The 144179-nt window shown below is 40.4% G+C and overlaps 1 protein-coding gene across 1 annotated transcript; it reads right to left on the bottom strand.

The window, feature by feature from the left end:
* Positions 1–54235: 54235 nt before the first annotated feature.
* On the bottom strand, positions 54236–121972 carry MBD2 (methyl-CpG binding domain protein 2). Its single transcript, XM_044242949.1, has 7 exons — positions 121419–121972; positions 107796–107955; positions 89339–89476; positions 65491–65581; positions 63837–64017; positions 58527–58665; positions 54236–54708 (listed from the first exon to the last, which is right to left on the bottom strand). The coding sequence occupies exons 1-6, from the start codon at positions 121955–121957 to the stop codon at positions 58539–58541; spliced, it is 1236 nt and encodes a 411-aa protein (XP_044098884.1). The 5' UTR covers positions 121958–121972; the 3' UTR covers positions 54236–54708; positions 58527–58538.
* Between the last annotated feature and the right edge of the window lie 22207 nt (positions 121973–144179).

Below are 144179 nucleotides of genomic sequence, written 5' to 3'. Positions count from 1 at the left end.
TATTTCTTTTTGTCACTGTTTTTTTTTTTTTTGTTATTATTCTTAAGCTGGTAACAATTAATATACACTGAGGCTTGGAGCAGCTGGGTGGCTAAGTGGGTTAAGCATCTGCCTTTAGGTCATGATCCAGGGGTCCTGGGATGGAGCCCTGCATCAGACTTTAGATTCCCTGTTCAACAAGGAGTCTGCTTATCCTTCTCCCTCTCTCTCTTCCCCTCCCCCCCATTCATCTGTGTGCTCTCTCTCTCATGCAAATAAATAAAATATTTTTATAAACTATATATATATATGGTTTTAATATATAATATATATTTAATATATAATATATTTAATTTATATACTTAAAATATAATAAATAAATTTATACTATAAATGTATTATAAATGAATAAATAATAAATAAATGAATCATGTATTTAATATATAACTTTATATGTGTGTGTGTATATATATATATATATACACACTGAAGCTTCTGTCCTTAAAACATTCTGCTCCTCCAGAGTCCCCAGTCTCAGCAAAATTTTTTAACCAGTTGTCTATAAAGAAGTGTGGAAGTCATATACATTTTCTTCCTCCTTGCCTACGGCCATATCATGGAAGGCTAATCCCTGCTAATCTGTCTTCATAAGAGCTTTCTCATCTAGACCTTTTCCCTTTTTCCTCATTGCGCTGATTTGGTCCAGACACTCATCACTTCAGCTCTGTAATAGTCACACATCTCAGCTCCCTACCAGCTGGCTGCACCGTCCACACTGGTGTCAGCAAGAATGATAAACGCAAGTGGCAACAATGGAGAATCTTAGTGAGGGGCATTCTTTCTGTAAGTCTGACATTAGTGCCAGTTGGAAATATAGAGAGTGGCCATGTTGGAGACTGTAGGGAGGTTCAACCAAGGTAGCAACAGCATTGAGATTTAGAACAACATCACAGGAATAAATGGAATCCAGACACCCAGGGATAATAGTTGAGAAGTTTCAACTCAGGAACAGACCCCCTGAAATCATAGTCAAGGACTTTACCAGGCAGAAAACCAAAGAAGAAAGCAAGTAAGAGCATGCAAAGGACAGAACCAAGGGATTGCAGCAGCCTGAGACAATAGCCTAGATCAACACCAAGCAGGGGACAAAGCTATGAACCTTTTCAAGCCAAGAGCCAAGAAAGTGATGGAAGGAGCTGTCCAGAGACAGCTGAGGGGACAGAGAACATAAGAACAAAGACCTTTTTTAAGGTGGTGGCTCAGAGCACTCAATTCCACCTGACATCTTGGTTCAAAAACCCTGTACCTCAGAGCAGGCAGGAGGCTAAATTACCTTCAATATAAGCATCTTCACCCATGAAAACTCTTCATCCTCTGAAGTTTTATTTATTACTTTTTAGAAAAATTTTATCTAGTACCAAGTCTGGTGAATGAGCTGGGTGACCAAGTTCACAGACACTCTCTTAGGTGAGAAACAAGATGTGATTACAAAGTAATGAGATTGATTTTCCTCTGGGGCTTTGGTTCTAAAGGGAACACGAAAGAAAAGTTTCCAAAAAGCATTGAAGCATTTTAAGATTTAAAACAACATCACAGGAATAAATGAACAGTCTCCTAAGGTGACTTCTTCCAAAGGAGAAAGAATATATTTGGATTCACATTTCATTGTGCTTGCTTAAAAACCAGTCCCGTTACCATGCATAAGTATGTTGCTTCCAGCACGCATACTGTAGAACATAATAAGGTCCACTGATGTTGAGCAAAATGTTGCTGTGGTTTATTAGTTCAGAAGATAATGAATTAAAAAAAGGTCTTTTTCCTGGGACTAATTTCCTGGTCTTTTATATGCACATTTGTGCATACTCACTATATATGCTTGGCACACTCTGTTGATGATCTGACCCTTCACAGATCATCTCATGAGACTAGGGTTCCAGTCTTTGGTGAAGAGCTTCTGTAGACAGTGATGACATTCTAAGTTTTAGATAAATCATTTCCCAAAGTATCTAATCCAAATTTGGAAGCAAACTTTACAAAACACTATGTAACGCATTTCTCGGTGCTTTATTTCCTTATCTTAAAAAAACAGAATAACGGTCATGCCAGCTTCATTGACTTATTGATAATTAAATGCACTAAAGCCTGCCCAGCACGGTACTTGGTGTGCATTAAATACTTGATAAATGTTAACTATTTCTAGTTTTACTGATGCTAAGAGAGCAGAGAACTGGCCTTTAGAGTCTGGGTGAGAAAGCAACAAGTTTGAGCAACTACAAAGGTGAAAAGAGAATACCTCCATCTGCAAGAGAGAAAAAGCCTCAAGGACAACATGCGAGAAGAGAAAGGCAAAGCAAAGCACTCAGTCCTGTTCCCTGCCTGGATTCAAAACCACTTTGCCAAATTACCTTCAGTATGAGCAACCTCGGTCTTGGAGACTTCTCATTCAAAGCCAAGTCTTAGGCATGGGTTATTTTTCAGGTGGTTGAGGAAAGTACAGTTTATCAATCTTCTAACTTTTCTAAGCAGAGCTGCTGACTCTAAAGTTAGAGCCAGTAACCATCTGTAAAGTAGAGAGGAGAGGAGGTGAGGCAAGGCCCTTCCAACCAACCAAACAAACCCAGGATCCACTCATTATGAATTAAGTTCCTGCTCATCATTAGAAACATTTCTTCAAGGTAAATGCACAGCATCCTTTGGCATGTTTTTGAGAAAGCAGAGTAGGAAGCTTGCATTTGAAATGAAAGGGACTAAGTAGGAGAGAGAGGCAGAGGGATGGAAGCATGGGCCACTTTCTACCCAGAAGGAAAGCCCCACAGAGAGTTCTGGGCATCCAGTAGGCCACAGGAGGGCACTGGGTGTGTAGTGCATGAGAAAGTGGAAAGAACAAAAGGGAGGATAAAGGGAAGTGGCTAGGAGACAAGGGTTGAACGGGCTGAGGTCTCTTTCAGTCACTCTATTGACACCCAAGGTTGATTCAGTTGATCTGTCTAAAGTCTTTTCCTCACTTACTTTCATGCATGTCCTCATCAAGGCTGTACAAACTAATTTTACAATGTAGGAATATCATTCTTTGACCAAAGGTATGAGAAGGGTAATCCATTGCTAAGACTTTCAAATAAGCCTTTGAACCTATGTAAGGAACTCTATAGAAGCCATTAAGTGTATGCTTTCATGAATGCCTAATCTGTGCTTTGTGTATCTTATCTCACTTACTAAAAGAAGAGATATTATTATTTCCACTTTTAGGTGAGGAAACAAGATCAGGCAGGTTAAGTAAGCCAAATATTACCCAGTTAGGGGAAAAAAAAAAAAGCTGAGAATTAAACCCAAATGCGTGTTACAGGGTCATCATTCATTCCACTAATGACCAAACACGTGGCCTCCCTAATTTTGCCAGGGATTATAATATGCTGGGAAATAGGCTGAGTACTTACTATCATAACCAAGTGTTGTATGAAAAAGCATCTCCTTGTAGAGAAAACAAAGAAGTATAAATCTAGTTGAGGAGATAACTCATACAATCAAAGGCGATTGCTCCACAAATTCAAACAAATAATTATTAATGACTATCTCCATCACCTGTTGCCACAATAATAATGCTGCACGAACCACCCTGAAACACAGTGACTTACAACATCAGCATTGGTCTAGCTGACCAGTGTGCTGCCCAGTGATATCAACCTGTCCCAGCTGGACTAAATACCGTGTCTGACCGTCAGCTGCCATTGCGCCATTCCAGGATGGCTCCTTTGGGCTAACTGGAGGTCCCTGGACCCACTTCATGTCCTCCAGCAATCCTCATGGATGGTGCAGAGCCTGGGGCCAGAGAACCAAGAGAGACCACAAAAGCACCGTATGTGCATTTTCAAACTTCTGTGAACATTCCATTTGCCAAAGCCAGTCAAAGGACTGAGCTCAGATGGAAGGTGGGGAAATGGACTTCACCTCTATGGTGAAGGATCTGCAAAGTCATGTAGCCAAGGGCAAAGATACAAGGAAAGGAGGAACTGAGCCAGTAGTGGGATCTATTTGCCACAAGAGTCAATGATGACGGTGATGGAATGTCTGAGCATTTGCCGTGTGCGTGAACTCTAGTCTAAGCATCTCCCATATTCTCAAATAATTGTCAAGGCTTTTCTCTGAGTTAATGACTACTACCCCATTTTATAGATGAGGAAACAGGCTTGGAGAAGCTAAGTTATGTAGCCAGGTTGATGATGTAGCAGTAAGTGACAGAGCCTAATTTAAACAATGACCTATCTGACGCCAATACTTTTTTTTTTCCACTTTGGGTTTTAATGAAAATTATTTCAAGGGAAAAGAAAAGGCTGCTTTAAAATTAAAAATGAGTTTGAAAGACCATGAAATTTTGTATACATTCCAACCAGAAGCTCTACATTTCAAGATGTTTCACAGCAATTCTTTAATAATATTTGATCAACAGATCAAGCTACTGAAGATTTCTGTTGGTTGTAAATACATCATGTTATTTGCAAAACTCTTAACAAGGATTCATGAAAACAATGGTAAACCTAACCCAAATAACAGCTCTTTTTTTTTTTTTTTTTCCCGCCTGGAAGCTCGAGACTACTTTAAATTTTGTGTTCTTGGCAAATGATTAAAAAGCGCTTGAGATAATGTGCTGTCTGGTACGGTTTTACATGTACGAATTCGACAAGATATTACAATTTCTCTTTCTAAGCAAGAGTAAAACTTCACAAGTGATTAGAACAGCGTCGCATCGAATGGAGAAAACTGTAAGTGGGACAGTCACAAGCCATGCCATTTGCCAACACAGTTCATTACACTTTGTTCATTACCACAGTGCGTTTATTACCAAGAGTAATAAATCATGGAGAAGAACAGGAAAGTCTGGCCTCTGAAACAGATGCAGCGGCAAGATCCAGCACAAGCTTTAATCAAGACCGTCTCCACAACTGAGAAACTGTAACTCACTTTGGCAATGGCACGCTTTGATTTCCTTTCCATCCTTTTGTTCCTTACAGCTCCTGTGATTGTCTCCCATGGGTTTGGCTTAGTGCTCCACCTCCAGCCTACTTCCCAACGGGGTGGGAGGTGAGCAGAGGAAAATCCAGAGTCATGCATTCCTGGCCCTGTAAGGAGTGCTAGAGCAGGGAGAGGCAGGCAGGATTTTCCAGAAAGGGAGGCTGGCACTGGTTCCCTGGTTGGACATCTGCTTAGGCAACAGACTGGTTGATAAGCCCAGCATTTTAGATAGCAGAACACGGACAAATTTGCAACAGAGAAACCAGCACTCCCAAGATCTAGAAGGACGAGGATGATGAGTGTCCTTGCAAAGGTGTGCCTTTGCATCAACTTAAAGCTAACTTTTCAGTACTCTACCCAAGTTCTATCAGGCAGAACTCTACAAAAACACCTATGAAGTAGTCTATCAGCCTTGGGTGCTGGACTATCCACAGCCTGATTCACAAAATCTCACTAAATCCTGTAAAGAACTCACACGTTTGCCCTGAGGGAGCCAGTGTTTGGACAACGGCCACAGGGACCGCATTGGGCCAACACGCAACGCAAGACTGCACTCCCCTAACTGGTTAAGTAAACAAAACAATTTGTTCCCTATTCCCTCCTGCCATCTCTAACCCCAGAGGAACTAGGCCCACAGCAGAGCGAGCGGAGAGGAAGAGCAGAGAGAGAGTGGGCAATGGTTGACTGTGCTCCCTCTCCCCTTCTCAAGTCCTTGGGAATCAAGGCTGGCCCATGCCAGGAGGGGACAAGACCAGCAAATTGTATTAAGATCACTTTAGGGGCACCTGGGTGGCTCAGTGGGTTAAACCTCTGCCTTCGGCTCAGGTCATGATCTCAGTGTCCTGGGATCGAGCCCCGCATTGGGCTCTCTGCTCAGCAGGGAGCCTGCTTCCCTCTCTCTCTCTCTGCCTGACTCTCTGTCTACTGTGATTTCTCTCTGTCAAATAAATAAATAAAATCTTTAAAAAAAAAAAAAAAAAGATCACTTTAAATTGGCCTAGACTGGACTAACGTTGCTAATAACTGGAAGGGGCTGGAAAGCTGTGGGATGAGCCGGAAACGTCACAGAGGGACGGAAAGAGGAGATTCAGCTGAGCACAGCTAAAGGCAATGACTGAAGAAAAATGGAACAATGTCATTCCCATCCCCTTCCTAAATCGGATTTTTCAGTGAACTGGTTACTCTCCAGGTCTCCATTTTCTTCTCTGAGTATTGGAAACTTTCCAGTTCTAACATACTCTCAGATTCAGGCTCTCTACATGAGTAGGTTTTCACATGAAATGGGAAATTCTAATGCTCTAAATCATGAATAAAATAGCCTGTTTCATCTTCCAATTTGGGTTCTGCTGTAGACCACAAATCCACCAGAACTCATGTTCAAAACCATCAGAAATGAGTAATGAACAGGTCAGCAATGTTCATATCATCATCACAGACAATACCCTTTTGGAGTGTGATGCACTAATCCAGGTGTCAAAACATGATCAACTTTGGTGCTGCCTTAGAATTAAATTAAGTTTCTTAGCTTCTTTTTCTCTCAATTCAAGTCAATATATGTAGTCAGGCTTCTGACAGTTGTTTAACAGGGACACTGACATTTTACCGTAGGCTGTTTGAGTAGCTAAAAATACTTCCTGGGTTGAGCTTTTCTTCTGGGGGGTGTTTTCAGCTTGCCATGGGAGGCAATAATAAGTCGTTGGTTTCCCACTAGTAATTAACAAATCACTTGATGATTTCATTTGTGACTCTTTCTGCTTTTATTAAACAGTGACAACAGAAATTCTGTTCTGAGTTCTAATGGGATCCTTTTACTGGCGGGAGTGTACACACTTTTGGAAAAGTCTAGCTGATGTACCAGTCAAAGACACATATTCGTGGTTGTGATTAAAAGGAATCCCATATTAAATTATTTTATAAAGAAAACCATCCCTAGTTTATCTTCTTCTCTATAAATTCTACTTCCCATTCATTAGGATGACAAAAAAATTAAGCTCAGCTGACTTTTTTTGAATGTTCTATTAATGACTGAGCTAAGAAGCAGCAGCACCTTCACTGTGGAGGAGGTAGCTTTGAAAGCAGGGGAGCTCCCCCACCCCAGGCTCTGGGGTACATGAAACAAAGCACACTGGAAGGCCAAGGCTGAATTGTGTTTGCTGTCCCAAATATAAAACCTAGGAGCTAAGAAGAAGTTCATGGTGGTTTGGAAGGCAGAGGTCTTTTTCAGAAGGTCAGTCTTAGAGCAAAAAAAGAACTGAAAGCCATGCTTTTAATGAGATAGAGAAAGTGATTTAGTAGATTAGCCTCACATCAGAGTAAGTGTCAGAGCGTGGAAGAACTCATAGAGCGTGGCGATAAATACGTCATCGTTTTCACTCAGATACAGACAGGCTATATACTGGCTAGTGTAAAACAACCCAATTTTCACAGTGATCTCAGTTTTTCTTCCTTCAAATTCTAATCTAAATTATACTCCTTATGTAAGTGGACCTTGATTGACTTCCTCCCATTTAAACAAGTGATAATAGACTCTCAGAACATTTTCATGGAATGAACAGCTTACCCAGCCCTAGGACTCAGGCCCGGAAACTTTTTGCAATAGGAACTGGAAAAGAAAAAATCTGTTTCTCACCTGCTGGAGCTAGTGAGACCAGACTCACGTGTGCTTACACCCAGCACTCTCAGGGAAGAATTCTCTTAACCCTCCAAGGTCAACTCAATCAAGAAATCCATATGCTCAGTGAGTTACAAATATTTTCCAAACATATAGCTATGACAGATAAATTTTTTTAAATGATATGTGCATGGTACTAAGCCCATGCCTGAAGAAGAGTTCAGGTACAGTAGCGGATTAAGAAAATACTCTAACCTGGGGCGCCTGGGTGGCTCAGTGGATTAAGCCGCTGCCTTCGGCTCAGGTCATGATCTCAGTGTCCTGGGATCGAGCCCCCATCGGGCTCTTTGCTTGGCGGGAGCCTGCTTCTCTCTCTCTCTCTCTCTGCCTGACTCTCCGCCTACTTGTGATCTCTCTCTCTGTCAAATAAAAAAAAAAAAAAGAAAGAAAGAAAATACTCTAACCTATATGTGACTTGACATTTACTGCTATAAGCTCAAAGAAAACATTTTCATCCAGGCATACGAGTGGTCATCAGCTCAAGGTTGTCCTCTGAATGTCTCTTTTTGAGTCTCCCTGGGTCACTCTGAATAGCTACTTGGAAAGTATCAGCATATCACTTAGACCATGATATCCAGGTGCTACTTTTCGACTACCATAGGTGAGGCTAAGCCAACTGGAGTCATGTGGATAGAAAAGCAGGGCAGAGGGGGAGAGATATGTGAACACAGAGAATACCAAGGATACATCATCCCCTTAAAAGTAAAATTTTAAATGAGTAAGGCAACACTAGAGATCCTACGGATCAGTGCAGCTACCGAATGAATGTCCACTAAGGTACCAGACTACCGCTTCCAGAACCATGTTGCTAGACAAGAAGTTACCACTTCGGGTCACCCTTTTGCTCCAAATCCACAAGAAGCCCATCAAGTGGCCCTCTCTACCTACACTTTGTGGGGGGAATGTGGATCTTGCCAGTCTGGAGTGCTGGTAACCAGGCCTGCTCCAAAGACAATCAACAAGTCAGCCTCATGGGTTTCACACTTTCCGGCCTCGAATGCTTCCATGCCATAACCATCCATCTCTACCAATGTGCTAAGTGTGATTTAAAACCAATCTTCCAGGAGCGCCTGACTGGCTCAGTTGGTAGAATATACAACTCTTAAGTGAGGAGTTCAAGCCCCACCTGGGGGTATAGAGTTGACTTTTTGAACAAATGTAAGTTAACTTAGGGGTGCCTCGGAGGTTCCACCAGTTGAATGTCCTGGTCTTGATCTTAGGGTTGTGAGTGTAAACCCTGTGTTGGGCTCCATGCTGGGCATGAAGCCTACTTAAAAAAAAAAAAAAAAAAAATTAAGCTAACTTTAAAAAATAATACTAAAACCAATACTGCTATAGTCCAAAGCTTTTCATTGGTTTTTCAAGGTGAAACACACACACACACACACACACAAAATAAGCAATAAACCCATCACTTCACACTGGTGATACATCTCAAGAGTGTCACATCTAATCTGGGTGAAAGCGACACTTCAGTGGTATCTGGGTTGAGTACTAACAAAATGGAATCAAGTTTTAGAGCTGGAGAGAACGTCCTCATTTTTATGGGTCATCAGTTCATGTTCCACAGGGACAAAAAGGAGTAGCTACGGTGTGTGCTGCCGAAGTCGACCCAGAAATTTAGTTTCCACGCCCCTCACCCCTAAATCCCTGCCATCATTTCAGGCTGGCTCCACCTGTTCTCAGCTTAGATCAGCCACTGGTTCGGTGAGATGGCAGTCTGTCATTTAAGCAACTTCAGCCTATCCTTCAGCATATCCTAAAAACCACATTATCTGGTCACCCCCTCTTTCCATGTTCTATAGTCACATTTCTTTAAGACTGCAGATCAGTGCCTATACGCTGAGAGATGAAGGAGTATTTTCGATTTCAGCCCTCATTCCTGACTTGGCCTCACCAGATTTTCAAAACTTTATGATTTAGCAGTACCTTCCTTCCCAAATTTTTCTTTCATTATCTTCATCTTGACTCTCGGATTCAATGACTAGGAATACTTTTCCTGATTAGGCTGTCATTCCACAGGACAGTAGATCTCTCCGCGTCATCGCAAGCCAATACTACTCCCAGACTGACCCCTGTTCTGGGCTTGTCCCCTTGGTTTTCCTGGTAGTATTTTTTTGCTGGCATACCACCAAGTCACCTGAGTATACCCAGGGCACCCAGGTATACCTGATTTCATCCGATATACCCATACTGGGCTGATAGACTTATCTTAGCCACTGGCAATATTAGAAACTAATAGCTCACAGTTGTTCCTTCCTCTGGGTAACTACACAGGAATAAAAGTCTCATTCACCTAAGAGGTGAAAGGGAAAGGAGAGGGGAGAGTCCAAAGCCAGTGACTACTGATTCAGAGAGTAAATAAAGCCACCTATGGACCTCAAGAGGGAACAATTGTGGTGTTCAACTTGATTTATTTTCCTTGCTTTCTCCCCTGCCATGACCATGCCAAGACTAGACTTTGCCTTAGACCACATCTTCACTGGTGGCCCTTCTCCTTCCTATCTTGCTCTCCCCCTTCTGCTACAGGTTCTTTCCTGAAGATTCTCCCGTCATTAAGTCACTTGTATCCAAATCCCACCTTGGATCATGTATCTATGGATCCCCACTGAAGATCCCTGGGCTTGCAAATTAGCAGCCTGCAGGACCCACACTTCATGGAGTAAGCTTGGGAGCAATTTAGATTCAAATCCATTCTGGGATTTACTAGCTACCTAAAACTGGCCCAATTATTTAATCTTTGTAAGCTTCAATTTCTCCATCTCTACAAGGGACTACTAGTATAAAATTGTTGTGAGAATGGACAGTTATAATGTTGCTAAAGTCAGCACATTAAAAATTCCTTGGCTAGTGTTGAACACATTTCCTCTAATATATTAATATAACTAATAGGAGTTAATAATAGGAATTAATATTTATCACACATTTACTATGTCCCAAGCTCCATGTTTTATTTAATCCTCACATCAACCCTCTGAGATAATTCAGCTTTTACCCCCCCACACTTTACAGATAAAGAAACTGAGACCATAAATTGACTCAAGTCTCATTTTTATAAGTGAACTCGGATTTGAACCCAAGTAATCTGATTCCAAAAGGTGGGCTGTCCTTTGTCCTCAGTAGCTATACTTCCAGGAGCCACATTCTCTCTCTTACTTCCATCCTAAGCCCCTCTACTCCTGCCTCCCTCAAAACACCCCCATAGCTGTACCACTGGCAGGTATAAACACCCACACGCTCTTGGTTTTCATCCTCCAACAAAGCTCAACACTCCTGCATTCTGTTCTGCATTAGCTGTCTCTAATGGCCCCAGGTTCGCAGCTACTATATACTGAGCTCATGTAGCCTTCATGCTTTAAGCTTGTCCTTCGGTGACATTGTCACAAGAAGTGCACAATGTCATAATGTCAGGCATCTTGGTGGGTCAGGCAGTGTATTCCGAATATCCCATAAAACCTCCCACATTGGTGATGGCCCCCTTCTCTCTATAAAATATTCGGAACTGAACTTGTCTCAGAGGGATTCCACACCTGATCACTGGGGGGTCAATTTTCTCTGAGCCCTGCTGGACAGCTGCCTTTCCATCATTACTGGCATCACAAACATGTGTGCTTTTTATTTAGGCAGAAAACAAGTTCTTATTTAAAAGCACCAGGGCCAGTTGGAAAAGAGAAAAGAGAGAGAGAGAGAGATGGAAAATAAAGATTAGATTCTATCTTCTTCCCTAGTGGGTCTTATTTTATTTTAGTCAACTGGTAGGATTATCTGGATTATGCTTAAGCAGCAAAACCTCCATCTTTTGCATTTTCCTTGCAGACTTTTGCATTATGTAGAGGAAAGAGAGGTTAAGAAAAAGTTCTTGTGAACAAATGAGCCTTTAGATGAAACTTTTCATTAGGCACACAGCTCATTGAATCTAATCGAAGAGATTCAAACGAGGGTCACACTTGACGTCAGCCCTCCTCCACTGGGGTAGAGGGTGGGGACTCAGTTTGGCCTTCAATTTCTAATGTCAGTTAGAGCAGAAACATCCAGAAGACATGCTTATCTGGATTATGTATAATGAAATGAAATGGGGCCTTTAAATCTGTTTTTTTTTCTTTTTTATCCCCACAGGGAACACAGCAAGTTTCCATAATAATCAGAAATATGCTGAGAATTCAAAAAAGCATTATAGGATCACATTTCAGATATAATGGCTAAAAAAAAATCACAGTAAATAAGCCTAAAGACAAGAGATGCAAAGTGAAACAAAAGAAATCAGATAGTGAAAGTTAATCAGTTCATCATTAACTTAAAAAAGAAAAAAAGGCAGGGGCGCCTGGGTGGCTCAGTGGGTTAAGCCTCTGCCTTCGGCTCAGGTCATGATCTCAGGGTCCTGGGATCGAGCCCCACATCGGGCTCTCTGCTCGGCCAGGAGCCTGCTTCCCCCCTCTCTCTCTGTCTGCCTCTCTGCCTACCTGTTACCTCTGTCTGTCAAAATAAATAAATAAAATCTTTAAAAAAAAAAAAAGGCAGGTACAAAAGAACATATATATATATATAGTAATTTTTAAAAGTTAATCAGTTAATCATTAACTTTAAAAAAAGGAGATATAAAAGAGCACATATATAGTAACATCTCATTTTGGTTAAAAACTGCATATAAATATACAGATGCGTTTTTTTTAAAGATGCAGAAAATAAAAAGTGTTATCCGTGGTTACCTCTGAAGTAGGAGTATAGTTGTTATAAGTTGAATCATGATGTTCCCCAGAAAGACAAGTTGAAGTCCTCACCCCCTGGTACTTTTTGGATCATATTTGGAAATAGGGTCATTGAAGATGTAATTAGTTAAGAAGTCATACTGGAGCAGGTTGGTCCTCACTGCAATATGCTGCTGTCTTTACAAAAGAGAGAGGCACAGAGGAGAGATGGCCACATGAAGATACAAACATACAGGAAAAACGTCACAAAAGGATGGCAGCAGAAATCAGAGGGGGTGGCTGCGGGCCACTGAACGCCACGGACCAGCTACAACCGCCAGAAGCTGGGAAAAAAAAAAATTCTCCCCTACTGGTTTCAGAGGGACATCTTGCCCCCATTTGGATTTTGGACCTGTAGCCTCCAGAGTTGTGAGAAAATAAATTTCTAGTGTTTTAAGCCACCCGGTGTGTGGTGAAATACAGTAACACTGGTCAAACTTTTGCCTAACCTTACTTTTTTCCTTTAAACAAAGCATATATAATAATTTTGTCATTTGAAAGGCCATTTTAAGAAGGAAGGAAGTAATGAAAAAGAAGGAGGGAAGGAAGGACGAATGGATGGACAGAAGGACGGACAGACAATAGTGGGACTGATTTTTTTCATTGTTAACCACCTTGGTGATGCCAGGGTGCATACTGGATAAAAGAATAAGAGAAGTGATGACTGTCCACAGGAACACTGAGATGTCAGCAGCACAGTCTCTCTCTTTATGTCTCTCCGTCACTCCCTCCCCTGGTACATAATTGTGTCTTAGCCTCTATTAAATTCCTCCAACTGCTAGCAACGTGCCCCCGACTCGCTATTTCCATGCCCTGTTCCTCCATCAAGCAAGCTCTATCCATTCTCAGATCCTTTGCCCCAGGGCTCTTCTCTGTGTCTGACATCCTTTTACTTATTCATTCATCAATCATTTATTGGACATTACTCTGGGCTCGGCAATGGACAGGAGGTGTAAAAATAAATAAGAACAGCCCTTGCCCACACAGTTCTGAGTCTAGAGCAGAAAGACAGGAAATAGAAAGTTCATTGGAGTGGAGGGGCTGTCACAATATGGAGAGGCTTGCAGGGATGAGGGGAGACGTGGGTTGTGAAAACACAGAGTCCAGCCCCCTCACCTGGACTCAGAAGGGGGTGGGGACTAGGGAAGGTGAAGCACATGGAAGAATCAGTCCAACCCAAAGAGGAGGGGGGCTTGGCCAACAAAGGAAGAAGCAATGCTACAGTGATTCAGAAGTGGGAGAGACCCATGGTCACCTTGGAGAAATATTGGGGTTCAAGTGGGCATTGGTGAGCCATGCTGCCAGAGTGGGAACCAGGGCCCCATGGCCTCCAGCGGGTCAGACACGGCAAGATAAGAACTCTGAACTGGACACTGCATGCTGGGAGGGAAGAGTCCAGAAGGTTAGCAGGGAAGGGTTATAGGATCAGAGTCCCAGTTTAGAAAGATTACCTTGGGAAAGCCATGGGAGGCTGTCTGCAAACAGTAAGGATGAAGACAATCACTGGAAGGCCAGGCCTGAAGAAGAAAGGCCTGTAGGAAAACATTAGGGTTGAGGGGGAAAGGGTTGGGGGGTGCGCTGGAGAAGCTTCACCAACACATTGGTTGAGAAAAGGGAGCACTAGAGCGCACCCCAGGAGTGGATCCTAGGCCTGCCATTTTAAGATTTTATTTTATTTTATTTTATTTTTTATTTATTTATTTGACAGATAGAGATCACAAGAAGGCAGAGAGGCAGGCAGAGAGAGAGGAGGAAGCAGGCTCCCTGCTGAGCAGAGAGCCCCATGCGGGACTCCATCCCAGGACCCTGGGACCATGACCTGAGCCGAAGGCAGAGGCCTTAACCCACTGAGCCACCCAGGCGCCCCCTAGGCCTGCCATTTACCTGCAGTGCTCAATGGGGCAGATATTCAACATCTTTGTGCCTCTGTTTTTAAACCTATAAAAGAAGAACAATGTAAGATTTACCGCCTTGGGTTGTGATGAATTCTAAATATGGCAAATGCTGAGAAACTAGGGGGCACCTGGGTGCCTCAGTCGGTTGAGCATCGGGCTCTTGATTTCTGCTCAGGTCATGATCTTGGGGTCATGAGATCAAGCCCTGTGTCAGGCTCTGGTCCAGTGGGGAGTATGCTTGTCTCTGTTCCTCTGCTCCTGCTCCTGCTCATGCTTTCTCTCTAGTTCTCAAATAAATAAATTAAATAAAAATTTTTAAAAAGTTAAGAAATTGTGTGGCATGAATTACACATCTGTAAATGTTACTGTTCTTATTCACACACATACACACGCGCCCACACACACACACACACACCAAATGTATATGAGTCAACAGGCTTTTGTGATATATGGAAAATGTGATACATGTGGAAAATGAGAGCTAGAGAATAACACTAACACAATGCTACGTGTCAGCCTAGGCACTGGTGCTTACCTGCCCTACTTCACTTTGAGGCGAACTTCATTCAGGTCTTTTCTTAGATGTGACTTCCTCTCAGAAGTCCTCCTGACTGCTCAGGCCTGGATTAATTAATCCTCCTCTGTATACTCCCATAGCACCATGCACTGCCCCTCCCGGCACTGACCACGTGGTATGACCAGACTTGTTCCCTGTCTGAACGCTCCATGAGTATAGGGAACCACTCCATGGTGCCTGTCATGGTATTCCCAGTGTTGGCACAGTACCAGCATTTAGTATAATCATGATGAGCGCCTGAGTGAGTCATTTAATTAATTAATTAATTTGTCCAGATGAAGGGGAGAAGATGGTGAAGTCACATTTGAACACATCCAGATTAAGGAGCCTGTAGGATATTCAGTTGAAATTACCTCACTGGCAATTGGATATGGGTTGTGGAGCTCAAGGTCATGAATCAAGACTGCAAATAGTCTGCATTAGCAGCTTCTACAAGGGAACAGAATCATGAGGGGGACCAAGCAGGAAGTACTAGACATATGGGAAGAGATTGAGTGAGTGGCAGTGGGCTGGTCTGACCTTGTTGCCTCTGACGTATGGCCCTGACACTTCACAAAACCAGACCTTTTTTATAGACAGAGATCTCTTAGAGCCACTCAGAAACACCATGTAGGTTGCCACCTACCCCACTTATACATTAGCCCTTCTCTGCTAGCTAACACTGAGTGCTTACCATTCACCAGATATTATTACGAAGGCATTACGTGTATTATCTCATTTAATCCTCACGACAATGCTAAGAAGCTGGTAAAATCATCATCCTCATTTCACAGATGTAAAAACGAAGGCACTGAGAGCCAATCTATTGTGGTTTCCTCTTAAACATTAATGGAAGCTCTCTAGGTACATTAGAAAACCAAGTTGTCTGGTTGACAGAGCCACCTAACCAGCAGGCGAAGACAGTCTCCAAGTTGGTAAGACCCACATGGCTTATGTAAAAGGTCTGAAGATGTTATCTATTAAGAGCAAGGCCTTATCCTCTCTTAAGAGCAATGCCTCCTCTTGACTTTGTTCGCTGGCAATGCCTCCCTGGCACTCACTCCTGGCAGTTGACTGAATGCATTAAATCAGCCCACAGAAATAAGTCAAACTCTATTAGTCACTCTGTAAAAATGCAAAGTCTATTTATTTATTATGAGTTATTCATAAACATCAAGACTAGACTCTATAATTTAATACCACCTGCAATGATTCCTGAAAGTGGCAATATTTTAACACCGCGATCTGATTAATTGACCTGTTCAAACAGAGCTCCAAATCAAGCGTAACTTCCCTTTGGCAGAAGTGTATTCATCTTCATCTCAAAGCCAGCCTTCTCAACTCATCAGGGGAGAACAAAACAGCTCATCAAAAGGAATCAATTAAAGTCATCTGAAATAATACGTACATTCCACTAAAGAAATATTTATAAGTTCCTAATACTTCCTTTTTTAAAAAATACAAGGGGGCCCACGGGTGGCGCAGTCAGTTAAGCGACTCACTCTTGGTTTTGGCTGAGGTCATGATCTTAGGGTCCTGGGATAGAGCCCTGCATGGGACTATACACTCAGGGGGGAGTCTGCTTGAGGATTCTCTCTCTTCCCTTTCCCTCTGCCTCCCTTCCCCGCCCCTCAAATAAATAAATAAATCTTTAAAAATACATATAAGGAAGTACCTAGTTTATGATTTCAATTATATAATGTTTGAAAAGATAAAAATGTGTCTTTTGGTGTCAAAAGGCAGGACAGTGGTTTTGTTTAGTGGTCAAGGCGGCGAGACCCAATGCCTGGATGGAGCATGGGAGGGACTCCGAGGAACTGAACATGTTCTAGGTGCGGCTTCCCTGCCTGTGGTCGCTTTGTGAAAATCCAGCATATGAATATTTTATTTCTACATGTTACACTTCTCTAAAGTGTTTGCCAAAAACTAAGGAAAAAAAAAAGTAATTCATACTTGGGCAGTAACATCCGCCAGCGATTTAACTAAAACTGATGATATCCCAACTCTTCCAGCTCCTAGATGCATCTGATGGGCAAGTCATATTAAAGGAATCTTGATTTGCTCAGTAGTAAAGTAAGAATAATATCAACTTCATAGTTGAGTTAAATAATTATACATATATAAAAACATATGTATATATATTTAAATATATAAATAATGTCCATATACACAATCCGTCAGTCTGTAGCTTGGCATGCAAATTAAGCATTGTTACTATTATGATTTTAATTATTACACAATTCTCACTTCCAACAATGATGCACACCTCTCCCCTTGACAAAGCCTAAGCAGAGAAGTCAACAGGCTGATTTCATTTTTTTTCTGATTTCATTTTTAATTCCTAATTCCTTGGGATGCAAGGGTGGTTCAACATTCTCAAATCAATCAACATGATAGTTCATATCAATAAAAGAAAAGACAAGAACCATATGATCCCCTCAATTGATGCAGAAAAATAAAATAAGCATCCTTTCTTGATTAAAACTCCTCCAAGTGTAGGGGTAGAGGGAACATACCTCAATATCATAAAAGCCATCTACAAATAGCCCACAGCAAATATCATTTTCAAAGGGCAAAAACTGAAAGCTTTTCCCTTAAGGTCAGGAACACGACAAGGATATCAACTCTCATCATTACTGTTCAACATAGTGCCAGAAATCCTAGCCTCAGCAATCAGACAACAAAAAGAAATTAAATGCATTTAAATTGGCAAAGAAGAAGTCAAACTCACTGTTCACAAATGACATGATACTTTATGTGGGAAACCCAAAAGATTCCACCCCCAAATTGCTAGAATTCATACAGCTATTCAGCAATGTGGCAGGATACAAAATCAATGCACAGAAAGCAGTTTCATTTCTATACACTAACAATGAGACTGAAAAAAGAGAAATTAAGGAATCGATCCCATTTACAATTGCACCAAAAGCCATAAGACACCAAGGAATAAACCTAACCAAAGAGGTAAAGGATCTGTACTCTAGAAACCACAGAACACTCATGAAAGAAATTGAGGAAGACACAAAGAGATGGAAAAACTTTCCATGCTCATGGATTAGAAGAATAAACATTGTTAAAATGTCCAGAGCAATCTACACTTTCAATGCAATCTCTATCAAAATACTATTGACATTTTTCACAAAACAATCCTGAAATGTGTATGGAATCAGAAAAGACCTTGAATAGCCAGGGAACATTGAAAAAGAAAACTAAAGCTGGTGGCATCACAATTCTGGACTTCAAGCTCTATTGCAAAGCTGTCATCATCAAGACAGCATGGTACTGGCACAAAAACAGACACATAGATCAATGGAACAGAATAGAGAATCCAGATAACAACCCTCAACTCTATGGTCAACTAATCATCAACAAAGCAGTTAAGAATAGGCAAAGGAAGAGACAGTCTCTTTAATAAATGGTGTTGGGAAAATTGGACACCCACATGCAGAAAAATGAAACTGGACCATTTCCTTACACCACACACAAAAATAGACTCAAAATGGATGAAAGACCTCAATGTGAGACAGGAATCCATCAAAATCCTTGAGGAGAACGCAGGCAGCAACTTCTTCCTAGAAACATCGCCAAAGGCAAGGGAAGCAAGGGCAAAAATGAACTATTGGCTCATTGAAAAAAATAAAATAAAACTTTTTAAAAAATGAACTTTGGGGACTTCATCAAGATAAAAAATCTTCTGCATGGCAAAGGAAACAGTCAAAAAACCCAGAAGGCAACCTACAAAATGAGAGAAAATATTTGCAAATGACATAATAGATAAAGGTCTGGTATCCAAAATCTATAAAGAACTTATCAACTCAACACCCAACAAAAAACCAGTAAGCTCCCTACCCTCACTGGGCTTCCTCCTTTTTTTTTTTTTTTTAAATTTTTTATTATTATTTATTTATTTATTTGACAGAGAGAGATCACAAGTAGGCAGAGAGGCAGGCAGAGAGAGAGAGGAGGAAGCAGGCTCCCTGCTGAGCAGAGAGCCCGATGTGGGACTCGATCCCAGGACCCTGAGATCATGACCTGATCCGAAAGCAGCAGCTTAACCCACTGAGCCACCCAGGCGCCCTGGGCTTCCTCCTTCTAGACGAGCCTGTGAAGGGTTTCACAGTCAGGTAAGGTTGGTAAATTGCATACTGAATTCTTTCATCAGAGTTTCACAACGTTCAACAGGAATAAATAAACCCATTCACTCTCTTTTACCATCATGTCTCAGTCTCACTGGATACTTTTATCGTGGCACACCCATTAATTCTTCCAGAACCCTGAGAAGCAGTGATGTAAGTTAAAAAAGCACCAAGAATTCAGGAAAATGAGAGAACAGTAAAGACAGTAATAGTCAGAAAGTCTTAGAAAAAATGAAATTTGCCGGGAGAAGTCAGTTCTCGTTTTCAGACAAGTTTGCCTTCACGCAGTAAAGATGAGTTTTGGGGGCACCTGGGTGGTTCAGTGGGTTAGCATCTGACTCTTGATCTCAGCTCAGGTCCTCATCTCAAGGTTTTGAGTTCAAACCCCATATTGGGCTCCACGATGAGCATGAGGCCTACTTAGCAAAAAAATAAAAATTAAAAAAAAAGGGGTGCCTGGGGGCGCCTGGGTGGCTCAGTGGGTTAAGTCGCTGCCTTCGGCTCAGGTCATGATCTCAGGGTCCTAGGATCAAGCCCCGCATGGGGCTCTCTGCTCAGCGGGGAGCCTGCTTCCCCCCTCTCTCTCTCTGCCTGCCTCTCTGCCGACTTGTGATCTCTCTCTCTCTCTCTCAAAAAAATAAATAAAATATTTAAAAAAAAAAAAAAGAGGGGCGCCTGTGTGGCTCAGTCTGTTAAGCATCCGCATTCCACTAAGGTCATGATCCCAGTGCCCTTGGATCTAACCCCACATCCAACCCCAGCCTCTCTGCTCAGCGGATAGCCTGCTTCTCCATCTCCCTCTGCCTCTCCTGCTTATGATCTCTCTCTCTCTCTCTCTCTCTCTGTCCTGTTCTCAAAAAAATCAATAAAATCCTTAGAAAAAGAGAAAAAGAGAGAGACGAGTTTGGGTCTCTGGTTTGCTAAATATTCTAATACCAACATGCTTGGCACTTAACTGGCTCCTCACATGCTTGACCCAAGGTCACCTGCATTGTAGAGTGACCATGTCCATCTCTTGGACCAGTAGTGAAGCAGGAATCTGAAGGAGGAGGCTTGCCAAGGAGGACAGGGATTCTGTAAATGTCACCTACTTCATGACTTCCACTAAATCTGCCCTGGTGGCCACGGAGGCAGCCACTAACACACGGGATTCCACAAGCTAACAAACATCCTGCCACACCTAAGATGAAGAAAATAACCTCATACGCAAAAATCTAGTTGATTATCCAAATATGTTGATGGGTCCCATTAAAGGAAAGAGCTATTCATTCCCTGGGAAGAGGTATTTTCTTACTTAAGAGCAATTCCATAATCCTTCATTATTCTACTTAAAAGTGTTTCGACGTAACAAAGATCTTAAACACTATCTAGCCCAGGGTTTATGGAAGTTTGATTGCAACCACCTAGGAGTGAAATCAATTCAGTAAGTTTCAACCAACATTTTTCTCTAAATGAAAGAGACTGGAATGGAATAGATTAGAAAATATCAGGGCATCAGATATGGAGCAAGAATAATTCTTTTACTAAATGTTTATGTTTATATATCTGTTCACATATATACTTATATGGGATAATAATATCAAATGTAACTGGAAATATTTAAAAGCTAGTGATGCAGCCTAATGCCTCCATTGTATGTACGCGTATATTGAAGTCCAGAGAAGTAAACCAACTTGCCCAAAGACACACAGCTAATGAGCGCCAAAGCTATACTCAGACTCTAGCTATCCTGAATCCTTGGTCAGTGCTCCTGGCACTAAGCTAATTGATTTTGTTCACAAACAAAATTACATCTTATTTCCACCTTTTAAAATACACATTCCTGATGTGAAGACTTGTTCAAAGATATATTTTCCATAACTCTCTGTTCATTGTCTTAAACAAAACTCTAAACAAAATCATACTGTTGCCCTTTGCTGAGATCTATACCAGACAGAAATGGAGCCTGAGGCAAAACCCAAAGGTGTTTAATTTTTTACCTTGGAAACTTCCTCACTAAATATGACAGAAGGGAATATAGCCAGAAGCACTGTAAAATTCCTATTAAACAATGTATCTTTTAAACAGGTACGGCTTATAAAATAAACCATACTGTCCCATTTTCTCCTTTATGATCTAATTTTCTTGTCAGCAGAGCTTAGGTATTTTTTTTCCTGAAGAAGAAAAAGATTACTTCAGCTGCAGTAGTGACCTTACCCACCCCCAACCAATAGGAGCTTGTTATAAATAATAACAATGTGATCCTCAAGGTTTATAATGCTTTAAATTGCACAGCATACTCTCAAGGGATTTGGGTCAGGAAAAAAAAAAAAAAACCTGAAAACATAGCATTTTCAATTAATCTCCATAGTGGAAAAGTTGGTAAAGAGGAAGAAAATGGACATGAGTTTTTTTGTTTTCATATCTTTTTCTTCTTCTTTCTATCTTACAAATAATTATGCAAGGAACTTCAAGCTACTTAGAACGAACACTGAGCCTGCAAAAACATATACAAATATATATATTTATGCTCATGTTTCTGAAAAGAATTCTCTAAAACACTAACTGGCATGTAGGTAAATACATGCTGACAGGTGTTTCAAAGACAACTTTTATTTTTGTTTTTGTTTTTTCCCGCAGGGCGACTTCGTGAACCATCATTTCTCTTGAAAGGCTTCTCTCCCTGAGGTGTTCCACATATATACTATAATAATAAAATGAAACAGAGGCAATTCAAAATATATGTAAGAGAGAATGTGGACAGAATAGATTTGATAGGAGCCCATGGCACTGGCTTGAGTGATGGGGAGACTTTCCATTGAAATGCCCTAGTCCTCTGACTTCATGTTATGTCCAGAGGAAAAAGAACTGTCCACCTCAGTGTCTATCCTGTACCAGTCTGGGGGTCCACTGAGCAATTGGGTTACATTATAGAATGATTTTGTATAAATCATCCATTAGGCTCTGACCCAGCTCCATGAAAGGCACGTCCTGACTTACCAACATTTATCTTCCACCTGTTTTCTTTTTAATTCAGTTACTTGCTACTAGGATCTCATTTTCTCATTAAAAAAAAAGTACAGTGTTAATAATAATCATTGTAATTATAATTAATACTTATTACTTTATTTGTGTCATTGTTCTGATAAAGGAGATGAATGTAAGTTCTAAGAAGGCAAAGGTTTTTGTCTACTTGGGCTTCACTGCTTTATTTCCACTATTTTAAACAGTTTATGGCATATAGTAGATGCTCAGTTATTGTGGCTGGAAATCCCCATTATACAATTGAGAAAAGTGAGACATAGAAAGGTTTCTTGTCCCAGGTCAAACAGGTAGAAAGTGGCAAAGCCTAGATGTTGTCAAATGAGTTTACAATACATAGATAATGGCTCATAGTCTTATTTAGTGGTGACCTGATGTCATTTATTTCTACATGCCATGTTTTTCAGAACACCATTTTTAATAATATTTGGGTTTTTCTTATTTGAAAGTTCTTCTCATAGAACTAAGTTCTGAAGATATAACAGAAAGTAAAAAAAATTGCATCACACTAATTGACAGATAATCACTGTTAACATTTTGGAGTGTTTTAAAATCTCTGATAAATTTCTATGAATATAATTACTAGATTAATGGATATGATCTCAAAAATATGCAGTCTGAGCTTGGAATTGTTATGACAGAGCATTCTACTCACATAAAAAAGACAGGAATAGCCTTCCCTGCTCCGTGGTGATGGAGAAGTGTGTAGTTGCCCATAATTTGCTAAATGCACATTAGATACAATATTATATCAAACTATTATCATTATAATATTATATGTTACAATGTTATAATGTGTTCTGTCCTATACAAGTAAAGCTATCCTTCCCTGTAGTCAGAACTCACTCTCCCAACAGCCATTTGTATGTAGAAGCCATTTTTCAAGATTATTTATAATGGGAATATTTTGCTAACAAATTTAAATGATGTGAAAATGCTTTTCCATTTTCTTGCCTAAAAGGGCTAGGAAGATCAGATATATCAGCTGACACTAGAGTACATCCTTCCGACTCCAGACCCAATATTCTTCCCATTATGTTGCTTTTTCTTAGTATAAGATTCACTAGTAAACAGGTTAGGGCTCTTGAGAATGTGGCCCAGATACATTCTGATGGGTATCAAAGTCAAAAATAAGGTCTAGTGCTTTGAGATTACAGAGTGACCAAAAACACGGCCAAGACCAAGGAAAGGCTAGAGTAATGAAGAGAGTAGGAAGGAGTGGGAGAAGTATGTTGTTGTTCTGGCTCTAAGAGCTGATCGCCCTAAGCAGAGTCTTAAGCTTGCACAGCCCATGAGTAAGAAGCTAAGGGCAACTTTCAAAGGCAGAGATTAACACCCACCCAAAATGTTCAACTTTCCATGACCTGCCTCTAACCAAGAGGAACTAAAATTAGATGGCCAAGTAACTGGGTTCAAGTTACATGTGCACTGAAGCAAAGGAAATGCAGGAGAGTGCTCAACACCAGATGGCCTGAGACAGAATGAGACCAGTGGCCCCTATTTTTCTTTATTTTTCACCATTACCAGGAAAGCCATTATTTTTAACAATTTAACATCTACGGCTAATAGACGTAATTTTCTCACAGCATATACACAGGTATCACTGTATTCATATACCATAAACATTATAAACCATATGGCAAAAAATAGATGTTTTTAATGCATAACAAATAGTGTGGAGGACATGGGGAGTTAGAGAGGAGAAATAAAATTAATTTTAAAATAAATGTTAATATTCCTGTTCACCCACCAGTGGATCATCTCACATTCTAGACTACACTCATGCTCCTGTTTGGTCAGCTGACTGAGGCAGCCTATGTTTCTACTTACTGAGTCTTCTCTTCTTCTTCTTTAGATTTATTTACTTATTTTAGAAGGACAGATCACATGAGCAGGCAGAGGGTCAGAGGCAGAGGAAGAGACAATCCTCAAGAAGATTCTCCAATGAATGTGGAGCTCAGTTCCAGAATGGTGAGATCATGACCTGAGTATGATCAGGTCATGAGTCAGACACTTAACCGACTGAGCCACCCAGGCCTTCCAATGTGCCTTCGTCTGTTTGATTCAAGTTATCTTTGTCTTAAGGAAGACTCGCTTGTGATAGTAACTGAAGTTTAATTTTTTTCCTATTCAAAATTTGCCTGATCTAAATTTTTTTCACATGATATTCAATAAAAGAATGATAATACTCAAAATGCTATGCTTGCTGAGTCTCACATCACAATCTCATTTCATGCCATTCCCCAAAGCCAGAAGAGATGAAAAAACGTGTCCTCTCACAAATCAACTAAGTCATTATTGCAGATATTAATAAGCAGTTCAAAAAAGAAATAGAAATATTCCATGAAGTTATGCAAGGAACAGCCAAAACAATCTTGAAAAAGAACAAAGTTGAAGGACTCATATTTTCCAGCTTCAAAACTGACTACAAAGTTACAATAATCAAAACACAGTAGGGGCGCCTGGCTGGCTCAGTTGGTAGAGCATGTGACTCTTGATCTCCGGGTCATGAGGTTAAGCCCCACTTTGGGTATAGAGATTACTTTAAAAAAAAAAAAAAAAGGCAGTATGGTACTGGCATAAAATGGAATGGGATTGATTGTCCTGAAATAAGCCCATACACTTATAGTCAATTGACTTTCAAAAAGGAGACTAAGAAAACTCAATGAGGAAAGAAGAGCCCTCCCTATAAATGGTGCTTCGACAACTGGATATTCATGCCCCGAAGAGTAAAGTCAAACCGCTCCCTCACACCTCATATGAAAATTAACTCAAATTAGAATGGTCTTAAATGTAAGAACTAAAACCATAGGACTCTAAGAAATCATGGGAAGATATTTAAAATCATTAATAATCAAAAAATAAAAATTGAAATAATTAGAAACAATCTTTCATCTCCGTAACTGATGGAAGTTATTCTGAAGACCAGTTCAGGCTAGGTTTGGAAGAAAATGTACCCTGATGTATTTTGATGATTATGTAAATTTGCACCTTCTGGAAAGGTTTGGTAACATGAATCAATGTTAGACTGCATATACATCTTGACTCATTAATTCCACTCAAAAGAAATTATCTTTTTAAGATATCTGATAAAGATACACAGTTATATATGTGAAAGTTCTTAGAAAGCATTGCAAAGAAGAGCAGAAAACTGGAAGTATAAACATATAAATATATAAATTTATATAAATAAATAAATGTCCATCAGTTAGGGCTTGGTGAAAACATACACAATGAAATAATAAGCGCCCATTAATTGTTGGTGGATACATATATTTTATTGACATGGAAAAACAGGGATAATTTATTATAAAGTCAAAAAGGAAAGTAGGCATCCCTAAGCCAACTGAGGAATACAGAAAAGGGAAATTAACACTCAAAGGAAATATCCAAAGTGCTGAAGTTAAATTTTGTGCTCCTATCTGCTTTTTCGTAGATCAGACCTGTCTGTATACTTCGTACCACATGCTAAAGTTTGGTTTTTCTCCTATAAATATTTCCAAGAAGTACATCATGCACTCCAAACAGTTTCCTGGCCAGAAATAATCTGGATGTTGGAAATGACAGTTATAGGTTAATGTAACAATTCTAAATGGGCTGACAGGTGTTGAGAAGCCTAGAACCATCATTAGACAATTTATTCCAATTACTCTAGCCAATGTCAGGAGGATCTGATCTTTGGATAATTGAGATTGATAACCCTGAGCTACTGGATAATCCCCAAAATTCTAAATTGTCTTATGCAAAAAAAAAAAAAAAAAAAAAACAATAACAACCAACATTCCCAAATAATTAGTGGTAATTCTTTGTAGTATAAAACATGAGTCTGAGGAATCCTTCCATATTCACTCTTAGAACACTCTGGGAAAAGGACCTGTATGGTCCGCAGATGTATTTATTCCTTCCAACAAGTTCTCTGGAGACAAGCATCTGTCAACACAACTTAAACCTAACCCACCCAAAAAAGAGAGCAAAAGTCAATAGCTTTGCTTCCCATCTTCTTCAAGAGAGCACTTACAGCATTAAAACAGCCCCTGTAAGATGAGAGATCAACTGTTTTATCACTTGTCAACTGCTTGAGCCACATTTCATAACGATTGCGGTCATACCTCTGATAGCCACCAAAAAAGTTCCCTAGACACATTACAGTATCCATAAGTCCATGGGATCAAGCAGCCTGTAAAGCCCCAGAGTGAGAAAATGCTGAGGATCCAGTCATGCCTCAAACACTCCTCTTCCCTCCCAGGTCTCAGGCTACAGCACACACTCTCATAAACTATCCATGCATCACCCTAACCAACAGGAGATGGACATTCCAGGAAATCAATCAAGTGTATATTCAGTTTCACTTCTGAAATGCTCAATTAAATGTGGCTGTAAGTCCTTATAGTTAAAAAAAACAACAACCAAGTAGGCTTGAGTAAAGTGAATGATTCCAGCAAGTGTCACATCTCCAAGGGTTAGCTCTTTCCCAAGGAGAAGGAAAAGGACTACTTGTCATGTGATTCCAAAAATCACTAGTGAAGAAACCTTAACTTTCTACTCTGTCTCATTCATGAGAAATCTGGTGCTTCTTGACTAATGCTAAGGCCAACTCAATCATCTTCAAAGATTTACTCCCATTATATTTGTCTTTTTCTATATTCTGCCCATCCACGTTCTTGCCACCAACTCCATTTTTGAAACTCTATGGGATATTGAGTATGGTATTTTTAAAAAGGATCACTACTTAGCTGTTGCAATTAGGAGAGGGACGTATTTAATATCTCATGGGAAGCACTTGGGTGCCTATATTTCTCTCCAACGGATCCATTTTCAGCTTTCACTCTGATCAAGGAGTTATTTTTCTTGTCAACAATGGGAAATCATCTTCCTCCAAGCACTAAAGGGTCGATCATGGAAAACACAAGGGCAGATGGCCAAAGCCTTGAGAAAAATCGGAGCAGAAGATGAGAAAGCTATGGGAATAAACAACTTTTATCCCAGTCTTGGAATAATAATAATAATAATAATGATAATAATAATGATGACAGTTTTGCTAGAGGTAATAGGCTATCCAATGAATATAGTAGAATACTACAAGTAAAATAATTTTTTGCCCCTTCTTAAAAACAAAAACAGCATTTTCAGCCAATTGGGTCATGATAGAAGCAAGTGTAATCTCTGGATACACCAATAAGGAAAACTAGCTCCATCAAAAATACTTCAGAGGATAGCCACAGTTTATGCAATGGTAGGAGAGATGTCCAACTGGACAGAAACGGGGCTCCTTCTCTTTACATTAGTTCACCATTTCCTTAACAGGAAAAAATATATCAGAACCCAACTATGTCACGTTTAATTTGTTGTACATAATTATTTTTAAGTGTACAGAAAACATGTGTAACTTTCATCCCAAAACATGAGTTCCATCATTATGAACCAATATATCTTCACAAATTTCTGAATGGAAGACCACCTCCAGAGAGCATGGGAAGGAGATCTCTGAATATGGTGGACCCAAATGACCATAGCAGGCAGGATTCAAGCACCTGGCTGGGGAGGCATAAACTACGTAAAGAGTGGTACTCTGGAATGTCACCTACCTTATCAGATTTCTAATGTGTCTGGGAGTACTCTCTACATTTACTTTGGTACTTAGGTGACAAATATGTGCTTCTGATTCTTCTTTCTAAGCAAGAAAAAAGGAGTCCTACTTTTTAAAACATTATCTGCTTATATTAACAAGCAAGGGTTCAAGCAGAGTTGACTTTTTCGTACTGACCTGAAAAATGCCTCAGTTCACAAGCATGATTTGCCTGAGGCATAACAGGATAGTCAAAACTTTTCACAGAAATAGGCATCGTTTTCCCCCTCCTTCCCCACTCTCCCTTTCCTTCTCTTTCTCTTCTTCCTCTTCCTTTTGCTGCTTCTGCTTCTTGTTGTCTTTTAGTGCTTCCAATGTTTCATAGTTACTATTATTCAAATGTAGCTACAATTTCTAAGCCAAATACTAGTGTTTATTATCTACTGTTTCAGATGGACCATGTTACTGCTCTCTTTCTACCATGTTACTCTCTCTTTCTGGGAAGAGGCAACTGAATTGTGTTTCCCTCACTCTATAGATGCTTTGCTCAAATGTCAAATTCTTGCTCTTTCTGAAGGTATCAGTAATTATGCTGTACATTAGTAAATCTTTCACCCAATATACTTTTGTGAAATACTATGATGTGCTAGGCACTGGATGCCTAAAGTTGAAAAAAGCAAAGTTACTGCCTCCAAAAAACTCCTAGAGGAAAAATAAAAAAATAAGATTGCACTATAGAAACCTAGGTACATTATACATATATGAACAAAGGCCATGAGATCAGGAAGGACTTGGTGATTTGGGTGGTTGTTCCAATGCGGTTTACCAGTTGTCGATAAGACTTTGGGACCTAAAGAATATGCCTATGGTGTCACTCAGTGCTCTGAGAGACTGAATCTACTTTCCCTTGTCATGGTTTTACTACCAGAGAGGATTTTACACGCTCAGATCAAGCATAATACCACTATTACTATTCATCAGGCTAAAGGGTCATTCTTCTTGGATTCATCTCTAGGTGTCTTCTCTCCTAATTCAAACTCCGTGGAGTCTTGGCTTCATAGGGATGTGAAGCAATTGAGTTATATAAGAGCTGGATGAACAAAAGGTAGATGAATAAAAAGAAGTCATTCCACACTGTAGACTTAGAGAAATTAGAATGAAATAGGAAAAAGAAATGAGGAGGGTGATCAAGAGCTCTTTCAGAAATTTATTAATAATGTGCCCCAAACCACTAACTGTGCAATCATGTCTCCATCTATGATATGTATGCTATGCTGTCTCAAAAATGGGACTGCAACTCAACATTTGAGTGAAATTCTATTTCAAATGTATCCTGGGGCAATTTAAGAAAATAATTTAGGGGGCGCCTGGGTGGCTCAGTGTGTTAAGCCGCTGCCTTCGGCTCAGGTCATGATCTCAGGGTCCTGGGATCGAGTCCCGCATTGGGCTCTCTGCTCAGCAGGGAGCCTGCTTCCCTTCCTCTCTCTCTGCCTGCCTCTCTGCCTACTTGTGATCTCTCTCTCTGTCAAATAAATAAATAAAATCTTTAAAAATAATAATAATAATAATAATTTAGTAAATTTCCTTGTAAAGCAGAGACTATTTTACAATGTGAATAATCACTCCCTTATTTCATGTCTTGTAAGTTGGCGTTTTGTCAAAGCTATTTAATGCATGTCAAACTGCATCTCATACTTGATGCTCAAAGAGAAAAAGACATACAGAGGAAATGGCCATAAACTGGCAAGCTTTTTGTCCATATGAAATCTGGTCATTAGGTTCATGATATCCGGGGTTCTACTTTTGGATAGCTTGCACTGGGTAGACCAGTATTCCAGCAAAAAGGCAGCGTAAGAAAAGGGAACGTCTACTCTAGAACACCCTGGTTTAGATAGAGAGAGAAAAAGAAATATAAGCCAGCACTTCTCAAAGTTTAATGCACATGTGAGGCACTTGGGTTTGTTTTTTTTTTTGGTTTTTTTTTTTTTTTACTCCAGATTCTGATTCAGGAGGTCTGGGTGAGGCACAGAATTCTGCACGTCTAGCAAGTTGCTGGGTGATACCAAAGCTGCTGATCCACAGACCATATTTACATGGCAAAAATCTAAGCTAAGTTCCTGAAATAGAGACTTAGAAGCATACCTCGTCCTATGCGGTTTGCCAGGAACTTGAACATCCAGTCACAACATCCTTGAGGTCTCCAAACCATAACAGTGAGGAAAAGACAAGAAAAAGGAAACTCCCTGAGACAATATTTCCTGTTCCTCATGTTTCCTTACACTGCAACACTCCCATCCACCATGGGGGTGGGGGAGAGGGATTTCGGATGGACGGGGGCAGCTGTTTCGCACAGGGATCCGCTACCATAACATTTTCAGGGGTCTTTGTATTTCCTAACAGCAAGGAAAAGGCAGGATATACTGGAGATGGTCAAAGGTTATAACTTTGATCTCGGGCAATATCGTTCCACTGAGCCACCCCACGCTCACTCTTTCAACAAAATTAATGCAGGGCCTTTACCCTGGCTCTCTTCCTCTCTTGAGATGTCCCTAGAATAGTGCAGGATATGTAAAGCTTTTCTTTTGAACTAAGGCAAAGGGAGTACCTAAGCCCCAGAACACCTCTGGGCTCTGAACATGGTATCAACTTTGAAACTAACTGTGAGACAATGGTCTGATATTTTTAAAAACACATATGTACTAAAAAAAAAAAATAATAGATACGCCATTGCACCAATTTTTTTTTTTAAAGCCATGGCCTAAATAAAGGTATATAAAGAACTTCTCTTCATCAGGGCCTTGGGATAATGTCTACATGTTGGTTTTCTCAACAAAGAGAAATCCATGATAGACTGTACCTCACATTGCCACTATCAGGCTCCAATTCTATGTAGTTTAGAGAACTCCCTAAAACCACAAATCAGCCACAACATTCATGAGGTCTTAACTTCCCATTTAGTTGGAGTAAATTAACAAAAAGGAGACTCAAAATCAAAATAGTGCCACCTAGAAATGGCAGACAGCTCTTCTCCAAGCTGGGGGAAAAAAAAAAAAAAAAAAGCTTGACATAGAAATAAATCAGTAAATCAGGACTGCTGTTTCAAAGATACTTTAGATAAAAGTAGGATATGACAGCAAAAAATCTGGCAAAATGGCATGCCGTGCCAATTAATTCTCCATTCATTTCTTCTTAAAATCACCTTTGTGATGTATGTCTTCTGCTTCAAAAAAATTCCGGCATAACATAACAATTTCTATCGCTAACTACCTTTTCCGTGTCCATAAAACCACTATCAGTGGAAGTCTAAGTTAAACCTCTCTAACAATATACATAGTCACGAAGGGTAGATATTAATATTCTATATGCTAATACACCCTGTAGATGCTTGTAAATATTAGAGATATACAGAGAAGGACACGGGAACATAATTTTTATGTCACCTTTTTTATTAACGCAGTCTTTATTGTAAAACATAACCTGAGAATATTTCAAGACATAGGACATATCTGCCCTCTGGTGGAGGGATGGGACAATCACTTTAGGCTTTACTGTTCTGCTTCCCACAGCAGAAATCGTGGACCTAAAGTAGCATCTTTATCCAAAGGGCAGAAGACTATGATGTCATCCTGACAGTGTTTAAAAAGACACACCGGGGGTGGGAGGGGCACCTGGGTGGCTCAGTGGGTAAAAGCCTCTGCCTTCGGCTCAGGTCATGATCCCAGGGTCCTGGGATCGAGTCCCACGTCGGGCTCTCTGCTCAGCAGGGAGCCTGCTTCCTCCTCTCTCTCTGCCTGCCTCTCTGCTTACCTGTGATCTCTGTCTGTCAAATAAATAAATAAAATCTTAAAAAAAAAAAAAAAAAAAAGACACACGGGGGATGTCTTCAGAGTAGCTGAGTCACTTCTGCAGAGACACAGTTACATGAGACTTGGAGAAGGCCTACCTAAGAGGTCATTCTACAGGAAGCTGACAAGCCCCGACCCCTCGTCCCATGACCATGTCCCAGAATCTCAGGGGAGGAAGCATTTCCAGTAACTCAGGATCCTTCCCTCACACCGTCCTCTGGCCCAAGGAGTTCTGGTCTCACGGTAGGGTCTCAGGAAGTCGAGGGCCACTTACAAAAACTGAAACATCTATCTTCATTGTTACTTCAGAGGCAGAAGGTAGCAGTGCCTTGGAACAAAGTGACACAAAGCTGGGGAAAAGAAGTCACCTTGCTTTCCAAGTCGTCATGGGAAGGTAGCGGCCATGGGATGGCTTTAGCAGTATGGGTGCATACACATGAGGCCACAGGGCCCTTCAGGGTTGGGGGGGGGGGTACAGCCCAGCTTCCCAGCATTGACAGATGTTCCCAGAAAGAGCATCTCCACCTGCAGCCTCCCTGGAACCCACAGCGCCAACCAGAGCCTTGGCAGAAATACTCTCGGAAGACCCTAGAAATAACTGGCTGTTGGAGATCCTGAAATCGGAGGACAGGAGGACAGGAAGGAGCCAGAAGAATGAGTATTTGTTATTAAAAGCAACTTTTTCAGCTCAAGCTGCTGTGACCTGAGAGAGTTCCATCAGTCTTGTGCACAGTCGGGAACCTTTAGACAATGTCATGGAATTAAGCCTTGTCACAACTCAGCAATATGCCACATAAATATTGTCGCTGCTAAAACAGCAACAGCTCTGATGAATGAAGATGGGTCAAGAACTAAGGAAACAGAAGAAACTACTTTGGGGAAGAATATAAAAACCCAGACTCCACAGAGAAAAACCCTAGAGGATCTTCAGTTGTCTAAACCTCAAACAGTCAAGGAGCCTGTCGACATCTCTTATATTTTATCCCTCCCACCACTGGAATTCATGTTTCAGGAGGATATTCCAATAGGTCTTTTCCTTCAGGTGTCTGATCTCTGTCTTCTCCAAACTCTTCATCACCATTCACGTGACACTTGTTCCTAAGTTTTCACCTGTGAATCTTTCCATGTCACTTTTAAATGCCATTTCTGGGGTGCCTGGGGGGGCTCAGTCGGTTGAGCATCGGACTCTTGGTTTCAGCTCAGATCATGATCTCAGGGTCATGAGATAGACCTCTACATCAGGCTCTGTGGTCAGTGAGGAATCTGCTTGAGATTCTGTCTCTCTCTCTCTCCCTCCCTTCCCCTCTACCATCCCCTCCCTCCAAGCCCATGTGCAATCTCTCTTTCTCTCTCTCTTTCTCAAAAAAAAACACCATTTCCTCCACAGTGTCCTGGCACTGAGTAAGGGACCAATAAGTCTTAAATAAATACATTTTTATGAGTGAAATATTGTCTAAAGCACAGAAGACAAACCATTTGAAAAACTCACACAGAAACCAGACTTTACCTTCACTCCTCCTGCTATTTCCATGTCTTCCTTTAGAATGAATATAACATTGGGAATATTCCAGGAATGGGATATCAGAATCACAAGATGCCTAAATCCTCACCCATAATTCCTACATTATCCAAGTTTTCTAAAATAAGATGTACCACTTTTGACATCAAAATCAAAAGGCAAAAATATTTCAAATTTCCCCCACTTGATTATCTTTCTAATTCCCCTACTTAATTATCTTTCTTAATTATCAAACTATTTCCATCTACTTTTTTAGGGCCTTTTCAATCATCCAGTGTCAAAGCCTCGAATTTTCCTGGGTTCCCCAGTCCCTATTTATTGCCTCTCAAATGCAAACCATCTCTGTGTGTCATTTGGGTTTTGACCCTCAACACCCAACAAAGGGGTCTGTTCGTGTTCCGCTATACAAATTGTTCAATGTGCCACCACTGTATTCATGCTCACTCCCTTTTCCTCACTGAACACTCTCTCCTACCTCCTCTCCACACCAAATCGTCCTACTCCTTTGAGGCCTACATCAAGGTGCACCTCTTCAGGGACTCTCTCTGTGAACCCCCAACTTCATAGTGATGACTTTCTTCCCTGAAACTAGGACACCTGTAGTCCACAGGACTCACCTGACAGTCTCCATTAGTATGACCATCTGTCTGGGTTTCCATGGCACCGTCCCAGTTTGTACCTATATTCCTAGTGAAATACTTAATAGTGTCCCCTTTCCCACTCAGAAACACCCCAGTCTGGATAATAAACTGAGAACATTCATCCACGTTTCAAAAATCTCACCTCCTTTGCCGACAGTAAATGATGGAGACTCTAGCACATTCCTCTGTACCCATCTGCACATTTGCTCCCAGTAGCAGCTCAAATAGCATTTGAAAAATCAACTGGTTTTATTATCTTTGACAATGGGCAAGCACGGGCTATGCTTATCTTGCTTATAAACAGTCTACACAACAGATAGTTCTATGTGGAACTACCTATCCTGCTCTCCACCTCCCTCCCTCCCCTACACACACACACAGAGAGAGAGAGAGAGAGAGAGAGAGAGAGAGTCTGGCCAGAGTACTCATCCCTACTCTTCCACAAGCACCATCTTTCTTGAGCTCCTTATTCCAGGTGGGTGGGGCCAGAAGTCAGGCTCCCCTGTGCCTAGAGCCCAGAACCACATTTCTGGATTTTAAATGCCCTTTACAAGGGACTGTTCTGCAGCAAAATTGTAACAGTTTGTCATCAATGATGCTCCTGTCTTCCTTTAGCACACCCACTACCTCTGTCATTCACAAAACAATTAATGAACATTTGCCATGTCCGAGATAGCATTCAAGGTGCTAGGGACACAAAAAGCAAGCAGACAGTCCTTCTCGGTATGAACTTGAAAGTTAGTGGCAAAGAAAGGCAACAATCAGGACACTGTATGACAGATGCTATTAAGAAACACATCATGAGCTAAGGGAGCACACAACAGAGATTACCTGATTTGAATTGGTCTACTTGCGTAAGTTAGGGGAAGCTTCACAGAAGTGACATTTGAGCTGAATGACCAAATAAAGAATTAGAAATAAAAGGTACAGAGGCGCCTAGGTGGCTCAGTGTGTTAAAGCCTCTGCCTTCAGCTCAGGTCATGATCCCAGAGTCCTAGGATGGAGCCCCATATCGGGCTCTCTGCTCAGCAGGGAGCCTGCTTCCTCCTCTATCTCTCTCTCTCTCTGTCTGCCTGCCTCTCTGCCTAATTGTGATCTCTGTCAAATAAATAAATAAAATCTTAAAAAAAAAAAAAAAGAGAGAAAGAAATAAAAGGTACACCTGGAAGATAATTGCAAGAAACATGCTCTGAAAACAGGAACTAATTAGTGTGCAAAAACAAGTCAGGCAAGGGACCTGGATGTGGAGGGGGAAAGGACAGTGAATATGGCTGGAAACAGACTGGAGCCAGACAGAACATCAGATAACATGCTTGGAGTTTGGGCCTTTATCTCATAGGCAAAGAGAAACCAGAAAACGTTTGTTAGAGAATGGTGTGACTAGATTTGTGCTTTAGTAAGCTTGCTCTTGTAGAAAGCACCAAAATTCACACGCAGGATGTTAGAGCCTGCTTTCCTAAAAGGAGAGGTTGAATGGGAAAGCTGTGTTTGTAGAGTAAATATGCCATTTACACTTAGTGTATGTTTACATGGGATGGCTGGATACGAGTGGTAGTTCAATGGAGATTATGAAGATGCTAAAGGCTTCTCTGCCAAATACTCATTCCACTCATCTGGTGCTCCTCATATCCACTCTCTGTTACTGGTTGAATTTTGAGGGAAAAGCAATGATGAGACAGGAGGTAAGGGTAGGAGGAGATTACAAGAAAGGAAAAGAGCTTCTAGCTTGAGCTACTGGGTAGATAGTGATGCTACTAACAAAGTTGGAGAATAATACAGGAGACCCAGATTGGGGGAAGGTATAATGATGAGCTTGGTTTTAGACATGTGACATTAGAAGTATTGGTAGGCGTTCCAGATGGAGGAACCTAATAGGTTATAGAATTATCTGTGTTACAGATCAGGGAAAGACTTGCTCTGGAGCTAGAGACTGGGGTGCTGTTGGAACTGGGGGAGGAGGATGCCATCGAGGGAAAGGATGCATGTCAAAATGAAATTCTTTCCATTGTAGGAGAGATAAAGTTAAGGTAAGCTGGGCGGAGGCACCCATGTCAACTTTGATCTGTTGGCAGTGCCTCCTTGGAACCACCAAGAAAGATTCTAGGGCCCACATTCAGGGTGCCAAGATGGACTCACAAGTTTGTTAGTGGAGAGCGAGAAGGTCTAGACATAGCAGTGCCAATACCATACCAGATTTAGGAGGTGGTGAGACACAACAGTGCAAATGAACAGCAAAAAGCACATGAGAAAGAGATGTTCAACAGGGCCAAGGGCCTCAGGAGATCACACAGAATCAAGGGCTGGAGAAGAGAAGTGGAAGCTGGACTGTCTCAGTGATGGAGAGGCTTGAGGAGTAAAAAGGAGGAGTTGAGGAACCTCAAGAAATCCCCAGGGCCTTTCTTCCCACTCCTGCAGTGTGCGCCCAGGGAAGCAACAGACCCCGCACCATCGCCACCCACCATTTCAATGAGTGCTGCCTTCTCTCACTCTCTCCCACACACCCCCCACACCAGGCCAGAAAGCTTAACTATCCTTTATAACATTATGAAATAAATTAGGGCTTTTCAAATTTGAAAGACGAAAGCCAAAATCTATATACAAAATCTGTATACAAAAGGACACAGGCCTGGGAGCAGGTAGGCGCTTTTTCACTAAGAAAATAAATAAATAAAAGGGAAGAAAATAAGGTGAAAAGGCAGCAGGCCTCTGCCCACCCCGGGGATGGAGCTTTGAAAGGACAAGTGGGACGGGAGCAGCCTGCCGGGTTCCAACAAAATAGGGGAAAGGCAACAAATTTGAACACAGCCCTAAATTTCAAATTAGAGCTGCCTTTGATTGCAAATGTTTAAACTTATATTAAAGGCAAATGGCCATCAAGGGGATTGCTTCTGGAGCCGGGCTCAGCATGAAGTAATGGGACCGGTTCCTCATTAGACTGAATAAGGGACAGAGCCGTGATGGAAACCTCAAGGATTGCGCGGCCCGGGCCGACTCGGGCCATTTTTTACGCCGCACTGACCCCTAGAGGTTCTCCCTTTCGTTCGGAATGTGCTAGGCGTCCGGCCCCGGGAGGGCGGAGGGGGTGGGGGGGGGGATAAATAAATAAATAAAGGGGAAATGTGGCTCTACTTACTTAAAATCGAAAGGGGTGTGGAGGGCAGGGACAAGAGGCAAACGGGATCTCACTGCCAAGTGCCACCCGTTAAAACCGCCTCAATAGACGCCAACTCCGTCCGGGCACCGCTCCCGACCCGGCGCCGGCAGGGAAGCTCGCCCCGGTATTAGACGGATTGGAAACAAGCGCGTGCATTTTAAAATGTGCCTCGGGGCGCCTGGGTGGGTCGCTGGGTTGGGCCTCTGTCTTGGGCTCCGGTCATGGTATCAGGGTCCTGGGATCGAGCCCCGCATCAGGCTCTCTGCTTTACGGGGAGCCTGCTTCCCCCCTCTCTCCTCCTGCCTCTCTGCCTGCCTGTGATCTCTCTCTGTGTGTCAAATAAATAATATTTTTAAAATAAATTTTAAAAAACAAACGTGCCTCTGACTCCCTGCCCCACGTGGCCGCTGAGACCCGAGCCCAGCCGCCAGCCAGTCCGGTCCCCGGTCCCCGCCCGTACAGCGGTGGGAAGTTGGGCTCCTGCTCCGAGGACCCAGGCGGCCCGGGAGTCCTGTCTGCACCACCAGCCTGGCTTCTTCTCCCTCTGCCTCCTGTCCCTCCGAAAGAGGAGGTGGGGTCCGGCCCTGCGATCGCCGGCGCCGTCCCGGGGATGCCTGGCGCCTCGGGGCCGCAGGCTGGGGAAACCCGGGTGCGGCGCGCTGTCCCAAGGATCTTACACCACATACTTCCGGCAACTGAAATGTGGATGCTCAACTCGCAGCCACTCGGGGATCTGCCCCCACGTCGAGGAAGAAGAAAAGAAATCACGCACATGGAACAACGGGGGAGCTGCGATTCCAAGTCCGCAAGCCGGACTTTGGGGGGCGGTTGATTCTGAGGGTGCACCCCCTGGGTCGCAGCGAGGGGTCAGCCCCCCCCCCCCATTCAGGGCAGACAGGCCAAGTCGATCGGTCTCAGAGGGGCTGGGATATGGGCTCTAAAATTCAAATGAGCCACCGTTCCGGTCAGGAAATCTACACAGTGTCATAAATAGGGGCAAAGGAGAAATGTAAGGGTCTTTGGAAACAATAGTTCTAAAACCACGGCTCAATCCCTCTCCAAAACACCATGTAGGACCTTTTTATCCTTGAGGCAGCTCAGACCTACCTAAGAGGCCATGCCCTTCCAGGCCATCTCTGGGTTTAAAGTGGCTTTGTCTGCAGCTGGCCGTCCACCGGGGCTCAGGGCTCCCTGAGGACCCGTGCCCCACAGAGGAATGGTCACCGGGGTTAATGGGAGAAGCAGCACTGTGCCGGGTCCTCGTTCCCTGATTGTCCTGGTCCCAGCGCGTAAGAGTTCAAATGAGGCTCCCAATCAATATTTCTCTGGGCAGTAATGGTCTCACCTACAAAAGGGCTACCCCTAAGCTCCTTTCCTCAGCTGTGAGGATCATTAACACCTCAAACCAAACCAGCCTCTCCAGAGCAGCACCTGGGAAGAGGCTGAATTTATTGAAAAGTGGTGAGCCTGGGAAACACAATCTCAGATAAATCTCTTTATCCCTATGAACTCTGGAAGAAGGATTTTTAAGCCTGGATCTACATGGGTGGATGTTTTTTTCTTTTTAAAAATGAGTCCCTACAGCGGTTAGGAGCAATGAGGTGGGGGAAGCATGATTTCCAGTCTAAACACTTGATGTGATACCAAAAATAAAAACATGAAATGTCATTAAGCAACCCACATCCTGTGGCTAAACCAGTTGCCAGTTCCACGAAGATTAGAGTTGTGCCTTCGACACTGTCCAGGACACTATTCATCTGGCATTTCAGGCTGCCTTTACTACTGATAATTCAGTAATTTATTGGGCAGTGATCTGATTTGATGGGTGACTTAGCTGAAATAATTGGATTGACAATTTCCGCAGCTGAGGAAGTTACACACCACCTTTTGCCCATTAGGATCTCGTGCATTTCCTTCAATAGATTCAAGAGCATCATAATTATTCACAAAATTTTCCAGCTTCCACTGTAGTTTTGACTCAGAAAGTATGCCAAGAAGCTAAGCACGAGAAATTCATAAATATGTAACCGTTTACCGCATGTATCTACCTTACTGTTGGCAACAGTCAGTCTACGGCTTCCACTCTCCTTCACAGGGAATCCTGACACAGTCAGTCCTAACACACATAGGACCACTTGTACCTTCAAAATACATCTTTTTCCACACACACATATCTGAGTTTCAAAAAAGCATCAGAGCAAATGCTGCTACCAAGTTCTAAGGCTTCACAGTGACATCTATAATCTCTGAAAAACTGGGAGAATACAAATCTTATCAAATGACAAAAGGATGGGATTTGTACTTACTTTCCTCTCCTGTTCTGTTTGTTGGGCACCTTTCATCCAAAGGAAGGAGGCATTTCTTCTTGTCCCATGGGGCTAGAAGGTAGAAGACAGCAGAAACAAGGCAGCCAAGAAGAGGCAGGAAAGCAAACGCTGCTGGCTAACTCCTTCCCCCAACTCGGCCCAAAAAGGCAACTGCTCCTTTCATGGCCTCTTTTGGCCTGGAAATGAGAGAATGTTGTTGGTTCTCGACCTCAGGAGCTTCCAAGGTGAAACTCAAAATCGGCCCCATTTGGCGAGCATAGGCATGTCCTCCAGGTCGGAAGGGGGCAGTTTCGACGAGCAAGGGAACTTACTAGAGGAGGCACATCTTGGGCTCCCCAAGAACAGCAGATCTCTGCACCGTCCCTTAGAATCCTTAAAGTTGACACGGAGGACTCGCTAGGGTTCAGTCACCATGTATAGAGGCCAGAGGGTCTCGGCAACACCTTACTCTCTCAACGCTGCCTCCTGGAAATGACTGCTCTTGGGAAGTACATCCCAAAGACAGTGGAGAGGGCGGGACACCTCTCATTGCCCTGGGGGGGGCGGGTAGGGGGCAGCTGGAGGGTCAGCCAGGGGTTACATCCTCTCAGTGACCCAGTGACAACACTATTGTTCCTCCAAAGTCTACAGAAAACTAAAAATTCTATCGAAAATGTCTTCCTTTTCCTTCCAAATGTTGGGTCCATATAAAATGATTACAATAGGGCAGAAAGCCTGGTAAGGTTTTTAAGACAATTATTTGTATTATCAAAGTGCTGAGTGTTATTCGATTTAGGAGGCATCACCACTGCCCCTATATCTGAGTCAAACAGTTTAACTTCAAGGAGGGCTGGCAGTTGCCTGAAGGTGTGATTGTAGAAACACAGAACCATCAGTTAAATGGAGACAGTGGGTGTTAGAACTGAAAGTTGCCAAAAGCGGCAGGCGTGCCCCACAAAGGCTGTTGATCCCTTTGAAATCCTTCCAATATAGATTTGGGGTGAAAATGTAAGTTATAGCAAGGGTTGTGAAGATAACTGACTCTCCGGATGCAAATACCATGGCTTGGCGTCCTCGTGCATCACAAGACGGAAGAAGAGTTAGTGGGAAGTTAGCGTTCTTACACCAGGCTACTGGGAGTTAATCCTGGCTCTGCTGGTCACTCACGTTAGGATCTAAGTCGCTTAACCTTTGTGCGCCTCTGTTTCCTCATCTGTCAATATCACCGTCCTCGTAGCTTCCCTGTGAGGGTTAACGGGGTCCGTATTCGTGGAGCGCTTACGACACCACTTGGTACGCGGTAAGGGCTGTGCAATGCTCTGTATGTGTGTGTGGAATACAAACACGAAGGTGAAGAGGCCTTGTTATTTACGGGAAAAATATTCTGAGACGAACAACAATGCCTTTTCCGTCAGTCCTGAGATCCTAACCTTTTTTCTTTTTCTTTCTTTTTTTTTTTTTTTTTTTTTTTTTTTTTTTGCACTGTGAACCCTTTAAGAGTCTGATAGGAGCATGTTCCTAAAGCATGACAGTAAGCTTTGGTGTACAGTTTCAGCACGTTTCTGGACCCAAAGTAGTCCATAGGCTCCAGACAAGGAGTCCTACATTGAACTGAAATCAGGTATTTAGCGTGTAAAGAACCAAATTACATCCCCCTCAAATTCCTATGTTGAGTTCTAAACCCCAGTACCTCAGAACGTGACTTATTTAAAGAGAGGGTCTTTAAAGAGATAGTTGCGTTAAAATGAGCTCTTTGTGTAGACCCTCGTCTAAGCTGACTGCTGTCCTTGGAAGAAGAAGAAATCTGGACTCGGACATGTCGAGAGGGAGACAACCATGTACAGGCCGATGAGAGAAGCCTCAGGAGAAATCAGACCTGCCACCCTCTTGATCTTGGATTCCAGCCTCCAGAACTGTGGGAAAACAAACTGTTGCATAAGCCCCCTGGGGTCTGGGGCACGTTCTTTCAGCAGCCCTGGCAAAGCAACACACAGGGTCATAGAAGCAGCAGCGAGAACAATGGCCCAGGCCACACCTAAGAGCTTAAAGAGTTGCAAAAAAGAGGAAGGACACTTATGTCTTGACACTTTGATGTGGGGATCTTGAAAAGAAGCGAAGAGAAAACAGTTGCTGTTATGAATTCTCCAGAGACCTTGTTTCAAAATCCTACCTCTTTTGAAATTCTTCAACTGTCACCATGTGAGACGGAAAGAGAGTGTCCAAACGAGCCAGCAATAAATACAAAGCTTTCAGATCCAGATGGATTTAATTATGTGGTGAGAGAGAAAGACTTGGGGGCAAGTGCATACAAGTACGGATGATGTAGATGTCGGTGTTGGGGGTGGGGCGGGGGGGGGCGGGGGCGGGGGGGGGGGCTGTGGCTATCCTGTGTCAAACACACCAGACCACTTTGGCCAGAGAGCTGAGATGGTATCTCCCACGATACTTACGCTGTCACCATTCATAATTGAGGGTAATGGCAAGGCCGTGTCTGCGGGCAGATAGGACATGAATGTTAACACGGAATGATGGTTCTAGGAAAATAATAGCCCCATTCTGTGAGCCAACCCTGCCTGTTTTTTCCTCTCCAGGTCCTGAAGTGCAGCTCTGCACGCTGTGGGAATGACCGACAAGAAGGAAGAGGGAAGGCGAATGGAAAGCAGCCTCATCGTGGGAACATTTCCCTTTGATCTAGCCCCAGCTAGGATTACACAGCAGCCCTGGGAAAGAACCAGGACGGGATTCTGAGAGAGCCTGGCGAATACAACCTCCAAAGAGTTGTTTTAGAAACACAGCACTGACTTTCAGCACCTGCTTCACGAAGCGCATTTCATTTAAGTATTTCGTGGACATTGATGAATGAGCTGGCACGGCCCATCTAAAATTTTCTTGAATAAAAACAATTCAGAAACTGGCTTGCATACATTTTTTATGCTATTTTTAGAAAGAATGTAGCACTCGGGAAATATACGAAATTGATGACTTGTTCCCAAGAGTACAGAAAGTTTCCCATTTACCCTGCCTGGGTCATTACCTCAGCGTGGCCCATCTGAACCTGAGCTATCTTGACAGCCGGTAAAAAATGAAGGTAATGAGGCTGCCTCTCCAACCAAAGGCTAGGGAAAGTGAAGCATTAGAGAAATAAAGCATGCCACTTCAGTGAAGATGCGAAATGCTGAAGAAGCAATATTTGCTAAAATATCTAAATGTGGTTTCTTTCAACATGGGATGAGTGTGCCCATTTCCTTTCGGACTTTGACATAAGCCCTTCCTTTACATTTTTCTTCAGCATTCCATTTTAAAACGTATGCATTTTTATTACAAGATGTATTTTCTTACTTTCTTGTTCTTCTCTCATTCCCAGACCCTCTGCTCCCCTCGGAATCCCCACTGTCACTTAGTAGAAGTCCTGTTATTTCTCTCACTTCTGGGGTTTTTACAAGGATATTGCCAGAAAGGTTGTTCTCTCATTTTCACACAATACATTCCTTTGTAGAATCATGGTGGTCCCTCATGCTGTTCTTCCTTTGAATGTTTTTTTTTTTTTTTTGCCCCCACAGCCAGAGTGGATAGGTGCAGAAGATGTCCTGCATGTTCCCTGGCCCTAGGCTCTGCCCTGGATCTGGTGTCCACCAGCTGAGTGGTCTTCCTGAAGGTCCCCATGACTCCTTCTTCTCATCTGCAAAATGGGGATAGTAACCCTTCTCTTGTGGGGGTATGGTGAGTCTGGAATGTAAGGAGGTGTATGTCTGGCATTGTTTATTATGTCATGAGATAGCTCTGGAAGTTCTGCTATGAACAGAGGAGTAAGAACTGCTATGCTTTTTCCATGGAAATAAAAATGGGCTGTAATAGGAAACAAAGGATCTATCCTGGAAGTGTTTGATCTGTGTTACTTCTCTCCACACTAATAGAAAGTTTAAGGCAGGGAGGGCCAGTCATTGCAGAGCTCAGACCCTTTTCTAGTGTAACGCCTTAATTAATGTGACCACAAGAATGACCCTGGGCCTATGCCCCATGGATCCTTTCCCCTTGTCATCTGTATCTTTAAACACAGTTTATAAAGTAGCTAGATCTTTTGAAAGCGCATCACTGGGTCAAACCATTAGCTATTTACTAAGGTCACTAATCCAGTAGCCAATTTTCTATTCTTTAACATCACCATAGAAGACCAAGTCAGGTGCCAGCATTATTTTCTTCAGGAATTAACCAAAACCTGTCACCAATACTGTCTGACAAAACAAAGAAATGAGTCGGCCACCAAGGAAGGAAAGAAATTGAAAACTGAAATTTACAATAAGGAAGATGCTACAGACATTGGACCGACACTGATCAATATCTACCCAGAAAGTCCGCCTCTTGGCAAAGCGTCAGGAGGCTCACACACTGATAAATGAAAAAGGCAACATGCCCTTTTCCAGACAGATCGGCTGGATCTATTCTGTGCATCAGCCATATGGTCAATGTCGTGGCCAGAAATCCCTCCTATCCATATTTGTTTAATGCTAGGATAGCCAAAGAAATTCTCATCACTAAGAGTGAAATAGCTTAGTGTCTTTCTCAAAAGCCAAGAAAGAGATCATTCAAAATACTTAAAAAGTGTTAAAATGAATATCAGGTAAAGTTATGAATCCATAAGAATATCGTTAAAATTATATGATAACATTTTCCTCTTCCACAAAGACTGTGATCACCACACAAACAGCATCTCCACATTACAATGGATTAGACCAGAGGACAAAGGTGATGTCTACTGCATGTGTTGCATTTGGAGAGTAGGTGGTATTTGCATTATCGTATCCAGCACAATCCTGAGCATAGATAGCAAGGTGAATGGATGCAACTCTCTGAAGCAAAATACAGAATGAGGAAAAAACAGAGCAATTGACTCATATGCATATCGACTTTCATTGAATTTAGAACTTCCCTATGCACGGAATATGAGGCTACTCTTTTGTTCGATCCTCTCAATAATAAACAAAACCCTTTAAGATGTGTTAAGATTAAAAAAGCTTTGTTGGGACAGCTGGGTGGCTCAGTCAGTTAAGTGTCTGCTTACAGCTCGGGTCGTGATCTCCGGGGTCCTGGGATCCAGCCCTGCATCGGGCTCCCTGCTCAGGGGAGAGTCTGCTTCTCTCTCTCCCTTTATTGCTCCCCCTGTGTGTGCGTGTTCTCTCTCTCTCTCTCTCTCTGTCAGATAAATAAATAAATAAAATCTAAAAAAAAAAAAGATATGTTATCAAGTTTTGTTATGGAAACAGCAGAGTAATGCAATGCCCTTCCACAGATGAATGGATAACAACAGATAAACAAACATCCATGCAATAAAAGAATGAACCATGACTTACTCTCAAATGCGTTAGGCTAAGTGAAGGAAGCTAGTCCCATAAAGCTGTATACTGTATGATTCCATTCACATGACATTCTATAAAAGACAAGGACTATGGGAAATATAGAGGGGACCAGTGGCTGACAAGGGTTTATGGTAGGGAAGGGGTTGATGGCTAAGGGGTGGCACAAGGGAATTCGGGAAGGTGGTTGTGAGAGAACTTTCCTCTCTCAGTTATGGAGGAGGATATATGGCTATTCATCAATCACTACTCATGGGCCTTAATACTCAAGTACTCAAATACTCCAAAAGCCTGAACTTTAGTGCATATGATTTCAAAAACAAATATTTAAAAAAAAAAAAAACAGAATGGTATGTAATCCTTCAGGCATGGGGGAGTGTTTTAGAATTCTCTACTCACCCATCCCCCATTCACTCTGGGGAGTAACATTTATCTGAAAGGCAACATAGAATGCACAGATATCTCCGTAAAGACTTTTTTTTTAAGTCTCTGTCTTCCCACCAAGCTTTTGGCACCATGGATTTTTTGTGGGTGCTGTTCTGTGCCTTGTAGGATTTGTAACAGCATCCCTGTCCCCTGCTCATTTGATGTCAGGAGCGCCCGCAGCCTCTCCCTTCTTTGGGAGACCCACGGACATCTCAACACCGCCATATTCCTGGTGGGAGGAGCCGGGGAGAGGCAAGCACAAGAACTCCAGACTGAGAATCACTGCTTCAGACTAATGTTTAGAGCTACTTTATAGAGTTGTATATGTCAAACTATGTGCGGTATACTATATAGGAGATTTGGAGTTTTTGAGGGTAATTTTTTTAAAAGATTTTATTTATTTATTCGACAGACAGAGATCACAAGTAGGCAGAAGAGGCAGGCAGTGAGAGGGGGGCGCAGGCTCCCTGCTGAGCAGAGAGCCCGATGCGGGGCTCGATCCCAGAACCCTGGAATCACGACCCGAGCAGAAGGCAGAGGCTTTAACCCACTGGCGCCCCTTGAGGGTAATTTTGACTATATATATTTTTACTTTCTTTGATGACTTTGGAACCTCAGGACTCCCCAGATATGATAACTCTATTTTGAGTTGGTTTACCACTTTTACTAGAGGCTTAAGTTTAGAACCAAAAAAACTCTAATATGATAGAGATGGATTATTTTTAAAAAGTGGACTTTTTAAAAGGTCTGAAAAGTATTAAATTAAAGGTAGGAAAGACCTATGACTTTGTAATTGCTGAAATAATTATTATCGCTCAAGTTTAGTGGAGATTATTGCTTTTTCTTTCCAGGAGGCAAAGTGTTTGCAAGATTACTCAGTCTGTGGCCTTGTTGTTTATTCTTACACCATTTATTTGCTCCAGATTAAGAAAAAAGAAAGCAATTATGTCTTAATTATCTTATATAATTTGTGAAGAAAGAGCAGCAGAGAGATTCTCTTGCTTATTTTATGTGATAAGTACAAGGAAGTATTCCTGTGTAGTAATAAAAGTTGAAAAATGAGGCTTTAGTGGAATGGCACTAAATGCTAATTGCTCTTTAAGTATGATCATTCTAGAATACCTAAATACTAATTTGATTATCAACAGAACTTTGCTCAAGATCTTGGTAATAACCAAGTTAGTATATGCTACCAAAATATTTACCACAAAGTGTATGGTAAAGAATTTGGCATTGGTCAAAAAGGACAAGGACACCTGGGTGGCACAGTTGGTTAAGTGTTCAACTCTTGGTTTTGGCTCAGGTCATGATCTCAGGGTCATAAGGTCAAGCCCCCTTCCCCATCCCATGCCCCCCGCCAGCCCCCGGTCTGGCTCTGTGCTCAATGCAGAGTTTGCTTCCCTCTCCCTTCCCTTCTGCCCCTCACCCCACTCTCTCTCTTTCTCCCTGTGTTTCCCTCTCTCTCAACTAAATACATAATAAAATATTTAAAAGAATTCTTATTTTAAAAAAAAGAAGGACTAACCATGGTCTTCAGTTTGTGAGAGGTAATATATACCATACTTGATAGGCGTGTCTCTATCTTAATTAAGGGTTTTAGCTGGTATGTATAGAAGAATGAAACTCAACCATTCTCTCACACCATACACAAAGACAAACTTGAAATGGGTGAAAGACCTCAATGTGAGGCAGGAAGCTACCAGAATCCTACAGGAGAACATAGTCAGTAACCTCTTCTATATCGGCCACAGCAAATTGTTTCAAGACAAGTCTCCAAAGGCAAAGGAAACAAAAGTGAAAATGAACTTTTGGGACTTCATCAAGATCAAAAGTTCCTACACAGCAAAGGAGCCAAAAAAAAACTGTTTCAGTCAACAAAACAGAGGCAACCCATGGAATGGGAGAAGACATTCACAAATGACACTACAGACAAAGGGCTGATATCCAAGAACTCCTCAAGTCAACACCCAAAAAAACAGATAGTCATGTCAAAAAATGAGTAGAAGACATGAACACACACTTCTCCAAAGAAGACATACAACTAGCCAACAGACACATGAAAAAATGTTCATTATCACTATCCCTCAGCGAAATTCAAATCAAAACCACATTGAGATATCACCTTACACCTGTTAGAATGGCCAAAATCAACAGAACAGGAAACAAGTGTTGGAGAGGATATGAAGAAAGGGGATCCCTCTTACACTGTTGGTGGGAATGCAAGTTGGTGCAGCCACTTTGGAAAACAGTGTGGAGATTCCTCCAAAAATTAAAAATAGAGCTGCCCTATGGCCCCGCAATTGCACTGCTGGGTATTTACCCCAAAGATACAGATGTCGTGAAAAGAAGAGCCATCTGTGTTCATAGCAGCAATGAACACCCAGTGTTCATAGCAGCAATGGCCACAGTCGCCAAACTGTGGAAAGAGCCGAGATGCCCTTCAACAGGCAAGTGGATAAAGAAGATGTGGTCCATATATCCAATGGAGTATTATGCCTCCATCAGAAAGGATGAATATGCAACTTTTGTATCAGCATGGACAGGACTGGAAGAGATTATGCTGAGTGAAATAAGCCAAGCAGAGAGAATCCATTGTCATAAGGTTTCACTGACTTGTGGAGCATAAGGAATAACATGGAGGACATTAAAAGAAGGAAAGGAAAATGAATTTGGGGAAATTGGAGGGGGAAATGAAGCATGAGGGACTGTGGACTCCGAGGACAAACTGAGGGTTTTGGAAGGGAGGGAGGCAGGGGGATGGGTGAGCCTGGTGGTGGGTCTTAGGGAGGGCACGGATTGCATGAAGCACTGGGTGTGGTGCATAAACAATGAATTTTGGAACACTGAAAAAAATAAAATGTAGATGTTTTTTAAAAGGGGGCTTTAGCTGGGAGTGTCAATAGGTAAGCTGTGTAGACCAAGGACAAGAGGGTCATCTGAGGAATTCAGACCTGGTCCAAAAAGATAGAAACTCACTAGAAATGTCTCAGAACATCAGATAATCTAAAGGCACTTGAGCGAGACCTGGCAACAATATTTAAAAAGGCATGGGGCTGGAAGAGTTAGTGGCAGGGAGAGCAGATAGAAGTCACTATAGTAACCCAGATAGGGTTAACAAAAGCCTGATATGAGTAACCTACGAAAAATAATAATGAGAAGGAAAACTTGAAAGAACTCTGGGTGACTTATTGGACACTAGCACACAAAGTAAAGTCTAAATTTGGGCATGTACCAGTTAGCAATAGCTTGGTGGGGGGGGATTCATTCATTTCATGTTGATATTATTGATTTAACAAAAAGCCCAGGGCAGGTATGATCAGAGCTGGTCCAAGAATTCAACATCGCCATTGAGAACCGGGCCTCTTGCTGGGTTTCCCAGTCCATCTTCCTTGCAGTGTTGGTTTTTCATCTTCATATTTGTCTCTTTGAGGTCACATGACAGTTGCTGAAGATCTAAGCATCAGATCTTAATCAGGAGCGTGAGGGCTGGCACCAGAACATCTGCGAATGGCTAGTGGGTTAACCAACCCTCTGTACCTGCCACAGATGGTTAAATAAGGAAATGGAAAAGATAAGAGGTTTCCTTTTCTATTTGAGGATATGATCTAAATTTAGGTGGAGACATCCGAATTAACAAGAGAGCGCACTAAGTGGACGTGTTCGTGAGAGTATAGGTTTCTTCCTTGTCACATTTATCTCTTCCCCGAATTCCTCTGTATCAGGTAGGGATCTCCCGTCTTTACCTCTTGCCTCTCCACTGGTCTTCAGGGATATGGCAGGGAAGCCTATTGGATTTCATTAAAAAAAAAAAAAAAAAAAAAAGAACAAAGATTGTGACTGTTCCCTGAATGAGTTTAAAGTTCCAGGAAAGCAGAATGTGTTTTGTTCACTGAGTCACTGTGTTTCCCCGGGGCCGAGTGTGAGGTGACTAATCCATCCCTTCTCACAGCAGCTTTGGGAACACTCAAGTCTGGTTTGCTCTGAGGCAGCACCACAGTTTTTTAAAAATAACTGTTACAGCTATACAGCCGTGGTTTCCTCATTTATAACATTATACTGAGTGACTCTATGTTTTGGGGGACATAGGGGAGGGAAAGAGAAAGATCTTCAAAGAAGGCATTCATGCTACCATAAACAGCAATTTTTACCGTGCTGTCATTTGTATCTTTCTCCTCCCGTTTCCAAATGTTTCTGTTTTCACACAACTAGCTGTTGTTGGGTCCCAGGCAGCTCAGTGTAAATCACACTGCGATCAGGGCACTGGGACAGCTCATCCTCCACTTCCCCCCTCCCCAAAATATCCCCTGCTTGGGTTCTCTCTTCGTCCAAGGAACGCTTGCCCAGTGAGAAAAACTCAGGGTAGCTCCTCAAAAAGCAGATCCTAATCCCCCCAAAAGTCACTCGGCTTGTTTGGAGGGAAGGGGCTGCTACTGTTTGTGAAATGCGTGCCACACACCAGCCTCTGGCATACATATTCTCCATCGAGAATTTTGTGGAGGCTGCACCTACCTCAGAAGCGCAGGTTATCACAAACCTTTGCATCCGATGGCAAGAACAGGCTCCTTGATTCCAGGGGTCCCTGAACCCCGGATAAGGAGTCCTGCACGGAGGTAGTGGTCTTCAAACCCTTTTAATAATAAACCCTTTCTGGGGTGCTTGGGTGGCTCAGTCGGTTAAGCATCTGACTCTTGGTTTCGGCTCAGGTCATGATCTCATGGGTGATGATCTCATGGGTTATGGAATCGAGCCCCGTGTAGGGTCCCCGCCTCAGTGGGGAGTCTGCTTGAGATTCTCTCCCTTTGCCCCTCACCCACACAATCTCTCTCTCTCTAAAATAAATCAATCTTTAAAAAAGCTTTCAAAAACAAAAGCATATATCCCAATTGTTTGGGGATATTTATTTATAAATTACATGCATGTGCTACTCTACTAATATGTGTATAATTAAACACTCAAAAACTTTGATCTCAAAAGGATGAGAAGCAAACAAATATCAAAAGGGCAGGTATTTTTCCCACCCCTGGTGAATGCTTTTATTCATGCCCTAGATGCATGTGTAGACACACCCCACTTTAAAGCCCCTTTCCCCAGTGCCTACGGTCCAGCATCTTGCCGCTGGACTTCCTACAGCATCAAGCTCATGAAGCAAAAAGCTGAATGTACTACAGCAGAAAGAAAATGTTAACACCCCAGAGAAAAATAACTCCCAACATTCTGTGACTAAGTAAGAAACTGCAACTGTTCCCACCTATTATAAAAGAGAAGTAATCCCAGTAAAGATTGCTTAGCAAAAGAGATCAATGGAAAAGTTTGACCATTCCCACATAAAAGAAGCAGGTTTCCTATTTAAAAAATAAAAATAAAAAGCACCCTTCCCTATATAAGCTTTCAGAAGAGTCACACTGCACTTAATAAACCAAACTGTGTTGTTCTCTGAAGTCACAGAAAGAAATGCAGCTCGAAACCCAAGTGAAGAATAGCATGGAAGGTTGCAGGGCATTCTAGAAACAGAAGACCTCTGCACCTTTCTGGCCAGAGTAAGTCCTTTAACTTGCCTGCTTCTTAGATTCCTCAACTCCTAAATGGGGATAACATGCCTATAACATAGCTGAAATGTAAGTTAAAATTCAAACATGAGATTAACAGGGGTGAAAGTGTTCTATAAATTATGAGATGCTATAGAAGTGAAATAAAAACGTGTCTTCCTGCTATAAAAACAAAAGCTGAGTAATCGACAAAGTAACTTACATATATATGCCATTCTAGAGAAATCAGTGTGTACCTTAAATTTTTGGAGCCCACCCCAGACCCTTTGAGACATGCAGGTGATATCTCTCTGTTCCAGTTCCCAATCCCAAAGCCATTTCCAGCGAATCCTGTTGGAAGGGTCTCATGGAACCATCATCGTGAACCTGCACCTTCCGCGGGGGCCACTGCAGTGTATTTTGTATGGAGGTCATGTCTGCATCCCCACAGCGAAGGCAAGCGGGGTCGGGGAGCTGCCCAGCCCAGGCAGGGGCTCCGGCCCCATAAGGTTTAGTGCGGCCTCCCTCTGCTTCTGTGGAGAAGCTTTCCGTCCTTCCTGCTCCGCAGACATCCCCGCCTGTGACGGAGCAACTCTCTCAGCAAATGAAAGGTCACTGAATGAGCTCCGGACGCTTTGGGGACCTACACCCCAACCTAAAGCACCTTGTGTCCAGGAAGCATGGGCCAGACTTACACAAACATTTTTAAAGCTTCAAAATTTATTGCTGTACATTTTCGCATAGCATTCACTATGGAAATACTAATAGTGCAAATATTTATTTTGGATTTTGTAGCATTTGAGAGATCACAAAGCTTTTTGATATCTTTTGCAATCATTTATGAAGATCTATTTTATTTAACTTATCTTTAAAATTCAAACAAGTAATCTTATATTCAGAGAGATGACATATGCTTTCTAGATCTCTTTTCTAGGACAAAGAAATACACTGGAAGTCACCGGGGGCGCTCCTTCCCTCGAAAATACGTACGTCTCGCAACACCTGTCCCAGCGCAAGGCTCGTTCATTTACAAATTCATTCAACAAATATTTATTGACAAAACTGTTATGTGCTGGGCACTGTGCTAGGCTCTGGGGACATCAAGATGAAAAGATGCAATCTCTGCTTTCATGGTGCTTACAGTCTAAAAGTAGAAACAGACATGCAAACAAATTTACAATACAATACAGTAAAGTGCTTCCATGGAGGTATTTACAAAATGCAGTGGGAACCTGGAAGAGGGAAGAACATCTGCCTGGAGAACTCAGGAACAGCTTCAGAGAGGAGGTAGCCACTGAGCTGAGACTTGACCAATAACCGGGAAGTTGCCATGTGGACAGGCAGGCAGAGGGAATGACAGGTGCAAAGACACAGAGGCCCAAGGGGCACGTCAAAGGACTGAGTAATGCGGTTTTTCTGGCGCTGAAGGTGCAGTGGGGAGAGTGGCAGGAGGAGCCAGACAGACGGGCGGATTTCAGACCACGAAGAGCCTTTTGATCATTCGTCCATTTATTCAACAAACATTTATTAAGTGCTTACTATGTGCCAGGCACTAGGCTAAGTGCTGGGGTTGAAACAGGGAACAAGACAGACACATCCTCGCTCTCACGGAGCTTACACTCTAGGAAGAGATAGACAAAAAGTTAACAAATAAATACAGATATGGAAGAATTCTACAAAGGAACTAAACAGAGTGCTGAGGCAGAAAATGAGTCTTATGGGGGGTGGAGAGTAGTTGCAGTTATTAGAAAATGCCTCTTGGAAGGGACATGAAACAGACATCTGCAGGGGTTATATGGAGAGCAAGCCCCAGCGGAGCGCTCACTATGCACCAGGCCCTGTGCTAAATAAACACTTTATAAACAGTATCTCACTTAGGCCTCACGACGACTCTATGAGGTAGGTATTATTATTCCTATTTCACTGAGGAGGAACGGGCTCAAAGAGATTAAGTAACCTGACAAGTCACACACATGGCAAAATCAGGGTTCAAACACAGGTTCTCTTCACTGCAAAGTGCTCACTCTTAAAAAGTTGTTCTTAAAATAATTCTTAAAAATTACAGAGAGGTGTGAAATTTTGAGTGTGGAAACGATACAGTCACGTTGGTTTTGAGGACCCTTCTGATGACTACATGGAGGAGAAAAGGGAGCTGGAGAGAGAAGGAGAAGGGAAGGGAGGAGGGAGGGAGGGAGCGAGGGGCAGAAAGTCCAGAGGAGAGGAAAGGAGGTTGTAGGGAGGCGGTGCTTGCGGGAATGGACAGGAGGGTGGGAGTGAGAAGTGCATCTAGCAGTTCTAAGAGGACTGATGGGACAGGGGGGCAAGGGAAAGAGCGGCATCTAGGATGACTCACAGACGTCTGCTTGGATCAGAGGATTTGCTTTTACCCTAGTTAGGGAATGCAAGATGGTGGCAGATTTGGGGATAAGATAATGAATTTCATTCTGGACATGTTGTCCTGTGGATATCTTGGGAACACCTGGATTTATGAGATGGTCCCAGTTGGACACCATGTAATGGCTTTCATACCTTGTTCTCTACCTGAGCAAAGTATAGAAGAACAAAAATCAAAGCTGTGTATGTGTGTACATTGTGTTTTTGCTTTTACAAAAGCTGTTCATAAAAGCATGTCTATCTTGGTTGATTAACTTTGTAAAAAGAACACGTGACCCCCAAAGTGAAGTTACCCCAAGCTTGATAACAAAAGAGAACTCATGAACTTGGGGAAGTCTAAGAAAAGCCTTTGGACATCCATTCTAAGTAGTTACAACAGGTGTTAAAAAGAAATCAGTATTAACTTCCTATTGCCAGCCCCGCTGGGGCAGTTTGATCGGCCCAGAACATGCCTCCTTGGCCAATGGTCTGCCCAGCATCTGCAAGCATCCCCTCTCATTTGCCAGCGAGACTGCTCTGAGGATACTAGTGGCCTAAGGCCCAGAGATCCAAGTTGAACATAAATCAGGAATTCCAAAAAGGTGTTATTTACGTAGTTTGGCATAAGGTCCAGAGAGACAACAGCCCCCACCTAGCCAGATGTATTGCTTTGACTATTTTCTCTCCCTTCCTTAGGAACGGGAAGGGTGCTGGAGGTAGCCGTAATAGAATGTACATGTGACAGTTACATGGACTTGGTCACACTGGGGACCACATCATTTCTGGGTCTAATGTTAGAAGAACTCAGAGTGAAGAAGTACGTATACCCTTCCCACAGAAAGGTATTATTTCTCAAAATGTGTTTAAATTTGAACACTCCCCTCCTTTCCTTGGCATCAGATTAACTTAAACATGCTTTGATTTTAAAACTCACTTAATGACGTTGTGCCAGTTCTAGTAATTTAGGTATCAAGGAATTCAAGCGGGAATGAAGTTACACTGAGGAGTTTCAACAACAACAAGGCGCTAATACTGTGGAGGCCAGGTACTGATTAGAAAAGTGCTACGATCTGGCTCACGAAGCACCTCCGTCTCGAAAGCTGCCTCTCTCTGTGGCAAAGTCTAACCTGCACCTGCTAACTCGCAGGGCCAGTGGACATTAGAAGATCCAAAGTGTCCTAGAAAAAAAACGGCAGACGGGGACCTGGCAGTACTATCTGGAGGGTACCTGTGTACCTCACTCATGCCCAAGGGAACAAAATGCTTTATTTTTATAGAACTAACAAAAGTACTAGTCACGGGAGAAAAAAAAACACCACACATACTAGATGGTAACTTAGAAGTCAGGGGAAAGCAGCACATTTCCACGCTTTCCGGAGGCGAATTTCAAATGCATGAGCTACTCTCCACCTCCATTCGAGACCTAAGGCCCAGGGATCACAGCTGACTGTAAATCAGGAATCCTAAGGGGGGAGGCTACTTATTATGTGTGCTCTTTAACAGAAAGAATTCCAATCAGTCTGTGAATATAATCATTTATTTGTCTTTACAGTGATGATGGAAGAATGTACAGGTGTCCTCTTTCAATAAAGTATAAAAATCTGTTTATATACAGTGAAGTCACAATAATCTTTAATTGGGAGATTTATTTGGTACTCCTGATTGGTTCATATTAAAACAGGGGGAAGAACAAATATTTCACGTTAAGTGCTACATTTCCAGTAGATTGCACCTGGCATCAAAAGCTCAGCTTCATCTTAAGGGTCCTGCTTGAAATTACAAAAGTCTAATTTTAAGTCCTAGGACTCAAAATAAACATCATTTTTTGAATAATAGATATATACATCAAAAATACATCTAAAAAGGCATTGGTTAGCGCTATTAAAAAGCTCTATGTGCTCGGGTACGTTTTTTCTTACAAGCAAAACCCAGTGGAAACGCTTTTGTTCAATTCTAGAAATTTGCTCTTGGGGAAAGTTGGTCGAAAGTTACCTGTAAGGAAAAACAAACAAACTTAAGTACTGCGATGATTTCTCAGGTGAGGTCAGCAGAACTTTAAAAAAGTACTTAGAAGCTTAATTTCACTTAGAACCACATTTTTAAAGCCTTAACATTTAGTTACAGCACTTTGCACATAAAAAAAGTTTCAACATATCCCCTCATTATTTCAAGTGCTTTAATAATAAATTTATACTCATGTCATTTTCAGAGAAATCAAATGTATAGCTTTGTATCTGACACAAATATTTTCTATCTATAATTAAACCTGTACAAAAAGAGAAATCATACAAATAAAAAAAGAAAACCGTAATAGACAGCTAAATCCAAACAGGTTTTTTTGCCCTTCTTCTTATTTTTTCTTATTAACATAGAATGTGTTATTTGCCCCAGGGGTACAGGTGTGTGAATCATCGGGCTCACACATTTCACAGCACTCACCATAGCGCGTGCCCTCCCCAGTGCCCCCCACCCCGCCACCCTATCCCTCCCACCAAACACAAAATTTTTGAGAGAATTTAGAAAAACGTCAACTAACCATGATTTATTTTACTCCGGAGCATTTATGGCTGACAAGCACTGAAGCCTTCTCATTATTTAACCTGGCTGATCCGGTATGGAGCAACTGCAGATAGGACTATTTATAGATCTGATCCCGTATCCCATTTGTAGCTAAATATTTTGACACCTTTGGTTTTTATAGTTTTCTTCTTCTTGCAAGCACTCCTAACATTTTGATAACCTGGGTACCCCGTTATGACTGTAAAATTTTAACACAGGAAATCTCCACCAGTTATTGAGGACATACATAAAACAAATAAGTCCAGGCCCCGTTGCTAATAAGAAGCGTGAGGGAGCCGAGTCACGGTGAGGCTGACAGACCCGAGCGGAACTACGCGCTGCTGGTTCCACCTCTCACAGCCACGTGGCGAGGGCCATGGCCTACCCTTTGGCCAAGCCCGGTCCTACCTCTTCTGTAGGTTCTCGTGAACACGTCATGAAGTCCAGCAGCCGTGCTCAGGTTTATGAAACACTTCGAGTGTACAGAAATCTAAACGAGTCAGTTAGGCAAATTTGATCTTGCTAATTAAGGAATGCTTCTAATTCTTCCGCAACCTTCAAGTCCCCCAGCCTGGTCTAATAAGACCATTCTCAAGTTTGCGCTGTGACACATACACTATGAAACTCTCTCTACCCAACATGCCTAAATAACGGCTATAGTAAGTATATATTAACAGTCTAATGACTCAGTATTAATTCGTTTGTTCCCACCGTTAACCACATTTGTGCGAGGCAGTGAGCAACGCCAGCTTTTATCCGAGCAAAGTGCCTCATCCCTGACACATGCTTGCTCACATGACTTAGGGCGCCGCCTTGATATGCACCTGCAAAGTAATCTGCGAAGCCAGCAGGGGTCTAGTGAAACCTCAGTTAGATGATCCTCGATTGTCTTAAACTGTTTCTAGAAGAGCCTGAGAGACAACAAAAAGCTGGAAAGCTCTGCAGAAGAGGACGGCTTTTCTGGAGTCGGTTCGGAGAAAGCACAGACACCGTCCTGACGGCCGCCCAGCGTTCCAGAGACAGTGTGGGGGAAGCCCTCAGACGAAAGTAACACGGCTCAGGCCTCCCTCCGAAGGATTTGACAAACACCAACCACACTCATCAGAGCCCATAAAACATACCCTTGCCACAGCAGAAAACAAGAATTAAGATGAACATGGCGCCTCTCTGTCCTCAATAAGGGGGAAGAAAAAAACTTAAAACAGCAACTGAACTGGATCGCAACACTGTGTGTTCAGAAAACGGTCACCAATTAGTGACACTGTCACTGAAGATGTAACGGAAGGCATTACAGCTATTACCTGATTTCTTATCCCTGCGGCAGGAGCTGCGCTCCCTGAATTCCCACAAAGGCACAGATGGGATGGGATGGTTGTGTGAACCGTGAACTCGGCCTCCCCGCACACAGTACCCCGTCTGTGTCTGTACCAAACGGGCCCCTGGCCCTCCCCACCGTGGTTCCAGGGGAAAACCTGGAGCCGTCCACGCCACTCCCCCCTCACTTCCACTCACTCACCTGACCCACTTGATTGCGTCTCCAAATACATCGCAAATGGACCTTTGCTTAACTCTTTTTCTCTGCACCCACTGCCAACACCCCAATGAAGCTATGTCTCGCTGCCAGACTCCACCCGCCCCCCACTGGTCACCCTGCTTCCAGGCTCTCCTGCTGCCATCCTCTTTCTCAGGGAGCAGCCGCAAGGGTCTTATAACCATTTTTTTAAGGTGTTTTTTTTTTTTAATTTGACAGAGAGAGACGGCCAGAGAGGGAACACAAGTAGGGGGAGTGGGGAAGGGAGAAGCAGGCCTCCTGCTGAGCAAGGAGCCTGATGCAGGGCTCGATCCCAGGACCCTGGGATCAGAACCTGAGCCAGAGGCAAATGCTTAATGGCTGAGCCACCCAGGGGGCCCCACAAGGATCTTATAAATAAGATCGCATCACCTTCCTCAGGCTTCAGTGGATTCCCACTGGCTTTGATGTTAACCAGGAACCCATAAGGCAAGTATGATTCGATTGACCTCTTCACATTCTCCCAACCCTCCCCAGATTACATTCTACCTGTGAAGATCACTTTTTTGTTCCCTAAAGGCAGCAACTTCTTCTTGTTGTTTCTTTTGACGGGAACCCTTTCTACCCAGACTCTGGCCTACCGCTGCTCGCCCTTGAGACTCAAGGTCAATGTCACCGCCTCAGAGAGGCTTTGGTGACCCTTCACATCCTACCAGCTCCCCTACCACCAGCTCTCTGGGTAGTTTTGCTTTTCCTTCGGAGCACTTCTCACAGTTGGTAATTGTCAGCTGTGAGCTATGTCAGCAATTGTTCAATACAACTATACAGTAAGTTCTGTGAGCACAGGGACTGTGTGGTCGTGGCCACCACTGTGTCCCCAGAACTAGCTCTGAAGGTAAGACTGACTAGTGGGATGAGGGGCAGGTCCCCAGACTGAAAGGGACAGGCAGGCCAGGTCCCAGCACAACTGGAGTTAGGACTCTCACTGTTCCTTTTCCCTCTGTCTCTCTTTCTCTCCCTGATACCCTCCAGTTTAGGCTTCAAAGGACACAAATAAATAATTGACTTATGGGGAGCACAAAATAAGACAAGACCCACCAAAGCAAAGCAGGATGGCAGTTGGAAAGCAAAGTGCCGCCCGAGCCCTTGGGGACTTGACCACAACAACCTAACGAGAAAATACAGCCATCAGGACACAGCCTGTGACACTCACGTGAGCTCACAATAGGGCCCAAGTTTGTATGCTGTAAGGGAAATTATTTATTCTCTTACAGAATGACCTTCCCATTCTTTCTGTATCAAGCCTGCGCTACAGAGAACCTAGAAAAAAAGAGGGACTTTGCCTACCTTACAGGCGTCATTTTAAGGAGGGCACAACAGACCCCAGAAAGAGCGTGGTGAAGACGACAGCCACCTTCATCTCCTGCAGCCACTGCCCCCTACCTGCAAGAGGCCTTTGTCCCTTCCCCTGCCTGTTTCTAAGGACACCTTGCAGGTTTTCCACCTGGCATTAAAGGAGGAGGTTAGATCCCTCGCAAGTGGCTGCAGGGCCGTGAGTGTCTGCACGTCAAGAGGTCAAAAGCACAGCAATCTTACACAGAGAAGAGGCCCAAAACAGTACCTGCCTGTCTCTGCAGCGGAGAAGCTTTTTTAGATTCGGCTGAGGCAGGCTGCAAAGGCCAAAAGCAAGAAAAGAAAACAGCTTCGGTTATAAGTCTCTCTCTCTCTGCTCCTAGCTTACCTGATCATCTTCTTAGGCTTCATCTCCACTGTCCATTTCAATATCCATCTCTTCCGCATCAGCAGCTCGGGACAGGATGTCCGCCATCAGCGCTTCTTCCAGCTTTTTGCGCACTTGCTGTACCCGCTCTTCCTGTTTCCTTTTACCAAATACAGTAAAAATGCACTGATAGTCTGGCAAGTACTGGGGATATGCAACTGGCACTATAGGTTATCTTTAGTTCAAAATCATGAAAATTCCTGAGCAGAATACATTTCCTTCTCCCCAGACTTTGCAAGACTTGCCCCTATGCCCACAAAACCAAACTGCAAGAAGGTGAGCCTTGCCAAAAAGAGGGATATTTAGATAAGCAGGTATTCCACACCTCACAGAGAATTCTGGTAGGAGTAGATTTAGCTCAGTGACTTTTTCTTCAACTTCAAAAACTTCAAGATTTGGGGTTATTGTTATAAAGGATATTAGAAATAACTTGAAAGCAGGAATAAAAGAAAGAAATTATAGGAGAAAAAAGAAGAGATTTTTTTTCACCTAAGCAGAGAGATGGAGGAAGTGAAGACCTGACTGAGATTGGCATTCTGCGGCTATGTTAGGGAAGGACAGACAGAGCTCTCTCCTGGGTTCCCAGTCCTGCTGAGAGCGGCATCGTAAAGAAGCCAAGACCACAGGACCCTATGTACCACGGAGAGAAACTGAAGGGCATCTCACTGAGATGAGTGGAGTGTTTCAGAACATGCCACAAGTTTCTCTGTGTTTGGGGGATTGCAGTGGAACCTCAAAAGGGAAAGTTAGTAATACCAAGTCATAAAAGAAAAAAAAAAAAAGGTTCTGAACCATTTGATGGGAAACAAAGCACAGGAAGAAAGTCTATTGTTATGTACTTAATGTTTCAATCAGAAAAAAAAATTCAGTCATTCCCTGACAGTACAAGAGAGGGATTCCCAAAATAGTTGTTTTTGTTTTTGACAGAGAGATCACAAGTAGGCGGAGCAGCAGACAGAGAGGAGGAAACAGGCTCCACGCTAAGCAGAGAGCCCAATGCAGGGCTCCATCCCAGGACCCTGAGATCATGATCTGAGCCGAAGGCAGAGACTTAACCCACTGAGCCACCCAGGCGCTCCCCTAAAATAGTTCTAATGAGCCAAGCCAGTAAATAGCAATTCACATCCAGAGCCAAGAGAGGAGGGCAAGAAGAAACACAAGAGAAGGGAAAACAATGGAAAGTTAAGAGTCTTAGAAAAAAAACAAGAAAGGGAAAGAAGCAAAGGTACGGGTAGAAGCATTAGTCCTGACTTTCTAGTGGGACAAAGCACTTCTTGAGACCAGGGGAAAGGCAGTTAGGATGGATGTCAAATGGGAAATGGAACAGTAACAAGTAAGAGACACAACAAGGAATACTGAGGGTTCCACAGTCAGGGGCGGGGGGTGAAACTCTCTATTGATATTGAAAACAAAGCACAGCACTGCTCAAACCTGGGAACGCACAAGGGTAGGAGGGGAACATTCTGGAAATTGGTGCTAAGATTCACTGAGTATGTGTACTTCTTGTGTCCTCGACCATTTGTAAAGTTACATTGACTAGATTCCATCTGATCTATTTCATGAGACTCTATCCAAGGGAAAAAGCTAACAGAAATCACATAGGCATAAAAACCTTAATGTCCTCTGTACCCAAGTCCAAAAACAGCACAAGGAGTTAAAAGGTATAGGCTTCCACTTTTTATTGAATTTTCACAAAGAAGGAGACTGTCACTGAGTTAGTCTGAGCTCTCTAGCCTCTGTCATATTAAAAGGAACTGGAGTTGAACAGATTTTTATATAGTTGGAGCAGGGTCAAGAACACACTGTTTATTTCTTACACAGTTAGTCAGTCTTGCCTCTGGCCTTGTGACTCAAGGTTTATGACAAATGGCCTATCAGTCGCATTAACAATCTCTCACTCCTAATAAGAGAGTATGAGAATCTGCGCAAGTGCCCTAGAGTAATCCTGTTAGGGAGAAATAGAGCAAATTGTGCTTTTGGCTGCTCTAATGTTTGCTTGATTCTCTTTTGTCTTGAGCATTACTTCCCATACTTATGGAAGCTGAAATTAAAGCATTTCCCCATTGGGGCAGGAAGAATTCTAACATAGCCCCTGGCCCTGGATAGACTCCTTAGTATAATTCCTTCCCCTTAAGGATAGGCAGAATTTGTAAATAGGCCAGGCTATCCCTCTATGACTAGGTTACTAATCGATAGACCTTGAGTTAATCAAAAGAGATTATCCCAAAGGGCCCAGTCTAATAAGAGAAATTCCTAAAAGGGGCTATGCCCTTCCTGGAAAAAAGTTGGGAGAGGGAATGTGGAGGGGACTTCAGGGCAAGGAACTGACATCTGACTCTAAAGCCTGGGAACAGCCTATCCCATATCCAGCAAGATACTCAGAGGCTCCAGTCCTACAACTAAAAGGAAATGAATTCTGCAACAATCACAGGAACCTGAAAGAAGACTCTCCAGAAGGGAAAGCAGTCCAACCACCACTTTGGTTTCAGCCTTGTAAGACCCTGGGCAAAGAATCCACTTGTGTCTGGCCCAGGCTTCTGGCCTATGGAACTATGAGTGGTTGGGTGTTGCTTTAGGCTGTTAAGTTTGTGAGAACTTGTTACTTATATTAAAAAACGAATACAGGAACACCTGAGTGGCTCAGTTGCTTAAGCGAGGGACTCTTGATTTCAGCTCAGATCTTGATCTTGGGTTGTGAGATCAAGCCCCACCTCCGGCTCTGAGCTGTGGTGAGTCTGCTTGGGATTCTCTCCCTCTCCCCCTCCCCCATTTGCTTGAGCTCTCTCTCTCTCTCTCTCTCTAATAAGTAAATCTAAAAACAAAAACAAAAACAAAAAACAAAACAAATACAGAAGGTGCCTATGTGGCTCAGTTTGTTAAGAGACTAACTCAATCTCAGCTCAGATCTTAATCTCAGGGTCATGAGTCCAAGCCCCAAAAACAAAACAAAAAAACCCCAAATACATCCATGGATGAAAACATGATCAAATATGCTTTTATATATATATACATATATATATATATATACACACACACACACACACACACATCTGCATATATATATGTATTTAATAGTCTTTAGTTAAAGGTTTAATATAAACAGAATATTGGCTGCACAATTACAGAAAGGGTAAAAGTTCCATGTGCAGTAATTTATTTAGAAACTGCATTAATTCAATAAGAAATATTTGCTTAATAATTTCTGTTACTACAATTAAATCAGATGGAAAATTTGTTAAACAAGTTTACCCTAAAAGGAAATCATGCAGTTCTGGCTTTGAGATTTCCCCTACCATCAAAAAATCTGCTGTTGAAGCCATCAGCATTCCCATGACGTCACTCAGAGGCCCTCAGTCAACACCCGTGATGACCTGGCAGAACCCCTGCTGATTAACTGGGTATTCATTCCAAGACAGGTAAGAACTTGTCTCCAGAGGAATTTCCTTCCTCAAGGGTAAGAATAAGCCAAAAAGCAAGGTGACTCCTCCCCGTGATTTTACATTTTGTTTTTCTTTAAAAATAAAGCTGATCGTAAATTCCATACAATCAGTAAACATGAATGCAACTTTGAGCTATGTTACATCTTTGCAAAGGGAGCTACTTTAAAACCCAGGAAAGGCTTTCCAATTACAAATGTAGCTAGACTCATTCATTTAAAAACATTTTCATGCCAACTTTTTATGGATTTAGAAAAAAAATACAAATACAAAACATATTTTACATTATATGATTCAAAAGTGCCACCTGCTGGTTTTGTCTAGGAATAATACTCCAATAAAACCTGATTTAACATTCAGAGGGTAGAAATAGTGAAGCAGACACACTGTCCTATTTTTAAAGAAAATACAATACACTACAGTCTCATTATAAGGTAATGATACTCAAATTCATAAATCCCATATAAGAATTTCTTTCTGGTCTTAATATCTGAAATAGTTTGCTTCTTTTGAGCACATTTTTCTAGGCATTACCAATCTGGATTGTATGTTTTCTTTTCACTATTTGCTGCTAAAAACCCAACTTGTGCAGGGCGCCTGGTAGCTCAGTGAGTTAAGCCTCTGCCTTCATCTCAGGTCGTGATCTCAGGGTCCTGGGATCAAGCCCAGCATTGGGCTCTCTGCTCAGCAGGGAGCCTGCTTCCTCCTCTCTCTGCCTGCCTCTCTGCCTACTTGTGATCTCTCTCTCTCTCTGTCAAATAAATAAATACAATATTAAAACAAACAAACAAACAAACAAACAAACCAAAAACCTAACTTGTGGCCCCGTCTTAGGAAGCAGAAGATGTTAAGAGATGCAGCTTGTATCCTTGCCTTTCTCCTGACTCTGCTTTACTGCTTTATGCTTTACCCTTTGCTTGATCTTTGCCATTTGGCTTCTCATCTGGCTTTATTGTGTGCGTGTGTGTCTTTGAAGCCACCTGAAATCTTTACTTGAAACAAGATGTAGCGGAGATAAATAAATCTCTAAACTGAGCTTAAGAGAGTAAATATAATCAGGATAAGCAAACGGAACTCTAAAAACACAACTCCGCTTAAAGCAGCATGGTTGGGGGCGCCTGGGTGGCTCAGCGGGTTAGGCTGCTGCCTTCGGCTCAGGTCATCAACTCGGAGTCCTGGGATCGAGCCCCGCATCGGGCTCTCTGCTCAGCAGGGAGCGTGCTTCCTCCTCTCTCTCCGCCCTGCCTCTCTGCCTGCTTGTGATCTCTCTCAATAAATCTCTCTCAAAAAAAAAAAAAAAAGCAGCATGGTTGTGATCTGCTCTAAAGAGAGATTGGTTTGCAGAGAAACCAATGCAGGAAGCAATCACAAAAGGCATCACTGAATGCGAGGGATACTTCAGAGCAGGAAACCAGAACTCCCAAGTGCAGAAGACACTCAGTAACAATGTGGAGAGAGTACAACCAATGCGTCCTTTGGATACCACCGTGACACTTCCACCTTTTTCCAAGCATGTATTTGTTTTATTTATTTTTTTTTAAGATTTTATTCATTCACTCGACAGAGAGAGATCACAGCAGACAGAGAGGCAGGCAGAGAGAGAGAAGGAAGCAGGCTCCCTGCTGAGCAGAGAGCCCGATACGGGACTCGATCCCAGGACCCTGAGATCATGACCCGAGCCAAAGGCAGCGGCTTAACTCACTGAGCCACCCAGGTGCCCCACATGTATTTGTTTTAAATGTTCCCTATCACCTTCTGTTAACTTCACAAAAGATCTGTTAAAATGTATCCAGTGTAAAGAACAAGTTTTTGAAGCTATGTTCCATGGCCTTACCTAATGTCTTCATCTGTGACAATGAAAGCCTTGCAGAGGGGTTGGGATGTGTTCAGCCAAACAGCGGGGTTCTTCTCCACAGCAGCGGAGGACACCTGCCCTGTGATTGGTGCGGAGCTGGTGTGCAAAGCGCTGGCAACAGCAGACAAGAGGGTCTCATCATTACTACCTGGACCAACTCCTGCAATTAGAAGTATATACCAGCTAAATTTGGGGAAATTTCTAGATGCGCTAAGCAAATCTTATGTAACCTAAAACAACTGGTATTTTTATGTTTGTCTGGAATCATATATTTAAAACTGACACAAGCCAAAGAAGTAAAGGATACTATCGTATCTACTCATCGTTACTGTATACCAAAGAATTCACGTTAAAAGAAAACAGTAACAACAGACGCCTGCGCGGCACAGTCAGTCAAGCATCTGACTCTTCGTTTCGGCTCAGGTGATAATCTCAGCGTTGTGCGGTGGAGCCCCACGTGGGCTCCCAACCCAGCACAGAGTCTGCTCCCCTCTCTCCCTCTGCCCCACCACCCAAAATAAATAAGTAAATCTTAAAGAAAAAAAACAGTAACAAAATGGCTGAGCAATTCAATAAAACTTTAACAACTTCAAAATACATTTTCCAAGCCAACTTTTTAAACTTGGCTACATTTCCTCAAGCAGGGTCAACTATTTTAGTGATCTAAATGCATTCTAAAGTCATATTGTACCCAAGTCACCCTATTAATGTATCCCTCCTAAAGTCCTAGAATAGTTTCTCTTACAGTTTTTAATATTAATTTCTATCAGTATCTCCACAATTTTCTTTGTTTTGGGACTTCGAAGGAAAAGCCAATGCAAGCATGTTCTACCTGCAGCTTTCACATCTTTTTCAAATGCCAAACGAAATATCCAAATTAATAAAATAATTGCATACCTTGACTACTTCTAGGGGACTATTGGTAGGCAACATGACCACATTTAAACGCATTGCTTAAAGCCCTAAACTTATTAAACCAGTTAAAGCAATAATTTTCAAGAACATAGAGGGATAACATAATGTCATAACCATGAACGAGGAGAAATTTTGAGCAATCCACACTATCAACATTTAGAAGCCAAAGTTCTAGTGCTTGAGAAGCAATGCTTCTCTATAACTGGAATTAGCATGGGAAATGACAGGCACACTAGGTAACTGAGTTCTACAACTCAGACCTCACTTGCTGCTGTTACTAGACCAAGGTGCACCTGTTCCCACGGCTACAGGCAGCAGGAGTTGGTGCAGGGAGAGTCCAGAGTTGTTAGCTGTTCTTTAGGTAAGAGGAAGAGTGAAAGGGCAAGTGCTGGAGCCAGATGCTGCTTTGAGTAGGAACCTTGAGAAATTCTGCCATTCAGTTGCATTTGGTTCTAAAAGCAGCACATAGGTTAATTTATATGATGAACCTAACCTAAAGCCAAAGTTTTTAAACAGAAAAAAATCTGAAACATCCCTGCAACACACAAGCTTTTCAGATCCATTTTTCCTGGGTTTAACTAAAACACAAAAGGAACATCATCCAGCGAGGCATCCAATCCCCCAGTGTAAAGACCCTGTCTTCATCATTTCTGATCCCACAGCAGCTAACACAGAGCCTGGCACACAGCAGGTATTGCCAACTGGATTTGGATAATACCTTGAAGACCTTTAGGTAGTTCCATGGTTTTTATAATTTGTTCTGTTACATCTGATGCACTAAGTCCTTGTAGCCTCTTCTCCCAGAAAAGCTGTAAGGCAAAACATCACTTGTTAATACACATTCCTGGGACAAGAAAGTAGCGCATCGATGCTGCTGAATGATGAAATTGAAATCATTTCAATAGTTTCCTAATTTCCCCATTTTTTTCCTTATAGATACTAAATGACATTCCAAATATGAATTATTTCAGCACATCACAATTCTTTCAATGATATTAATCAAAAGACGTTTTATTTTATGCAATCTACTCAATTGTTACAGTACTACAGATTTTTATATGCCATATATTACTACATATAGTACTTCATAAGGTCTCTTCCAAAGAATATAACTTGAAGCTTTAGAGATTCATTTGGTATGAAAATTTAATGTTATAATGTATGAGGGAAAAGAAAACACATTATGTAATACCCCTTCGTCCAATATCATTAGGGAAAAAGCTCCTCCACCTGTGTGACTTTTCTACAATACTGAAGGTTACCCTTTGGCATACTTTTAAGGGGTAAAGAGCCAATTTTAATGGAAACGTCTCTAAAATGTTTTGCATACTCCCTTGCTCTTTAAAAAGGTTGTCCCTTTCATGAGTGACTTTCCCCCTGTTGTGTGGAGCCCAGATCACTTCAGTCGCTCAGTGGCCCTACATCCTCATTCTGGGCTCGAGTCAGCACACTGAAGGCTCCTCGTACTCTACGGGGCCACTGCGGAATGCAATTGTTCAGTCAAACACTACATGGTCCAAGACAGTTCTGCTGTTTGCTCTTATAACCTTCCTAGACTTCATTTTCTCTCCTAGTTAGTTATTACTTCTCAGTAATGTCATTCATCTGTTCCACAGGTATTTACTGAGCTCCAACTAGGAGCTGCACTGTGGACACAGCACTAGACGAAATATACTGTGTCTTTGTCCTCAAGCCTTATCTCTTTCCTAGGCTCTCTCTTATTTACTGCAGCCCAAAAACAGATACAGGAATTCCTTAGGACTCCATGTACCTGTCTTTAACCCTGGACACCTGGGTCCTGTCACAAATAAGTACAGAAAAAAATATTGAATGCCCAAATATGGAGTAACAGGACTCAGAGTGAGAATCTTGAGGGACCCACAAACCTAAACTGAAACCCCAGCTCTAGATGTCTAAACCTTCCATTGCCTCTTTTATAAAATGTGGCAGCAATGAGGGCCGCATAAGATTAACATGGAGTCTAACAAGGCCATATCCGTAAAGAACGTGTCAGGGAGTAGACGCAAGGTTTATCATATTTACTTTTAGCAAATTTTGGCCACTCTGAGGGCTTATATTTTGACTCTGAGATATATGAAAAATGCCAGGTAATTGCCCTCCAGATAAATGCAAGACACAATAAAATCTCCTTATGGCAGAAGAGTAGTATGTTGGATCTCTAATAACCCCCCTGCGAGCACCAAGAGTGACCTGCAATGGAACACCTCACTCTCTTCTCTATGGTAACGACTCCTTACATCTCCCTATAAATTATGTCATCAGCAGAAAACGTGGTCAACATATATGAGGACACGAATGCATTAACCATTATGGGTGAACAATAGTTAGGTGAAGGTAATAGTTGATAAATGTGATAAATGTCCCAAGAAACCCCACCTGTTATTTACTTTTTGTGGGAAATAATATCATCTATGATTATCACAACTATGGAAAAAAACAAAGAAAACAAACGTCAGTTAATTCCTAATGAAAAAGGAAAAAGTATCTGGAAGAATCAGTGAGTATGAGATTAGTAAGTGCTTTTATAATGAAATTATAACTTAATTTGCAAAATAAATCAACACTACCCAAAGTATGGAAGTTATGTACAGATATGATCACTAATATTTTACATAAAATTTCAATTTGAGATATCAAAAGTTCAATTTTTTACATTCTACAATTTTTCACTCTCAATTTCTAAATTCCTATTAATGGAAAGGGTAATGATACAAAACTTAGAAAGGATTATTTTGCAGAATAAGCCTTGAACTGAGAAACGCATGCACGGCTCTAGATGACAAGTCCTGGTATCAGCACATACCATCTGACAGCCCCCAACTGGGCCTGGAGTTGAATCAGATACACACCGAAAACCTCTCTATAAATGAAATGCTTATGCCATGAAAATGGAGATACGTGGATTTAGGTGTGCGTATGTATGTATGTTGAACGTGTATTTCTACCCCCACTCGTGCTCCCCAGAGGAGGCGGGAGATGTGGGAAAGGCCAGAGAAGGAAGAAAAGGCTAGCTGATCTAAGAGGACGCACGGCGGGTACAGGTCACCAGTGCCCCGCTCTCCATCCTTCCCACCGCTCATTCAACACTCATCAGCTCACCTAGTTTTCGTGAGAACTGAAACAGTCTTCATGAGATAGATGTCTCTTTACAAATCCGCATCTTCCTAACTCACTTTCCCTACATTCATTTCCTCAGGCCATTACCTGTTTTGTTTTGGGGCTGGGGGCTTCTTTGTATTTTAAAATATGTTCTTAAATTGACATGGGCACTATGCCCAGTGAAAGAAGCTAGTCTTTTACACACTGGATGATTCCATTTCTATGATATTCTGAGGAAGAAAAAACTATAGGGATAGTTGCCAGGGATTAGGGGTGGAGGGAGGGTCTGACTAAAAAGACCAGCGCAAGGGAATTCTTTGGGGGTGCTGTAATTGTTCTCTGGTTTTTAATATATATGAACTTTCTCCAGCTGCTAGAATGACCATTTTCTTTATTTTCCAAGCCAGTTCCTTAAGGAATGACCAATATGCAGACTCCATCCTCCAGGCCCATTTCAACATTATGACCCCAACCCTTTCCTCACTTCACCAAATTTACTTTAGGAGGTAGTCAGCTCCTCTTACCAAATTCAATGACCTTTTCTCTTGACCTCTGATCATTTTATAACCCTGCATGCTGTGGAGAGGTACAGGGAGGGGAGAAGTCTTCTTCCTAAATTTAAAATTTCCTGACCTGCTCATTTGTGAATTCCTTGTTTATACTAGGTGACAAATCGTGGCCATCTGGAGTTCTTATTACATTCCTTCTCCAACCACTAAAAGTCCAAAGACAGACAGACTGACAGAAAGAAAGAAAGATAATCTCCCTAAATTTGTAAGAAGCCTCCCTCTACCATAGCTATCCAGTCTCTTCCGTCACACCTCCAGAAGCACTGTGGCTTTCATAAATCCTGACCTACCCACTGAAAGTCTGATTTCACCTGCCAAATCCATTGATATTCTCGGTGTAACCCTGCTGCCTTATGTGAGGCCAAATAATCAATTCAATACTTTAAAGGAACAGTGATTTAATATTTAGAGAAAATCCCAAAATTTGCTATCAACCTCAGTTATTATCTCTCTTTCGAATCCCCACTAATTAGACTCTCCAGATGCCTCTATACCTTGGTGTGTTTTTTGTTTGTTTGTTTGTTTGTTTGTTTGTGTCATCCTCCAGCATGTAAGAAAACTGGAGAGCTCCAATTTCGGAGCTTCACATTATATTGCCAAAAATCTGGGCAATGCCCTGTCCGACTGATTAGCTGATGGAGAAGCAGAAGCTGGGATTAAACGGGATCCCAAACCACAACAGTGTCTAAAATATCAGTGAGAGGGTCTGCATGGCTTTGAAGGAACCAGCCTTCTGGACACTGGAGCTCATCTCCACACCTTTGCTGCTCACACGGACAGAGGAAGTACCTCCACCCCACCAGCGGAATTACAGATGGGTGCACTTCGTCTATCTCACAGTCATCGGGGACAAACAGGATAGTGTGTTATGAAAGCTACTTCTTTAGTGAAAGGATCAATCTGTTTTCTGAAAATAAGACCAACCCAGATACAACTATAGTAGCATTTTCTTTTCTTAATTGCTGTGGATTTAACTGGGACTTTGGGGGATTTGTTCAACTTGGCTTCCAGAGGATATCCAATGGAGAGGATAAGGAAGAAACAGGGATTGCAAAGGAACTGCTCAAATCACGCACGAACATACGTCCCTGTTCTGATGCACTGGGAACTTGGGCTAGTTATGTTGATTAGTACTGCCCTCCAAAACCCTGAGCCTGATATATGTACTATGAAGGAATCTGCTTTTCTGTGGAAATCAGGGCAAGATGGTTTACTAGAAAAAAGTAATCAGAGGATCAATCCAAATTCAACAAATGTTCTTTTAGTACCCATTATGTGTGAAATATTTTGCTAGGCCCTGGAGATAGTTACTAGGAAAACTGGCAGTCGCTGACCTCTCAGTGCTAACTGTTTGGTGGGAAACTAGCAAAACGCTACAAGTTAGACCATGACAACCACAACAATGCAGATACAAACTTAACTTCAATTTGGGAGAATCTTGGAAGGCTTTCAGGAAGAGGCTCTTGAAAGAAATGGGTAAGAGTTCTACAAAGCAGCAAAGTCAGCCAAGGAAATAGCTTAAGCAGGCAAGGATGGGAGACGAGACTACCAATCCGTATTTCTACATGTTCTCACACAGAGGAAGAAGCACAGCAGCTTATTTTAAATGTATAGCCCAAGGTCTCAGCCCTAGGGATTCTGTCCAGTAGGTCTGGGTTATGGGGCCAGATTTATTATATACAGACATATGTATATGTCTTAGGTGAGTCTGATGCAGGCCCAGGGATCTCAGTTTGAGAACTGGTTTGGTTCGTGCTGAAAGAATGGTAGTGCACACATAAGAATGGTAGTGCACACATAAGAATGGTAGTGCACACATAAGAATGGTAGTGCACACATAAGGCTGCTTTATACTGATCACCAAGATCTCCGAGTTTTATTCCTGATCACACCAGAAAAGTAAAAAAGTATATTATTCTACTCTGTCCTTGCAGAGAACTGGAGGAATATATTTGCCTTTCTCTTCCTCACTGCAAGAAGACATGTGTCAACGTATATTTAAGAGCATATCAAATTGTTTAGGCATAAATAGAGAAAGGGCTGACCCAAAGTTCTGCTGATGCCCGGTCACATTCTCTTGGTGGAAAAGAGGAGGAGGAAGAGGACAACCTACCACTTACCCATCACCAAGCCCCATCCAGAGGCCCAGCCCTGTCCTCAGTGCTTTACGTACAGAAATCCAGTGAATCTTTCCCACAGCTTTTTGAAGAAGACATTATTAGTCCCATGTAGAGTCACTTACCAAGGGTTGCATAACTAGTCAGTGGTGCAGCTGGAATTAAAACTCAGGTCAGTGTGATTAAACGGTCTTGATCTTAATAATAACAGCTCTGCAAGAGCATTTACATATTTGGCTCTATATTAGATCAGAAGGTAACAGGCCTCAGACACTTCCACTCATGAAATCACAGGCTGACAAAAGTTTTTAAAATGCCAAGAAAATTGTCGAGTTTCTCTAAATCCATTTGCCTACTAAGTAAGATTGTGTAAGTCGTCAATTGTAGGCAATTTGTGCTGATACCTGCCTCCTCTTTGGGCAGAATTAAGAGACCCAGGCTTGTAATGTTTAGGCTAACGCTAGCATGGAGTTTTAAGATATCAAACCATAATTTGGGGAAGCTTACATGATAAAATCCAAAAAACCGATGTTATATATATTCTCTGCAAATTAGCTTTCTTAGAATTAATTGCAAGTACCGACCCCATTGAACATCAAATTTTTATTTGGTGGATGGAAATTAAAGTCTGAGACCCCCTAATCCAAGAAAATGCTTTCAGATGAGTCCCACTAACAACAGAGTGGTAGCAGGCATTTCATGAAACAGGAAGGGGGAGTGATTGAGTGAGCATACAAAACTGAAGACTTTGGAATTTTTTTCTATAAGAATACTATTTTAGGTTAATTATATTAGTATCTATTTCTCATGAAATATTAAAAAGCATGTAGATCAAATATACCAGTATTATTTTCATCAACCCTTATATTTAATTTGAAAAGCACCGCTGTGCCTGTGTATTGTTCAAAAACAATTCACTGATGAAGAGAAACTGACCTTCTGTTTATACTCATAACATCAACTTGACAGTAAATTGTCAAGGGCAGGAAGGGTAGGAAGGTTAACTTCTGAGTAGCAGAGTGACTGGTAGTGGGCTTGAGTTCAAATCCTTGCTTTGTCACTTACTAGTTTTATAAAGTTAAACAACTTAACCTATCCACTTACTAGTTTTATAAAGTTAAACAACTTAACTTATCCCAATGTCATTTTCCAACTCTAGGGAAAGGGAAAATAAAAACAATCTTAAAGAGTTTCAGAAACAAAATGAGGACGGTTTACAAACACCTGAACATGCCCAGTACAGAGCAATTATCATTTTACTACATTTTTCAGCATACTGATCACATAATAGCATTCAATAGGTAAATGGACGTCTTATTAAAATTAATAAATATAAACAAATCAACAAATTATCCACTCTGAAAGAAAACTATTCATACATGAAGACTGAGCACATGCATTTGAATCTGCCCTTCCCTCCCAGATTTTCAGCTGGGGTTTTCTTTCTACAAATATCTTAAAACTCCTCCTTTTCCTCCTCTCATCCAAGCCAGACTGCCTCTCACCTAGACCAAAGTTGGCTGGGAGAACTCTGGTGAGCAGGACCAGCCACATAATTTGCAGGACTCAGTGAAATGAAAATGAAATCATGAAGTCCCTTGTTCAAAAAGTATTAAGAATTTCACAGTAGCAACAGGCATGGGCTATCCTAAGCACGGGGCCTGTGCACCCGCACACCCACGACATCCAAGGTGGGAAACACAGTGCTGGGGGAAAGGAGAAACTAGCAGGGAAAGGAGACCCCTGTGCCATGCAGCAGGATATAGGAAAATGCTGTGATATAATCTCATTCTGTGAATTTCATAAAAGCAGGAAGATGACGGAAAATAGTTCTGGCTGGGCCTATGCACAAAGGAACCTTCCTATAATTCCCAGTTAAAATAATTCAAGATTTTTTTTTTAATTTTATTTATTTATTTGATAGAGAAAACACAAGTAGGCAGAGAGGCAGGCAGAGAGAGAGGAGGAAGCAGGCTCCCTGCTGAGCAGAGAGCCCGATGCGGGGCTCGATTCCAGGACCCCGAGATCGTGACCTGAGCCGAAGGCAGAGGCTTAACCCACTGAGCCACCCAGGTGCCTCAATAATACAGGGATTTTTCATCCCTCCTGCCACTGCTCATTTGGAGGACTGTGAAAGGATCACTGCCAAGGCCCCCACAGTTGAGCAGCATGAGTGAGGAAGGAGGGAACCCAGGGAATCAGGAAACCATAATGGGGAAGAACAGTGGGAAGCCCAGAGAAGGATCAGAATTTTGTTCTATTTAAAGTCCAGTGGATAAAATGGGTAGCTTTTAATTAAGATTTCCTGAAACTGTAATTTTCTTGTTATTTTTATTCCATCTATTTCCATGTTGTGATGATAGTAAAGCCCTTAGAAAAACCTCAAAAGGGCTCTGAGCTTATTTCAAGAACAGAAGGTAGGAGAGAATCAGGGAATGCAAACTATATTTCCATTATGCAGGAAGAGAAAGAAAAACAAAACAAAACAAACAAACAAAAAAACTTGAACCAGGAACAACGGCCTAAAGAAGTTTCCCAATCTTGGCATCATTAACATTCGGGTTGGACAATTTTTTGTTGCGGCTGTTCAGTGGCATCCCTGGCCTATACCCACTATGTGCCACCAGCACTACCCCCACTGTGACAACCGAAAATGGCTCTAGACATTGCCAAATTTCCCTGGGTATAGGGGGGAAGACGGTACCAAATCAGGTCTGGTTAGAAGCCCTGGTTCAGAGGCAGACAAGGAGGACAGGTGAGAGGTTTACAGTGCTAGGAGCCCGAATCGCATCGCTGAAACAGAAGGAAGAGCCCTCCACTGGCAGATGCCACGACTGCCGCCAGCTCCTTTCCCAGCTTCAAGAGTCTCAATCAGAGATCACCACTCCTGAGCCTTATAAGAACCATCCCAAGGAGCTTGGAGCTGGGCACGTCTTCTGTCACTGCCAGGCAAGGGTGTAAGACAAAGCTGAAGTGGGAGAAATATTTCTTACCTTAAGAGTTGAAATTTAATGCACTCCCAGATAGAAACGTGGTTATAAACAGTAATCATTTTTAATAATTCAGACACACCTAAGATTAAATGGTCTTTTATAGGCCAGTCTGGGATTCCAGATCCATTTATAAAACCATTTCTACTGGAAGCTGTAGAGTTTCAAATAACTGAAACATGACATTTTATATCCCAACCCATAAGTTAGAAAGAACCTGTATGTACAGATATTAGAAAGAGTTCTTTGTTATTCCCAAAGGGTCAGAGACCACATGCATGTTCAAATCTGCCACCGACTACCAAGAAAGGCGCATCTCCATTCAGAATGATTTTAGGTATTCAAGTCTAGGTAGAGCAACAAAACAGAACCAAACATCTTGAACGTGTTAATTTCCATCAGATCTTAATGTCCTACCTACAGGTAGGACACGAGCAATTCTAAATTAAAAGGCCAGAGAAAAAGTATCTCACCAAACTGAGCCACAGAAAACCTTAAAACTGATTTTAGCCTTCATATACTGTTTGAAAATACATCCTCCCTTACCTTTTGAAATTACAATCTCCACCAAAAGAGTAAACTGATTATATATAGAAACATACTGAAATTTCAATAATGAAACCAAGTTCATCTAAAACTCCTATATATCTGAACTATTTCTCACTGATTATTTTGAATATATACCACAAGCTGAACGTTAGTTAGCTCCTACGCCAAGAAGCTGTAACCGCAGACTCTGTGCTGACCAGAAAGCCAGGAGCTCAAGCGCAAGGGCCCTGAGCCTCTTCAAATACCCCTTCTACCACAGACTCCCTCCAAGTCATTTACCCTTTCTTTACTTATCTTTTGTCTCAGAGGAGTAAGTATCCTGCTGCTTTTCTCAGATTATCTCTACACTTGGCTCTTGGTCGTATCTTCGGCCTCCTCCCGTTCTTGCCCAAACAATTTGCCCAACTTCTCTTCCTACATTTTCCATCTTCCTTCTTCCTCTCCTTGGGCTTCTTTCCTGAAGAGACTGATACACTCCAACACTGATAACCTAAAAAATGTCCCTATGCACACACACAACTTCTCTCTCAAACCAGCTCTATCTTCCTCTTTCTACTAGAAAAGAAACTTGCCCTCTATTTCCTGGACCTTCCATTCATTCTCTTCCTCCTAAACTCTACTCCACTCCTATTAGTATATTAACATTGATCGCTTCTCAGCCTTTTGGCCAAGATCAAGTGTAGTATATTAACACTGACCTGCCCAAGGTCACAGTAACCTCGTAATTACCAAATCCAGTTCCTGACTCAAGCCCTACCTCACTGTTGAAATCATCTGCTGTCAGAAGACTTAGGAAAGTCTCTTTTATGACGGTTCTCTGTATGCTTCTGTATTTTCTATTACTGTTAAGAAACAAAATAAAACTAATGGTAGGAGTCAAGGAAATAAGACTATGAGAATTTTTTTCTAACAAAACAAATATTTACAACGCATGAATGGGATATACCTTTTAAAGAATCTGTTAATAATTTGTAAAATAGAAGAACTTAAAGTCACCTTTAAAATCTCACAATTTTAAGAGTTTTACTGAGCACAGTCTTCATCTCTGTGAAGATCATCATGTTAGACATGGCGTTGGCACTCAAATGTTTTAGAGATGGACCTACGGCTATGTAGAAGAAGTACAGGGTAACAGAAAGACACTGGTTTGGGAACTGAATGTTTTGATCCCGGACTAAACTACTAAATAGATGTGCTGCCTTACTCACCTAAGTCACTTAATCAATTTGGTTGTGTTTTCACTAGTAAAATAGAAATACTAATCACGGTCTCATCCACCCCAAGTCATCAAAACACTGATTTTAAAAAATGAGGAAATTCTTTGAAAGTATACAATCTTTATTGAATTTCTCATTTTCTAATGTTAGAATTTCATAAATTCAATGAATATTTGATTCACTTTTCTAAGGCTTTTTCTAAGCTAATCAAAGAACAAAGGGCCTTGTCATGTATTTGTAGACTAAAGCAAAACCCAGAAAATGTGCACTTTATATTCACTGACTCATGAAAAGCTAAATATGCAAGACCCTGGGTTCGGGCTACACAGAGGAATGAAGTTTCCGCCCAGAAGGAATTCACTGTCCAGTTTATAAAGTGCTTATTTCCAATCCACCCCGCATGACATCTGAGTTGTCTAGTTCTGGTCAGCAGAAACAACTTAAACACCACAGTCTGCAAACATCAAAGTCCAACCCTAGCTGCCTCCTCATTTTGTGAGAGTGGCCCAGGAAGAAAGGGCAAGATATGGCAAGAAAATTACTATGTAAATCAAGGAAAAGCTTGACTCATGTGGCTGTGCAAACTACAGTGAGATCTCTCGTTAAGGCAAAAGATAGCATTTTGGGCTAAAGAGGCTGGAAGAATGACGCAAACAGCAAGACCCAGAGCTGCGGGGGCCGGACGGGCGGCACCACCCGCTTGTCTGAAGACTGTCACGAGAGCTATGGAACGAGCCTACCCAGAGCCGGCATGGAATACTTGCCGAAATGTTAGGAACAATCTTAAACCACTAAATTTGAAAATTATGAAATCTACAAATACTAGAAAAACATATTCTCAAATTTGATACAAGAAGAAATAGGGGGCGCCTGGGTGGCTCGGTCAGTTAAGTGTCTGCCTTCGCTCAGGTCATGATCCCAGGGTCCCAGGATCGAATTCCACACTGGGCTTTCTGCTCCGCAGAGAATCAATCAATCCCCTTCTCCCTCTGCCTCTGCCTGCTACTCTGCTGCTTGTGCGCGCTCTCTCTCTCCCCATCACATACCTACATACATACATAAATAAATTTTTTAAAAGAAGAAAAAATAGAAAATATGAATATTCATCTAAATACCTATCAAATAAACTGAACCTACTTTCAAGCTTTCTCATTTAAAAAAAGTTGGGGGGGGGCGCCTGGGTGGCTTAGTGGGCTAAACCTCTGCCTTCGGCTCGGGTCATGATCTCAGGGTCCTGGGATGGAGCCCACATCAGGCTCTCTGCTCAGCAGGGAGCCTGCTTCCTCCTCTCTTTCTCTCTCTGCCTGCCTCTCTGCCTGCTTGTGATCTCTCTCTGTCAAATAAATAAATAAAATCTTTAAAAAAAAAAAAAAAGTTGGGGGGGGCACAGGAAGGAGATGCCTCACAATGAATGCTCCCAACACATAGAGAAAAGTACCAATTTTATACAAACTCTTCAGGGAACATAAAAGAAGGATCACCTCCCAGCTTATTATACAAAGCCAGCAAAACCCCCATACTAAAGATTGAGAAGAAAATTACTAGAAAAGAAAAATGCAAATCAATCTCTTAGTGAATATAAATGCAAAAAATCCTAAACCACATAACAGGAAATCTAAACAACAGTAATAATGATAATACCTCATGACTACGTTTGGCTTAATCCAGGAATTCAAGGCTTATGCAACATTCCCAAAAAAAAAAAAAAAATCAAGCAGTGCAATCCACCACATAACCTAATCACTATAATTCAATATATTAACAGAATAAAGAATAAAAGCCATTTCACCATTTAACTAGGTAGAGAAAAAGAATTTGATAAAATTCAATACCCATTCACAAAAAATATTCTTAGCAGATGAGGAATAGAAGTGAATTTCATTTCCTTAATCTTAAAAAAGGTATTTACCAAAAAAAAAACCTACATCAAGTATCATATTTAATGGAGAAACACTAAAATCACTCCTGGTAACATGAATGAGAGAGAAATGTCTGCTATCTCTCCTATTCAAGACTGTATTAGAAGTTCTAGCTAGGGAAATAAGACTAGAAAAAAAAAGGTTTAAGGGTCAGCAGGAAAGAAATAAAATTCTCAATGGCAAATGACAGGTTTATTTGTTCATGTATAAAGTTGCAGAGGCTCACTGGCTACTTTAATAAGTGAATTTAGAAAGATAAATGAGTACAATCTATAAAATCAAATTTTTCTATATATTAGCAACAGACAACTAGAAAACAAAAATAATTTAATGTAATCACTTAGAGTAGCATCAAAATGCATCAAATATCTAGAAATCAATTAAAGATATATAAGATCATTAGACTAAAAACTAAAATTTTAATATTATGTTATGTTTTAACAGAGGTATATATAAGATTTGTGAATTGTAGGACTCAACATTGTAAAAATGATAATTCTCCCCCAAATTGTCCTGTAGATTACAATCCTAGCAGCTCTGGAGAATAGTGGACAAGGTGAATCTAAAATTTATATGGAACTGCAAAAAAGTCAAAACTAACCAAGATAATCTTGCACAAAGAATAACAAAGCTGGAAATGTATACTACCAGATATCAAGACTTTTTATAAAACTACAGTAATGAATACAGTGAGTTATTGGGAAAGAAGAGACAAACAGACTCATGAAATAGGCCTGAGTGTAGAAACTGATTCACATGTACAGATATACCAAAAATAGAAATGGAAGCCCAAAAACTGACCTTCATAAAACTTCCACCCTTTCCCATTTCATTTATGACAGATGTGACAATGCAGAGCAATGACAAAGAATGCTCTCTTTGATAAATGATGCTGGGTCAAACCTGATTGTGTGCAAGAGGAATAAAGTTATTTCTAATGGGCAGGTTCTCAAAAACCTTACTTCCCGCTATATTTTACAAGAAAGGTACTGGAGGATTAGCTACAATTAAGGGTGTATACTTACACCCTTAAGGGTGAGACAGAAGAAGACAGAAATCCAGGCAAGTCCAGGGCAGAACTGCACCACAGGAAATCCCTAGAGCCACAGCTATCCAGCAGGACTAGCGGATGAATCCAGCCTAAGGGGAATCGAGGTGACTCCAGGAAAAACACAAGATGGAACACCATGGATTTCAGCATAAGAAAAATTTTACTGATAGGACTGTAGCAGAAATAATAAGGCATTAGGGAAGATTAACTATAAAGAAAACTAGCATACAATTCTTAAGATTAACAACAACAACAAATTATAAAAGCCATTCTGATTATGATGATTGGGCATTAATTCACCTACCCATGAATATTTTCAGTCATAATAATGTAGACCCTATTAAACCAAAAACATGATACAACTATGTTGGTTGGGAACATGAGAGCAGAGAACTATGTACTCATTTACCATTGCAAGAAATCAAGAAATAATGTCAAAAACTAACAACAACAACAAAATAGCAGACTAAGTATATTATTCAGAAACAGAGGCAATTATAAAGGAAAACCGCCAGAATTAAGAATAAGTCCTTCTGGAAATGAGACTAAAAGACATAAAAAGTAGGAAACTACTCTTTTGAAAAATAATTTTTTTAGTTTTTTTTTTCATCTATATTCCTATGTTACTTAGATAAATATTAAAACTTTTAAAAATGTCATGGATCTCCCTACATGAGAGCTGAAATATTTTTTAAATGGACTACAAAAATGCATGATGATTAAAGTTACTATGAATGAATAACCCATGGATTCATTAATTTTTTTAAAAATTTACATCCAACTGGGGTGCCTGGGTGGCTCAGGGGGTTAAAGCCTCTGCCTTCGGCTCAGGTCATGATCCCAGGGTCCTGGGATGGAGCCCCGCATCAGGGTCTCTGCTCATCAGGGAGCCTGCTTCCCTACCTCCCTCTCTGCTGCCTCTCTGCCTACCTGTGATCTCTGTCTATCAAATAAATAAATAAAATCTTAAGAAAAAAAATTTACATCTAACTTCTCACCATAACTATGACCTCCATAAAACTGACGAGTCTTCAAACTAGTTTTCTCTCCTGGGCTCTAATCCATCATCTTTTACTACCCGGAGATCCCATGATTGCTTTAAGGGTACAAATTTTCTAATACTCATATTCATATATTATTATTTTTTAAAAACTGAGCTACCCCTCAATATTTCCATATTCCTATCAATGGTATCTTTCCCCATTACCTAAATTCTGAGACTCCTCATGGGCATGGCTGATAAGTCAACAAATTTTGTCAATTACTTTATGACTAGCATGAAACAGACCTTATCATTTATGCCTTAATTTCCTGTAGTTTCTTCAGTGTTCTCCTAGCCTTAAGTCATTTCTCATACTACATACAATAACCAGATTAAGACTTCTGTCTAGAATGTTCTCCCAATACTTCTCCACTGTTGAAGACCACATATTCTCTCCTTTGCTCTTTTTCTCATTGCACTTCATCATACCATGATAAATAAATACGTATTTGTCTGTCTCTCTCCCTATCACAGTTGGAGATAAGATCTGTGAGATCAGGAGCTATTCCGTTTACTGCAGTATCCCCACTACTTAGCTACGCGCTGGCACAGGTTGGAGACTCTGTTAAAGTATTCTTAATTTAAAAAGTTCATTAATTCATAACTCAACAAACGCATATTAAACGCTAACATCACGGAGATACTGTGGATAAAGCAATGAATAACTAAGAGTTAGAGCAGAAGAGGAGAAGGGAGCGATGCTAAGGCGGAAGTCTAACTCCAGACTTGATAAAAGGTACTCTGAACAGGTAAAGGGCTATCTAAGTTCAGACTTGAGTGAGGAGTAGAAAATGGGTAATTAAATGTAGGAAAGAAAGCAGCATGAGATATGACCAGAGAATGCAAGGGCAGGATGTGGGCGTGGGGCGGGGGGATGAATAGCACATTCAAAACTCTGCAAAAGGGTTCATGTGATTCATGTGTAGAACAAGAAAAGAAAGAGAGGCCAAGGAGACAAGCAAAAGCCAAATTATGAAGTACTTTATGAGTCATGTCAGGTGTTTTGACTTTATACATCATATTTAGTGGCTTTGTCCTTAAAATTTAACAGGAGTCATTGAAACGTCTTCAGAAGAATAGCGCTATCAGATCTTCATGTCAGACCGAGCTTCTGAATGCAGTATGAAGAATGAGCTGAAGAGAATAAGACAAGAAGCAGAGAGAGAAGATGAAATGCCATTTACCCGGCATAGAGATGGGGCAAGTATTTACAGAGACAAAGTCAATGGGACCTGTTGGCTAATTAGATGTTTGCAGTAAACAATGGGAAAAGTTTAGGAAGATGCTCGGGGTTCTGGTTTAGGCAGCCAGGTAGACAGTGGTACTTTCACTGAGGTACAGCACACAGAAGAAAGAGCCAGTCTGATAGAACGAATGAGATTACGAGATGAATTACAAGTGCTAGGGAGACTTCCAAGCAAACAATGTTAATAATGGATTGATACAAACAACTGAAGCTCAGAGTAAAAACATAAATTTGGAAATCATTAACATATAGATGATAACTGAAGCCATGAGAATGAATGAAATCATCCATGCTGGCCTTATATAGAAAGGATGCACAGTATTCCCTGGGAAACCCCATGATTTTAAAAGATGGATAGAGGGGCGCCTGGGTGGCTCAGTGGGTTAAAGCCTCTGCCTACGGCTTAGGTCATGGTCCCAGAGTCCTGGTATCGAACCCCACATCAGGCTCTCTGCTCAGCAGGGAGCCTGCTTCCTTCTCTCTCTGCCTGCCTCTTTGCCTACTTGTGATCTCGTATCTGTCAAATAAATAAATAAAATCTTAAAAAAAAAAAAAGATGGATAGAGAAAAAGGAACAGAAGAAGGGGAGTGAGAAAAAACCAAGAAAGAGGAAAACCAAGAGTACAGAGTCACATAATAAAAAAGTATTTCAGGAGCCAGGGGTAGTCATAGTGCTTAATGCTAAAGCAGGTCAAGTAGTGCAATTTAAAGGACTGCAATTTATTTAGGAAAAAAAAAAAAAGAAAACAAGTTTTTTTTAATTTAAAAAAAGGACTGAGGGGCGCCTGGGTTGTTCAGTGGGTTAAAGCCTCTGCCTTCAGCTCAGGTCATGATCCCAGGGTCCTGGGATCGAGCCCCACATCGGGCTCTCTGCTCAGCAGGGAGCCTGCTTCCTCCTCTCTCTCTGCCTGCTTCTCTGCCTGCTTGTGATCTCTGTATGTCAAATAAATAAATAAAATCTTTAAAAAAAAATAAATAAAGTAAAATTTAAAAAGGACTGAAATTTGTCCATCCAATTTAATAGGAATCATCAACAATCTAGATGAGAGCCATTCAAATGGCTGAGCAGGAACAAAAGTGGTATTTCAGAGATATAAATACTACAAGATAAGGTAGGTATTAAATACACACAATTCCAAGAAACTTGACTATCAAAGAAAGAAAGAAAACAAATCTTAAAAGGGACACAGAGTAAAATGAATAATTTTTTTAAGATAGGGAAGATTTGTGTATATTTAAAAGCTTTGGGGAAGAAGCTATTTAGAGAGAAAAGTTGATGGTGAATTGTAGTTGACATAATCCATTGAGTGAGATCTCTGACAAGGTAGGAGGGAATGCATTTGGGGAGCACAGATGTTGGAATTAGCCTTAGGCCACAAGGAGATGCATTTACATACAGTTCAGAGGGGTAATAAAAAAGCTACTCCCTTATTCAAAATCCTCTAAACAATTCTCATTTGCAAAGTTAAACACAAATGCTTTAGTTTGTTCAACTACATGGGTATTCAAATAAATGCAAATTTACAATGAAATACCGTTTTTTTATATATTGAGTTACCAATAAGAAGAAGTACCGATAATGCTCAATGGCAATGAAAGTAAGCTAGAACTGGTGTGCACATAACTTATCCACAGACTTTTAAATGGATGCAACCCTAGGGCACGTGGGTGGCTCAGTCATAAAGCATTTGCCCTTGGCTCAGGTCAGGATCCCTGCAGACAGGGCCCCATATTGGGCTCCCTGCTCAGCGGGGCGCCTGCTTCTCCCTCTCCAGTTCCCCTGCATTTGTGTTCCCTCTCTCGCTCTCTCTCTGTCATAAATAAGTAAAATCTTTGAATAAACAAACAAATAAATAAATTGGTATAACCCTTTGGCAATTTATTTGCCAGTATCTATCAAAAATCATATATACTCACACTAATTGTTTTCTGGGAATCTAGTCTGATGAAACAATGTAAAATATAGGAAGGAACATACATATATAAGACTCCCTGGAGAACTACCCATAACAGTGAAAATACACTATACAGTAGAAATAACACTATCGAAATGGTCAAGTCATGCTAGCATAATACACAGGTGTTGGAACAATAAAAATTAATCATAAAATCATAGCACATTAATTATAAAAAACATGGATAACATGTATAATGGTATGTATACATATTAAAGTATGTCTATATATGTATATATACAGTGACTATCAAAAGATGATCAAAGATACTATCAAAAGATGCATTAAAATATTGGAAGAATAGGGGCAGCTGCGTGGCTCAGTCAGTTGGGTGTCTGCCTTCAGCTTGGTCATGGGATTGAGCCCCGCATCAGGCTCCCTGCTCAGTGGGGAATCTGCTTCTTCCTCTCCCTCTCCCCACTCCTGCTCACTCTCTTTCTCTCTAATAAATAATATCTTTTTAAAAAAGTATTGGGGGCACCTGGGTGACTCAGTGGGTTAAGCCTCTGCCTTCAGCTCAGGTCATGGTCTCAGGGTCCTGGGATGGAGCCCCGCATCCAGCTCTCTGCTCAGCAGGGAGCCGGCTTACCCCACTCTCTCTGCCTGCCTCTGCCTACTTGTGCTCTCTCTCTCTCTCTGTTAAATAAATAAAATCTTTTTAAAAAATAAAAAATATTGAAAGAATATAAAAAATGCTAAAATACTATTGTAATTATATTATAAAAAAAGAATTATGAGAAATTTTGTCTCTCCCAAATTTTTTCTCTTATAAATATAGCAAATGATAACATGTTTAAAATTGTAAAGACTGACATTTAAGGAAGCCCATTACAACATTCTCAACTCCCACTACTTCCCATGGAAACCCTGATACCCAAACAACTTATCTTCTCATTCCTTGCCCATTCCCATTTTAAGAGCTTTGCTAACACTGCCCTCCCTAATTGGAATGTCCTCACCCTCCCATCTGCTTTTCTAAACCCACTCAGTCTGCAAAGTCCAGCATATGCCCTGTATCTTTTCCAAAGACTTCACCAACCCTCCTAGCCACAGTAAAATCATCTTCTGGAACACCTATAGCACGTGTCTGTACTATTTATTTGAACCTTTGTACAGGGGATCTTTCCTACATCACCCAGAATAATGCTCTAAAGTAGTACAGACAACATGTCGTCTAGTTCTTCTGCCCAGGCAGCCAATGTTTCTATCTAGAGAAAAGGAATATAATATCCTCTATGGAATTCTGTGCTTCAGCTTATCTATTTCTCAATCATAAAACCACTAATATAGGACAATACTAGAAGTAACCTTCTGAGGTTAGGAAGAAGTAAATGCTATTAGAATGTCTAGAATGAAGACTAATTTTATGGGTTATAATAACTAAATACTGAAATATTTTATAAGCTTTTCATACACAATGTCTTTAGAGTGCACATATTTTTAAAATTTAATTTCATCTTAAAAGTTTCTTCTAAGAGCGCCTGGGTGGCTCAGTGGATTAAGCCGCTGCCTTCGGCTCAGGTCATGATCTCAGGGTCCTGGGATCGAGCCCCGCATCGGGCTCTCTGCTCAGCAGGGAGCCTGCTTCCTCCTCTCTCTGCCTGCCTCTCTGCCTACTTGTGATCTCTCTCTGTCAAATAAATAAATAAATAAATCTTTTAAAAAAAAAAAAAGTTTCTTCTAACATATTTTAAAATATTCACTCTTGGTTACTATCAAAAAGACAAGAGGGCACCTGGGTGGCTCAGTGGGTTAAAGCCTCTGCCTTTGGCTCAGCTCATGATCCCAGAGTCCTGGGATCGAGGCCCACATTGGGCTCTCTGCTCAGCGGGAAGCCTGCTTTCCCGGCTCTCTCTGCCTGCCTCTGCCTACTTGTGATTTCTCTCTCTGTCAAATAAATAAATTAAAAATTCTTAAAAACCGGGGCGCCTGGGTGGCTCAGTGGGTTAAAGCCTCTGCCTTCGGCTCAGGTCATGATCCCAGGGTCCTGGATAGAGCCCCACGTCAGGCTCTCTACTCAGCGGGGAGCCTGCTTCCTCCTCTCTCTGCCTGCCTCTCTGCCTACTTGTCATCTCTGTCAAATAAATAAATAAAATCTTTAAAAAAAAATTCTTAAAAACCAAAAACAAAAACAAGGGCTATTCAGTGCTAGCAAGGATATGGAGAAAAGGGAACCCTCGTGCACTGCTGGTAGGAATGTAAATTGGTACAGCTGTTATGGAAAACAATGTGGAGGTTCCTCAAGAAATTAAAAATAGAACTCTAATTTGATCCAGCAATCCCATTTCTGAGTACATATCCAAAGGAATTGAAGTCACTGCCTTTAAGAAGTATCTACAACCCCATGTCACAGTAATATTATTCACAATAGCCAAGACATGGAAACAAACTAAGTGTCCATCAACAGATGAATGCTTAAAGAAATATTATCACCCATCAAAAGGAAGGAAATCCTGCCATTTACAACAACATGGATGAACTCTGAGGGCATTATGCTAAGTGAAATAAGTCCAAGAGAAAATGACCAATACTCTATGATCTTACTTACATGTGGAATCTAAAAAAGCTGAACTCCTAGAAACAAAGAGAAGACTCGTGGTGGCCAGGGGTGGGGGTGGATGGGGAGGAAATGGTCAAAGGGCATAAACTTCCAGTTATAAGATGAGTAAGTTCTGGGTTCCTAATGTACAGCATGGTGAACATAGGTAACAATACTGTATTGTATACTTGAAAGCTGCTAAGAGAGATCTGAGCTATTCTCACCAAGACCACCACCACCACAACAAAAGAATGGCAATTGTGTGAAGTGATGGCTGTGTTACCTAACCTTATTGTGGTTATCATTTTGCAGTGTATATGTGTATCAAACCACCATCACATTGTAGACCTCCAATTTACACAAGGTTATATGTCAGTTGTATCTCAATAAAACTGGGGGGGGGGAATCATTAAAAAAAAGTCTGACTTCTTGAAGAGAGTAAAGTTTCTTATCTTTTTTTTTAAAGATTTTATTTATTTATTTGATAGACAGATCACAAGTAGGCAGAGAGGCAGGCAGAGAGAGAGGAAGAAGCAGGCTCCCTGCTGAGCTGAGAGCCCGACGCAGGGCTCGATCCCAGGACCCTGGGATCATGACCTGAGCTGAAGGCAGAGGCTTTAACCCACTGTGCCACCCAGGCACCCCAAAGTTTCTTATCTTTTAAGAGAAGAATTAGCAAAGACAAGGAAAAAATCCAGGATCAAATATAACATTTAAATCCACTTCTTTGCTTATTTTTAAATATTTATATTTTGGTTAAAAAAAGTGAATATTCTGTAAGATATGTAATTAATATTCAAAGACTATCAAAAACATCCATAGCCTCTGAGCACCCTATAATAATTAAAAAGCAGCAGCAATGGTTCAACAATGAAGTTTCTTTGAGTTGAGGATAAAAGAAAAAGCAAGAGACCAGAAAGTGTCAAAGGTGACAGCATCAAAGAGATAAGAAACAGAAACGTGATTTCTTCATATGTTGAAGGAAGAAGGCTGGGAAACATATCCTTAACAGCAAAATCATAATTCAATTAGGTTAAAAAGATTTCTGGACATGATTTACATATTTGACCAGAAAAGGACATTTCAGTGATCTTACTGTTTGTGATAATAGTCTTATAGTTGGTAGAGCACCCTTCACCCCACTCCAGATATCTTTTTAAACTAAGGAAAGGAAAAGCACTTATCAAATATGCTGATAATACACATATAAATATATTCACCCTATCATAACCAGGTTTTACAGATTCCATCTCTACCATGTAGTTTTAATTATAGGCAGAAATCCCTGCTGAATTCTGTTTAATGCATTTTTGTTCACATGCCCTAATTTGTAATTTTAAAGTTAAGGCAGTTTCAAGGAATCAATACACTAGAAATTTATAATTCATATATTTTACCAAGTTCAAATCAGACTGTCATATGGTGACGCAGGCATAGGATGCTACAGAAGACAGAATTATTAATTTATATAATGGCTTCACATCTAAATTAATCACTGCAACCTATTCAAAGTGGAACCTAGTTAAGATCCAAAAATCTAATCCTAGTTCTAGGTCTCAAAATTCAACCCTCTAAAAAGAATTACAGTACCAATGGCTTGAATACCTTATTAAAAGACTGTGACATAGTTAAGGAATAAAAACATTTATATCCACAGGAACCTCAAAAATAGAAACCTCTTTGTCTAGTTTTTTTACTGGATGATCAAAATAACTTCTCCAAATGGACTATCTGGCAATTTATACCGCCAATCTGGTTCAGCGAGGCTGTGGAAAAGCACAGTTGGAAGAATTATTTTTGCCTATTTTTTTTTTTTGTACACTACCTCCTCAACAATGAGAGCTGATTAGAATGTATCTGACATATATATGTCAAAATATAATTTAAATCAACATCTTTCCTTTACTTAAAAATCAGGATCTATACTGCAATAGTCAGAATGGCATTGTGATTTTCAAAACATTAATATAAAAGTTGTCTCTGCTATTTTCCTAGAGTTGCCCAATGCCCAGTCCTTTATTCTGAAATCCTATTAGTGCGACAATAGTCAAATATTACCTAACTCTAATGCTGAAGATAAAGACAGGGGAAAGTCAACTAATGTCTTCGTGTAATCAAAAACAGCAAAAAAAAAAAAAAAAACCAGCAAAAACTGTCAGGTGACATGAGGATAAAGGGAAAAACAGTACAAACTTTTGGAGAAGTAACCTCCTAAATAATTTTAACACTTCCTGTCTGTGCAAGCTAAAAGGAAGATAAAACCCTCAAAAGATCTGAGTTAAAATGACATAAGATGGGGGGGTGGGATTTAACTTTTTTGACATATTCCTTTCATTTGAAAACAATGTAATAAACTTTAATAAAAGAAGGAAAATGTAAAACTACCCAATGTATCAGTGAATAAGGAGCAACTGATCTGACTACTTCAGCTTCAAAAAATCTCCATTACCAGTGTCTCTACAGCCAGGTAAACACCCGGTGAATATAATTACTATAGTTGTTCAAATCTGACTGAACTTAGGTACAGAGAACAATTAAATTACTGTTTAAGTCACTATAATTTGCTACTCAATTCATCTGTAAAATATTTGGGTTTATAGACTATACTGAGAATTATTTGACAAGGAAAAGATGAGACTAAAATCCATCTACTACCTATTCTCAGTAAGACAACTCCAATTTCCAATATGGAACTATTATTACTAGTTATTCCACTTTCTTTATCTTTTGGGCTTTTTGAAGCAAACTGTCTTACGCAATTACATACTTTGAAAATTTTGAATTGATAAAAATCTTTACAAGGAAATGATTTAAAAATCACCAAAAAGCCAAAGGACAAGATGTTCAAGACTTTAGACAGTCTCTAAGAAAGAATACAATCAGGGAATAGCTTTATCAAGGTGGGCAAAGTTCAGAATGGCAGAATTCCTTCCCTGTTGTCATGAATATACGAAAACTACCAGTGGTTTGGTGACTATCACTGGGTACAACAGTAAAACAGAAGGGAAAAGCCTGGTACAGAATGCCGAATGGCCCAAAGAAAACCTAAGTGCTGACAAGAGCCTAAAGGCACATGCAGGTACGCATCTTTTATATTGGATGTGATACACTTACATGGCCCCTGTTGAATCTCTTGGGGACCAACAGTAAAGCAAGTTTAGAACTTCAAATCTTGAGACATCTATAGCAAGATGCTGATCCAATGTGGCTCCAAATATCTTCTGTTTTCCTGGCTCACCTGAAGAGGAAAAAACACTACAGAGGATGTGGGAACTGAATTTCTTTATGTAGTTTCTTCTAGAGCAACTGTCTGAAAGTTTTGGCCCAATCCTTTATGAAGTCTGGAGGTGAGACACTTGAGGGACTAGTGAAAAACAAAACTCAAATGAAAAGGTGGAGTGAGGCATCTAAACGGGGAATATGAGAGCAAAAGATAATTGTTGTAGGTAAATCAGCATTTCTAATCTGTAAGTGGGAGGAGGCAGAGAAAGGAGAGAAAATATATGCAGATGTTTCTCCCTCCACTCCCTCACCCCAATTGCCCCTAAAAATTTCCTAAGTACCTAAGCTTTTTGACCATAATTAGGGAGTGAATAAGCAAGGTTATTTGGAAAGCTAAGTATTCTGTCAAGTCTTCCTCCCCTGTCTATGTGACATTATTAAGCAGCAGGGAGGCCTCTCAGATAATACTTTTTTTCTAAGAACAGATTCTGGTACAATACAGCTTGAAGCAATAAAGAGAGAGAAATATAAACTCGATTTCTGCAAAAATGGAAGTCACAGGACAATATACCATATTGACAAAGCTTATTTAATTCTGTTTTTCAAAAGGGGAGGGACAGCTTTCATATAATAAGAAATCAGAACAAAAAGTAGTCTCTATAAATAGAAAATATTTTTAAGCTAAGCAACACAAACTGCATGGTTCATCCCCTTGGGAAATATTATCCCCTGGAAAGATAATCTTTAGGAAAAAACTAAGATTAGCAGAAGCAAATCTGATGTACATTACCACACAAAAGCATAAAAATGTAGTCCATAATATTAATTTAGATTCATTTTTAATTAACTTTTTTCCTAAAACATTTTACCTAAATATGGTATTATTCTCCAGCATTCATGCAATAGCCTAGGACATAAAACAGTTTTCTTTCCAAATATTTTCCATTTTAACCAGTTTACTTGAACTATGTCTGGTAAAAATACCAGAATTTTCTGACAAATAAGACTGGGGAGTCAATTAGATCCTTACCTGCCGTGGCTGCTCATTCATTCGTTGTGGGTCTGATTTCACTTTATTACTAGGATGATTTGTGACTTTGGTTACTGGTTGTTTGAAAATTGATGCGGTTTGTCTAATTGGCAACGTTGTATTCAAGTCTGGTTTACCCTGTGGATATAAGCATGTTTTCATTAGTAAATATTACATATAAATATAATTTAATGAATTAATTTGTTATCTATTACTTTCAAGCTTTTACTTAAATTCCAGTTAGTTAATATATGGTGCAATATTAGTTTCAGATGTACAAATCACGATTCAACACTTCCATACATCACCCAGTGCTCATCACAAGTGCCCTCCTTGATCCCCGTAACCTATTCCCTCATCCCCACACCGACTTCCTCTCTAGTAACCAATAGTTTTCTGTAATTAAGAGTCTGTCTCTTGGTTTGACTTTTTTTTTTTTTTAAGTTTTTTCTTACTTACTTAAGCAATCTCTACACCCAGTATGGGGCTCAAACTCATGACTCTGAGATCAAGAGTCATATGCTCCTCTGACTGAGCCAGCCAAGCACCCGTTTTGTTTCTTAAATTCCACACGAGTGAAATCATATGGATGGAGCTGGAGATTATGCTAAGCAAAGTCAGTCAATCAGAGAAAGACAAATACCATTATCCATTACTTTAAATCAGATTATTCCAAACTTCTCAATCTCAGCATTATAAATATTCAAGTTCACATCTTTAGCACTTCATTATCCAAGACCTACATGAAATTTTCTCATTTAAAAGCTCTCTGTGTACTTTAAAATATAAGAAAATTATGAAATTCATAATTAATTTGATTAGCATGATACTGGGATTTTTTAAATGAACAAATGCATTTATGGGTAACACCAAAAGGAGGGTTTTCAGAACAATAATTAGTACAGCGATCATCTCAACACTTGAGAATGGACGAAAATAATGGCATACTTGGCCACTGAAATGTGAACTGGTCAGCTATCAGGAGGCCAGGCTTACATAAACCCATGTAAGTTAAATTTCACTCCTGTATAAAAAGATAATTAGAAATGGAAGTTCTAATTCTAGCAAACAGAACTCAATTTGGCAACAAATTTAATTATAATCAACTAGTAAATAAAATCTAAAATGTGTTCTAGTGAAGTCAAAATGTGGCAGAGCTGTTAAGTTCATTTGCAATGAATGCTCTAACAACCACGGGAGGTAGATGGGCAGCGGGGCAAGGAAGGAGAAAAAAAAATGTGATTTAATCATTGTATGGTCTGATTCTGGATATATATATGTGTGTGTGTGTGTATTCTGGGTATACACACACACACACACACACACACACACACACATACATATATGGTCATCTGTATCTGAAAACAGCATACTTCTGGTATTTTTGACATAGAAATATACTTGATAAATCTATAGGATAGTCAATGAATTTTTGTCTTTTCAACTATCCTCAGATAAAAATTGTGCTATCAACTTCCAGACTGCACAACAATGGTTCTCAAACTTCAGCACACATCAGAACCACCCAGAGGGTCTCTTAAAACGGAATCCTGGGGCTCATTCCTACTAGAGATAGATTCAGTAGAGATCAGAGGTGGGGCCTGGAAACTCCCATTTCTATTAAGGTCTCAGGTGATGCTGCAGCTGCTGATCCAGGGACCACTGGGAGAAATGCTACTCTGAAATAAAGATTGCAAATTGGTGGCAGGAGAACCGAGTTTTAACCTATAGATGTATTTTGTTCAGTTTTTAGTGTTTAATAAAATGAACGAACATCTACAAATCTGGAGATTTCACATAAAATCCAGATTCTAGCTTCTCTTAAAAACTCAAAGATCTAGAAATACTGGACTTGATTAGGCCACAGCAGGCCATAACTAATTAATAATGGCTGCTCACAAGAGGTGTCAAGGGTTCTCTTCTAGCAAAATTTCTCAACAACTTATGTTTGCATTACCTGTCTGAACCCTAGGTGTTGAGTTTGTGACCTCTGCTTTAAGAATGTTACCAATGTCTTGAGGATGCCTGGACGGCTCACTTGGTTAAGCAACTTCCTTTGCCTCAGGTCATGATCTGGAGTCCTGGGATCGAGTCCCACACCCGGCTCCCGGCTCCCGGCTCCCGGCTCCCTGCTCAGCAGGGAGTTTGCTTCTCCTGCTGACCTCTCTCCTCTCATGCTCTCTCTCTCTCTTTCTTTCCCTCTCTCTCTCTCTCTCCAATAAATAAAATTTTAAAAAAAAAAAAAGAATATTGCTTGGGATTAACCTCCTTTTTGGGGAAATTAATCTGAAGAACTCAAAGACCTATCTAGAACATTCTAAAAAAAAAATGTTACCAATGTCTAGAAAGGTAAGCATCAGAATATATTAAACTGACAATTAGCACAATTATGGTATTACTCGGACCCACTACTAAATACATCTCCATTACCATCCTCTCCACACCCCCCTTCCCCCCACCCCCTCTTCTCTGTATGTACTGGGCATGCTCGTCCTTCCTCTGCCAATGTATGTGCTTACCTTTATAAGGTATATTCAACCTTTTTTTTTTTTTTTTTTTTTTTTTACTTTTTAGTAATCTCTACACCCAACATGTGGCTTAAACCCACAACCCCAAGATAAAGAATTGCCTGCTCTTCCAACTGAGTTGGCCAGAGGTCCCAAGATACATTCATCTTAAATAAGACTAACAATGTCTCTTGGGCATTTAGCTTCCTATTTTTATAGATTTTCAAAAAATTATTTAGAAGTAAGCCAATTTGACAGGCTGCAAAATAACCACTAAAAATGCTATCTTTAAAAGTGTGAAGCCCAGGAATGTGTGTTTTTTTAAAGCTCTTCAGGATGGGGCACCTACCTGGCTCAGTAGGCTAAGCATTCAACTCTTGATTTTGGCACAGGTCATAATCTCAGGGTCCTGGAATTGAGCCTCCCATGGGGTTCTGCGCTCAGCAGGAGTCTGCTGCTCTGCTTCTCTCTCCCTTGGCCCCCCTCCCCATTCACCTGCACACACACACACAGTCACACACTCTCTCTTTCTCTCTCAAATGAATAAACGATTATTTAAAAAAAAAAAAAAGGAAAGAAAGAAAGAAAAGGAAAGGAAAGGAAACTCTCCCAGTAATTCTTTGATGCACAGGTTTGGATACCCCTTGTTTATGACATGTAGAGCATTCTGAGGCCCTAGGTGAAGCTACCCAAACTCTAAAATAGCTAATATTCAACCTTAAACTTATAGAGAACTTTTCCTGTCACTAGTTAAAATTAGTATGTATCACTAAGTAATACCTTGTTTGGTTTTTAATGTTTCCACTCTTTATTAAAGAACAATATACTCTGCTGGTAATAGAATAAGACGGGCATCAGCAGACACAAAAGTATATTGCAACTTTTTGTATGAGGGAACAGTGGAGCCTCTTAAGATTCTCATTGTTACAAAAATGACTAGAGACAGGAGAGTCTATTCTAAATGAATCCTGAATTCAAAGTCTGTAAGGAAGCATGAAACATAGAAAATTATTGGTGCTACAATGGTAAGATCGTTATTTTTTTTTCATTAACTTATGTTTTTGATGCATTAAGTAAAAATTAGAAGAAAAATCTGGCTAAAAGTATTCAAAATACACAACTCCACTGTCTGATAAAGAGTGCACTCCTCAGTGGGATGGAGAAAGAAATTATTCAAGAAGCTACTGTGTTATTTTTCTCTTGGTCTTACTTTTTTATTATGTTTTCTCCCTTTAACTGGCTTGAAAGCTCTGAAGACAGAATTTTTGTACTAATTAATTTCGTATTCCAAAACAGTGGCATGTGATCTGAAAAACTGGACTAACTGGTTTTCCCACAGACTGTCACAAAAACACTAAATTTTATTAGGACTCTCACCTGAGGAATGCCAAAGAGTCATGTTCATGTCCAGTTGTATGTCTGAATCCTTTTTTTTTTTTTCAAAGATTTTACTTATTTAATTGACAGAGATCACAAGTAGGGACAGAGGCAGGCAGAGAGGGGGAAACAGGCTCCCCGTTGAGCAGAGAGCCCCATCCGAGGCTCCATCCCAGGACCCTGAGATCATGATCTGAGCCGAAGGCAGAGGCCCAACCCACTGAGCTACCTAGGTACCCCCGTTGGAATCCTTCTAAATAACGACTATCCATCATAAACATAGGAGTTATAAAGCAAACACTTTTTTAATAGTTGTAATCTTTCTTTTCAGTATAAGAAAAAGTAAAGCGTAGGGGCGCCTGGGTGGCTCAGTGGGTTGGGCCGCTGATTTCGGCTCAGGTCATGGTCTCGGAGTCCTGGAATCGAGTCCCCCGTCCGGCTCTCTGCTCAGCGGGGAGCCTGCTTCCCCCATTCTCTCTCTCTGCCTGCCTCTCTGCCTGCTTGTGATTTCTCTCTCTGTCTAATAAGTAAATAAAATATTTAAAAAAAAAAAAAAAAAGAAAGAAAGAAAGAAAGTAAAGCCTAAGTTTCTTGTATCACAAAATTAAAATAGCAAACACGCATGGGGCGCCTAGGTGCCTCAGTGGGTTAAATCTCTGCCTTTGGCTCAGGATCAAGTCCCACATTGGGCTCTCTGCTCACTGGGGAGCCGGCTTCCCTTCTCTCTCTGCCTGTCTCTCTGCCTAGTTGTGATATCTCTGTCAAATAAATAAAATCTTTTTTAAAAAATTAGCAAACACGCACATTCTAATATTAGAAAGAAAAGTTTCCCACCTTGCTAAATCTCAGTATATAAGCTAGCCCTCAAATCAAAATTTAATGTATTTTATAATAATGTGTATATTAGGCTGGAAGCACTCAAATAACTCAATTTTTGAGACTCTATTCTATCCCCTTAGGTGCTGGAAGGAATACAAAAATAAATCTATAAAGTCTTTTCAAAAGTTTACTTTAGGGGCACCTGGGTGGCTCAGTGGGTTAAAACCTCTGCCTTCGGCTCAGGTCATGATCCCTGGGTTCTGGGATCGAGCCCCGCATCCGGTTCTCTGCTCGGCAGTGAGCCTGCTTCCTCCTCTCTCTGCCTGCCTCTCTGCCTACTTGTGAGCTCTCTCTCTGTCAAATAAATAAACAAAATCTTTTTTTTTTAAGATTTTATTTATTTATTTGACAGAGAGAAATCACAAGTAGATGGAGAGGCAGGCAGAGAGAGAGAGAGGGAAGCAGGCTCCCCGCTGAGCAGAGAGCCCGACGCGGGACTCGATCCCAGGACCCTGAGATCATGACCTGAGCCGAAGGCAGCGGCTTAACCCTCTGAGCCACCCAGGTGCCCCAATAAATAAAATCTTAAAAAAAAAAAAGTTTACTTTATCTTTTTCCAATAAATACCTGAGGTGGATCTTTGTATACTCAGAAAGTAACAAATATTCAATAAAAATTAATTCTTAAAAATATAGAATTGGTGACAGGGGAAAACAAAATTTCCTTTTGAAAAGACTAATAGTGATCAATACTAGCACTGAGCATCAAAAGTGGATCTAAAATTTTTAGAAGTCTGGGTGAAAAGAGAAACATTAAATCATACAGATACCGGGTCAGAGAGGAGGAAACATACCAAATAAGGAAAACAAAGCTGTTAAGTCTAGAAAAAAAATTAAAGGCACTAATATCACAACAAATATTAAGCAAACTTCAGATGCTTTTTCTTTTTCAGTGACCTCCCTTAAAAGCCAAGAACATAAAATTTAAAGGAAACTTGGAGATGGTGGTTCTTAAAGGGACTAAATACCACTGTGGTCTAATTATCATGTAGCCTTTCAGCTGACCTAGCTTGACTCAGGCTAGAAAAGAGGGTAATTAAAGAGGTGGACGAAGAGCATGTGGCATCAACCAGTGATTTCTCAAACATTTCTACATTCCTACCAGCTAAAACATATTTGAAAATACCTCACCTACATTTCAAAGTGGACATCAAGACTATTTCAAACTTTAATGTAAGTAATTGCAAAGAATGAACTACAGTATTTTAAATGTTGACATTTTGGTAATAAACATATCACTTTAAGACGTATCTAACACAATCTAAATATACCCACCAACCACTTACACATGAACAAACTCTTTAATGGTTAAACATTTTATTTCACTTCTTTTTCTCTTTGAATAATTCCATTCCCAAAGTTATTTCCTATTTTCAACTTGAAAACTTTTCCATGATTATTTATACATCATGAGATTATTTTTTTAAACTTCTTGTGATCATAAAGTACTTCGTGATTTAAAAAAAAAAAAAAAAAGTTAATAAATTTCTGGTTTACTACCTCAGTAGCATATAACTGCCCCCAAACAGTAAATAACACATTAGTAAGTGAAATAAAAATTAGATGTATTAAAGAAGAGATTTTTTTAAATTTAGAACTAACTTCATGGGCTTGGATGAGTATTACTAGCTGCTAGAATGGGCCAAGATTTAGAACCAATTCTGTTCCTACTTTTCATTTTTTAAAGATGAACACCAAGAAAATCTGTTCGTATAAATGAGTAAATAAGAATGAGTTTTATTGTCAATCTCTGAACTTCTTTTGAGTTGTATGTCAAAATATTGCATTGTGAATCATCAAAAATTTTTAATAATTGAAGTCTACATTAAGTTCTCTATAAATTTTAGACAAAGAATTATACTGGCAGAAAGACTTAACTGTTACCAAGTAATTCATTTTCTTGGCATCAACACCAGTATCTCAAATTACTCCTTTACTAGAGATCACACATTCTGCACCACGGTAATACTGCAGACAAGTAAAAAGTGTGCTCTCCTATAAAATGAGAGAAGGTAGACTACGAAAGGTGAACAGGAGGAAAAAGAGCCTGTACCTCCATCTCAGGTGCATGCTTAGTTCAACAACAGGAAAGAGTACATACAGAAGTTAAGGATACAGAAATACTTTTAAAATCATCCCTGTTGTGGAGTGCCTGGGTGGCTAGTGGGTTATGCCTCTGCCTTCGGCTCAGGTCATGATCTTGGGTCGTGGGATCGAGCCCCACGTTGGGCTCTCTGCTCGGTGGAGAGCCTGCTTCCCCCTCTCTCTGTGCCTGCCTCTCTGCCTACTCGTGACCTCCATCAAATAAATAAAATTAAAAAAAAAAATCATCCCTGTTGTGTATACCATGTAAGCTGTCACACAGCATAATCCGAACAGCAGGAATTTAATTTTTTATTCTAAATAATCACTTTTCCCAGCCTGGCTTTGAATTAAAGCTGAATGACAGTTTGAAACTGTATATATTCTATGACTAGAGCCAAAAGAACTCATTTTTATCTTAAATCCTGCAAATTTTGTACTTTTTTTTCTAAAAATTAGCCATGTTTTTTGTATTTTATTTTTTTTAAGATTTTATTTATTCATTAGAGAGAGAGAGACAGCAAGAGAGGGAACACAAGCAGGAGTGCAAGAGGGAGCAGCAGGCTTCCTGCCAGGCAAGGAGCCCAATGTGGGGCTCATGCAGGCCTCATGCAGGACTAGATCCCAGGACCTTACGATCACAACCTGAGCTGAAGGCAGACACTTAACAACTGAGCGATCCAGGTGCCCCTTAAGTTTTTTAAAGGGTTTTATTTATTTATTTATTTAAAGATTTTTATTTATTTGACAGACAGAGACCACAAGTAGGCAGAGGCAGGCAGAGAGGGAGGAGGAAGCAGGCTCCCTGCTGAGCAGAGAGCCCAATGTGGGGCTCGATCCCAGGACCCTGGGATCATGACCTAAGCTGAAGGCAGAGGCTTTAACCCACTGAGCCACCCAGGTGCCCCTAAAAGGTTTTATTTACTTGAGAGAGCAAGCAAGCATGAGCAGGGGGAGGGGCAGAGGGGAAAGCAGACTCCCCACTCATCAGGGAGCCAGAAGCAGGGCTCAAGGCTCTATCCCAGGATCCAGGATCATGACCTGAGCTGAAGGCAGACTTAACCAACGGAGCCACCCAGGCGCCCCAAGTCATGTTTGTTTTAATGTAAAAACGCTGTTCTACCTATCCAAAATGATCAAGTAAAACTGATACGTCCAAGTATCATTCAAGTACCATTCTAATTCTATGGCTTTCCATACAGTACATACCCCCCAAGAGATATTCATACCCCAATTTGAAAAGCAAAGACTATTTTTTCTAAGGTCACTTTTCTCATCTGTAAATAACCACTCATAAGATCCTTACAAAGATCAAACAAGGTAATGCACATATGATGCTGCTGCAATGCAGCTTTCGCTCAGTCACTGAACAAATATCCTGAACAAATTTGCCTACTGTGTGCCAGCCACATGCTGGCTATAAGATCATCATCAAAACAAAAAGTCCCTGCTTCAGAGCTAACATTCTGAGACAATAACTAACAAAATAGGCATGTATTTTATAGTCATGTTGGCTTGTAAATTCTGAATAAATAGTTGCTATTTCTGGAGCACCTGGGTGGCTCAGTGGGTTAAGCATCTGCCTTCAGCTCAGGTCATGATCCCAGGATCCTGTGATGGAGCCCCACATGCGGCTCTGCTCAGCGGTGAGCCAGCTTCCCCCTCTCTCTCTGCCTGCCTCTCTGCCTACTTGTGATCTGTCGAATAAATAAAATCTTTAACAAATAAATAGTTGCTATTTCTATTATCAGCATTAACATGCTTTTGACCATGCTAATGAAATTTAGGAACTTGGGGTGCCTGGGTGGCTCAGTGGGTTAAAGCCTCTATCTTCAGCTCAGGTCATGATTCCAGGGTCCTGGGATAAAGCCCACATCAGGCTCTCTGCTTGGCAGGGAGCCTGCTTCCCCTCTCTCTCTTTGCCTGCCTCTGCCTATTTGTGATCTCTGTCAAATAAGTAAGTAGAGTCTTAAAAAAAAAAAAAAAAAAAAGAGGGGCACCTGGGTGGCTCATTGGGTTAAAACCTCTGCCTTTGGCTCAGGTCATGATCCCAGCATCCTGGCTCTGCTCAGTAGGGAGCCTCCTTCCCCCACTCTCTCTCTGCAGACCTCTCTGCCTACTTGCAATCTCTATCTGATTTTTAAAAAAAAAAAAAAGAAAGAGAAAAAGAAATTTAGGAACTTAAACCTATTAAGCTTCTCCAGGAGGAAAGCCATCTCCTGCTTCATGAGAGGGGAGCCTGAGTGGTATCTTTAGACCAAACCAATATTATCATCAAAAAATAATTTCAGATTTATTCCAGAATATGTACAGTAGCCTATAGTTAATGCCTTTTCACAAAATCAAGAACAGCGTACTTTACTATCTTTCAATTTTTTAAAAAATTGAGATAAAATTGACATACCATAAAATTCACCATTTTAAAGTTTACAATTCAGTGTTTTTTTAGTATATTCACAAAGTTGTGGAAATTCCATAAGCTTTTGCAAAAAAAAGTAAAGAATATCTGGAATCTATGATTTTGTACTGAAAAATCCACTTAGTGTAAAATCCCAAGTGAGGGACAAGATTTTTTAAGGAGATCAATGGGAATATTAAGAAAATATATAAATATTAGGTGGACTACACTTTGAGCTCATTAAAAAGGACTTGTAAAAAAAAAAAAAAAAGACTTGTAGTTAACTGAAATTCATCACTGAAAACAAGTTTTGAAGAGTTCTACTTGAAAAATAACTTCTTGCAGCTTTAGCGAATAGCAGATCATTAAAGGACTTATGCAAAAGATGGGAATGAATTTCAACCCAATACTTACAGAAGAGCTCTATCCAAACTAAGGCAGCTACTCTGTGAAACTGTCTCCTTTACATCCAGCCTGGCACTAGCTGTGTACACATCCTTGCGAGAATTGTGGAAATAGTCACACAAATTATTTTCTGTAGGGTTTAATTCTCTTCCTGACCTCTAGGTCTATAATGACAGGGACTTCCCTTGCTCTATCTTCAGTCTGCAATAATGCCTAAGCATGGAATGTGCTAAAAAAATTTCTGTGGGATAAATGATTGCATAAAATGTCTATTATACATAAAACTTCGGCTATGCAGACCTTACTCTTCAAGTCTCATTTTCTGCTTTAAACTTACGGGTTCTAAATAGGTGGAAAATATAATTTAATGCAGTCTACAATATCCATCTCAATTTTATTATGAAAAGAATAGTCATCTGTATTATCTGCTTTGAGATTACCAATGCAAGAGAAACAGTCCCAAGACTTCCTCCATCTATTACTATTTAACACATATACTTATAGGTATCTGGCCAGTGTCTTTGTCTGAGTCACACAGACAGCCCACAGTTAGGACCATATTTCAACTGTATACTCTGTTTTAACATTTACCAAAATTAATACCACTGCACATCACATTCCTATCTCAGGAGTAACCAAATAGTCAATTCCCTCTGATTATACATTATCACCCATCACTCATCCCCCTAATATTCTGTACATCCACTCATCTCTCCCATTGTTCAGTGGCTTTTAAACTTTTTTGACCCATCCCTCTCCCAATCTTACACTATACACTTCTGAATGACCGACTAAGCTTTCCTACGTCCTCAGCATTTTCTCTAAACATTCTCTCCAGCTCCTGCACTTACTGACTTGGCCATCCCTTGAAGATACTTGCCCCTCAGGTTCTCTCAAATGAAACTTCTTTCTCTCCCTCCCCCAACTCCTTTCTCCCTTTTTCCTTCTCACTCTCAACTGCATATCCAAGGGCCAAGAGGTGGTATAGGTTTTATCATAACTCTCTCCTATTTTTCTCAAATAATTTCTCCATTTTTGATCCTTAAAAATACCACTTCTTGGAAGCTCCTATCTGGCTATACTACAGTTTGCTCTCCTCCCTTTCTCCTTACATCGCCAGACTTCTATAGTTTCCGTTTCAGTTTCTCTCCATCCCAACTCTTATCCTCTTTCACGCAGACCTCATTATTCATGTGGATAATTCAGCCAACATCCTGAGTCCTTCGATCTCTTCCACTGCCCACCCTCACTCAACTAAAATTATAGCCACAGACTAGTAACTACACCATCTCCAGTATCTCAATCGAGCATCCAACTCTCCAATTCCTCCTTCCTATCATTGCAGCTCACTTTCTCAGCACCGCCCTCTGCGTTTCTTTCACCCCAGCAGTATCTCCTGTCCATTGACTGCCCTATTTTCCCACTCGGCCTTAACCACTTTCACATTCCACCCTACCCAGCACAGGTTCTATGGTCCATCATCATCATATTGCAAATGTGCCTGACTTTCTTGACCTCTGCAGTTTCTCCACTTCTTCTCAAACTTTTCAAAGTCCTTTAAGTTGGGAGTTTAACCAAATGAGCATCTCTTTATCTACCACCTGGTGAATCTCTTCTCTAGCCAAACAAAATTTACTGAAAGATTTGCCCATGCTAATTTTCTCTCTTACTCATTTTCAACCCTCTAAAATCTGGCTTCTCTTGCTACTGAAAACCAAGGTTATTAATTAGCTTCATGCTGCCAAATTCAATGGAAGTTTCTCAGTCTTCCTCCACTCAATCCTTCAATGGCATCAGTGTAACTGACCACTCTTGTTTTTGAAGGCTTTCTCCTCTCCCATGTCTCTATCTTACTGGACATTCTTTCTCAACCCACTTTGCTGACTCCTTCTACTCTAACCAAGTTCTAATTACTGGATTTTCTCAGAGGTTGGTTTGGGATCCTTATGTCTGGGTAATCTCCTTTAGTCCCATCACTTAGAATACTACTACCTCTGTGCCAATGACCTTCCAGCTGAGACCTCTCAATCAGCGTACCAACTGCATACATGGCACTTACATTTGGATGTTTAATAAGCAACTCAAACTATGCATGTTTAAAATGTGTTTTATCCATCCACATAAATTCTCCTAAGGTGACCTCAGTGAATGGTAACCCAATCTTCCCACTCATCTAAAAACTAAGGTCTCATACTTGAGTATTTTCTTTGTCTTCTTCCCCACCCAATCATTAGCAAATCCTGTAAATTCTATATTCAAAACAGATCTATAAACTACTTCTTTCCACCACCACATGTCCAGGTCAGCAGACTACTATATAATAGCTACTTGCTGCTCACTTCTTTGTCATCCATTACATTTCAAATTAACAGAAACTGAACAGTGGCCCATACTTAAGGGAGATACTAATAATCCCTAATAAGGACTTCAAGGCCTACAAACGCTAATTTATCACCTGTGATCTGCTCACTCCCTCTTTTCGTCCCCAACTATATCCACTAGAGAGATACCAGAAGACACTCCATTCAACGAATGCTTAATACACTGATGAAGAAGACACCAGCAACTCCGAAAAAGATTTTAGTTACTTTCTCTAAAGGTCAGGACTGTTGGTAGAAGGAATGAGGTCACTGTTTCCAGTGTGGATGGAAAGATTCTAGGGAAGAATCCAAGAGGCAGTTCTTACCACACAGTGTGCTCTACCAGGTGCTGGTAATTAGAACTGACCCTACCACAGAGCTCGTTAGTACTAGTTGACCATGGGGTCCCAAGGATACAAATAAGTCAGCCCCCTAAGGTACTACTGGAATAACTGAAAAAATCCCTTATCTGTTCGACAAAGGCCTAATTTGAGATACAAGTGAGTTGGTCCCTCATATATTTTGCCAAGGCCTTGCTTCCTCTCCTGCTTCTAAAAGTCATTATTAACTTCCTTAGCTCTATTTTCCTTTGAGAATTTGATAAAGATAAGACTCTCTCCTCAGAAAAATGCATAACAGAAAATACTGCACTCAGTTCAAAGGTTCCTGGAGGGCCTCCTGAAGAATGTTCTCTCTGGTTGGACACCTGCCTGTCTTCTCTATTTGCCTCTTTCATACACTGAAGGAAAAAACAATAATGTTCCTTGGTCACGCGTTCTAAATAGCGTCCTCTCTCCTCCACCTCTCATTCAAGCTCTAAGAGAGCAGTCTAACCATTTTTATGGGGAGAGGGGTAAAAATGCACATATATGCCCATGTTTTTAAATGCACAGAAGATGGGCGCCTGGGTGGCTCAGTGGGTTAAGCCGCTGCCTTCAGCTCAGGTCATGATCTCAGGGTCTTAGGATCGAGTCCCGCGTCGGAATCTCTGCTCAATGGGGAGCCTGCTTCCCTCTCTGTCTCTATGCCTGCCTCTCCGTCTACTTGTGATTTCTCTCTGTCAAATAAATAAATAAAATCTTTAAAAAAAAAAAAATAAATGCACAGATGCTCTGGAAGGCTATACAAAACCACCGATTAATAACAGTTTCCTCTCGAGAAGAAGACCACACATGAAAGACTGGAGAGGGAGACTTTTTTACTCTTCTTTCACCCTCTGTACAAATTACCTAATCAAATAATAATAAATCTAAATTTTAAAACTTTTAAATAAGCAGGCTACATTTGCTTCTAATTTCTCATTTCCCAGAAACTTTCTAGCATTTTAAGAAAGACTTAAGACCAGGCCCCTCAAAACTGGTTATGAAAGGTTACCAGATGCCTTTAATTTGGAAACCAATGGTTACTACAAAGTCTTTATCCTCCTTGATCTCCCCATGTCATTTAACAAAAATTTTCTTTGCTAGGCTTTTAGAACACCAAATTTTCTTGATTCTCCTACTACCTTTCTGGAAGTTCCTTCTTACTCTCCACAAAATTAATTTATTCATTTATTCACTACTAACAGTGTGACAAAATACTTTTCTCTTATTTGCACCTTTGTTAAGCGATTCTAACAAGCTATGACAATCTACAATGACAGGAGTTCTCAAAGTGTGACTTCAGAGTTCCTGGGCATGCACCAGATCCCTTCAAAACTCCAAGAAATAAAACTTGTAACCGGTCTTCTTCACCCCAGCCCCAAACTTGATCTTCCTCCCCTATTCTTTATCAACCTTCACCCCAAGTGACTCAAGCCAAAACTGCAGCAGGTATGAACAGTTCTCTCTACAATCATCAGTACTTATACCTAATTTCTCTTGACTGAATCTCATACCTTTCCCTACCTCCCACTATAGTGTTAGTTGCCATCACTTCTCTAAACTACAACAGCTCACTACCCCTACTTCCAGTTTCATCTTTTCCCAAATCCATTCTCCAAACTGCACCTATTCTAGATCCAATACCCAGTCTGATTCTCACCATCACTACCTGTTCAGTTAGTTTCTCAAACTGCAGATACTGCCCCCAAGATAAATTAGCTCACTACAAGAATTTTTATTATTTTGTTGAGAATAATTAAAATAAGCACATTCTACATCACCCGGTTACATACCTACGACACAGCCATATAGAACCCAAGACTGTATTTATAAAATCACAATAGGCTACTACCATAAACCAAAGTAATTTATAAGAAATCAATAATGGCAGACTTATACAACTAATTCCATACAAGACAACATGATGCTCTTTATTTCCCAATGTATCAAATCTGTGTGAATAGAGAAATGTGATGAAAGAACTGAGTCTTTCCAAGGTATTAGTAGCACTGAAAAGCCAATCTAAAAAAATAACTTGTTGCATACCAATACATATTGTAAGCACTTTATAAAATATACATATGTCACATTAACGTTAGGGAACCTGGACAGTATTTGTTTTGTAGCTTTAATTTATACACATTTCAGTGCTGTTAAGAACTAGAAACATAAGAATTTCATTTAATGTTTACACATCTGAAACACTGAAACAAAAGGAACTGCAAACAACAAAACTAAACTACTGGATTTCCCAAAACATTATTTTGCACCCAGAATCACTCTATTTTTTTATCCAATCCCGGTCTTTCCAATTACATTTTTAAGGAAACTTACCCTTTTAAGAAATTAGCTTCCTTTTTAAAATTGAGGGTCCTATCTCTGAAACCTTAAAACATCCCTCTTTAAAAGATCAAAGCCTGGATAAATGCCTAAATATTTAGCTTTCTAAGCCAAGGTTTTGTTGTCTTGTTTACATATTGAGAGAGCTAAATAGCTCTCAATATTGTCCAATACAGTAGCCACCAGAAATATATGGCTATTTAAACTTAAACAAAACTAAATATTAGTTATTCAGTCTCACTAGCCACATTCCAACTACTCACTAGCCAGCCACACATGGATGGTGGCGACATTTCCATCACCACGTAACTATCATTTCCTCCTCAGAGTAAGCTTTGGAGAAAGCTGCTCATCACTTCAAACTCCATACTGAGGACTTCCAAATCTTTGTCTAGTCTTTTTCCATCAACCTAATGGAATAGCTCCAGCAACCTAATTGACAGATACACTTTATCCACTAGAAAGACAGAGGTGGCAACTGGAAATAACTATGGTAGTGGCAAATCAGGAAGGCACAATATGATCAAGAATGGAACAGATTTTCAGAGTAAGGTTAAGACTGAGACTGAGACAAGAAGGAATAGGTACCGCAAAAACAGTAAATATTAATCAAAAGATAATGCCCATTCCACTGTACCCTTTCATCCTAAAGTAACTGCCACTTTGCAAAGATCTTCAAAAAATATTTTCTCTACCATACCTGAAGTATTATGCATCCAGTAAACTTACTTTTGATATGGAACATATACTAAGATCTCAGTTTATAATCCATCATTAAATACTACAATTTAACCTATTTCGAAGTTTATTTTAATAACATTTCAAATTCTTTCTAGGGTTTTTTTGTTTAAGTTTTATTTCTTTATTTGTCAGAGAGAGAGAGAGAGCACAAGCAGGGCAGTGGCAAACAGAGGCAGAGGGAGAAGCAGGCTTCCCGCTGAGCAGGGAGCCCTCTGGGGACTCGATCCCAGGACCCTAGGATCATGACCTGAGCTGAAGACAGTGACTTAACCAATGGAGCCACCCAGGCATCCCTCTTTCAAGGGTTTTTAAAAACCTCAAAAGCAACAAAATTATGCACTTTAGCCAAGTTTATAACTATATAGCAAAACTAACTAACACTCCCATTTACCAATTTATACCTCCCAGTGTTCTCCATACTGTATTTCCATACCGTATTATTTTTTAAAAAGATATAATACAGAATTAGCCACAAAGACATTTTCTGCTTTTTTAGAGATAGTCAATATTGGCATTACTCCAAAAGAGAGCTTATTTTTAAAACTTCAAAACTCCATTTTTGTGACTGTTTAATTAAAATAAAATCAGGTGCAAAAATAAGACTATGCCCCCCCCCAATTCAGACAGAAACTTCAGAAAACAATGACAATGAAAGGCACTTTCAAAATAATAACTTTCAAAATAATTAATTTATTCAATATTTATGACCACTATAAAATTCTGGAATGAGGTGGGTATTAACTCAAATAAACATGAAGCAAACATTTACTAAGTACCTACCGTGTGCTAGGCTTTGGACTACCTATACCAAAAAAAAAAAAAAAAAAGGAAAGACAGTCCTTGCCCTCATGGAGCTCACAGTCTAGTCGAAGCAGACAAACAATCACAAATACAATGGCAAAGCACCAGGGAGGCATTATGGAAGAAGGGACTGGTTCTGCCTGGAGAATGCAGGGGCAGGCTTCACAGAGGTGGAGACAATGGAGCTGGGCCTTGGATGAGGAGGAGTTCACCAGATGGAGGGGAAGGGGGGAAGCGCATTCCAAGCAGAGGAAACAGCACATGAGCAAGCAGAATCTTGAAAGCACATGCCATGGTGCAGGACGATGAGCGGTCCAGCGCAGCTAGAGCATAAAGGTGCACACAAACTAAAGAGACGAATTAGTTTTTGGTTTTTAGAGAATCATAACTATCAAGAACACATCTTCATATACTTAGTGTAGTTTAACTGTGATTCTGAAAACAACAGGGCGGCCTGAAAGCATCCCATTCATTTCATAAATATCTAATCCCTTTTGATAGGTACCCAGCATTGTGGTTAGAGTTTTTTTTTTTTTTTAAGGCAGTTTTAGAAAACTAAATCTTAATTTTGCTCTATATATTTAAGGAGAAAAATCAACCTAAAATAAGGATTTTCTTAAGCTGAATCACAGAGCTATACACACTACAGTTTCTCGCTTTCTTTTACACTTCCTCTACCACCACGGTCTTTTACCCTTAACACCTTCATAGCGATCAACCCAAAGTAACCCCCACAGTTAAGCAACAGAGAAAGCAATTTCAGCCTTCCCTTCCCATTCTGCCTATAAACAAGGTACCTGACAATGTCCCTACGGTATATCGATGCATGGTAACCAATGCAACAGATGAAGAAACAATGTACTCGGTCCCCCATACCAATTTTTGGAAATTAGACTATTATTAACAAACTATTAAGCTGAATTCTGAATAAAGAGAGACATAAAGCAGAGACCTGTATCATCTTCAGGAAGAGTAAAAAGATAAAGAGGAAGAAATCTTGGGTCAAAAAATTTCCATGTACACTGGACACCAAGCAATGTTCACCAAGGAAGCTTGGTGCTTAGGAAGGTGCAGTGGAGAAAGGAGAGGAACTCACATGGGTCAAATACTTTATTAGATGTTTTCATATAAATTCCTATTTACTCCTTGCAATAATGCAAAGGGAAAGAGTTCATTACCTTAGTTTTAGAAATGAGAGATCTGAGGCCATCAGAGGTTAAAAAGAGTTACCCATGACTGCCTGAGCTAATAAATGACAGAGCCAGTACATCAAACCACGCCTGCCTGGTTCCAAAGCCAATCCCATCCTATACACTGCCTCAGGGTACCTAAAACGAACACAGTACTCCCAAGCAGCATGAGAGGTTGTATCAAGGTTATATACACCCTGGAAAGAAAAGCCCTTACTTTTCCATCCACTATTTTCACATAGTCTGTGAAATGACAGTGGTGGAAATACACACAGATCTCTGAAATTTGGAGGAAGAAAAATGGAACCAAAATGGTTATAGAAGATTAGCTGCAGTGGGGGGGTGGTGCTAAAGTAAAGATATTGGGTGCTCTAATATAATTGGTAAAGATATTGGGTGCTCTGATACAATTAAATTAGCATAATAATCCAAATGCTACTGTTTAAATTATCATACAATAAACCATCAACTAAGCCACTCAATAAAATTAAGAGCTAATGGAAAAATCTCCAATCACAATATTAGGATGTGAATATTACTGCTAGAAGTCATTAACCTCAACATCATCAAAAGTCAAAATAAAAATTGCCCTTTCTCAAATCCTAATTCTGAAAACTGATAGGTAAACATAAACTATGTGGTAAGCGTACTTGCCATATTAAAATTTTGCCTCTTTTGGGAAATAGGAACTATTTTAAGGAAAAAAAAAAAGAGACAATTAACATCAACACAGAAATCTTTTGTAAACAGTCCCAGTGGGCCAAAAATACTATGTTGGCTTAGACAGATACTGAAATACTATTTTCAACTATGCACAATTTACTTATGTAAAGTACGGCCAACTACCAGAAAATTAATCAGATCTGTAAATCCAAATACTTTGGGTGGGGGGGGAGTGGGGGGGAAAAGATTGGGAGGTTCAGGCAGCCAAAATTCTAGTGACATAATTACAGTGTAAGATACTTTGTGGAGAGCTTCTGAAATAGCAACCATATGCTCTAAGTAAATTCACCAACCTTATTTTGATTGAGAGGATCATTCCGCAGTCTCTGTTTGTTCTTCTGTAATTTACTAGGCATCATCTTTCCAGTTCTGAAGTCAAAACTGCTGAGGTCAACAGTATTTCCCAGGTACCTTGCCAACTGAGGTTTGCTTCTGAACTTCTTACCACTCGGACTAGAAGAAAGAGAACATTCATTGTACAAAAGATAACAATGTTTCCTCTAGATCTCTACATAAACCTTTTGTCACATCTTTCTTCCTATCCTGATTGTTACCACACCAGAATTTTACAGGTTTTACATCTTTGTTCCTCAAAAAAATGGCAAAGTTTTAAAGGAATTTCATAGCTTCCCTGTAAGAAGACATAATGTCTCACAGAATATTACACTCCACTAGGTACACCGACTGAGTACATGACAGATGTTACCGCAGATTAGCCCACCAGTCACCCAGTAGCCACGGACAGAATCCCTGTACAAACTGCACGCACAGCATAATGCGCACATTGCAAATGTCTTCAATATTACAAACTTATTTCTAAACTGACTTCTGAAGAGCTTTTTTTTGGTTAAGTATTACATACACACAATGTTAGCAGTGATCAGAACTTCAGAAAATATTTTTCTGAAGTCAACAATCCTTATTAAAAACACGCACATAAAAACACTTGGAATCCATATATTCTTTGGGCTACCAATCTGAACTCATATTTATGAAAGAAAAAATATTGAATTTTGATAATATTTAAATGCTCCCTAAAGTAACTACTCAAAGCAGGAAACTAAGGCAAACATTTGCAAATGTGTTTGTACATTGCTGACATGAGTTTTATTAGCCAAACTCCTACGTGAGAAGCTTATCAGGAATAACTTACTTGTCATAAGAAATATTGTTGAAGCCGAAAAACTATAAAAGTGCCAGAACTATACAGAAAACTAGTCTTTTCTAAAACTTTTTGTTATCTAGCATTCATCTATAAGAAAATTTTTATAGGAAGAATGCCTCATATCATCTAATAAATTTTCGGAGCCAAATTTGCTAAAATCAACGTTAATGTCAGCACAGATATGTTACCAGAAGAAAACTGTAAGAATTCTGAAATATTTCTCCAAAAAGCCAACATGTCCTATTTAGAACTTAACCTTGCACGAACTGACCACAATAAATGAAATATAATTGAAGAGGAAGACAACAGAGTATTTTGGCTGGGAAACCAAGCAATAAAAACCTGCCTTGGAAAAGCAAAACTTCTCTTTGGGTCAAATCCAAACCAACACATTGCACTTTGTCACAAACTCTATGGTATTCTGCCACCAATGACTTCAAGACAAAAGATGATCACCACAGCATTTTTTCCCCACAATCACATAATGTAAGTATTCCTGCAACACAATTCAAGTTCTAAAATGCAACCTACAGAAGGAGGTCACAACCGACATTCTCAATCAGATATCACTCTGATGAGACACCTCATTAGTGCAATAAAAGCTGAGCTTAAGATTGGACTTAGTTTCGACAGACTAGTGTTCCACAAGATGAAAATACTAAGGTAGCAACCTCTCCCAAAAAGATAAGCACTATTATTTTTTTTATAAAGATTTTATTTTTATTTGACAGATAGAGATCACAAGCAGGCAGAGAGGCAGGCAGAGAGAGAGAGAGGAAGCAGGCTCCCTGCTGAGCAGAGAGCCCGATGCGGGCCTCGATCCCAGGACCCTGAGATCATGACCTGAGCCGAAGGCAGAGGCCTTAAACCACCGAGCCACCCAGACGCCCCAGCACTATTATTTTTAAGGATCTAGCTTAGAAACAACTAGAAAGTCATTCTTTAAGAAATCAATTGACTAATTTCTCCAGTGAGCCCTGCAATGAGTCATTCCTTATGAACAGCTGAAATGCCAGTTACCTACTGCAGCTGAAAGCATACTAGAGCCTCACTACAACATTCCTCCACAGAACAAAGCTCATTAGAGATCAGTTTTAGACACTCTTCCCCAAATTAAGAAAATCTAAATACTTAAGAACTCAGTTAAAATGCCGTACTCATGGGGCACCTGGGTGGCTCAGTGGGTTGAAGCATCTGCCTTTGGCTCAGATCAGGATCCCAGGGTCCTGGGCTCGAGCCCTGCATCCGGCTATCTGCTCAGCAGGGAGCCTGCTTCCCTTCCTCTCTCTCTGCCTGCCTCTCTGCCTACTTGTGATCTCTGTCTGCCAAATAAATAAATAATTTTTTTAAAATGCCATACTCATGAAATGTGATTGCCTAGTTTATGACCTAGATTAGCTATTTCATATGGCTTAAACTGTTCCTATGTTTATTAATTTTAAAAACCAAATGGAAACTGAAAGGTCTAAGACACTCCACTGATAACTAAATTAGCAACGAAGTAAGAAGGTGGAAATCAAGTTTTAACTGTTAACATCCCGCCAGAAAGGTGCCATATCAACTGGTAACCAGGCTGGTTGGTATTCATACCAGACTCTCCGTCCCCCAACGATGGAATTCTATGGCACGTCCGTACTAGATAGCTACAAATACTCGTCATACACACTGTTGCTTTCACAACAGTGTACAAGCCATTTTCTTCTCTGTAACTGCTATAGTCTGTGCTTGGTGCTTTAAGGAAAGTCAACCTGGAGGTGCCTGGGTGGCTCGGTTGGTTATGCCACTGACTTCAACTTGGCTCACGGTCCGGTCCCAGAGTCCTGGGATTGAGCTCTGCATCAGGCTCTCTGCTCAGCAAGGAATCTGCTTCTCCCTCTGCTTGTGCTCTCTCCCTCTCAAATAAATAAAATCTTAAAATAAAAAAAAAAAAAAAGAAAAGAAAAAGAAAAAGAAAGAAAGAAAAGGAACGTTAACCTGCCTGCCCCAGGAGATTTTTAAACAAGGGACCTTCCTCCGTGCAGGATGAAGAAAAGCATATAGAAAGGCAAGGCCCAAGGAAATGGTTAAATAAGAATTCTGCCCATCAGATATAAAATATGTGCACAGCACCAAAACGAACCTGGCAGGGGCAGATGAAATAATGCTAGATTAACAAAAAGACTGCCTGTCACTTAAGCTCTGGTCTTAACCCAGACTAAGTTATCAGTCTGCCTTCTAAGATGGCCGCGGTAAACTGAAGTCCCCACACACCAGAACTTAACATGACTAAGCTTTTATTCTAAAAGCAGCAAACTACAACTGAGGAAAATTACTTTAAAAAAAAAATTCTAGAAGACTAGTGAAGGATATTAGTCATTTTCAGTTTCTAACCAAAGTGATTACTTCTAATCCCAGTAATGAAATACTAATATTTCACTTTCAACCACAAAAAAAAATTCCCTACCAACTGCCCCCAGATATGCCAGCCCTGAACCGACTTGTGATTTCACCTTTAACTTCTCTACCTTTCAAATACCCTAAAGGAATGATTAAATTAAAATAAAGACATGAATTTTTTTTCATGTAAGAACATTTCATCATTTGAACTGTGTCTTTGCTTTCATTTTTTTTTAAAAAGAATTTATTTACTTATTTGACAGAGATCACAAGTAGGCAGAGATGCAGGCAGGGGTGTGGGGGGGGGAGCAGGACCCCTGCCGAGCAGAGAGCTTGATGCGGGTCTCAATCCCAGGACCCTGGGATCACGACCTGAGCAGAAAGAAAAGGCTTTAACCCACTAAGCCTCCCAGGTGCCCCCTAAACTGTTTAAAGCACTTCTTAAGCCTAACTCCATCCTTAGAGGTTTCTAACTACAGATTATCAAAAAGAAAGAAATTTCATTTGGTATCTGACTTTCAACTTTAAAAAACACCTCACTGAGATACAGAAACTACTTAAATTGTGGTCATCTTAATTTAGTAATATTCTCATTTTATCACTCTATAAATTCACGTGCAGACATCATTCCCTGAGCTAGCAACTGTCACATGCCTTGCCAGTTTCCACATAAAAACTAATTCTTCTGAAAACCTGTTGCTTGCCTGTGCAACTGCACTCTGAAAACACTCCCCGAACAGAGCAGAACCTCTTTTTTCATGTTACTTGGGTAACACGGATCATCATGATGTTTAGTCAAACATTATGAGGAGACCAGACTCTGAGCAAACACAAATATATCTTTAAACCAGTTTCTAACAGGATGAACTAGGGGGATGGCAATAATCAGAGTGCAATACGGTGAAACTGGCCTATGAGTTGTCAAGGAGCACTGTGGACAGCAGATGGTGGCTATACGGCTGAAGATCGTGTTCAGAAGTGCATCACTTGCCAACAGTACTTTGTGAGGAATAATAAAAACCTCCACACTAAAAATTCTCTAAACTACAGCACTGAAAACGTTTTGAGAATAAAGAAACATCAACTTTCTACAGTTTTCTACCTTTTTTTTTTTTTAATATATATTTTATTTATTTATTTGACGAAGAGATCACAAGTAGGCAGAGAGACAGAGACAGAGACAGACATCAGGCTGAGCAGGGAGCCTGATGCAGGGCTTGATCCCAGGACCCTGTTATCATGACCGGAGATGAAGGCAGAGGCTTAACCCACTGAGCGACCCAGGCGCCCCTGTTTTCTACCTTCTTTAAATGTTAAAGCTTACTTGTTAGCTACAGAGTACATATATTGAAAGAAAAAGATTTCTCTAACTTATATAACAACTGTCTCCGCAAGTCGAGTTTTGGCTGAGACTAAGATCTGAAATTAAAATTAACTTTTTGTACTTTAGTACAAAAACATGTAATCAGAAAACTGCCAAATCAATTAATTTAAATAATACATGCCATTGCCTCAAAGCTGAATGCCATACACACAAAGAAATCTACCTACAAGTCACCCCCCGTCTCTAAATCCCTTCTTCCCAATCCTTACATGCAGGCCTTTCCTAAAGTGACCCGTCTCAGCCCTCCTCTGCAGATTCTATCTCCTCTTGCCTTACTTATATTCTCCCATCTCCTGTCAGTTACTAAATCCAGTTCCTTCATTTTCACCTTTGAATCCATCCTTCCTTTCCTTTGTTGTTGCCTAATCAAGTTTTAACACCTTGTGTCTAAATCACCAGGACAAGATAAGTGACTCTATCTGCTTGTCTCTGCATTCTCAACTATCCAAACTACTCTTCCTAAAACACCACTCTGACCAGAGTTCCAATTTAAAAGCCTTCAATGACTTTAACCCATTAGCAAATGGAAGCCAAACATCTTAGCCCTGCATGTAGCATTCTTTTTCCTCTACCTCCTCAGAAGCTTTAAAACCTATGAGCCTGGGTGGCTCAGTGGGTTAAGCCACTGCCTTTGGCTCAGGTCATGATCTCAGGGTCCTGGGATCGAGTCCCGCATCGGGCTCTCTGCTCGGCAGGGAGCCTGCTTCTCTCTCTCTCTCTCTCTCTCTCTCTCTCTCTGCCTGCCTCTCCGTCTACTTTGATCTCTCTCTGTCAAATAAATAAAATAAAATCTTTAAAAAAACAAAAAAACCTACTTTCCACTCTTCTTAACCCAGTGACCTTTGCTCCAACTATATTGGTTTATTTATTCCAAACAGGCCGAATGGCTTCCCTCTTCAGTCCTTTGCTGAGTATCTTTTACCTTTTACCTGATCTATAATGCATGACTCCAACCCTGATCCCCAAGAGCCCAGAAATACCAATTCACACCATACTTCTTCCATAAAACTTTCCCAGAATGAAGTAGTAGAATGTTACCTGCCAGTAACAGGTAAAAAATCTTGAACTGCTTATTGGCATCTCTTGTATTCTAGTTTTGAAATACTGAATTCTGCATGGTTATAAAACTTCTACAAGTTTAAGTTTTATCTTCACAAAGAGCATACTGAAGTAGTCATTTATGAATGAAATTATCTGATGTCAGATTTGCTTCAAAATAATGACGGTTGAGTCAGGGGTAGTGGATTGGGATATGGAAGAAATAATTACTGAACTGGGTACTTGGTAATTTCTTATATGATTTTCTCTACATTTACATATCCATTTGAATATTTCTATACTGAAATGTTTAGAACATAAACATTAAAATATACAAAATGAATATATTCCCTGAGAAGTGGAAAGTAGTTTGTTTGCTTGTTTTTTTAATATGGAGTTTGGGCAAAACCGAGCATTAAAGAATTTCCTTAGCAGTTGGGGCTGGAGTAGAGAATTATTTTTAAAGCATCATTAAAGAAAAAAATTATACACAAGTTGACTGCTGGTAAAATGTGACAGCATTCCACCTTTTTGATTAAGGAATCACCAACACAATTTAAATGGTATAAAAGACCTATTTAATAATAATAATAATAATCTAAATTATGTGCCAATCATTCTCATTCCATAAACTAGCATTTATATAACAAATATTACATGCAAACAGTATATTACTGATAGCAAATTCTATTACCTCTATTATCATAGTTGAGAAAAAATGAAAGCCAGGGTGATCCACTAAAAAAAAAAAAAAGACTGAATGCAGAATTATACCTAATCTCAGCCCACTGCCTTAAGATACTCACTTTTTGAGAAAGGAAAAAGGAAAAACACTGGTTATTCTGGTTGAATTAAGGACTGGACACTTGTGGAAATGTCAGAAATTAAAAACATCTGGGAGCTATTTCAAACTATAATGGGGAAAAGGGGGCTGAATATTGATGAAACAAGCTTGGCCAGGAGTTGATCTGTTAAAACTGATTGATGAGCTTATGGGAGATTCATTATACTTGTCTAATTACTTCTGCTCTTGCAGGTATTTGAATTTTTCGACAATAAAAAATAGGCAGGTAAGTATACCCCAAAAGACTATATTCTGAAAAAAGAGCTAGGGGCCTCTGGAAAAGGCCTTTTTAAAGACATGCATACATGTTGGAAATCATTTTAAGGACACTCATCCTTGATCTTATCTATGGATTCTTCCAGTATAAAAAGAACAATAAAAGAGCAGAAACACATATACGCACAGAATGGAAGGCAATAATGTCAAAATATCAACAAAGTATCATCGCCTTTGCAAATAGCCAGCTTCTATCCCATTAATTAAAATTATGAAAAATTGAATTTTGAGTTTATATCTCAACAAATGAAACTTTTTAAAAACAATTTTAAAAAACCATCAATTTGAGATTATTTTTAGAATATATGTGTATCAGTTCCTTTTGAGCTATGTATTTCCTGTCTTACAGGTATTACGGGGGTTCTGGCAGGTGAGACTTTGCATGTCAGCTTTTAAAAATCAAATGTAGGACAGATGGCAATGTTGCACCCTAACAAAATTTCCTCTAGCACAACACAAACAGCTGTGATGGTACAGCTGAGAAAGAATTACCAGAGAACAATTTTCATCATAGCTGTTTATCTTTTATTTCCAGATCCAGGGTTCAATCAGGCAATATCAAGGAAAAAAAAAACTAAAAATGCTCCTTGGGTGGCTCAGTCAGTTAAGCGTCTGCCTTCAGTTCAAGTCATGATCCCACTGGATCAAGCCCATTGTCCAGCTCCCTGCTTATCGGGGCTTGCTTCTCCCTCTGCCCCTCCCCCCACTTGTGTGTGTGCTTGCTCTTTCTCTCTCTCTCAAATAAATAAAGTCTTTTTAAAAAAAAAGGAAGAAAAAAGACTAAAAGCAAGTCAAACTTGCAATTCTGCAGTAAGCACTTAGTAATAAACATTACACTTAGTTCCTCCCTCCAACTAAAGAGATTTTTTTTTAATTGGTCTGTAGGGCACATTTCAATTGTACTTCAACTCTGAAAGAAGCACAGGAGCTTTCTGCAGGAAACATATAAAACTATCTCATAAGCTACATTTAACCCTCAAGTTACAATGTGATTTCTTCTAATTTAAGTGACAACTTTTTTTTTTTTTTTTTAATTTATTAGACAGAGAGAAATCACAAGCAGATGGAGAGGCAGGCAGAGAGAGAGAGAGGGACCGAGCAGAGAGCCCGATGCGGGACTCGATCCCAGGACCCTGAGATCATGACCTGAGCCGAAGGCAGCGGCTTAACCCACTGAGCCACCCAGGCGCCCCATAAGTGAAAACTTTTAAAAATGAAGATGACCTATAGCTTGCTCCTTAAGGGAACATGCTGCCTATATGAATATCTGAGAAATAATAGGGTCAATCCTAAGTTAAATATATACGGAGAGAGTAAGAGATAAGGTGGGAAACATTTCTGAACAAAATGACCACTTCTATTATCCAGAATAAAACTGCTTTAAATTATGTTGATTTACAATTTTTCCCTTCTTTTTCTTCTCCAATATTACACAGAGCTGGAAGATCATCTTTCAGTACAACAGCCTCAGTACCAAAGAGGATTTAAATTTTACCCTTTGTCAACTTAAGGTACAAATATAATAGTAACTAATTGCATGGTTTTAGTAGCTTGCCAAGCTCAATGAAGTAAATTAGGCATGAAATGTTGCAATATTTGAGGATTACACATAGGATCTCTATGGGAGGCAGGAGAACGGGGTGGTTAAAAGTTCTGGGGTTAAATCCCCTGCATCAGAAATCTAACTCTGCCCTTACCAACAGTACAACCTCAAGCATATTACTTAACTTCCCTGTCCTAAGTCCCCATCAGTATGGAGAATTGTACCTATAGATAACAATGTTATAAGAACCCAGTAAGATAATATATGTAAAGCATTTTAAAAAAAAAATACTAATGGCTGCCAAAACTATGAGAGCTGTGGCACAAAACACACAAAAAATTAAGGCACATAAGATCCTATGCTAAGAAAAAAAAAACAAAACCTTAGACTCAATGAAATTCAAATGTTTATTTCCCACTTGTATCTTTGCACTATGAGCATTTTACTTACCATTGTACCTATATCTCTAAAATGCTTTCTGGCCTTCCATAATATCCTCAATATTAATGATGAAAATAAGGAACTAGAAAATGTTTAGACTTCCTATCTCAACCAATTTCACTCCAGCACACCACCAGAAAATATAAAGCAAAAGCTAACAGGTCATTTAAGACTTGTTTCACACATTTTTAAGAGTCATGTCAACTGGTAAACACTTATTTAGCATCTATGTGCTCAGCACTGTACTAAGAGGAAAGACAGCTATGTGAGAGAGCCACAGGTTCTTCGTAAATAAATAGTACAGTAACAGACGGGACACCAGGCTAAACTACATAGTGATGGCCAGAAAGCCGATTATTAGGGGAAAAGACAATTTACTGAAAGCCAAAGAGACTTTAATATTTAAGAACTGTGATGATGAATTTCTCCCCTGATCCATTCAGCTAGTTTTTCCCAACAAAGACTACAAGGCAGAGGTTTGTGGTGGTGGTGGTGGTGTTTGTTTGTTTGTTTTAAAATAAAAGACCAAAAAAAGAAAAAAAAAAAAAAAAGAGGGAAAGGCCTGGTTGAACTCTGACATGCTTAGTGACAGAATTCATGCCCTCAAAGCAGCATACCAAACTCTGGTAGCAAGTCAGATATACCTATACATTTTTTTAAACCTATGTATATGTTCAGCTCATACAACTTTAGTTAATGAATTGTTTTCCTTAATTAGTCCTTAAACATATCTGAAGCTTTAAGAGATCTATGTATTTATTTCAGTGATCTGAAATTGAATCCTTGTAACACAATGAGGTACAGGTAGAAATCATATGCACTTTACAAACTGACAAACCACAAGACCAGGAAGTGTAGTGACAAGCTCAAGGCTGCACCAAAAGGTTTTGTGCAGTCAGAAGATCAACTCCTGACCTCTTCATCCCTGTGCACTGCTGCCTCCCCTAGAGACTTCTACTTTTATCATTCACTCATGATTTTATAGACCTCGATTTTACTACCTGAGTCCTCTTCTTTCCAGATCAAAGTGAAATAACTTTAGTCTCTCTTCATGCACCTGTTGCCTATGATAATTTTAATTATTCTCTGGTTCCCCTGTATCCTTTTTTCAGGGAAGTGATCAGGTACAAATGCATCCTAATTCTGACACAAGAAACAAAAACGTTTACTATTGTTTCCAAAATCCAACCACATTATTTTATGACAGTAGCTTAACAGTTTGCCATGATTCCCAGATCTTTAACCCTAATGATAACTAAAAGTCTAGAAACCAAGAAGTTTAGACTTGATAAAAATGGCATGAGTTGGCTCCTATAGGGTCCTATGCAGAGGAAAATAATTTCAAAAATACCAGTCAGCAACTGCAGGGAACCAAAAAACCAGAAATGACAGGAGTCAAATGGACCAGTTAGAATATTACTGTTCACATAAAGGGTTTATATGATGGCAACAAACTTTCAGAAACTATTACCAATGGATCCAGCACTTTATCTAACCACACCTTTTTAGTATATTAAAAACACACTTTATATGATAATGTATGAACTGCCACACACTATCAGTAATCCTGACAGGAGGCATAATTATACTGCTTAACTGGCAACTCAAGGCACGCCTTCCTATTAGAACCTGGCAGTCTCAGGAAACAGCCAAAACACCATTTTACCAAAATTTGAGGCTTTCACGACTGAACTTAATTTCTGACCAATTAATAAGTGTAAGCCACACCCTACGTTAACAGGCACAGATCTGTTTAAATTAATCTCCCCAGGGGCGGGCTAATTCAGGAGTTAGCATTATTAGAATCTGTGTGAACAAATGGGTACAGGTGTTCACATTACTAATGGGAGAGTTAACTCTTAAGCCACTTATTAACAGAGATGCCTGGTGTTTGTGAGCTACTGGTTTTTGGTTTGGGGTTTTGTTGTTGTTGTTGTTTTTTTAATATTTTATTTATTTATTTGACAGAGAGAGAATCAGCAATAGAGGGAACACAAGCTGCGGGAGTGGGAGAGGGAGAAGCAGGCTCCCTGACAAGCAGGGAGCTCAATCCCAGGACCCTGGGATCATGATCTTAGCGGAAGACAGAAATGACAACTTAACAAATGAGCCACCCAGGAGCTACTGGTTTTTTAAAGGGTGAGGCATTTATGGGGATGCTGATATGCAAAGTGTGACAGTTTGGTTGAAAAAGAATGTATTCACCTTCACTATGAATAGGTGCCCTCCAGCATTCATCACAGCAAAAGGAGGTCAAAGTCAGAAAAACTGCTGTATTACAAATACCACATCATGCTACCCTGGGTCGCACCACCTCTGAATGTAACCTCAGAAGGTTATCAAGAGTGAGTGTTACAATCCTGAAAAGTAACTAACATGTTGTAGGTAGTCAGTAAATAATTAGACAACATTCCTTCCAACCCTGAACTAAACACATGCAGCACAAATCTATTCAAAGTGTGTTTTCATTTTGTATTAATAAGTAAAAAGCAAATCATGCTGCACTGTCTAATAAAAAGACTTTAATTCTGTAAGTATCACTATACTGGTTTCTCATTTACTGTAAGATGAATTTGTTTGGAAAGTTCTTTTTAAATTAACTGTATCAGCTTTTCTACCATAAAATATTTATTGAGTTTGTATTTAAAAGTTAAATACATTTGTATTAAATACACTTGTAAAAATTTACAACACATTTAAAAAAATACTAAGTGACCACAAATCAAAATTAGCAAGACGGCTTTTTAAATAACTTTTCCAGATACTGCGAAGAAAACAAAAAACACTTTGCAATAACCCAAAGTTAGTCTGAACAAATACGTCATCCCAAACCAAACAAACTATATCCCAGGAGAAATGCCACAGGGAGTGAAATTCAAAGTCTAAGATGCTCTACTGAGAATAAACTAGTCACCTATTCCTCAAGGAGTTCAATCCCAGACACAGAATATTCTTGTAAAATATAATTGGCTACAAGTCAATACATAGTTCACAGAAAGAAAGTAGCATATTATCCGCTTAGAAAGAAAACACAAGTTGTTAATGAAAGAATGTGCAAAAGTGAGCAATTGTGAATAGCACTAAATGAAACAAGTGAACTTGGTAGGAGTAACAATTGTTCTACAATAACCTTTACAGTATTACTGAAGTAAATTTAGTATTTAATAATGGGGAAATATAAGATAATCACCTTTGAATGTTTAGAATAAGTTTGCCATTTTATCATTTAAGATTTCAAAACAAGTGGTCTCTGATCAAGTGACAAAATAAGTTCTAATGCAACACCACTTTATTTTTCTTGAAAAGGTGAAATAAATTTACAGAAACTATTCTTCCATATACTTGAACAACCATCAGGAATATGTTCATATTTACATATTTTCCAGCGGTGATCACATTCTTTTTTTTTTTTTTTTTTTTAATTTGACAGAGAGAGATCCCGAGTAGGCAAAGGCAGGCGGGGGTGGGGGAGGTTGGGGGGTGGAAAGCAGGCTCCCTTCTGAGCAGAGCCTGATGCGGGGCTTGATCCCAGAACCCGGAGATCATGACCTGAGCTGAAGGCAGAGGCTTAATCCACTGAGTCACCCAGGTGCCCGGTAATCACATTCTTGTGTGTATAAACACACACACACACAAGTTTGTATTATTTTTTTAACCTTTCCAGTCTATTTGAAAGTACTCTCAACTCATAAACATTGTTGAGTGTATGTATGTGTATTCCCCTCTCCCCCCTGAGGGCCAGTGCCTACTTGATGAAGAAAGTAAATCCTTTAAAACATTATTCCAATGGCTAAATGGCTGGCAATAACGGGCTCCAACACGCAAATGTATTCCCTGAAAAATGATTCAATCAGCCCCCAAAAATGGCCCTCCACACCACTGAATATAACATGTTTATACTCTCTTCTATAAATAGGATGGTTTATTTTTAAAAGTTAGTAAATTTTTTGATAAGAAAATTCCACTGATATCAATAGCCCCAGGCACTTTTCTCAGCTTAGTAGATCATCCAATGACATGGACAGCATGACCACAGGACTGCAAGATCATATCAGGGTGAAAACCTGAATCATGCAGACCAAGATTTCTCAAACTGGTGACATTTGGGCCAGATAATTCTTTGTGTGGGGACCATCAAGTGTGTTATAGAATATCTCACAACATCCCTGGCCTCTAACTGCTAGATGCCGGGATCATACCCTCCCAAGGTATCAGAACCAAAAATGTCCCCAGACATTGCCAAACATCCCCTGGGGGACAAATTTTGGTCTAGGAGTCTAACAACATATTACAGTGTTTCAGTTTTCAAAAGTGAGTAAGTTCTGCGACACCAAGACAGTTCCAGGAAACTTCAGGCATTCCAAGTAGCTACTTTATACCAAACTTTCCTGGATCTCACAAAGTAACTGAAACCTTATTACTACAGATAGCGAATTCTTCCACATGTGCATGATTAAACACTCTTGCGATGATGAATCTGGGAAAGGCTGGGACAGGAGCCAACAGTGACTGGGTTTTATAGTTTCGATGAATTACACCTTCTTTTAACCCTTCTATGGACTAACTATCCTTGCGAGAGAGTACGCTTTTCTCCACCAAACATATTCCCCAGCACCGTCAACATCAAGACGCCCTCCGGGTTCTCACCATTCAGACACTGTGCCTGTCCTGTCATTGTACTGGGGTCAGCTCTCACCCAAGAGCTCAGGGACCTTCAACTACCAGGCCAGCCTGTCTCTGCCACTTCCCTCGGGCCCTGCTCTCATCAAGACATCCCCTGCCCAGGTCAGCTGCTGACCCTTGACCCCGACCTGACCCCGCTGACCCCTCCCCGCCCCCAGGGCGGTACCTGAAGTAGTAGACATCGCTCTTGCCGGCACTGAGCCCAGATTTTCGGATCACTTCCTCCTTCTTCCATCCGGGGGGGAGGGCCGGGCAGTCCATCCTCTTCCCGCTCTCCGTGGCCCGGGGTCCCCTGGGCCCCGGCCCCGCGCTCCCCGACGGGAAAGGGACCGGCTCCCGCCGGGGGGCGCCGCCGCCACCGCTGCTGCCGCCGCAGCCGCCGCCGTCGCCGCCAAGGCCGCCGCCGCCACTCGGGGGACGGCCGCGGCCCCGGCCCCGGCCCCGGCCCCGTCCCCGGCCACGGCCCCGGCCCCGGCCACGGCCACAGACGCCGCCGCCCCGGCCCGCCTGCTTCCACCGCCCCCGGCCACGGCCGCCGCCCCGAGCGCCTTCCCTGCGCACGCCGCTCACCGGGGACGGGGCGAGCGCGCTGCCCTGGCCCCCCTGCTCTATGGCGGAGTCGCCGCCAGCGCCGCTGCCGCCCGCCGCGCTCTCCCCCTCCTCCTGCTCCGGGCAGCAGCGGCCTCCCCCCGGGTGCGCGCGCATCCAGCCCCCTCCCCAGCCGGCGCTGCGCTTCTTCCGTAACCGAGCCCTTGGAATCCCGGAGACCCGCCCCGCCCGCAGCGCGGCGCGCGGGGGACGCGCGCAAGCATCATAGAGCGGACGCGCACAGAGCGGCCCTCCCGCTCGGGGCGTGGCCCGGGCCGCCGCCTCTTAGGTCCTCCAAGCGCTCTGGGCGGCCATATTGTCTCCGCCTCCTAGAGGCCACGCCCCCGGCCCCACCCGCTCCGCCCCCGGCCGCGCCCTTCCGGCCCCCGGGCCCCCACCGCCAAGGCGAGCGCAGAGCCCGGAAGGCGGGTCGGGCCCCGCAGTCGTTTGTGGAGGAATGTCAGAAGGACTGCGGTTACTTCATTTCCTGTAGGGTTAACTTCCCTCTCTGTGTGATTTTACCTACGTTTGCTTCCCAATTAATGCGTAACAAAATATCTCATTTTATATTCACTAACTTGACAGTTCATTTAAGGAGGTGATAGATAACCCAATACTCGCTTTCCCGCCTCTACCAAAATTTGCCAAGGAGCTCAGATTAAAGAAGTGGGTCAAAGTGTCCCATTAGATGAATATCACTATGCTCCAAAGTGATTGGATTCTGGATTTAGATCCCTGGATTGATTATCGTCCAGAAACTGTGAAGCTATAAGGAGAAAAATGACAACTTGGAACATTCCCACCACTTCTACGGGGTTTACCCTTAAATTCTTAAGATGACCAGAACCCCTGAATCCACCTAGAATTTATCATATTTTGGAGGATTTTTTTCTTAGTTTAGACCTCCTTGTATAAAGGCATTTGACAATTATCAGTGGCCTTTGGCTCGGTAAATACTCCCTTGTGTTGAAAGACTAACTTAACCCATCATGACAACCCTTTAGGATTCTGGGTGGAATTCGTTTGGATCTGCCAACTCAACATTCAGAAATGAGTTTAAAAAACAGTGTCAAAGTCATTAAGAAAACTGAGTTAAATTCCAGAGAAGCACTTTTTCTATGTGATGCTTAATACTTATAGAAATGTACTATCAAAGTTCAAGATGATATGTCAAGAACTGTTTGGAAGACTGAAAAATGTAATGCACATTTTATCAGATGATAAATTTCGGGTTTTGTACACATAGGACTTAAGAGTTGAGGGCTGAGTTTATTGTATAGAAAAAATTGATAGGGCGCCTGGGTGTCTCAGTGGGTTAAAGCCTCTGCCTTCGGCTTGGGTCATAATCCCAGGGTCCTGGGATCAAGCCAGCCTCAGGCTCTCTGCTCAGCAGGGAGCCTGCTTCCTCCTCTCTCTCTGCCTGCTTCTCTGTGATCTCCGTCTGTCAAATAAGTGAATAAAATCTTTTTTTAAAAAATTAATTAGGGACGCCTGGGTGGCTTGGTAGGTTAAGCCTCTGCCTTCAGGTTGGGTCATGGTCTCAGGGTCCTGGGATCAGAGCCCCCGTGTTGAGCTCCCTGCTCACCCAAGAGCCTGCTTCCTCCCCTCTTTCTTTGCCTGCCTCTCTGACTACTTGTGATCTCTCTGTCAAATAAGTAAATAAAATCTTAAAAAAAAAAAAAAAGAAAGAAAGAAAAAAAAGAAAAAAATTGATTAGTGGAAAATCAAAATTTATTTGACACATTTGCAATATATGCAAACACTAAATCATACACACAAATCTGAATCTGAACTTTACCTTAGATATCTTTTGATGTCTTTGATTTGAGAAACACTAAGTTACAGCTTTCTCCAGGAAGTCATTCTAAAAATGTGTCTAACAAAGAGTTGGAAATTCAAGTCAGTCTCAGGAGAGTGGTCAATTCTGATGTGGTTTTAGAAGTCATTTTGTGAAAGTGGTAATTGAAGGTAACTTTGTAAGCAAATAAGATCTCCGAGGAAGAACATACATGGTTAAAATAGTAGTAATAATAATTTTAAAATAATAAAAACAAAAAGTGGACCAAGAATTAAATCTTAAGGAACACCTACAATTTGGCTCAGGTGAAGGAGTTAAAGTCAGAGAAAAATGAGATCAAAGCCTGGATGACAAACACTCTGTAAAAAGGATTTTGATTTTCACACCTAATTAAACTTAAAGGATGAACAAAGCAAAAATCTTAGTAAAAATGGTAGTTGAGACAACGCATGGGAAAAGATATACTTTTGGAAGTTTTTATTATTCCATGCTTTGTCATGGAAAGACTATATAGATCAAGTGACATAATGGATATAAAAGGCATGTTTAAAGGAATAAATTAGTATGAGTTCAAAGTAATTACTTTGACTTCTACTACCAGATTCCATTTACTAAATCATAGTTTAATGTTCCCTCAGTTAAGAAAATTCTCAAATAGGTTTTTCAGAAGCTTTTCTGGGTCACAATTTGAATTTTTCTGCTGTGATACTATAATGCAAAGTATAAAATTTCTTTTTGGTTTTTTTTTTTTTTTCTCCCACTAAAAGAAGAAAGAAATCTAATTAAGGAATCATTAAATTCTTACAGAGTCTGGATTGAGATCCTAAAAATATTGAGAAAAGTTGTTAAATACTTAAAAGATAGATCACTTTGTTTCTCTTAAAAATTGGACAAATAATATACCACTTAACAATTATGGAAAAATGCACTTTATATCACTCCTTGACAAACAGGAATGTTGTTTTTCTCAAGCAGAAGAGTTGTGACCAAATTTTTCAGTTTTATCTCTCTTACAGTGCAAAGGGTCTTGCTAGCCTTATTTTATGGCAAAAGTGAAAAACAACAATCAGGGAAAATTATGAAATCTGGTCCATTAAACAAACAATAGAGATTTAACCACCTCTGATCACTGCTTCCCAGGTGTAAAAGCAGGTGCTGAAACACCAGCTGTCACCTCTGGAAAACTATCCATTCTTTAAAGTGTTTTCTCCCTTATTGTTTACCTGGAAAAACTGAGGTTAAGCCCTTAAAGAAAAAGCAGTTCCCAAGAAAAACACCATACATGTTAGTTTGTGTTTTTATTAAGAAAAATAGAACAAATTCAGTGAATGAAACTGAAAAGGCCTGTTGGAAGGCGGTGCTTGTTTTGAGATCTGTGTATTTTATTGATAAATATATAACCTACATTTAAATGTATGAGTGTAATAAGATGCTCAGTAAAAGACAGATTTAAACAATGAAAAACCTTACTTTTTTTCCAGGAGCATATTTGGATCAAGTGATGGCAGGGGCATCACTTTCCTCTTTCACAGAGTTCAAGAAGCATGGTCAGAATTTATCAAGATAATAAATACAAGCGAGGGCATAGCCAAAAAAACATTCTCCAGCTCCAATTAGCAGGTTTTATGATTCACTGAGTTGGCCCAACTACTGTTCACCTAATTCCCAAGCAAAATGAAATGCTGCTGGCCTGGCATGTCAGGAAGCCGACTGACACTTTCAAGTACATACAGGATAAATAAAGATTTTTTTAATTGCTTTCCACTTGGAATGACTACAGAGGAATCTTACCCTGCAGAGTTCAGACTAAAAAGAGAAGAGTTAATTATTTGAAAGGCAAGAGAAAACAAGAAGAGGTAAATTTTGAACCAAGGAAATTTATTTCAGAAGATAGTGTCCAGTACTTTAAAATTGCCCTGCTTGCTGTTACATTAGCTATAGGTAAGTGGCTGGTATTAAGTGTTCAGGATTAAGGGATGGAGAGATGCTTATTTGATTTAACTTCCTAAAAATAGAAAACAAAGTACTACCAGTAAAAAGAAAATGCTCTTTAGGTTTCAGAGCCAAACAGTGGTTTTTTAACCCTAATTCTGACTGCAAAACACCAGAATGCTAGGACACATGATCCATGAAAAATGAGGGCTGAATGTGGCTGGTGTTCAGGGGTGAGGGGTGGGGCAGCAACCGTGTAAGTAGATAAATGCATCTTGCCAGTAGATTTCATGCTGTAAGTGGCTTTCACCTATGTCTCTGAAAGTAACAGAGCTAGGACTAGCACCCAATTCTCTTGAGCCCAAGTTCAGTCTTGTGTGCTTAGCTGCTTTCAAACAGCCATATTATCTCTGGCTTCTTCACCCTGGAATTCGCTCCTTTGTTTCCACCACACACATACACACACCTCAGTGCCTTTCTTTTGCTGACTCCGACTTATCCCTGAGGTTTCACCTGAGACATCACTTCATCCAGAGAGCCTTTCCACAGTACCTCCACTCCTGCACCCTCTGGGCTGTGTGCTAACATTAGGTATATCCCCCGTCCATTTATTATAATTGGTTGTTTCATTGTCTTTCCCCTTACCAACCTAGAAAGCTGTTCCTCATGTTCACCATGGCATCCCCCTGCAGAGTAATAACAGATGTTCTAGTCAGAAAATATGATTGGGTTTCCACGTCCCAAGAGATATTTAACAATAAATTTGACTTAATTAAAGGTGAGGGTTAAACTCACTTTACAAACATGTTTGATGATAAGATAGTTATATCATTTTCTTTATGGTAGGCTCTTCTACATGAATTGAAAGTAATTTTATTCATCAGTTCCTCAAAAAGTTTGTGGGATGTGTACCATAAAAGATTTAATCACAAAATGAGAATTTATGTCTAAACAACCATTTCTGAATTTGTGTATTTCTCTACATTTATGTTTCTGCTCTTCGACTATGAATAAGTTGATTCTTAATATTCTCTAAAATAATGTACACACACATCTATTTCGATGTCTTTTGTTTGTTCTGGAATCTTTTACAAAGTTTTCCTCTGAGTATTTTCATTTTGGCTTTGCTAATTTCTAATTTACCCCTAGTCTATGTTTTTAGCATAGCTTTAAAAAAAAAAAACTATAGATAACCCATGATTTGGCCTAACAATCCCATTCTGAATTATTTTCAGACTTTACATCTACCTCAAGACTTACTAACAAGTTCATCACAAGTGTACAGTTATTATATAATATACATGATATATATTATATATCATATTGCTTATTTCCAGGCATCTATTATTATTTATGTCACATATTCATCTTCATAGCTTGGAAGTCCCTCTGCTGAGGTGGGAGATGGGAAGAGCAGTGAGCAGGCAACTTTCTCTGTCACCATCTGTGAGAGAGAGTCCAGCACCCACTACCAACCTCCCCATAGAGACTAGGAAATCTAAATACTCACCTTCCCAGGCTGCCTTATGTGAGAACAGGGGAGAGTGGGGAGTGATTCTGAAGAAAGTTTTTATTTCTCTATTAAAACAAGACAAAATAAGAGATAGGGTTGATAGGGTTGGCCCTATCTTCTTCCCTTTGTTCCTGCATTAAATATGGATGTGATTTCTTGAGCCATGACAGCCATCCTACAACTACAACTTTTGATTAATGGAAAATCAAAATTTTCCATTAATTTCCAAAATTATCATGTTTTACTCTTTAATACAGGCAGCCTAGAATCTCTTTAAAAAAAAAAAAAAAAAAAAGCAAGGAACACAAAGATAAAAGGAAAGCACCATCAGAATAGGAGAGCCAAAGGATAGAGAACTTGAAGAAACTTCCTGAGCAGCTGAACTAAGCCTTGTAACTATTTATCTCCAGGCTACTGTATTACATGAGAAACTAGACCATTTTTGGATTAAGCCCCTGTTGGGTTCTTAGACAACTGCAGCAGAAAACTTTTTTTACTGAGACAAAATTCCTCCCCTCCATAGGTATATCTTGCTGAAAAATCAGGCAGCTCCCAAGCTTAAAACCCCTGGGTAAGAAATTGCAAAGAGTGAAGGAGAGAGTCAGAGAGAAGGAAAGAGAGCGAAAGCGCAAAGGAGAAAAGTTGGTCAACTGGGCCCCTGGCAGTAGCAAAACAAGAACAATCTGTCTTTCATACCCTGCTGCAAGGAAAAGCACTCCAAGGGACCACCTCTACCTCAGCGCTAATTTTCCTTGTCTTCTCATTCAACATGCTCTACTCTAGCAATGGCATCTACTCGACAGATTTAGCCACAGGAATTGAACCCTACGCTTTATGCCTAGCACGGCTTAGGTAGCACTGGCAAGATCATCCTATTATGTAGTTCTTCAGATGAAAAAGAGAATCACACTTGTTGGCTACCTTTGAGGTCTTGAAGGATCCAAACTTGGCACCCCATCAATCATTCGTGAATAGAGAATCTAATCAAGAAATAAGGGAATTAAAAAAAAAAAAGAAAGAAAGAAAGAAATAAGGGAATAACCAGGGTCCTGGAATCGAGCCCCACATCAGGCTCTCTGCTCAGCAGGGGGCCTACTTCCTCCTCTCTCTCTGCCTGCCTCTCTGACTGCATGTAATCTCTGTCTGTCAAATGAATAAATAAAATCTTTAAAAAAAAAAAGAAAGAAAGAAAGAAAAAAAGAATGGAATAAGAAAGGCGATGCCCCCCTCCAAAAAAATTCCTTTCTCACTGAGAAAGATTAGGTTCGAGGACACATTATCGTATGAGAGGTGAATGGGCTTGTTACTGAACCCAAAATTCAATAGACTAACCTGTGAGCTTAGGACCAGACTATGTGGTTTCTCCATCTACTCTCTAGGGGTCCAGGCTTTACTGTTCATCTTTATAACATGACCAGAAATAATCAAGAACAAATGGGCTGCACAGGCAACAAAATGCCAGAGAAGAAGAGAGAGAAGGGGCAGAGCTGCAAAAATTCTATTCCTTCCCACATTCCTCATTCATCCTATCTCTTTAATTAAAGTAAAGCAAGAGACTAGAGTGCTTAGGAAAAACAAAACAAAAACATCTCTCTGTTTAAAAACTAAAGAGGCATTTCCTTCTAATAGTAGTATCATTTGTAAATGCTGAAAATTGTCCCTTTCAGTATTACATTTCAAAATCATACTTTTTTTCTGAGGAGTTTGGAAAATATTAAAATGAGTTAACCCAAACTTAGAATAACTGCATTACAACATCTGAATGGTCTAATAAGATAGAAGAAAAAAATACTGCCATAATATTTCTGTAAAGGAAAACAAGTTTTGGTATTTCGCTGGGGTATGTATTGCAGGGGGAGGAGGAATGCAAGGAAAGAAATGTAATTTTATTCAGGTCTAGCTTTTGCCTAGTCTTGCTTTATCATAGAGTGGATGAGATAAGGTAATAATCTCTGAACATACTTTGAAATGTAAGCCTCTTGTGACCAGCAAGAGAAGGTGAATTTTCTTTGCCAGAGAAATATCAATTTGGAGTATATGCTATTTAATCATTCAAAGATACACATGAGTGAGGGTGGGGAATAGGGAGAGTTGCAGGTAGAATTTTTGCATGTCCCTTGCTGAAATAATTGGATTACTGAATATAGAGAGATAATCAGAATACCAAATGTTAATATTCCTTTTACTCTGTTCCTACTTTGGTGTTAGTCTTGTCTTCCTAACCAGAGGCAGACCATGCCATATGTCATTTCCACCTCTGTAGAAGCAGTACAACAACCAGACTACTGACTTTTCTTTCTTGCACTAAGGTTATAATGTTATCACTGGATTCTTCAGCATAACAGCCTATCCTTAACTCCCTTCCAAATGTTTTTTTCTCTCAGTATCATTTCGACCAGACCACCCCATTCTTAGGTTCTTCTGGTTCTTTCTCACTGCATCTAATCAAGTAAAACCCTTCAACTGATTACATTTCAACTGTTCTATGAGGTTGGTCTAAGCCCCAACCTGTTTTCTACCTATCCTATTTCTTCCCAAAAGATACTATTTAACTGTTCAGCATTTCTTCCCAAGTTGTCTTCCAGGTATAGAAATGTCCTATTTTCTGTGTATTATTAGTATTTTTTTTAAGATTTTATTTATTTATTTGACAGAGAGATCACAAGTAGGCAGAGAGGTTGGGGGTGGGGGGAGCAGGCTCCTTGATGAGCAGAGAGCCCAACTCGGGGCTCGATCCCAGGACCTGGGATCATGACCCGAGCTGAAGGCAGAGGCTTTAACCCACTCAGCCACCCAGGTGCCCTTATTATACTATTTCTTTATTCTATCAGGGCAGTCTTAAAATCTTTCCTGTCCATGAGCATAGAACTTCCAAATAGCATTCTCCTGTTTTACTCTTTAATACAGGCAGCCTAGAATCTCTAGACCCTTGAAGAAAGCCCTTAACATAGCAAAACAGAGGGAAAAACAGTGGAGAAAAGTAATTTTGGAAGAAACAGGCAATAAAATGAATTGAATAAACTTTTTAAAAAAAATCTAATTAATATACTCATGTTTCAGGATAAACAAGATGATATTAAAGAGAAAAAAATCAGAGAACAAGAATGAGATCTTAGAAATGCGACTGTGATTACAGAATGTTTTAAAAATTCAATAGAAGTGGGGCACCTGGGTGGCTCAGTAGGTTAAGCCTCTGCCTTCGGCTTGGGCCGTGATCCCAGGGTCCTAGGATCAAGTCCCGCATCGGGCTCTCTGCTCCTCAGGGAGCCTGCTTCTTCCTCTCTCTCTCTGCCTATTTGTGATTTCTGTCTGTCAAATAAATAAATTAAAATCTTTTAAATATAAATTCTATTAAAAAATTCAATAGAAGTACGGAAAAATTAAGTTAAGAAACTCTTCCAGAAAAATATTGAAAAAAATCAAACTAGGAGGTCCAATATCTGACCAATAAGAATTCTAGAAATGAAGATTTAAGAAAAGCAAAGAGGTGCAAATAATCAAAATATATACATTTAAGAACATTCCTTGGTCATGAGTCTCCAGATTGATAGGCCCCAGTACAATAAAGAAAAACACAGGGGCACCTGAGTGGCTCAGTGGGGTAAGCCTCTGCCTTCGGCTCAGGTCATGATCTCAGGGTCCTGGGATCGAGTCCCATGTTGGGCTTTCTGCTCAGCAGAGAGCCTGCTTCCCCTTCTCTCTCTGCCTGCCTCTCTGCCTACTTGTGATCTCCCTCTCTCTGTCAAATAAATAAATAAATAAAATCTTAAAAAAAAAAAAAAAAAGAAAAACATAGACTCATCTCTACATAGAGCATCATGAAATTTTAGAACACCATTGGTAAAAGAGAGGTCCTAAAAATTTACATACAAAGCACTGAGAATAAGAATACCATTGAAATTCTCAATAACACTGAAAGCTACAAGGAGAAAAAAAGGCCTTAAATTTTTTTTTAAATTACTTTCAAATGCGGAGAGAGCCAAGATGTCCATCAAGAGATGAATGGATAAAGAAGATGTGATTGTAATCACATCTTTTTATATATGTATATACATATATATATACATACATACACATATATACATACATACACATATACATATGTATATACACATATATATACATATACACACATATATATACACACACACACATACATACATACAATGGAATATTACTCAGCCATCAGAAAAGATGGATACTTATCATTTACATCGATGTTGATAGAACTGGAGGTTATTATGCCTAATGAAAAACGTCAATCAGAGAAAGACAGTTATCATATGGTTTCACTCATATGTGGAATATAAGAAACAGAACAGAGGATCATTGGGAAAGGGAAGTAATGAATGGGAAGTAATCAGAGAGGGAGACAAACCATGAGAGATTCAGCTATAGGAAACAAACTGAGGGTTCCTGGAGGGGAGGTGGGTGGAGGGATGGGGTAATTGGCTGATAGGCATTAGGCATTAGGGAGGGCAAGGAACGTGATGAGCACTGGGTGTTATACACAACTGACGAATTACCGAACTCTGCATCTGCAACTAATGGTGGACTATATGTTGGCAAATTGAATTTAAATTTTAAAAAAATTTTCAAACTAGAATTCTATATCCAGTCAAAAACCATTTTTCAGAACTGCAATATGGGTATCAAAACATGAATTTCCTAAGGGCTCTTTCCCAGGAAGCCACTGAAGGAGGCACTCTACCAGAATAAGAAAGAAAAACAAGACTGAGAAAGATGACCCAGGGAAGCATTTCAGTGAAGCAGGAGAGAAGCCAAAGAATTTCCAGGATGATGGGAAAGGAGCTCCTAAGAACTGTGCAGGTGCCCAGAGAGCAATATTCCAGGTTGGAGGGAGAAGACAGAGGTTATAAGGAGGCACATATCTGGTTGGAGGGCGGGGGGGGGGGGGGAGGATTTGGGCACGGAAAGAGGATTGGTTATCTATGCTGTTGCCTAGGCAGAAATTATATTAAAAATCTCTTGGAGACTGTGGGGGGAAATTCAGTGGAAATCACACAGAACATAGAGAAGAAAAGGAATAGAATCATTGTTATAATATTATGATACTATGTAATTTATAGTAACATTTTTGTTGATTTAACCACCAATTGGGGAGGTGAACTATATAAGAGGAAGCAGCTAAGAAAGCAGAAAATTGTTGCCTCTGAGGAGGGGGACTGAGGAACAGAGAAAGATGAGAGTCGTCCTGCATGTTTTCTTTTCATACTTCTTAGTATTTAATTTTTTGAACCACGTGCTTGCATGATTTTGTAAAAATACAACCATTTTTTAAAAATTATATTGTGACTGCTCTTTAGTACCTCACTCACAACCTCATTGATATTAAGGATAATTGTCATTTTTTTCCTGAATAATTTACCATTTTCCCCTCCAATTTATAGATGAAGAAACTAAGCCCCTGAAAGGATAAATTACCCATCAGAGTTTACCTAACTGGTAAATAATAAAGCAGTTTTAAAACCTGGACTCTTTCAGTTACACATTGTGGTGAACTACAGCTTCACCTCTGTGAACATATAATTTTAAGTTTTTCACATGGTGATTAATGATTCCTGGTGAGGGCTTTATGCATGTGTGGGTCAGTGTTGTCCATTATACTGTCATTCTTTAAGTTGACATGTTCAGCACGTAGCTTCCTTACCTTCCTCAGGCTCCTAGTGTATAATTTTGAATAATTCTTCATATGTTTCTTTGTTAGCTGATCTGAGTTTTAGAGATTACTCTCAGCTCTAACTCTGAGCTTAAAGATATTTTTAGGACAGAATGATAGACCCAAACTGTTCAGTGTCAGTTTTCCAATATGATTGCTTGGTAAAGTATTAGTTGAAGGTGAGGTGTTTCTTGAAAATCAGAGTTTCTATAGGCTCCCTGTCTAAAGGATCAAATATTATAGTGGCAGCCTCAGGAGAAACAGTAAAGCTTGCTCTCTGGATGTCATTTCTTTCCCTTAGTCATCTCTATCTCCTAATCAGGGAATAATTATTCCAACGTAGAGGGTATCATTAGAGTAAAAATGTATGAAAGTATTAAAGAAATGTTAAAAAATCAATGGGAAATATTTTTCTTTGAAAGATGTATAAACATGAAAATGTTTATAAACTTTTCTATGCACATAACTTGTCTCTAGTAATTATATATGAAGAAGGTATTTCTTGGAATCTAATTAAGAATAAAAGGAATTTTGTATTGATTTTTCTGCATCTACACCTATGTAAAAATGAAATGGTTTTCCAACTGTCTATTTTTTGTGGTTTACACTAAAATAACATTGGAATATGTACAATAGAGTTTCTATTAGCCACCACACTTGCAGAATTCTATAAATAACTGGTCCTGAATAATAAATAGTGCTGGAAGACACATAAAGAAAAAATCCCAAACTACATTACATTTTACAGAGAAGTGGAGAGCTAGTGCATGAAAACATAATAAGAATTTCTTTTTAAAGATTTATTTATTGTAGAAAGAAAAAGAAAGGGAGGGGGCAAAGGAAGAGGGAGAGAGAATTTTAGGCAGACTCCATGCTGAGTGCAGAGCCCAACTCGGGCCTCAATCTCACAACAGTGAGATCATGACCTGAGCCAAAATCAAGAGTTGGGCACTTAACTGATGGAGCCACCCAAGTGCCCCAGAGAAATTTGTTTTCATTCCAGCAAATACCTCCTGCAAATTTTTCAAAGCTTATGATTATACAAATCATGATCTATTAAAAAGGGGGGGAAATATTAAGCAATTAGCAAAACCACAGAAGAGAAAATTAACAAATTTTTCATTTTTTGTAATAAATGGGAAAAATTGTATGGTTGCCAGGTAGTTTAGTGGTAGTTTTAGTTAATATTGCATCCATCTTGGACAAAAAAATATAACAGATTTTAAAAATCAGAACTCCATGAGAAGCACAACGATTCCCCAAACACATACTTTCTTAAAGGTCCAAGTATATAGTTTTCTGTGTACCTTTTATTTTAAAACAATCTCAAACTACCAGAAAAATTGCAAGAATATTTGTTTCCTCACTATTTGGAAGTAAATTGCTAACATAATGTTCTATAACCCCAAATATTTTAATGTGTAATTCTAATAAACAAGGACATTCTCCTTTATGATAACCACAATAAAACCATCAAATCAAGAAATTAACATTGATAGACAACCACGATCCTCAGACAGCATTCAAGTTCTGCCAGCTTTTCCAATAATGTCCTCTAAAGCAGAAGGATCTAGTCCAGAGTCATACAGCACATTTGGTTGTCATTTGAAGATTTCAGGTTGGTTATTTTGTAGAATGTCCTTCAGTTTGGGTTTGTCTGATGTTTCTTCATGATTAAACTCGGAATGTGCATCTTTGGTAGGAACGTCACAGAAATGATGCTGTGTTCTTTCTTCTCCTTACAACTTATCAGCTGACACAGGATTTCTTTTTGTCCCATTACTGGTGGATATTCACTTTGATCACTTGACTAAGGTGGCATCTGGAAATCTTCAACATGAAGTTATATTTTTTAACCTTTGTAATTTATACTTAAGTATGTAAATTAAACTTTAAAAATGATAATAAAACACATTTGATGGTAGGGAGACAAACCATAAGATAGTCTTAATCTCACAAAACAAACTGAGGGTTGGGGGGGTAGTTAGGGAGAAAGTGGTTGGGTTATGGACATTGGGAAGGGTATGTGCTATGGTGAGTGCTGTGAAGTGTGTAAACCTGGTGATTCACAGATCTGTACCCCTGGGGCTAATAATACATTATATGTTAATAAAAAATTAAAAAAATACATTTGAATATGTTTTAAAACAACTTTTAATTCATTGGAGGCCATTTCAACTTGGTGGCTTAGCTCATTTTGCACAGAGCTCAGAACATTGCTTATTAGTTCCCCTCAGGTTCCTACCATATAATTTTGAATGCCTCTTCATACTGATTTTTTTTTTTTTTTAGTTGATCTGAGTTTTCTGAGCTGACAGAGATTACTCTCAATTATACTTCTGAGCTTAAAGAATGTTTACACCAAATGATAGCTCTGAAATATTCATAGTATTTATTTGCCTGGGATTAAAGCATCTGCATTTGTTTTCTATTGTGGGATAACAAATTACCACAAGTTTTGCATCTTAAAACAACACACATTTATGACCACATAGTTTCCATGGATCAGGAGTCTGGGCGCAATTTAGCTGGGTCCTCTGCTCCAAGGGGATACGGAAGGCATTGCCTGGGACCAGGGTCTCAATTTGAGGCTTAGGTCCTTCTCCAAGCTCACTTGGTTGACAGCAGTATTCCTTCCTTGTAACTCAGGGCGGCCTATGCCTTCAAATCCAACAGAAGAGTCTCTGATTTCTGCTTCTGATCTCTAGACCTTCTTTTAAAGGGTTCAGTGGGTTAAGTCAAGCCTATCAATTATAATATCTCTTTTGATTAATTCAAAATAAACTAATCAGGGACATTCATTACATTTGCAAAAGCCCTTCATATTTGCCATCTGAATTAGATACTTGAACTTCTGTTATTTCACAGGCTATTGGCTTTGTTACTCAGTTCTGACTCAGCTTTTTCTTTTTTCAGTTTTAATGTAGAGTTTCACATGTCTGAACACATAAAACTGTACAAGTAAAAACACTGTTGCAACATGTGTCCACCATTGCGAAATACCAGGTGAGACTTGAAAGTGTCTGCTCTATGTGTGCTCACCACAGAATAAAAGTTGTACAATAACAAATGCACAGCACACCGAGTTGTGATACTTCCATAGTAAATAATTTTAACACTTACTGTAAATGTTTAGTGCTTCTTGCCTGCTTTTTTTGGGTACAGAATGAAATCAGCTGTCAGATACTATTGGGGGTTCCATCTAGAGGTAAACATTTATTAACATCCTCTCTAGTTTCTGGATCAATTCAACTGAAGAGCATACTCAGTTTACAATGGGCACTGATCAAAAATATATATACCATTTGAAATTGCTTATCTATATGATTCTGGAATTTATGAAAACTCTGTGATCCAAACCAGATAAAGAAATAGGTGCCGAGGGGCGCCTGGATGGCTCAGTGGGTTAAGCCTCTGCCTTCGGCTCTGGTTGTGATCTCAGGGTCCTGGGATCGAGCCCCGTGTTGGACTCTCTGCTCAGTGGGGAGCCTGCTTCCCCCTCTCTCTCTGCCTGCCTCTCTTCCTACTTGTGATCTCTGTCAAGTAAATAAACTCTTTAAAAAAAAAAAAAGAAAAAGAAATAGGTGCCGAGATCGATATATGAACATCACTCACAAACCTAAATGACAAATCTACGGTTACCATTCTTTAGTTACCTTGCACTTATTGGTAAGAATTTAAAAACACAACCTTATAAAATAGAGTCATAAGGTTTTACTTTAATCTACAGCAGAGACAATGATTGAGGTGGGTGTTTCGGGTGAAATTTTACTTGATTAAAGAGTCTATTGCTCTAAGATTATTTATTTACTTATTTATTTATTAAAGAAAGAGATAGTGAGAGAGGGAACACAAGCACTGGAGAGCTGGAAAGGGAGAAGCAGGTTCCCTGCAGAGCAGGGAGCCCGATATGGGGCTCTATCCCAGGAAGCCAGGATCATGACCTGAGCCGAAGGCAGAGGCTTAATGACTGAGCCATCCACGTGCCCCCAGGAGTCTATTGCTTTAAAAGAAAATTTGAAAGTCACAAAAAAGTTTGAACAGAACAGTAAAGGGAAAGCTGGATCTACAGTTAGTGAATGAATCCAGGAAATCCAGAGCTCAATTAATTAATACTTTAATTCAATTATTTCATGCCCCTTGGTAATTCCTCCCTAACTTTACCCCTTTCCACAGAAAGCCACTGATCTGCTTTGTGTCATTATGGATTAACATTTTCCAGAATTTTATATATATGTTATCATCCAATTGCTCTTTTTTTTGTCTGCCTTTTACTCAGCTATTCATTTTAAGATCCACCCATGTTGTGATGAACATCAATTGTCCATTCCTTTTTACTGCTGAGTAATGTTCCATTCTATGGATGTATCACTTTTATCTGTTCATTACAGATGGACATTTGGGTCGTTTGCAGTTTCAACTCTTTCAAACAAACCTGGTAAAAACTTCCATGTACAAGTCTTTGTGTGGGCATCTGTTTTCATTTCTCTAAGTCAAATAGTTAGGAATTGAATGACATATGGCAATGCTATTTTTAACTTTTTAAGAAACTGCCACACTGCTTTCCAAAGTTATCGCATCGTTTTGAACAGTATATGAGAGTTTCAGTTGCTCCACATCCTCATCGACACGTGGGATAGTCCATTTTTCTTGAGTTTTCTCAATGGGTCTGCACTGGTTTTAAGTTTCATTTCTCCAGTGACTCATGAAGTTAAGCGTCTGTGAAGTGTCTGTTCAAATCTTTTGCCCATTATCTTGCTAGGTTGTCCAGTGTATTTTTAATGAATATGTCTGGAAAAGACTTGGGTTTTAAATAACCCATTTCCATATGTTGAACATTTTGGCTCTGGAAATGATACATCAACCATTTTGATTTCCAGCGACTTCAAAGCAACTGTTACTTTCCTTTCCTATAATAGATCTGTTCTTGCTGCAAGAATCTGTTCTGTGCTGCTTGACACCTAGTATATTCGATGTCCTCTACCTCTATATTTTTATCTTTCATACCCTGTGGCAGATACTATTTTTGGAGATATGAGTACTAGAATTGGTACAGAAGCTATTGAAAGCCTCCTTACGATCAATGTAGAATGGGAGAAGGGTTTTGTCTCTTGATTTATGATTATCCTTCCAGGGAGATCATGCCAAACTTTTCTCTAGCTATCTCAATAAATACATGAGATACTGCCAGTAGAAATCTAAGGGAAGCCTTATTTTATTTACCCGTAGACTTAGCATTACCTCTAAAACAAGAGAGGTTGATTGAAAAAATTAGTTAAGCTCTCTTTGCTCACTATCATCCCCAGGAGAGATATTTTGGATTCTATAGGCAGCGACTGATACCACTTTACTCTAAATCTTGAATAGTTGTCTCCAAAGGAAGCTGTGTGCATGACTGGACTTTGAAATCAATATTGTCTGATCAAACAAAATACAGATAAAAGAATGAAGTCACACCCAAAATAATCGTGGTCATCTATTTTTCCAACTGTTGTCAATAGTGGGGGAAGGGTGTTAAACATTTGCTCTTAATATTCTAATAATGAAAAGGACCTCTGCTCTACTCCCCCAGAGGCAATGTATTTACTTTCTTTTTCTTTCTTCACCCTCTCTTTGCTCTTCCCCCAGGCCAGAATAGGTATTTATTTAATTAGTGAGGAGGAGGGTCTTACAATCATAAGTCCAGGTGGGGTTAACGTGCCGCGGCTCAGCCTTCAGAATCCCTCCCGGCTCGCCTCCCTGGAGGCATTGCTGGCGTGCGGTGCTTCCAGGTTCCAACCAGGCAACCGGCAGGTGAGTTGGGCCTTTGCATGCCCGGACAGGCCTCTGCTGTCTTAAATCTAGCTTCTTACCCTGTTACTGGGTGGGAAAGTCAGGTTGGCTGTTCACATGGGACTATTTATCTTCAATTCATGGTGGGGAGGACGATGAGGTAGAGGGAAAAAAAAACCTTTTTCCTTCAAACCTAGTTTTGTGGGGGCACATGGGTGGCTCAGTCAGCTAAGTATCTGCCTTCGGCTCAGGGGTTCTGGGATCAAGCCCCATGTCGGGCTCCCTGCTCAGCAGGAGAGCCTGCTTCTCCCTCTCCTCCTGGCTGTGCTGTCTCTCAAATAAACAAATGAAATCTTTTTTTTTAAGATTTTATTTATTTTACAGACAGTCACAAGTAGACAGAGAGAGAGAGTGAGAGAGAGAGGAGGAAGCAAGCTCCTGCTGAACAGAGAGCCCGATGCGGGTCTCGATCCCAGGACCCTGGGATCATGAACCGAGCTGAAGACAGAGGCTTTAACCTACAGATCCACCAAGGCACCCCTAAACAAATGAAATCTTTTAAAAAATACCCACAAAAAACAAACCTACTTTTGCCACTAATAAAGTTGAGAATGAAAACATCGTCTGTGTCCTTGGGTCTATTTCTGAGTTAGTAGATTTGGAGGGGATGAGCTATGGGCTGTGAGATTTAAAAAAAAAAAAAAAAGCTTGAAATGACTTATATAAATGTGTGACTCGATTCAGTTCCTTTCATGGAAGCATTGCCCAATTCAAAGGACGTGTGCATGATGCCGTTTATGGTGAAATCTGTTTTTTTGCTCCACACTCTGTAATTCCTTCAAGACTAAGCTCCCTTCTCCCAGCTACTCCTAAAGTATTGAGATAATTTGTTAAAAAAAAAAAAGTGTGTGTAACACAAGCATTTACTGAGATTTGCAAAAAACAAAGGAAATCTTAAGTAAAAGAAATGTAAGTAAAAGAATTTTCAAGGTAGAAAGGGCTGGATTCAAAAGCATTAAATACAGTTACAGTCTGATAACACAATGTTAACGTGAGAATCTGCCTCAGCAATTTTTCCCGAACCGTGGTTAAAGGTGACGCAGGGCAAGGGTGACCCCACTGGAGAAGGTATTCAATGCCAGCAAGTCTGGCTTGTTGCTGAAGCAGATGTATTCTGCTTTATTGAATTAAACACATACATAATATTTTTATGGCATGCATTTTCTCCTCACCCTCTGTGTTCTTTGTGATTGGGGTTGTAGCAATACTTTAGTAAATGGCCTGATCAAAATTAATGGGCTTTCAAATTCTATTATGTCTTAAATTTGCCTTAGATATAGAAAAACAGATAATAGCAACATAAAGCTGATTTTATCCTTCTCACGTTTAGTCAGCCAGCTAGAGGCACAGACTCCAATGAGACCATCAGAGAACTCTATAATTTTCATTTTTATTATGAATTTATTATCTATAAAAATATGTATACAATCCTGAATCTGGCCATTAAAACTTCAGTGAGGACAGTGGAATAATGCTGGTGGATGAGATTATAGAAGCTCAACTCTAACAAAAATTTGGGAGGCCTTCTCAGTTCTAATATCCTAGGACAATTATCCTGAACTTTGTCCACTGAAGCCTTTTCTCTAATTTAACACCTAATAATACGTCCTTATCCACTGGAATAAAAAGTTTGAATTAAATAGGTTATACAGAGAAGATTTTTGTGATCAGAACAGTTCAAATTTGAGATACATGAATTTGGAGGCTTGCCAGCTCTCTCTTTCTTAAATTCTATGAGCAAAATTCTGTTCAAAGGTACAGAGAATGAACTCAATGTCCAAGAAAGTATTCTTCCAAAATTCAACACTGTAAACAAATTAATGTGTTGTCTATTTCATCTAAAAATTTTTACTGACTAAAGATTATGTCAGTATCCTCTTCAATAATTCCAAATCTAAATTTTGACATCAATTTGAATTAAACTTTAGGCAGAACCATTCCACGATTAACCTGTTATTCCACATTAGCGTTTGTGTAATGAAATCATTTGAAAATGGTGATTATTGACAGCATATGTTATCCATTTGTTGACCCTGAAGCAAGAGCTAATCTGTTTAAGCTTAATGTAAATCCTTGCTATTGAAGCTTTTACAAAACCGCCACCTCAGTGAGCAAGAATCATTTCCAGGCAGATATTTCACATAATGTCAAATAAAATTCCTAGTCATCTATAATCCTTGTGCATTTATCTTTAAATTGTCCTGCTCTTCGTAAGTTGTATATTTAATTATACTCCGCAGACCTGGCACTTGAAAAGTATTTGGCTGGGGTACCTGGGTGACTCCGTTGGTTAAGCGACAGCCTGATCCCAGGGTTCTGGGACACAGCCCCGCGGCAAAGAGCCTGATTCTCCCCCTTCTACGCCCTCTGCTTGTGCTCGCTCTCTCTCTTTGACAAATAAATAAATATGATCTTTAAAAATAACATACTCTGAAAAACAGTCTGAGGGGTTTGAAGTGGCGGGGGGGGGGGTGGGAGGGTGGGGTACCAGGTGGTGGGTATTATAGAGGGCACAGCTTGCATGGAGCACTGGGTGTGGTGAAAAAATAATGAATAATGTTTTTCTGAAAATAAATAAATTGGGGGAAAAAAAAAAACTGTAAGGTGCCAACATAAGTTGAACCTGGTGGAGAAGATAGCAGGAATAAAGTTTGGGTTTTTAAGGCTAAAAAAAAAAAATAAAGTAAAAAAAAAATAACATAAGAATAAAAGTATTTGGCTCTTGAGATTGTGCTTTTCACACCATCAAAGCGGACAGCTGAACGACCTGAGAGGTACACGCTCTACCTAGGAAGAGTATGCTGAGATTAAAAAAAAAAAAAAAAACAAAAAAAAACACTGGTTTAGGAACCAGGAAACCTGCTCTGCTAAACAGCTCAATGACAACAAGCAAGTTATTTAATCTTTCTTTCCTCCTCTGTAAAAGGACCCAGTTGGACTCCATAATTTCTATGATCTCTTCCAACTCTGAATGTTTAAGCGAATACAGCTTTAAAATATTTTGGCATTCATTTGCAAAGACGTAGATGGAACTAGAGGGTATTATGCTAAGCAAAATAAATCCATCAGAGAAAGGCAATTATCATATGATCTCACACATATGTGGAATTTAAGAAACAAAACAGAGGAGGGGCACCTGGGTGCTCAGTGGGTTAAAGCCTCTGCCTTCAGCTCAGGTCGTGATCCCAGGGTCCTGGGATCGAGTCCCACATTGGGCTCTCTGCTCAGCAGGGAGCCTGCTTCCTCCTTTCTCTCTGCCTGCCTCTCTGCCTACTTGTGATCTCTGTCTGTCAAATAAATAAATTAATTAATTAAAAAACAAAAAAACTAAACAGGATCATAGGGGAAGAGAGGGAAAGATAAAATAAGACAAAATCAGAAAGGGGGACAAACTCTAAGAGACTCTTAATCATAGGAAACAAACTGAGGGTTGCTAGAAGGAAGGGGGATGGAGGGATGGGGTAACTGGGTGATGGACATTAAGGAAGGCACGTGATGTAATGCGCCCTGGGTATTATATAAGACTGTTGAATCACTGAACTCTACCTCTGAAACTAATAATACATTATACATTAATTAATTGAATTTAAGTTTAAAAAATTTTGAAAGAGAAATAAGAGAAGAAGCAAAGATGAAAGGCGGGAAAGCTAGAAATAAAACCAATAAGTGTTGGTGCCTGGGTGGCTCAGTGGGTTAAAGCCTCTGCCTTCAGCTCTGGTCATGATTCCAGGGTCCTGGGATTGAGCCCTGCATCGGGCTCTCTGCTTGGCAGGGAGCCTGCTTCCTCCTCTCTCTCTGCCTGCCTCTCTCCTACTTGTGATCTCTGTCTGTCAAATAAATAAGTAAAATCTTAAAAAAACAAACAAACAGTAAGTGTTGCTCCTTGTATCTAAAATAAAAAAGAATAAAATAAAATAAAATATTCTGGCATTTGGTATAAAGCCTCGTCACATATACTTTAGCATTTATTCTCAAACGAATCCCTAAAGTAGACAAAGCAGGTCTTTAGAGGATAGAGGAGTGGGTATCATTTTATTTATTTATTTAAAGGTTTTATTTGTCAGAGAGAGAGAGAGAATAAGCAGAAGAGGGGCAGAGGGAGAAGCAGCCTCCCCACTAAGCAAGAAGCCCAACACGGGACTCGATCTCCAGGACCCTGAGATCATGACCTGAGCCGAAGGCAGATTCTTAACTGACTGATTCACCCAGGCTTCCCGGGAGAGGGTATCATTGTAGGTGAGGTGACTAAGGTTGTGAGAAGTTTGGTGATCAGAGATTACCTGTGTGAGAGTTTACCTGCGTGACAAATAGCAGGACTAGAACATGAGCTCAGGTCTTCCAGTTTCCACAAATTTCTGTGTAGGCCACAAAAAGACGAAAGAGAAAGCATAACTGTTTGGAATCCCTAATTACATGCGTGAGTTACTTCTACGATCCATACTGACTTTAGTTATTAAGACCATGCTAAGCTCAAAGTAAAGGTAAATAACAGGAAAAAAAAAAAGTAACACAATTACCAGTGCTCTGTTGTGATAGGAATATGGGGGTAATTACAAGAGATTTTGGGAAAAAAAAAAGTAACACAATTACCAGTGCTCTGTTGTGATAGGAATATGGGGGTAATTACAAGAGATGGAGAGATAGCAGCTGTGCTCTGGGTGGGTAACTTTGAGACGGCAGTGTGGAGCGAAGTTATGATTCAGTTTTGGCCACTCCTTCCCAGAAATGTAGAGATAAGCCACAGGAGGCGGTAGGGGAACAAAGCAATGAGCAAAGACAAGGAATTGGGAAACCCTCACTAGTCAGCTGGTTAAAATGCAATATGAGTCTAGAGAAAACTCATAGACTGAAAGTATTTGAACAGCAAAAGCATATGAGAAACACAAAATATGTACCATGTTGCAAGGAATTAAAATTAGGAAAAAATATAAATTCAATGGCTATATTGCAATAAAAAAGATTTGTGAATACAAAATTATATGTCAATATGAGTTATAGGATTTAGGAAATAGATGCTGGAATATTAAGGGGTAAGGACGTGATGTATGGTTCCCCCCTTCTTCAATACAAAAGTTTTCTCCCAAAGCTGCCAAACCAGCTGATCTTTAAGGATGATCTCAATTATGAATTGATGGAGTTCAACTCTTTGAGGGTAGTGCATTGTATCAGCTTTACAATGAGGACCCATGCACCAAATACAGCCTACAGAGGGCTTTGGTAGGACCAAGAGCTAAGAATGGTTTTGACATTTTAAAATAGTTTTTTTTTAAAAGAATATTTTAAGGGGCACCTGGATGGCTCAGTGGGTTAAGCCTCTGCCTTAGGCTCAGGTCATGGTCTCAGGGTCCTGGGATCGAGCCCTACATCGGGCTCTCTGCTCATCAGGGAACCTGCTTCCCTTCCTCTCTCTCTCTGCCTGCCTCTCTGCCTACTTGTGATCTGTGTCAAATAAATGAATAAAATCTTTAAAAATAAAATAAAATTAAATTAAATTAAAAAGAATATTTTACAAAGGCAGAGCTGAATATTAGTAATGGACACCAGAGACCTTATGCCTAAGAAACTTAGATATTTACTACTTTGC

The sequence above is a fragment of the Neovison vison genome, chromosome 3, assembly GCF_020171115.1.
Source record: "Neovison vison isolate M4711 chromosome 3, ASM_NN_V1, whole genome shotgun sequence".
Taxonomy (NCBI): domain Eukaryota; kingdom Metazoa; phylum Chordata; class Mammalia; order Carnivora; family Mustelidae; genus Neogale; species Neogale vison.
The sequence above is the reverse complement of the archived record's forward strand: the minus strand, read 5'-3'. Positions and strand labels throughout refer to the sequence as shown.

Coding starts and splice junctions, on each gene's coding strand:
- MBD2 (XM_044242949.1), bottom strand. CDS start 121,957: ATGCGCGCGCACCCGGGGGGAGGCCGCTGCTGCCCGGAGCAGGAGGAG. Junction 89,477..107,795: donor ATCCTCTCAATCAAAATAAG/GTTGGTGAATTT, acceptor TTATATCCACAG/GGTAAACCAGACTTGAATAC. Junction 64,018..65,490: donor ACTACCTAAAGGTCTTCAAG/GTATTATCCAAA, acceptor TTCTAATTGCAG/GAGTTGGTCCAGGTAGTAAT.